The sequence below is a fragment of the Neolamprologus multifasciatus genome, chromosome 1 (genome assembly GCF_963576455.1).
Source record: "Neolamprologus multifasciatus chromosome 1, fNeoMul1.2, whole genome shotgun sequence".
NCBI classification, from domain to species: domain Eukaryota; kingdom Metazoa; phylum Chordata; class Actinopteri; order Cichliformes; family Cichlidae; genus Neolamprologus; species Neolamprologus multifasciatus.
In genome coordinates this window covers 39,897,090-40,033,996 of record NC_140439.1, presented here as the reverse complement: position 1 = coordinate 40,033,996, position 136,907 = coordinate 39,897,090, and the positions used below count along the sequence as shown (strand labels likewise).

At 45.0% G+C, this 136,907-nt stretch overlaps 1 protein-coding gene and 2 long non-coding RNA genes across 4 annotated transcripts; 1 reads left to right on the top strand and 2 right to left on the bottom strand.

The window, feature by feature from the left end:
• Positions 1-37,098: 37,098 nt before the first annotated feature.
• Positions 37,099-71,449, top strand: tshz3b (teashirt zinc finger homeobox 3b). 2 transcript variants are annotated; one of them, XM_085168983.1, is made up of 3 exons: positions 37,099-38,303; positions 38,534-38,870; positions 64,759-71,449. In XM_085168983.1, exons 2-3 carry the CDS (start codon positions 38,831-38,833, stop codon positions 68,379-68,381), a joined length of 3,663 nt encoding a protein of 1,220 aa, XP_085025109.1. In that variant the 5' UTR covers positions 37,099-38,303; positions 38,534-38,830; the 3' UTR covers positions 68,382-71,449. The 2 variants fall into 2 exon arrangements, with proteins under 2 accessions (XP_085025109.1, XP_085025100.1); XM_085168974.1 differs by having other exon boundaries at positions 37,099-38,870.
• Positions 40,143-130,836, bottom strand: LOC146526323 (uncharacterized). The gene is made up of 2 exons (XR_014875462.1): positions 130,538-130,836; positions 40,143-42,503 (listed from the first exon to the last, which is right to left on the bottom strand). It is a non-coding gene; the product is annotated as an uncharacterized LOC146526323 (long non-coding RNA).
• On the bottom strand, positions 119,816-120,624 carry LOC146526324 (uncharacterized). The gene is made up of 2 exons (XR_014876109.1): positions 119,925-120,624; positions 119,816-119,871 (listed from the first exon to the last, which is right to left on the bottom strand). It is a non-coding gene; the product is annotated as an uncharacterized LOC146526324 (long non-coding RNA).
• Positions 130,837-136,907: the final 6,071 nt, after the last annotated feature.

Sequence of the window (136,907 nt, the reverse complement as noted above, 5' to 3'; positions counted from 1 at the left end):
CTGCTGTGCGTTAAAGATGCCACACTGCTTTGTCTGCTTTTGGGTTTGTGGCGCACACAGGAAGTCCAAGTCTCAGTTTAGGAGCTCGTTATTGATGGAAGATGTACGGCATGATTTCAGAGAGGCACTGTTCTTTTCCCCACATTAACACAATGATGCCAAAGAGTTACCCAGTGCTGTAAAAGAATGGGTTGGCCTCTTTTTTAGTCCAGCTGTTATGGCCACCGTGCTGGTGGAGATTAGCCAAAGAACAACAAATAAACCTTTGATAATCTCTGTAAGCCTGGATTAAAACATTTAAGGTTTAAGGGAGGCTTTAAATGTAACTCAGGACGCATTTGCACTCTTAGCTCATTATTCCAAAGAAAGCAATCAGAACCTGAATACGCATCAGCAGTTTGACTGACTGTTATCAGATGCTCATACATCTCAGACATCTGTTCACAGGTAAGAATCCAGTACAGAAGAAGACAGGTAGATAATCTGCTGAAATATGGAGCTGCAAAGGGAGTCTCAGCTGTGAGCTCCAGCAGGGCAGAAAAAATGCTCCTGTAAGGTGAACCCAAACCACACAGAGGACTTTATCAACATCTGTGGACACATCAACCTTTCTGTCCTTTAATGTCGCCGTCCGCTGTAGAGAAGCAAGCTTGAAAACACTGTGGTGGTCAGACGGAAGAGAGAGGATGCCCATGAACAGAAAAACTAAAGAAACGCCCGGCGAAGGAGAGCAGCTAAAGTCAGTGATCTGTAAGAGATCTCAGATGTGTTTGAGTGGCTGTGATGAATCTCCAGAATGCGGTGTGCCTCTGTCACGCTCACCTGAGGCCGTATGTGGGCAGGTATCCGTGCCAAAAAAGCACATAAAGACTCACATACAACATACAACATCTGCTGCTCTCACAAACACACGCGCACGTTTCAAGAAGTAAACTTTAAAAACACATTTCCTGGAGCTTTCTCTTAGCATTAAAAGTTCACAGCTACAGAGGAAGGTCTGAGCATCCACGCAGAAACACAGACTGTTTGCAGGGTTTGTTGCGGTGACGTTAATCTCAGCTGATCTCTGTGTTATTGATTGTTTTGTGTGTTGTTGTGAGTTTTTCCTCATGCACCCACAGATATATCACACCTTTAAAATGTAATATTCACAGACTGTGTTTTTAATATGGATCATTTTTGACTCAGATTTGAGATCATTAGACTGTTTAAACAACTGACTTGGATCAGACTTGGTGCATCTGTAACAGACTGCATGCTGAGGTCAGCCAGTCATCTCTGATGTGTTTACAGTCGGTCCAAAATGCTGCAGACTGGGACCAAAAAGGTCTCCAGTGAGTCCAGGGTCAGCAGTCGTGCACCCACTGGCTGTGACCACAGAGTAAATCCTAAAACGGTCTCACACCTGCAGACCTTTTGGAGCTCGTGCCTTTGACCTGCGTGTGACCTCAGGCCAGATTCAGCTGCTGATTTCTGGAGCTGTGATTGGACGAATGGTTGCCGTCGAGCTTCCTGTAGGGTCCATTTTTTAGGAACTTGTTTATTCAGTTTGATTTTATTCTGAAAGGTTTTGGTTTTAAACATGCTGCACAAATAATAAGTACCTGCTTCCCTCAGTGCTGCCTGTGACCCCAGTGCTGCAGGTGAACCCTATATTTAAAATAAACCAGTATTTCATGAACCATATGATAAATAACTGTGTCCCCTCCTTGAACTCATTTTTGAAATATTTGCCAAAAATACTAAAAATAAAGAAGAGAAAGAATTAGTGTTGTCCTATTTTTGTAATTTTCGACACTAAAAAATATAAAAGTTGGTGTGAATGAAATGTTGTGGTCACAGTTAGTGTGAAAATTCTGGGCCTGATCAAGTTTCACTGACGCTAAACTGTGACTGAGCATCTCTGAGGTCCAGCAGACTTTTATTATCAACACTTCTGTTTGCATGACAAACGCACACATGCCTGAAATTATGTTTCTATGAACATCTCATGTGTCTCCTTACAAACTGTGTTGTGATCAAGCTTTAAAGGCTCAACGTGACCGACTTCTGACCGACACACACAGGCTCGCCCCGGTGCACGCTCGCAGTGGGGTGTGCATGTGTGTTCAGCTGGACCAGTGTGATGCCACGAAGTCTCTTTTCACTTTGTCACATCAGATTTGCTGAAACAACTGTGAAAACATGACCGTCTCTCCTCCTTTGTTCTCCTCGCTCTGCACGCTGGGACAAATGGCTGCTCTGGGACACTGCGTTGGGACGTGCACGCACACACGTGTGCACACGCGTGTGTGCGTTTGTGTAAGTGGTGTCTCATTGTGTTATGTGTGACAAACTGCTGTGACAGCAGAAATGTTTGTGTGACAAGTACTCCATGGTCGGAGTCCATTAGCTGCTGCTTTTGAGTCTCCTTGGCAGGTTATCACTCCAACACGCACACACACACACACACACACACACACACACACACACACACACACACACACACACACTGCACAACAGGACATCTTACTCCTCCACTCTTAATGCTTGTGTCCTTGTGTGTGCTTAATGGAAGAAGGCACAGTGTAAAAGTTTGATTGTATATTAATAAATGCAGCATAAAAAGCAACATTTGTGTTTTTAGATTATCTGTTTGTCGTAACGATGATTTTGACCAATAGCTCTCATGCTGTTGGAAAACCTGTGTGTTTTAAACACTGTGTTTGTAAAGACGAGCAGACCCACTCACTGTGGGTTGAGCAGCAGAGTTGAGTGTGTGGGTGGTGCCCATGAAATCTCCAAAGCCAAACAACTTGAAGCATGTGCAAGAACCATACACAGCCACAGCACCTCCTCCTCATGCTGGTCACATTCTTCAACCACCAATCGGCACAAGTCAGCCAACGTGGTTGTGTTGGTCACTCTGACATGAACAGGCTGATATCACGAGTGGTAGGTGTCAGGTCTGCAATCACACCCAAACCCTGGAGGCAGTCCCTGGCCGGTCGTGGCGAACGTTGTTGGGGTTTCCATGGGCTGAAACCAAATACTCAACTCGATCTACAAAGGTGGCATCGTCCCATAATGCCGTGTACAATGATGATAAAGGATAAACATACCAAGAACGATTGTTACTGTTTGTGTAAAGTGTATTTTTCTTTATTTAAAAAAATCATGAAATCCTAAATATTACAAAAAGACAATTCAACATATCTGTTATCATCAGTTTATGTCTCACGTGCTTTATGAGTTAACTCTGTAATGAGCCTACATCATCGCTGAGACATTTTTATGCCTGACGCCCTCATGTGCTTTTGTTTTTTTAAAGCTCACCAATCACAGCCCCCCACCCATCCACCCCCGGTACACGGTGGGAATCGCCAAAGTCCCCTCGGACCAGAGTTTTGCCTGACTCGCTGCTGTCTGCCGTTTAGTGCGACCTCCCCGTGCGTGCACACAGATACACCCAAAGCGAGTGGACTGAATAATTGATGCCTGTTTTTCTGACAGTCTGACAGAACGTGGCTCTGCTGGTCTCGTTGTGCACGCGTCATCCTCGGCGTGCTTTCCAAAACCCCGCCTCTGCCCCCCCTCACCTCCATCATCACAGAAAACATGTACTGTCCCCCCCGACACTCATCAGAAATGCCATATGGTGTGTGTGCCCCCCCTCTGCCTTTCAGAGAGGGTGGACTGACAAACACACAAACACTCTGTGAAGTGAAACTGTGAACCAGACGAGCTTTTAGACCTCGAGCTCTGACAGATGAGGGAATAGACTGTGGACGGCGGCGGGGGGGCCATGCAAGTTTAAACAGACAGTAAAAGGGGGGAGAATAGTTTGTTTTCTTACAAAGAGGGAGAGAGATGTTGACAGATGAGAAGAGGCAGAGAGGAGAAGCCCTGAATTCACTTTGTGTATTTCCAAGTCAAATGTCTCAGAGATTCTGCCGCTGCGGTGGCAAACTGGGTTTGTTTGTGGCATGGCGCTGTGCCTTTGGTCTCCTGTCTGAGGGGAAGGCTGTCATAACAAAAAGGGATATCTGTCTTTAAAAACCATGTCTGTGGCAGCAAGTTATTGAAAATCTGAAAGGTTCTGACACACAACTTATCACAGAAAACCAAAGTTTTTACTTAAATTCAGATTAATGTGTAGTTAGTGAGCCTGCGGGGTCAGGCCGCGGGAGTTTTGGTGGCAAAAATGCAGAAAACATAGCGCTCCATGTGAGAGCAGCCGTGAAAATGACAAGAGAAAGACAATAACAAACATTCATCAAAACTACAGAGAGGATGGGGCCATTCGTTCTGCAGCCAGGGAAGAGAAATATCATCAATATTTGACATTGTTTTATGGAGAAGCCACTTGATTTCGTCCCAGGTCCTATGCGGGTGACTAGCGGCGATCAATTACCATTGACAAGATTTGTGCACAAGGAAGGCTGTCGCACTTTGTTTGGCTCTGCCCTGCCACTGTGAAGCTGCCTCCTCAGAGATCACAAACCACCCTCTCAGCCAACGCTCCATCTTCCTCCTGACTGCTGGCCTTTGTTCCTCTCAGCCCCCCGTGTGAAGGCCATATCGGACTAATTACGGGGTGTGGAGTGGTCACTCGGTCAGCTTTGACATTCTCAGTCAATTCTATGCTACGGTAAAGCTGAGGGATCATCTCCTACCTGAAATCTGTGATATGATTGGATATGACAGGCCCTAATCTGTGCCACACACCCAGGGCACAAAAGTCATCTGGTAGGATTATTCCAATCCGATAGGATCTGAAAACAGATTTATAGAATCAGGTAATAAAGTCGAGATCCAATCCAGAATAAATCTCCAGTTTGTGCTGTTGGGATCAGGATTACTGTGAACCAGAATGTCAGGATTATCCTGATCCCAGCAGAGTACTGGATCCGGACTGGATTACAGGAAAATGAAATAAAAACTGTGAAAAGTGTATCAAATGACTGCATCTTTACACCACTGCTTTCACACTTTGTATTAGGTGGCATATTTACATGATACCTGTCTTCATACATTTGTCAGTTTATTTACGATGCTTTGTACGGGGTGGCTGTAGCTCAGCTGGTAGCGCAGCAGGGGCGGATCTAGAAGGGTGGCATGAGGTGGCATGTGCCACCCTAAAATGATCTGTTGCCACCCCAAGTGTCAGCCTGGTTTTGCATATGACAGTGTTGTTTATTAAAATAAGATACCATTAACACTTTGAGTGCAGTTGCAGTTAACAGTGAATATAAATCCTACAAATGAATTTATTGCACAGTGTTACCCCCCTCCACCATTAACAAATGGTTCAGCCCATAGCAGGACCGGCTTGTTTCCTGTTTTCAGCAGCAAGCCATGCCTATGATTGTGCCAGAGCACATTTCGAACAATCGCCTCATGTTGTGTAGCTTTCTGGATTTTATACGTATTGGGCTACATATTTATTTATTATACAGGCTATACAGTACATAACATCAAAATTCACGTTTTATGTGGATTTTATGTGAAACTAACATGTTTAATTATGTGGGCTACAGAAAATATGTCTGTGAAGGTTCTCAGTCATCCAGGTCATCGTAGTCAAAGGAGCTTGCAAAGAAAAGCGTCTGGACTTCTTTAAGTTACTCGAAGATGTTTCACCTTCATCCGAGAAGCTTCTTCAGTTCTAAGGTCAAATGGTGGAGAGTCCCAGATTTAAACCTAGTGGGAGTTTCCCCCCACAGAGGGACAAAAGGACCCCCTGAATTCGCATGATAAGGTGGGGCCAGGTTTCACAATGAACTCACCCGAAACTCTGGCTGATTGTGACCCACACCCAGTTTCACACCTTGGCTCAGGCGATTAGAGGATCATCAGGGGGTCCTTTTGTCCCTCTGTGGGGGGAAACTCCCACTAGGTTTATATCTGGGACTCTCCACCATTTGACCTTAGAACTGAAGAAGCTTCTCAGATGAGAGGTGAAACGTCTCCAAGTAACTCAAAGAAGTCCAGACGCTTTTCTTTGCAAGCTCCTTTGGCTACAGAAAATAATTAAGTTATAGACTATATTTATATGAAAAGCATGTATACTTACTGCATTTGAATGATTTTAACCATATGTAACCACCTGCATATGTGTTTGAAAAAAAAAGGCTTTGATTTTGCCGCCCAATTTGATTTCTCTGCCACCCTAAGAAAATTTCTCTACATCCGCCTCTGTAGAGCAGGTCACCTCAGAACTGGAAGGAGGGTGGTTTGATCCATGTCAGATATTCTTGGGCAAGATACTAACCCCAAGTTGCTCTCCGATACATGCTGTGAATGATCGTAGAAACAGTGCTTGTGTGAATGTGGGATGTTGTATAGAGCGCTTTGAGTACTCTGGGAGAGAAGCACTATACAAGACTCAGTCCATTTACCATTTGTACTTCATACATATGGGACTGTTTGTTCATTACAGTTCATAAAGAAATGTAACAAACGATAAACTACGAGCTGTGTGCTAAAATTGAGATCTTTAAAAAGGTTATGAAGCATGAAGTAAGGGAGGTTCTTTGCATTTTGCATCATTTTGACATTTTTCTGTGAATTCAAACAGGGATGTGGATTATAGTTGAGATTAGGGAAGAATTACAATCAATACGATGCGGAAACTACAGTAATTCAAGAACATTATGGATAATGTTCGGTGCAGCAAAGCGCCCTGATGCTGAGATGTGCTCCAAGTCAGTCAAATATCACCCGTGCCAACTAAAACGAAGACAAAAATTAATAAAAACTGCTGAAAAAAGTAAAGAAAATTAACTGTGGGTGCCGAGTCTTCCCCACTCACACGCTGATTACATTAGTTTGATTTAATGAGCACTTTTTTCTGCACCTCTGGGTAACATAGCATTATGGTTTTAGCATCCTTGAAATAGCAAACAGATCAGGCTCCTGTCAGGACAAGCTCACCATCATGTATACTAATGCAACACCTCTGACCTGCATTAGCTAATCATGGTGCTGATTTTCATCCATGAAAGCTTAAGTGCTTGTTTTCAGTCAGCTTGAACTAAAACATCTGTATGCACGAGTCCCGTGTGACTGCTTTTCACTCTGTGAATGGCTGACCTACAAGCTGCTGCTGAACCACGATGCCATTTCTGTCCCGTCACAGAAATTGCGTTGGGTGAGTTTATTCAGTTAGTGATTGAGGAGCAAGTGCTGAGTTTAGCTGAACAGGTGAAGAATGCTAATATTTATCCTGCCGCGAGCAGCTGATTGGCCCTCCTCAGCTTTAGTCTTTAACACTGGCAGAGTGGCTTTGTGTGATTAAAAGTTCATAATAATTTTTCTTCATCGTATCTTTTTGTTCAGTCTGACAACATGAAAACACTTTTTAAGATACTGAAACCAAACTTTGAGGTTCCATCCTGAGAATTAAAATGATCGCAGTGACTGTTCTCACAGCTGTTACAATACACATTGTTGGGCTCTGGCCTTCAACATGATGTGAGAATGTAATCAAACTTTTTATCAGAGGGAAAGTGTGGTTTTTAGCCCCCTCAGCCTAACATGAGCTGCCATAATGTGAGCTCATAAACTGGTGTTTGGCTGTCGGCTGTCTGGAGAGTCAGATGTATTGACAATAAGTGATTGTGACAATATTGGGAAAAAATGAGAGACTTTATTAATCCCAGAGGGAAATGAGTTGTTATAGCAGCAAATATACAACAAACATTAAGCAAGAAAAGTATGTGTGCAAATATATGTTGTGGCATACAAAGTGACAGGGTGCAGTGAGGTGTGATTATCTCTGTTCCACGTGTGTGGATCTGACTCGAGTGGATGTCTGACAGCAGTGGGAACAAACGACCTCTTCTGTGCTACACATGTGGCCGGTTTCTAGATTGTCTATTTTAGCCACGGTATTCAAGATGGTGAAGCAGTCGACTTTCACAAACTGGCACCCACTCCGGTGTATTTTAATAGATTGACTATTAAAACCAAATTTCCCCTTGTGGGACAATTAAAGGATTATTCTGTTCTATTCTATTCTGTTCTAAGTTTATGAGAATGCACCAGTTTATTGGAAGATGTAATTACACACTAATCAATGTTCTATTAAATAACCTACAAAAACAACTGACCTGCACCTTCCACAAAGGGATGCCTGACACCAGACACAGAGAGCTGCTACTCAGTCACATCCACCTAAACTGGACGTATTCTGAATACTTTGGATTACTTAATATATTATCATGCTTTTTTACATCTACATGAATGTACTATTGCTGTGTGATTTATTACTATTACTGATTGTTACTCTCCATACCAATACCAACTAGATGTTTAAATCTTAATATAAATGAGTAGGTGGACATTAGGTAAGGCTGCACTTTTTGAAACGATCTCATATAGAAAACTATTCCACGCGTATATAAAACAGGTCCGCGGCTCTGAACCGTAGTAAAGGGACCTCTGGCTAATACGGTGGGTTCTGTGTCGGCTCGTAGCTGAAAACTAGCTTTACTTTGTTGTCTGGGTCAACTTTGCTAGCAGAGACAGAGAGAGGCGTTGAAAGGCTGCTCCAACAGAACTTATTGTTTCAGAGGAAAACACGAACACGGTGTACAGTCGAGTCTTAATAGCTTACTTACAGCTGGGCTCGTCAGGCTCTCTTCTTGGCTGCAGTGGTTATTATTATATTTACATGCTTCCAGCTCCTGTTTCTGCTCGATGACAGCTCGTACTTTTCCTTTTTCTCCCTCCCTCGCTCACAGACACATAACGGGTATGGCAGTCCATTCTCCCTGCAGCATGGACTACACTGCCTATGAGGCTACATGCTTTAGGGCGATGTCTGTAACTCTGCCTATTGCCTTCATATAAATTTTTTTTTTCATTTGCTGAACACGGGACAGACTTGACGGGGAAAAGAAAAGGGAGAAAGAAAGAGGAAAAGAAAAAGAGCAGGGAAGAGGGACGGTAATAAAGGGCAAAAACCAAAAACTAACAAAACAAACAGACAAAAAATACAAATATCAATCACGTGGATCACCTGTTGAGAAAGAAAAAAGAGAAAACAAGCAAAGAAAGAAAGCAATATAATAAACAACATCATTGCGATGATCTATGTGAATATAACAGTAAATACTAAATATTAAACATTATTGTGCAGCACGTAATATCGACAGCACAGTGTGCTTTGAGGTAGGAGCTTGTTTTTAAAAGGTTCCTTCATGTAATGATCTGCTAGAGGGTGTGGGGGGGGCACAGCCCCGTCCACCAGGGCATGAAGCAGGTATGGAGGAGATCAAGGCTCCAGACATCCAGAGGCCCCCAGAACACAAGAGACCAAGGAAGACCAACAGAGGGGCAGCTGCGCCACTATCATTTTTAAAAATATTTCTTGAGATTGAGACAGGCATTAGAGCCTCTTAATGCGTGTTTTGTTTAGGTTTCCACCAGCGTGGTATTACCAAAAATAGAGAGGGCATAGCCAAACATCGTCGGGTCTGCCGTGATATGTTTACAATGGGACTTCTGCTCCTGAACCTCTGCGCACAGCGTCTGCAAATCGGAGCTGTACGAAGTCACTTTCATCTTTACGCAGGCAGCTTTACATCTGTCATCTGTGAGGCGCGAGCAGTGTTTTTTTTTAACATAGTTCACGGTGGAGCTGCTGACGTAATGTGGATCCGAAGATCTATAATCGGCTTACCTGGGGTTGAAAGTCTCGATAAATGCACGGCGTTTCGGCGGGTATATCGGCTTCTGTGAGTGTGACGCTTATTTTGAACGATGAAAAAAAAAATAGAATATAATTGTATTTTTATATTTCAATATCACAATATTCTTCCAATTTAGAACTACAAGTTAAAAAAAGAACTAACATAAATAAAATACACTTCAGCTAAATACTACGCGGAACCGCAGTATAGGGACTAAAGAGCCGCATGCCGAGCCGCAGGTTGCCGACCCCTGGCCTAACATATGAAGCAGGAAAATAGCGCCGTGTAATCCATTTATTTCAACAAAGTAACTGTATTCTGAATACCACCTTCTTAAACGGTAACTGTAACAGAATGCAGTTACTCGTGTTTTGTATTTTAAATACGTAACGGCGGTACATGTGTTCTGTTACTCCCCAACACTGGGTGCAGCTCAGGTAAAGCTAGCAGACAGCAGCTTAAACATGTGAGTTACAACATCATTCCAGCTGGTATGAAGTTTGTTATGAAGGGGGAACTTATCTATAGAGATCAAACAGTTTGTGCATCAGGCTGTAAACATGTCGATGCCTCTGCTGGACGGTAGTGAAACTGCAGGGTTTTTTCAGCCTGGATGCTAATGCTCGGTTTTAAGGTGCGATCAAGTCGACACACCGAACAGAAAATGTGCAGTTTTGTCAGATCACATCTCTATTTCTAAAAGTCACATTTGAAAAGTCAAACAGGCTTCCAGATGCTCCTCGCTGTGAATCATTCTGCTCCGAGTGCTTCCTCTGACCTGCAGATGTAGGAGGAAGATTTTGGCATCGCCACATAACTCACTCGTAATGGCTGCATGAGCGGCCGGTCCCTTTAGCGTGCTGAGGCTGCAGAGGGTAATACAACGGGTAACGCCGGCCCCTCTGAGCGCTGCAGCAGCAGGTGATTTGTAGCTCGGGGAGACTAATGAAGTGGTCGCTCTGCCACCCAGCTTCTTTTGCAAGATCAATTCGGCGTCAGGGCGCGTACGGCCGCCGCGCTTTATGAATGATGGAAACCTCCTCAGGCCATCCATATACCTGCATCACTATGCACTGCCCTGCTCCCCCTCCAGGCCCCCATGCTCCGGGAGGCAGGGATTCAGCAATCTTTCTTGTTTGGAGAAAAATGCATTACCCTTGGTCTGCGTGGCTCTGCGGCCTCTGCCCAGCGCACACGCCAGCACAGTGGCATGTGCGCACACCTCCACGTGCACACACGCGCTCCTCTCGCCTGTCAGGGTCGCCACCATCGGCAGGAACGTTTTGATTGACTTGATGTGAGGCTCTCCGCTGTGCTTTGCCCATTTCTCTCACAGGGAAGGTGTTCACGAGCAGCTTTTAAAGCGTTAATGCATTATGCGATAGATGTTTTAATGAAAATGAGCTAAAGCAGCGAGCCGGGGAGCCGCGCTGGCCTTTGATCCCATCCAGTCTGGCTTTTAAAGCATCTGCTTCCGTAATGAGGAAGAGTTTACCGTCGCTGATGCAGATTCAGGAAATGAATTCAAAAGTTAATGGTGTATTTGTCCCGATGATTAAGAGCTGAGCCTCGTTCTTTATGACACTGCTGATGAAACAGCCTCTGTGGAAGCAAAAAAGACATTTATCACAAGTTAGAACAATTATCCTAAAATACCCACAGGCTAATTATGCCTGTTTTAGGTGAGGGGATACTCAGAGCGGGCGCTTTTAATGTGGTGGGGCTGATCTGTTATATACTAAAAGCAGATGCTTTTAATGTGGTGGGGCCAGTCTGCTACATACCCAGAGTAGGTGCTTTTAATGTGGCAGGCTGATCTGTATTTCAGCTTGGAAACTGAAAGGGAAAACTCTGGGAATGGGAAATTCTCCACGTTTGCTTCCTGTTAGGATTCAAATGAGGAGCAAAGAGACGGCGGAGGATCAGGGAGAGAGGATGGCGTTTGCTGTTAACTCCTCTGACTGATTGGTTTCCACTGGTTGTAAATCTGCAGTCAACTTCTTTCATAATAATTCGAGTGTCAGTGTGAGGAGAGTCATCCAACTGAAGGTGCTCGTTTCTCTCCCTCCTCTTCTTCGGGTCCTGGCTGAGAGGAGGAGAGGAGCTGGAGGAGAGGTTAATGTTTTCTCTGAAGGTACAGCAGCTGTTCCACCAATCAGGATCCTCTCAGAATACTCCAGACTGTTGGATCGCTCGTGTCCAGCAGGTGTGAGGTTTTTACCTTAAAATACAAAGCACCTTGATGTGACTGTTGTGGTAGAGTTTTTGGGGCGTTTTCTCTCCGGTTCTGTTTGAATGATTGGTTTTTAATTACAGTCCATAAACACAAACATTGATTGTTGTATTTGAGATTTCACCATTGTTTCACGTTTAGGAAGTTCTGGATTCCTGTTTGCATTTCTTTATTCTGGAAGTCAGTCTGATTGCTAGTTTCCTTTTTGCCTTCATGGGTTTGCTGGTTTGTGATCCTGTGTTTTCATCCATTGTTATTGTAGATGATGTCTTCAGATGGTTTCTGTTCTGGTTCTGACTCCAGCTGTCACACTCATAGCTCCTCACCAGCAGTATTTCGCTCTTCTCTCCACTCGTTGCCTGATTTCTAACCTGATCTGTGTGGTAGTGAGCAGCTCAGGCCTGTTTTTTGATGCTTACCTCTTACTAGGCTTCAAAGTCAAGTCATACTCACCTTCTGCCTTCATTGTTAGAAACTTGCCTGTGGAGAAAAACACACCTGCACACAAGAAGCATCCAGTGACACCGAGTCACCTGTTGAGCTGTTTGAGCTCAACTGGTCTGACCTTGAAGTTGGGCTGGAGTGTTTGCAGATTCATGATGTTTGGATTGGCCTTCCTTAGAGGACAGTCTTGTTGACTCCTCATCAGTTCCCTAATCTCTGTCTTCATGTTGATCACGAGCTTTCTTGTCTCTGTGTTTCACATTAATCTTTTGGTTATTTCGGTTTTAGTTTGATTTAACTTCTTGTGTTATGATCCCACCTATGCTCCATTCAGTAACTCCCAGTCTCCATCTTTGTTCACTGTCCCTTTGTTGGCAGAACATTTATTGTGCTCCTCACACTTCTCTGATTTCTGTTTGATTCTGGTTTTAATGACTTTGTTTAATTTTTGGATTTTGAAGCAACAAATAAATGTGTTGCTTTTGTTTGTGCCCTGCATTTGGGTCCTCCTCTTCATGTTCCACTTCTAATCTACTGAATACTTCTGCTAAATAAAAGTTTTCCCGTCCTCCTCATGAGTTTATTTGTTTATTTGCTTTTTTTGGCTCATGGGTAATGCTTAATAATCCGCCCTGTGACTAAGGGATGTACTAGGGCCCAAGTGCAAACTGGGAGTTGGTTCCACACAACCCTAACCTTAACCCTTTCTTCCACTTGTGCAACATCTCTAAAGTTAGAAATATCCTCTCTCAGAGTGACGCTGAAAAACTAGTTAGACTCCGCTCCGCTGTGTCTGAGCCACCATCGCTCTGGCAGCAACGGCGCTAGAGCCAGAGCAGGGGAGAGCTGGAACTAACCATTTGGGGAGGGGGGTTATCTATACTTTTGTTGTTAAAATGTTACGTCTCAAACAAGTACAGTACTGTATGCTTTTTATATTTTTAGTAGTGTGTCACACAAACGGCAAATATTGTCAAAAAAAAAAGTAAGAAATCTTTGGGGGTGCTTTGATTCATTTTGGGGGTGCTGAAGCACCCTAACCCCCAAAAATGTGCTTCAGCTGAAGCACCAAAAATGGTCTAAAATCGCCCCTGCAACCAACGAATTTGAGTCAGGTCATTTATCTTTGCTGTCTTATCTGGATAAGAGGAGAATATGTTCTCCTAAAAACAAAGAGATTTTTGTTTTTACGAAGCTGTTTCTTTGTAACCGACAAGCAGGGTTTCAAAGGATGTGTGCGATGTTGTTTGTAGTGATTGTGGAGGTCAAAAAGATTTGAAACATCTCCTGCTGATGTATCACAGGTGCACTGACCATCTGTCGTGTTTGCATATATTTTCTCTTTCACCATAAGTCTGTCTAATGAGAATGAGTAAACTAAAGAGGTCAGTGAACCCTTCTTACGTTGAATTTATTTGATTTGTAATTTAAACCGTTAGTGTTAGTTAGTGTTAGTTAGTGTTAGTGTTAGTTAGTGTTAGTGTTAGTGTTAGTGTGGTGCATGGAGCACGCCAACAAACTGAGCTCTGTGAAACTAAATACTGCTAAATGATTAAAATCCAGGCCCTTGCTGTATATCTTCTGCTAAACAAAGGTGATAAAAAGTGTTTGTTTGTTTTTGTTTGACAACAGTTTTTTAAAAAATATCTATTTTTATTTAATTTATGAAAACAGAAAGCCTCATAGAGGAGGCATAAACCAGTGAGCAACATGGACAAACTGTGTAACACTGATCCTCCGTGAGGCGAAAACACAGAGGAGTGCTTGTTCTGCCTCCATTAAAGTACACTATATGAAGTTTATTGTCTGAAACAGAGACAGCATTTACTCCCCCTCCCCCAGCTGTGGGACAGGGGGCGCCTCCGAGCTGATAAACTCCCATAGAAATCAGACTGGGGTTAATTATTCCGACTGGATACATCCTGAATAAACTCTGTCACAGTTTGTGTGTGGAGCTGCCTTCAGTGTGAATCCTGAACACACACGAGAAACACACTGCGAAGGTTACGCAGCCATGCACACGCACACACACACGCACACACACACACACACACACACACGCACACAGGGGAGAACGTGTGCTCTGAAGCCTCTCTGTGTTCGCCCTGAGTGTTGGACATTTATTTTTCCTTCATATATTATTCAAGTTCTGGTAATTAATTCAGGATATCATGTCAAGATGTAGGAAATCAGGCCGAGCTGTTTCTGGTCTGCGTTCGATTAGGCAGCAGCCCGGTCCTGGACGGCTCTTCTCTGAAGACAGACTGAAACACTTACGTGGCATCCCGTCGGCTGGAGAGCATCAGCCCGGCTCTGCTCGCCATGCTGAAGCACTTAGGCTGCATCCGATTGGCTGGCTGGAATTATTTCTGTTTAGTGCCGATATAAAAATGAACCACATGAACGCGGAGAGAAACTCGAACGTTACCGTTTATGTTTTGTTCAGTGTGACTGAGAACTCTTCCTTCTGATCTGATGAAGTCAGATGTTGTTGGAGGAATGATCCTAGGTCACTTTCCGCCAATCAGCGTCCCCCTCAGCTCCGTGAGGATCAATAACCTCGGTCGCATGATGGCGAGGAGTCATTTCAGCCCCTTTTAGTCAGATCTGCTCCCATCTTCAGGCGACACAATAAAAATGTCAGTCAGAGCGCCGAGTGCAGCGGGAGAGGGCTGCAGGCAGGTAATGACCGTGTGTGTGTGTGTGTGTGTGTGCGTGTGTGTGTGTGTGTGCGTAATTTATTGAAGGAAGTGTTTCTGTATCCTCGCAGAGCCGCGGCGAGGCGGAGATCTCCATCGCAGTGATAATTTGTGGTTGTTAAAGTGACACAGTGTTGGAGGATGGAGGAGACGAGGAATGTGGGGGCCAGACCTGACAATTAAAGCTCCGTATATCACCCCCTCCCTCCGAGGAGGGACGGGGGAGAGGCCAGGACGGCTCAGGACACACACACACACACAGTCACACACAGTCACACACAGATACACACAGATACACACAGATACACACAGATACACTCCCCCTCTTTGACAGGTTTATAAAAACACACTCAGTGACAGTGGAGGACGTCCAAGCGCACACACACACACACACACACGCCAGACACATGACGTCTTGATGCACGCTCAATCATGCAGGTGAGGAAATTCAGTGGGGGAAATGTTTTGTCACTCATCCAAGTGACTCTTTCGTCTCAGAGGTGCAAAACTACAACGTTGGGCTGTTGAAGGTAAAAAAATAAAATATGCAGAATGTTTAAAAACTACAGAGAAAAAATGATGAATTTGCACAAAAATATTCAAAACTGAGAATTTTTGAAGTAAAAAAAATTGTAATCTGAAAAATTCAAACTTTCTTTCTCTGAGCATTACACCCGCGCCATAAAAAATTTGTTTTGTTTTAAGGGCAGTTAAAAACAGGCGAGGGCAGCCAGACATCTGGGATTATTTGCTCCATCCCAGTGGTTTGATGAGAGGGGTTCACCAGCTTTGCTCTCTGAGTCGGAGAAACGAGGAGATTCAGGCTGAGAAGCTGAATGTTGAATATTTATAAATAGCAATAAGAATAAATGATTCTTATGTTTAGCTTTCTAAAAGAATCAATATGATTATTAACTACGGTGCCACCAGAGCAGTGAGTGAAGCAGCAGCTGAGGTAAAAGCCTCTGAATAAATATATTCATATTATAATATTTACGTCCAACGGGAAAATTACTTATGTGCTGTTATTTTTGTATTTTGTAATTTTGTAATGAGATTATATTTGGTCATTTGTTAATGTGTTTCTATGGCTTCCTTTTGCTCCTTTTTTTTAATGATCATGTGCACTGAATTACCCTCTGCTTTGTTTGTGTGTATTTCTCTTTTAGCCCAAGAGGCAGCAGACAATTTCACTTTTTCTCCCTGTCATGAAATTTGACTGAAAAGCTTCACATCTGTCTGGAAGACAAACACTTTCCTCTTTTAACTTAAATGAGTTGAACCTGATTTTGGCATTATTGTAGCTGTGTGATGTACAGGACACAAACCGAGACTCACTGAACACTGGGACCTTTTGTGAATTTCTTGTATTAGTTGTTTTAACCCTTTATACCCTTAACTGCACTACTGTATATATATATATATATATATATATATATATATATATATATATATATATATATATATATATATATATATGTTCTGTGTAAATAATCATTCTGTACATACGATAATTTTTCATCCTACAACTGTTTATAACCTGCATAGTTCACATTTCTGTACAACTGTATATCTCAGATTTCTGTATAGTTTTTCATATTTATATCCTGTTCATACACAGCAAAATCTCCAGTGTTAAATTAACACTAGAGAGTGTCTATATGTGTCCACTCCTTTGAGTGTTAAATGAACACTTTTGACAGTGTTATATTTTAAAGTAACCTAGTCAGTTTTGAAGATTAACAATGACTAACACTGAGCAGTGTTGATTTTCTAACACTGGAATATTTCTAACATTTTTAGTTATTTTCCAGTGTTAGAAAATCATCACTGCTCAGTGTTAGTCATTGTTAATCTTCAAAACTGACGAGGTTACTTTTAAAATATAACACTGTCAAAAGTGTTCATTTAACACTCAACAGCGTTATATTCAACACTCAAAGGAGTGGACTCATATAGACACTCTCTAGTGTTAATTTAACACTGGAGATTTTGCTGTGTAGCCTGTTCATAGCTGTACTCACTACAGCCTGTACATACTTATAGTTATAGAATATTCATAACATACTTCATACGTGTACATCAGGGGTGTCAAACTCAAATACACAGTGGGCCAAAATTCAAAACTGGAACAAAGTCGCGGGCTAACATTAATATTTATTGAAATATATTTATTCCTCCAGATATGAGAATGAATCTTTTCTTATGGACTCAAACACATTTTGCTGAAAAACTGAATATGGAACAAGCAAAGCTTAATACTAAACAATATATATATTAGCTGTATAATACCAGTAGGCCAGCTCTAATACTAATTTGGTATGGCTTCGCGGGCCAAATGTAATTAGGCTGCGGGCCAAATTTGGCCCACGGGCCAGAGTTTGACACCTATGGTGTACATTATAACATACCATAATAGACCCATTTCTGTAATATACTCACACATCTATATTATTGCTAATATATATTGTAATATATCTATATCATGGCTAAAGCATTTCTGGATGGATGCAAACTGCATTTCGTTGCCCTGTACCTGTGCATGTGCAATGACAATAAAGTTGAATTCTATTCTATTCTATTCTATTCTATTCTATTCTATTATAGCCAATGGGAGCGCCCATCTGTGTAACTATTTTTAAATTTCAGTAGAATTGCAACCAAATACATTAGAATAATAATTCCTTTTTGCAATAAATCCCACGTTTCCTTCCACTGATGAGTTTGCGTTCACTGACCTCCAAAGCCTGTCACAGCTCCACTGGTGCTGTTGAAAAGTCACCTTTGACTTTCTGTGAAGCAGTTTTTGGGACACTGAGAATTCAGATTTGATGTTGTTGTTTTTTCAAATTGTGCACAGTTATACCAATTTCAATTTTTGCTACAGTTTATAAAAATGAGCATTTCTCAAAAATGAAAATATAAAAACGCTGAAAATAAATCTCTGATTTAATGCTATTTCATGCAACCTTTTTTCCTAGACTTCAGTGTCTCCTGTATCCAGAAAAAATCTGTGTTAACAAAACAAAAACGATTTTCAGTGCCTTTGTGGTTTATTGCACTTTTAGTCATTTATGTAGTCACTAATGGACTTACACATATATATGAATAAAATCTGGGACATAAAGGTTGTATTGATGCATAGCAAATTGAAATGCTCCAAAAAAATAAGCTCTGGCAGACTTTGATGGTTTACAGTATTTCTGTATTCTGCCATCTTTATCATATAAATGTTGAAGATGGTTATCTATGTTGACCAACGCTTTTTACATTTTTATATTTTAATTTACATTTAAACTCTATATTGTGCATTTTGCTATTTATCGTACTGTTTATTTTAATCTCTGTGTGCAGCGCTTTGTGACTACCTGTCTATGAAAAGCACTTAATAAATAAACTTTACTTACGTACTTACTTATATATATGCACATATGTGTCTGAAAATAAGCAAGGTCACATAAGTCACACATCTCTTAAATTGAAATTATTTAGTTTGTACTGTGTTAGTGTACCAGTATAGTGTATGGGCCACGCCAACAAACTGAGCTCTGTAAAGCTGTAAATACTCTTAATTAAATAAAATCTTGGCCATCGCTGCCATTACATCACTTCTGCTAAACAGAGGTTGTAAAAGGTGCGGTCTGACCTCAGGGACCTTTGCTCCGCTGGGGTTTATGCTCGTCAGCAGAGTTTTTACTGCGACGGTTGCCGAGTGCTCAGATCTGCTTCTTTGGGAACATTTTCTCTTCATTTCACATGGTAATTTTTTTTTGAGACTACGAGTTTGTGCACATTTTCAAGCAAAGTGTAAATGGTGTGCTCGTCATGTGATTAAAGAACAGAATAGGAGGCGGTTCACTCTGGTTGCTGAAACCTATTAAATCAATGACCTGCGGGAGGTCACTCGGACCGGCCGACAGACTCCTCGTTTCTGCAGACTTTCTGCATCGGTGTGTGTTTGACTCTGGATGAGCGTTGAGATGTCGGTGCGTTCTGCTCACGTGTAACTGCACCTCTGTAACGCACACGACGTCAACTCAGGAGAGCTGTTGGCTTCCTCTGACCTTTATAGCTTCCCCTGCTGTCTGTGTGTGTGTGTGTGTGTGTGTGTGTGTGTGTGTGTGTGTGTGTGTGTGTGTGTGTGTGTGTGTGTGTGTGTGTGTGTGTGTGTGTGCAGCTCCAGTCAGATGCAAACATACATGCAGGCATGTGTTCGCAGCGGATTCTCTGTTTCTTTTATTTGCTGTAATTGGAAAATAATTCAGACGATGTCAGCGAGAATCGATTAATGAAAAGACAGAGGGAGTCATTAAAGGCAATAAAGAGGGGGAGGTTATGATGAAGATGGCATCATGGAGAGACACCGAGGAGACTGTGTGTGTGTGTTCATGCTACAGTGTTTTAATGTGAAAAGATCAAATAAAGCTGAACAGAAGCGATTGTTTCTCTCTCTGGAAGCAAAGAAACAAAATGCGTTTTTAAAGCTTTAAAGACTGACAGAAGTATTTTAATATTTCTTTCTCATAATGTTTGGAGTGAAAAGTGCCCGGCGGCGACGCGCTGAATCATTCGGATCATTCAGAGGCTGATTATACGACAGCGCTGAAATACCTGCAGTCCTTTAATAGCACAGGAGCCTACCACTCATCTGAGCACCATAAAGCTGCCACGGGAAACAATACTGCTCCTCTCCTCAGCGCCGAGGTTAATGGCAAATGGGGCTATGGCTGCCGGTGATATTGTTGGATAAATGATTATTGATTAGGTAAAGGTTGAGCTAATCATTAGGCTTCATCCATTTTACGGACTCTCTCCGTGACCTTTCTACCAGGCCCTCTTGGATCACCGGGATATCTCCATGCAATGATTTGATAGGGCACAGAGGAGGAGGAGGAGCGGTGATCTGATGGAGGACAGTTACTCCACCTGTTCACCAAACATCCAGCTCCTTAAAGACCTGATGTATAAATACAGGAAATGGGATTTTTACGCAGAGCTGATGCACACTCGTTTTAAATTAATTAATTAATAGACTTTAGTCTTTGTTGTCATTGTGGGGTGGCTGTAGCTCAGGTGGCAGAGCGGATCAGCCACTAACCAGAAGGTCGGTGGTTCGATCCCCGGCTGCTCCAGTCTGCATGCCAAATATCCTTGGGCAAGATGCTAACCCCATGTCGCTCTCCGATGCATCCATCGGAGTGTGAATGTGTACGAATGTTCAGCACTTAAACTTAGAAGTGCTTGTGTGAATGGGTGTGATTGGGTGAATGAATAAGCTGTATAAAGCGCTTTGAGTGCTCGGACAGAGTAGAAAAGCGCTACATAAGAACCAGTCCATTTACCATTTACCATTCATTGTCACAACGAATCTGAGAGTGTTCTCCGATCAGTGCATAAAAATATGAAATTTAAATAAAATACTGTACTAATACGAATACTAGACAATGGCCTGAGCCCCATGCACAAACAAACCTTGGTCATAGATCATTTCAAGAGCGGCGTGGTGATCATTATTTTGCAGCAGCACTCAGATGTGTTATTGCAGTTGGGTAAAAGCTGTGTTTGTGTATTTGTGCTGATTGCTCTGCACAAACAGGGAGTGGCTGGTGTGCGGTGTCTTTTGAGACAGCGTGGGGCAGCCAGTGATCCTCTGGGTGGTGTTAATGACCCTCTGGGGCACTTTCCTCTAATAATCCTCATTTTTTTACCTTTCAATAAAGAATTAGTTGACAAAACTGGCACAAACAGCTGGATGTTTGTCTGTTTTTAAACTAAGCAGCTCACTTTTTATCTAGTGTACCTGCAGAGGTGGAAACTGTTTCTCCTTTGAGATGTTTTAATACAGAGTAAACGTAATATTTAAAATAGTTAAGAGCCTTTTTCTTTTTCATTTCATGCCCTTCTTTACTACCTGACTCTTCACAATAATCTAAGTATTTGTGCCTCGAGTCGTCGTCAGAGCCACATGTGCAGCTGTGAGTTTGCAGCTGTTTTCTGCGAGCGTGCAGCTGAGGGGAAAACACCCGACGTGAAACATCCGCTCTGAAACCCCGACATGGTGACGAGGAAATGCTTTGCTCCTAACAGCTCTATTTATTGAATTGAAGCAAATATTCCTGGCAGCGGGACGCTAACGAAAGCCAGAGTCGAGCTCACATCTGCAGCCAATCAGAGCCCTGCGTTCCTTCTTCCTTTCATTTGTCCACAGAGCCGAGCGCCGGGAAACACACTGTTTATTTGAAGTAATACTTAACTGCAACTACTGCATGCAGGCTTTCTTCTCCTGCTCTCATGGCTCCTCCCCTCTGAGACGCGGGGACTCCAGAACATCAGCGAGTAGAAGAAGAACAGCTGGTTCGTCTGTGATGATGTCACTGTGCACGCAGACTGGGACAGTGAGTGGACGTCAGATTAAAGTTTCCTGAATAATGAACTTGAATATTTGAAGGCACCTCAGTCACAGCACGCCTGCCTGCAGGAACATGGATCCATGTATCACAGGTTGTTCTGGTACCTCCTGCTCACAGCTTCTGCAGTTACCTGAGATCAGGTGTGTGTCAGGTGGCTTCAGCTGTTTTATGTACGAGCTGTTCTGCAGTAACTGAACCTCCCCGAGCTCTGTCATTGGGTCTTCCTGTTAAAAGGGAGTTCTTCGTTCCCCACTGTTGCTTGCTCACAGGGGGCTGTCTGTTTGTTGACGTTTCTGTTGTCTTTACAACATGAAGACCTCGAGGCGACTGCTGTTCTGATTTGCATGTGAAGTTGAATAAAGTTGAATGAATTTGAGCTTCGACCTGCAGATAAGAATCTGTTTCACGTCGTTGGATATTACGCTTCATTCTGTCGCTCACCTGCTCACAGAGAGACACAATCAGACCTGCAGCTGAGGTCACATGACTGCGGCACACTGCTGATGGTGGGATTTTCCTGCTTTGTCTTTGATCCTGGTTTAAAGAAATTTAACTGTATAAAACAAACACACACAGTTTTCAGTGAAGAGGTTTCATTTTATTGTTTTTGATTTTTACTATTCCTGCGCTCACGCTCACTAACACAGCTTCACTTCCTGATTAATAAAAACTATGAATTATTATCAGATTACTGTTTTTCTGATCTCCTTCAGCCTCGGTTGAAGAGCAACAGAGGAATTTAAACTGCAGCTCAGAGAATAAGAGCTGGAGCACTTTTATTGTGAGATCATCACGTTACCCCTCACAGCTCCTGACCCTGTCCTCTGAGTAAATGTGCGACTTGACATAAAAACATAACTAATATAAAAAATAAAACTTCTGTATGACTGAATCAGCCCACAGACACACAGCTGCAGAGCTGCGGCCTGCAGTCGCTCACCTTGAGACGACGAGGGGTCGGTGACGGTCCGGCTGTTTGACCCGTGTGTGCTACAGAGGAACAGATTTTTAACGCTCCCCTTGGTTCTCCTGTAGCACCTCCACCCAGGCGTATGTAGCGCTCGGCCTCACTGTGACTACAGCGGGAGACGAGGCCGTCTGCTGATCAATTTCAATTTTGTTTAATTTAATTTTTCTGAAGTCGGACAAAAAAATGTTTATAGTGTGAATAAGAATTTATTTTTTTGATTTCAGACAAATTGATGCTCTTTAAATGTATTTTAGAGAGTTGCAGTTACTACATGCACTTAAATCTGTTACAGACTGAAAACCAATCTTAACTCTTTAAAACCGGTCGGAGCGGGCACGCTCTGTTTTGCATAACTATTTTTAAATCCCGGTAGCACTACAACCACGTCAGCTAGCGCAATAATTTTTTTTGCATATGAAACCGGAGGACATCACTTACATCATTACTTTCATTACTTACATCTTCTGCCATCAGCTTGTCCTCGGTCACAGTTTCCTTCCACATATAACTTTGCAAAAACTGCATAAAAAGCACTTGCAGCAACAAAAACATAATATTCCAGAAACACGCTTTGCCGATCCGATCAGCTGTTCATAACACTTCCTACGTCCATCAGCGTGAACTATCACATGTCCGCCATGACCTGCCTGAAACCGGAAGTGACGTCATTTTCGCGGAAATGTAGTTTTTTACCATGAGGGCCTCATGAGCCTATACTGGTGTTTTTAAAAGTCATCTTTGACTTTATGACTTTCTGTGTCGTTTCTGGGATGCTTAGGACTCATATTGCACTGCTGGAAATAGTTTATTTTGATGCATATGCTGCTTTTTTGCAAATTTGCATTATAATATTTATTTTCGTTTTTCCTGCAGTGTATAAAAATTGGTATATTTCAAAAATAAAACTATGAAGACACTCAAAATAAATTTCCTGTGGTGGGAAACTATTTTGTGCAACTTTTTTGTATTTACAGTTTTGAGGGATAAGCCTCTTAAATTTCTCTAACTAGAAATATATGTTAAAAAAAAGATTTTTGTAGTTTATTGCACTTTTTTGCAATTTATGTAATTACTATGCACTTAATGCAGACATATTATTAAAATTTGGGCTGTAATGGTTGTATTGATGTATAGCAACTTGAAATGCTCCCAAAAATGGCTCCACAGCATGTAAACATATAATATAAGCTCTGGTGGACTTGGTTCTATGGCAGGTCTTAAAGGGTTAATAAAGTTATTCTTTGTTTTTTGTTTTCTTTAATGTTGATAAGGACACAATGTTATGCAGAGATGCGTATAATAACGTATAATAACAACTTTATAGACAAATGATAATATTTACAGTCTCGGGGGGGTGGGGGAGGGGCGTAACAGGAAGTGTCGGAGTCACAAAGGAGCAGCAAGCAAGGGCGGGCCTTGGGCGGTGCTGCCTGTGATTGGCAGATCTCCACCTCACTTGTCCAGTTTAACAAAACTAAGGTTGACACAATGACAGGACTGCACTGAGGCCCCGCCCATCTTTGGTGCCACGCCGCAGATTGTTCCACGCATTTAGCCAGCTTCCGTACGAGCGCCGAGCCCGGGGTCAGAGCCGTTATCCGGTCCATCTGGACTGCAGTGCTCCTGACGATCCTCTGATCCAGGACACATTAGTGTGAGCTCGTACAGTTACACCTGTGTCTGCAGGCTACAGCCGGGTCAAAGCCAATTCATCTGCACTTCCCGTCACTTCTCCGAGCCACGAGAAGAAATCCCTGACACTCGGAGTATTGTTCCTCGGCTCGTTTTTTCTTCTATCACTTACTCCTCATCCTTTCTTCACCTCTCATACCCCTGCCATATTTCATTTAAATATTTCATCTAGTTGTCTTGCGGCTTCTGCGGCTTGCCAAGTGTCATCTGGATCGCAGCGACGACATGAAAGTGCAGCAGAGAACTGCGAGAGCGGGAAGAGCGGCGGCTCGGTCGGCTCTGAAACGTCTGCTGGTGATAAGAAGTGAAAAGGTGGAGAAGACGGGGGAGTGATAACTAATGTACTTCCTGTGTACTTCCTGCTCTCTGCTGTCATCTCCACCAAACACACACACTCAGACTGAGAGATTTACCGATGTGTGTGAGTCTGATGGCTGATGTGAAAGTGGAGTAGTGCGTCAAACAGCAGCGTGTCCGCTGGCCTTACAGGTGTGTGTGTGTGTGCGTGTGTGTGTGTGTGTGTGTGCCCTCATACCCGTCTGGCTCCAGCTGAGGTCTCCCAAATCTGTGCACACCACAGAAGAAGAAGCCAGGTCCTCGTGCTGTAGTTGAACTGCGAGAAAGACAAACACGCTTCAGCTTTTAACGCGTTTCTCCGCGATGGCGTGTAGCTTGCCGGACGCCTCGACATGCACCGCCTCCCTTTACAGCGCCATAAAGCGAGGTGTAACAGGGCAGCAGCTGTGTTCCTGCAGAGTGTAAATGAAATTCATGTTGCTGCTGCGAGGTGTGTTTCATACACAAGGAAGCAGGACGTGTGTTCACAGGCAGACGCCCCCTTTGTCACACAAACACGTGTTTGTATCAAATAAACGTAGAACAGCTCAAACTGACATCCTGAGCTTTGACCGGACCGGCGTGCCTCCTGAAGACCTGACGATCCAGAATCTCTTTGTTCCTTTTGTTCAGAAACGTCAGGACCAGCTCGTTATTGCTGCATTTTGGTCACAGTGAAGAATTTTCTGCAACATTTCCCGTGAGCATAAAACCATACAGACATATACATACAGAAATATACGTACAGACATATACATACAGACATATACATAATTACATAAAACCAGTTTGTATCTGAAAAATCAAGTTTTAGATCCACGGAGACATCAGCTCGTCACTGATGTTTGATTTATAACACACAAGCTGATGTGTCATCCTTACAGATGTGTGTGTGTGTGTGTGTGTGTGTGTGTGTGTGTAGGTGTGTGTGTGTGTGTGTGTGTGTGTGTGTGTGTGTGTGTGTGTGTGTGTGTGTGTGTGTGTGTGGCAAATATAAACACACACTATGAGGTTTCTGTTCCGCTTGCCAGGCTGCTCGCTGACCCTCCACAAGTGTGTTTGGCCTTTCAACTTTGCACTTCCCCCTCAGGAGAAAAGCTCTGCTCTCTGCAGAGGCTCTGAACATCCCAACACACACACACACACACACACACACACACACACACACACACTGATCCGGCCTTTGAGTGAGTGGATTTAGCTTTGCAGGGTGACTGCAGTCAGACTTGTGGTCACCGGAGTTACAGATAAAGGGATGTGTCACTGCCTCCGTGTGTGTGTGTGTGTGTGTGTGTGTGTGTGTGTGTGTGTGTGTGTGCGCGCGCTACTGGACGGACACACACAAACACACATGTGCGTGCACAGAGCTGGCACTGAGCTCCTGAGTCCTCAGCTTAGCACTTGATCCTCTCTCTGGGAGGCTGACACCTCAGACAGAAAGCCTTTACAAACTCCTCTGGACTACACACACACACACACACTGACACACACACACACACACACACTCTCTCACACACACACTCATACACACACACACACTCATACACACACACACACACTCACACACTCACACACACACACACACACACACACACACACACACTCACACACACACACTCTCTCACACACACACTCATACACACACACACACACTCACACACACACACACACACACAGCTCATCACTGAGCGTGGTCAGAGGCGTGATGATGGCGATCTGCTGGTCAGCACATGTCTGCCGTCTCCGTGCTTCGTCGGCGTCCGCGCAGATCAAACTCAACCTCTGAGCGTTTGAGGAGCGGGCGGCGTACGGAGGCCTCCGTGTTCCTGAACGTGCCGGAGCTACGAGTCCTCGCTCTGTGCCGAAGTGGAAAATCATTTGAGCAGATTGACCTCTCGTCTTCTGGCCCCGGGGCAGACCGCTGGCCGTTTCAGCCCCAGCGCCAAAGCACTAATTCAGGCAGGCGTGGAGCAGCCGTGACACCGACGTAGATGTCAAAGCAGATAGAAAGCGCAGAGGCCCGAGGGCCCCAGCTGCCCGTCACCGAGGAGAAAGTGTGGCCGGTGCACCCCGGGGTGCCTGCATTTAACACAGAGACTGGGGGGGGCAGCGCTGAGTGTATTTCAGCAGGCTGATGTGACTGGCTGAGAAACGCTGTGTTGATAAATGTGAGGCTGGATTCACTCGTCTCTCTAAGCCTGTCGATATTCATCAGAGGCTCCGTGATGAGTCTCACAGCTGTGCTCAGTTTCATCGTTTCCAGTGTTTCACTCGTACATTTCAATCTTGACTTTCAAATTAGTGGCATTAAACTGAATTAAAAAACGTTTTGGGGGAGCTATAGCAACCAGTGGTAATTTAAGCAGAACTGTTTTTTTCCCCAATTTCTTCTGATCATGTAAAACATACAGAACAAAAACACAATAAACACACTCAGCTGTCTTTAGAGACAGAGCAGGACACCGTCAGCTGGAGGATGCGTTAGCAGCGCTCTGCAGTGTTTCAGGTTTGCAGCCACATTTCTACAAAATTCATATATTGAAAGATCATCAGTGTTTCCTTCATGATGTTGACGTTTGTGTCCAAACGAAGCCTCAGATCTGTGGGAACAGTCCCAGTTCACAGCAGGGATTTTTCCTCCATTTACACAAGTTGTAAACACAAGAAGAGTCACCTCTGGATTTAAAGAGTCCCTCCTGAACTCTGCACTTCACTGAACTCCATTTTCATTATGCTGTAATGATGCTGTCTTCCCTTCAGGAAGTGACTGGTGCCTCTAAACGAGGAGGGAGGGCTGGCTGAGAGTGGCACCGCCACCGTCTCATTGAACATAATTAATAAAAGCAGCCTGTTCCAGTTTAAGAGGCTGATTAATGCCACAGTTACACGACAGCACAGAGTGCACACACAGTATGTGCCTTAACTGCCTTAATGCAATAATAAGAATAACTGTATTTGTACAGCACTGTTACAGTGTTTCACAGTTTGACAAAAATCACACATTAAAATGAAGCGTACACAATCAAACATACAACACATATGGTCTAATACACACACACACAAACATTAGAAGATTAGAAGGTTTTCAGGAGTCGTTTAAAAGATTCGACTCGGGTGAGGAAGGCTGCTCTGAGGATCAGGAGCTACAGACTGAAAGTGTGATCACCTCTGGATTTAACACCACAGGGCGAGACGGAGATCGGAGAGGCCCGCTGGTGTTTAATGACGTATAAAGTCCATGAAGAGCTTGTTATGTCATTGATAACAGTGTGACACGATCGTGCGGGGGGGAAGAAAGTGAGAGTGATGCAATGAAGGCCAGAATTTTGTGATGTTTCTTGAATGATATGAAAAAAAGACTGGATGAGCTTTGAGATGTGAGATTCAAATTTCAGATGCTGGTCAGAAATAATGCTGAGGTAGCGCAGATGATCAGTCCTGACTGACCTCCGTGGAGAAGCTCTGAGGGCTGAACTTCAGCTTACCAGGACTGAGATGAGGAAACCTGAATCTGATCAGTAACGACGGCTGAACACAGACACACAGCTGAGTGTGTAGCAGTGCTAGGAGACTTCAGTAGGTGACCCAGGGGTAACAGATATTAATAAAAGAGAAGTGGAACTGACCCCAGAGAGATCCCACATACAACAAAGAGAGGAGGAAGGAAACCTCCAGGCAGACCCGGACCACCGGCACAGAGGTCAGAGGTCACTGTCACAGTCCTTTCAGAGAGCCAAAGAGTAGCCAGGTGTCATGGTTCTGGGTCATGTGACCAAGTGTTTCTGAGTTTCATGTTGTGTTGTTATTTCATCTGTGTTCCAGTTTCTTTTCAGTTATCTAGTTATTCAGTTTAGTTCATGGTTCATCAGGTTCCCCTGTGTGTCACATCTCCACGTTTCCTGTTTTACTTTGAAAGAATCCAGTATGTTGTATTTAGTTTCCCTTCCCCTGCCCTGTCATTAGGTTCATGTGTGTCAGTGTTCCCATGTGTTAAAGTTCCCATTGTTGTTTATTGTGTCGTTTTCCTGTTTATTTTGAAAGTCCAGTTTTCATGTCGTTGTGTTTTAGTTTACATTTCCTGTGCATCATTATGTTCATCCTAGTCAGCTGTTTCCTCGCTGATCACCTCATGTGTGTATTTAAGTCCTTTGTCTCTTACTGTTCATGGTCAGGACGTCTGCCGAGTGCCCTCATGTCATCTGGTCACAGTCGGTTTTACCTTTTGTTATCATGGTCAGTTATAGGTTCGTCATAGTTTATCATAGTTATGCTTGGTGTTTCAGAGTTTCATGTTTTCAGCCAAAATAAAGGCTCCAGTGTCGGCTTTTGGGTCCGCTCTAACAAACACCAGCGTGACACCAGGTAGCTCATGTAGAGGTGAAAGTAGCGTTTCAGTCATGAGTCATGTCAGTTCTTCATCATGAGTTAAAGTGTCACTGGTCATCACAGCTGTTATTGTAGTAGACTGACTCCTTATACACTCAGACATTCAGATCATACATTTAGCTGAATTATGTTAAATGAATTATTGTGACTGAAAGAAAGATGTTTCCTCAGTTCTATTTATTAAATAAAATATATTAAAAAACTTACTTAAAACAGAAGCTGATCCAAAGTGCTTTAACCTCCTAGGACCTGCGTCCACATATGTGGGCATCACATTTTGGGTTATTTAGACCAAAATACTCAATCTTGCTCTAGAAGGGCCTGATATCCCCCTACGAGGACATTATGCTGCTACTGTTCTATCAAAATTTTAAATGAATATCCTCATGTGGCTCTTATGTTTCTTAAAAACAAAAATAAGGTAAAAATTAAATCTGGTAATTCTTTGTTTTTACATTCATCGGGCCCCAATATGCCCAAATATCAAAGAGAAATTAAAAATGAATGTGGAAGAGTTCGGGTCTCAGGAGGTTAAAGGGGACTCTAATTGACCCCACTGAGCCCTGCTCTCATCACCTGGCAGTAACTCTGTCTGTGAGGCTGGACTCAAGAAATCAGTGTTTAAAGCTCAAGGTTTAAAAACATGTGTAGCTGCATCTCCTGTCAGTGCGATTGTGACGTCATGTGGTTGGTTGCGGCTAACAGACTCACATAAGTTTATGTTAGCTAACGATACCTCAGAGGAAAATAAGGACACTAAAACGAAACATCACTGTAGTGCTGCACATCCCTGAAAGCAAATACATAACTTTTACGCAAATCACACCATCGTATACGTACATTGAACAGTTCAGTTAAGCACTGAAGCACCTATGGAGGCGATCACCATGGGAACCTTTGCTGTTTGTTTAGTTCGTTACGGTACGCACAAATCTGGAATCAGCTGAGCAGCTGCTGATTATCATTCAACAAACGGCGACAAAGTTTGCCTCTGTTTCAATCACTCTTCGTGACAACACTCACACAAAGCACAACTGTACGTTCGTTTGTGTACCTGTCTCTGTTCTGTCAGAGACAGGTACACACCTGTTCAGGTGTTGTGTGTCGTCTGAGTGTGTTTTGTTACAGGTACAGCAGGTGGAGGCCAGCATGACTGTTGGCTTCACCCTCAACTCTTCAACCACCCTCGTCTTTTCTCCCCTTTTCTTTTTCTATTCCTCTGCTTTTTTGCGTAATGCAGGTAATAATGTGAATAAACAAATAAATAAATACAGTGCTCAGACTGTCAAAGCTGATGTGCTTGGCATAACAAAGCATGCGGACCATGATTCTGCTTCCAAACGTGCCGGACAAAAAAAGATGACGTTTGGATGACATCATTATGTCGTTAGATGCTTTATGAAGCAATCTGTGGTATCGTAAGTCTTCTGTATCTGTTTGTATCACCCACTATGTGCAGAGATGATCGTTATATCATACTTAATATTAGCGATGGCTAGGGATGGGTACCGGTATCCGGTGCCATTATGGCACCGGTTCTGACATAAACGGTAGTAACCAGACCGAAAAGCAGCGCACATTTCGGTGCTTTATTTCGGTGATTTTTTTTTTCTGTGATGTCATACACTTTGGATTCTAGCCAATCATTTTACCTTTTCAAGGATAGTAGGCGGGCCCAGGTACGTACGTTCTTTTAGAGCAGAGCTACAGATTAAAAATGCCCAAGGCGAAGCGGTCAAAGTCTGGCTGTACTTCACAGCAAAAGATGCAAACTCAGCAGCTGCAACAAGGTCTTTAAGCTGATACTGTGATACTGTCAAAGGAGGTAACACCTCAAATCTGATGAAACACCTGGCGACGCATAGCGTTTTTTTAAAAGCCAAGAAATACACCGTATTTGATAGCTTGCTGCGAGACCTCACACCGAGCACATCTACTGCGGGTGTGGTGCCTGTTATCGGACCCGGAGTTTGCAACATCCCCCAAAAACCCGAAGAGGAGAGTCCTGGCCCCTAGCCCTGCCAGTGTAGCAGAAATGATGAGGATGATGATGCAGCAGCAGCCGTTCTTCTCTGCGTGAGTAGCTTAATGTTGTTCGTGTGTAATTTACGTTGAGTAGGCTAACCACGTTATTACATTAATGCATGTAAGGTGAACTAGCAAACATCATCATAGCTACATGCGGCTGTCTTCTTGTTTGATGGCAGATACTCCCTTCACCCTGGACAAAAAGGCTAAAATGACCAAAGAAAAAATGGAAAAAAGCTAAACATGAGAGGTTTTTGGACAAAGTTTGTGTTTTTTCCATTGTTTAAGCACTGCTTCCAGCCAAGAGTGATACCATATAACCCCTATAGCTGCAGACAGGCTAACATTGTTGTCTTTTTACAAAAAAACAGCTACACATGAGAGGTTTTTGGACAAAGTTTGTGTTCTCCATTCTTTAAGCACCAGTTCGAGCACCGTTTAAGTACCGGTTTGGCACTGGTATCAGATAAAACCTGAACGATACCCATCCCTAGCGATGGCTGGTGAATATTAAGTATGACAGTGGGAATAGTGCACTCGGTGGTGTCGAAGGCTGCACCTGCTGTAAGCAGTTGATGGGCCACAGTTTTCTCTGGGATTTAAGAAACGAGTTGAAGTTTGCAAAAGGACCTGCAATTAGTAATGATCTAAACCAGCGGGTCACCCAGATGATCGTGACTGACTGATAACAGGGAGAAGTCAGGGGAGATGACCAGTAGAAACTCATGAAGAGCTCTGGGAGGAATAGTGTCCAAGGGGCAGGAAACAAGCAGAGTAGGTTGAGCCACACTGAACCTGTACACACTGAGGAATGTAAACTCAAAATAAATAAGTATCTTACGTCTGCCTTTAAAGCCCTTAAAATGAATCGAATCTAAGTGTGTGCGGATGGTCAATGGATGTTCGATAGTTGGTCAATGGATGGTCGATAGATGGTAGATGGACAGTCGATGGATGGTCGATGTATGTTCAATAGATGGTTGATGGACGGTCAATGGATGCTTGATGGATGATGGACAGTTGATGAATGGTAGATGGACGGTCGATGGACGAGTGATGGATGGTTGATGGACAAGTGATGGATGGTTGATGGATGATGGATGTTCGATGGAAGGTCAATGGATGTTCGATGGATGGTTGATGGATGGTTGATGGATGGTCGATGGATGGTCGATGGGTGTTCGATGGATGGTCGATGGACGGTCAATGGATGGTTGATGGATGGTCGATGGACGAGTGATGGATGGTTGATGGATGGTCGATGGATGGTTGATGGATGGTCGATGGACGAGTGATGGATGGTTTGGTTGATGGACAGTCAATGGATGGTCGATGTATGTTCGATGGATGGTCGATGGACGGTCAGTGGATGGTTGATGGATGGTCGATGGACGGTCAATGGATGGTTGATGGACAGTCAATGGATGGTCGATGTATGTTCGATGGATGGTCGATGGACGGTCAATGGATGGTTGATGGATGGTCGATGGACGAGTGATGGATGGTTGATGGATGGTCGATGGATGGTTGATGGATGGTCGATGGACGAGTGATGGATGGTTTGGTTGATGGACAGTCAATGGATGGTCGATGTATGTTCGATGGATGGTCGATGGACGGTCAGTGGATGGTTGATGGATGGTCGATGGACGGTCAGTGGATGGTTGATGGATGGTCGATGGACGAGTGATGGATGGTTTGGTTGATGGACAGTCAATGGATGGTTGATGGATGGTCGATGGACGAGTTATGGATGGTTGATGGATGGTCGATGGATGGTTGATGGATGGTCGATGGACGAGTGATGGATGGTTTGGTTGATGGACAGTCAATGGATGGTCGATGTATGTATGTACATCTTTAAGCGCAGTTTTTAAAACCTTAAACCTGGTCTCATGGTTTGCCCAGACACTGAACGTTTCAGGGAAGAATGCTTCTTCTCATTTCATTTTCAAACACTTAAAATGAAACGAGAAAAATTTGGACATAGACATGGCTAACCCAAATCAGATCTAAGAGGCAGACAGTGTTTGATGGGAGGCGTTTGGGAGGAAGAGATGTCCTTTCACCTGTCAGCCACACTGGGTATTTGAGTTTTTCATTAAATTGAAAATTGAAACATTCAGCTGGAAAGGTTTAATCAGGGAGGGACGCTGCAGTATCTGAACATCTCTTCATGAGCATGTATGAAAAATAATCTCTCTGCATTGAACTCCTAACATCCACCTGGACAGCAAATGGAAAGACTGTGCACAGGTGAACGAGAAGCAGTAAATGGTTTTTAAATAATCTGCTTGTTTAGTGAGCGGACAAAACCAGCCAAACCAAATGGTTACTGAAAGCTGGCGTAAGTTATTTTGTTACACTCAAAAAATTATTATACATTTTTACCCCTCAGTAAACATAAAGCAACTGTGAGTAAAATGCAACTGAAATATATAATATCAAAGTTTATTTATTACAGTAATTAATCATTAAAGTTTATATGATATAAACTGACTGCACACGAGTCAAGGAAATTTCTTTTACCACGATTCATTCAAAGGAAATTTTTTATCAGTACTTTTACATGTAATTAAATTACCAAAAGCCAGGGTTTTGGGCAGATTTTTTTTGTGTTGTGGCCTAAATCTCCCTGATATATTAGAATTAGAGAAAGACCTGAACTGTTTTAGCAAACATCTGAGCGTTTTTTGACGCATGTGAGACAGAGTGAATATTTCCTGTTTTGCAAAAAGAATATATTTAATAATAAAAACGTGAATTACCCGGGTTAGTCTTCAGATTTTGGTTGTGTTGTGTCTAACGGAGACTGAGACCTCAGGGGGTTCATTTAGGCCTGTGACGGAGCCCCGGTGGTCCCTGAGCATGGCTTTGAGAATCCCCCCATGTTTGCAAGCGGCTCAGTAATGGAGCGCAGTGGCCTGAAGTCTGTCCTAATGACTGTAACACATGTGCGTCTGGCTCTCAGCCCTCTCATTAACGTCACTGGACACTGTATACTCTGACTGTGTGCGGATGATCTCATCTCCTCTCAGAGTGCTCCGCCCGTGGCTGTGGATGTGTCTGTATTTACGTGCACACCCACTCACGGCACTGGTGCGGACGCTGTGTCGAGGAGGCCGCTCGTACCCGGAGACAGCGTTCGCATCTCCTGCAGGAGCTCCATTCATGCTTTAATGTTTTTCTCCGTGTTTCACTCCACAGTGAAAGGAAACAGAAATGTTTCTGTTTCCTTTTGTTTTGCTTACAGATGTTGAAGCTCCACTTTATGAATATGTGTGTGTGTGTGTGTGTGTGTGGTAAACAGGGTGGCTTGCTCTGTGGAAGAAGGAATTTCCCCCAGCAGTCCCCATCAGTAATAGTGCCTGTAATGAGCTGCAGCTGTCAGCCTGGTTTCTGCACACACACACACACACTTCCACAGAAAACACACACTCGCAGTGAGGAGGAAGCAGTGAGTCACTCAGCGGTGCGCCGTCTTACTGTACGCTGATAAACACAAAGTCATCAGACACACAAACACTTCCTGAGAAATACCTGCAGCCAAAAATATCCTCACCGCACTGCCGTAAAAACACACATTTCCCTGCCTGTTCTCCATTGTGTGTGTGTGTTAAATGTTTTAACGTCGCTTCATTTTTTTTACCTTTCAGCGTGAGCGTTAGAGGAGTCAGAGCGACGGCTTGGCGGCTGCAAGGACACAAAGAAACGCTTCAGATGATTTTCCTCTAACGATCCTCGTGCAGCGAGCAGATTCTCATTTCACTAAATTTTTAATTCTCCGTCCTGCCAGAAAAAACCAGCACAGCTGACTGAAACGTGCTCTGAAGCAAGGACGCGTCTCTGCTCGGCCGACAGGAAATCTGAATGAACGCGTCCTCTCTGAGTTTCGAGCGCGCTCGAGTCCAGTTTGTCCAGTTTGATTTTTTTAAAAACAAGTCAAATTTTTAAAAAAGGACAAATGCACCTCTGCCCCCAATAAACGAACAATATCACTTTTAAATATTTGTTAATATGAAAATACAGTTTTTCTCTCATATGTCTGGCAAGCAGGAGGCTGAGAGTGGTGGAGTATTTTTCTGACTGGTTTCCAGTTAGGGCAGGGAGAGAATCCCGGGAACACAGATCCATGTGACACAAGCAGTAACCTCTGACCCCTTTCCACGACTGAGAGGGACACCCAGCTCCATCCTCAAGACCTGCTGCCTCATTTTATCACTTTTCTTTGCATTCATAAAAATTCATGTTCCTGGGGGAGGAACCCTCCGCCCAGCAGCAGTTGTGAAGCTGAGATGTGGAACGGCGAGGAGCTTTTAAAAGCTGCCGAGGGGTTTAACAAGTTCCCAGTTTGTTTCTGATCAGGTCTGTTAGAAAAAGCCTCTCTGAGCGCCGCTCGAGCACGCTTCCCCCGATCGTGGGGAGCATTTTTTCTGCTCTCAATGCCGAGTTCACAGTTTGGATTTGTGGGGAATCATCTGAAGGCTTCAGCCTGACCTGCACCCTCCCCCCAACAAACCAACATAAAGATGATGAAGCTGATAAAGACGATGAAGACAACGATAAAACTTCGAGCGGCGGCTTTGTGCTCCCGCTGAGCCTCGGCTCGGTATGCGACCTACCCGGCCCTCCGTCTGTGACCTCTGCCGGGTTTTATCTGGTTCCAGTCGAACGTTGGAGATCAGACTTTAATTTTGAAGGCGCAGCGCGGGACAGTGATGAATAGGCTGCATCAAGGAGGGCTTAAATTACCCCACTCCCTGGTGGCAGCACTGACCAGAGGAGAGCAGAGGTGTGTGTGTGTGTGTGTGTGTGTGTGTGTGTGTGTGTGTGTGTGGTGACCTAATAACAGCAGACAGAGAAAGAAAGAGGGCTGGTCAGCACTTGCCCCCTCAACCCTGCTAGCTCCGCAACTCACCCACAGAGGAGGAGTGAGGACAGTGTGGGTGGGGGTGTCTGTGGGGGGGGGGGGGGGGGGCTACCTGCCCCTTCAGCTCCTTCTGTGGGAGTTGGGGAGCTCTCAGGTGGAGAGCCTGTCCTGTTTTGTTTTCATGCAAATGTGATTTTTTTTCTCTTCTCTGTAAAATAAAAGCACGAGCTTACCAGGTTTCTTTTTTTTGTCTTTTATTTTGGAGGCGGCGGCCGACACGGTGGGATGAAGCAGCTGGTCTCAGACTGCGAGGGGCCTGCAGAGATTATTGGTCTCGTTTTTAGGAACAGATAACAAGAGAAATTCCATCTGTGCTGAATTTAAGTTTCCTGATTTTTAACCATTTTACTGGAAAAATGTTTTCAAATGGATCTACCAGAAACTGATCAGTTTACAAGAAGATCATTAATAAACTGATCGATTTGATTTCTGTGCGAACATTAAAATTATTTTTAGTCTTTAAAAATATCAACAAACTGTGTTTGAGTCATTTTAACTGTGAATACTAAAAACACTGCTGAGAGTTTGGATTTTGGATTTCAGTTTGAGCTCAGAGCTCCGTGAACACTTTCGTCCGTTGTTTTTATTCATGTCTCATTTCCACCCAGCTCACAGATCTGTGTGTGTGTGTGTGTGTGTGTGTGTGTGTGTGTGTGTGTGTGTGTGTGTGTGTGTGTGTGTGCGCGCGCGTGTGAATTAACAAAACAAACCCATAAAAACGTCACCTCCATCAGTGACCCCGGACAGGTTTCTGAGTTTTTGCGTTGTTTTAAAAAAAGAACAAACTGGAATCTGCGCAAAAACTGCGTAAAAACCGACCCGTACAAACGCGCGCGCAGTAAGGCGTGTGTGTTGGTTTTCTCCGCGTGCTTAAAAAACTATTAAAAAACTTTTCTGTCTCTAACTTTGAAAATCATTTCCTGTTTTCCAAATAACTGCGGATGTTCCGCACATTTATGCCGCATTTTTTCAGAATAAATCTGTCACGTGCACGCGCAGCAGAAAAGGCTGCGGACATCTGACGTTTCCTCACAGACGAACCGGCGCGATACATGTCCTCACCCCCCCTCCACAACAACAATAATTATTATTATTAGCATTATTATTATTATAGTTATAATTATTATCATTAATATATTTAATAATAACTATTATTATTAGAATTATTATTATTATATCAATAATTATAATTATTTTATACTGACATTATTACTAATATTATGAATAATTTTAGTATAACAATAATTATTGTGATTGTTTGTATTATTGTAATATATAATAATTATTATTTTTGTTGTTGTTGTAGAGAGGAGCAGGCAGGCGGCTGTGCGGCGCGCGATGTTTTCACGTGAAACAAAAAGTTTAAACCAAATTAAAAATAAATAAAAGTCCAAATTTAAATGAAGCTGCTGAGAAACTTTAAAATCAGAAGAAAAACAATCTGAAAAAATTACTTTGATTTCAACATCTCACACACACACACAGTGCACAGAATCAGCAACATCTGTGTGCACATCTGCCGCAGTTAGACTTGCAGACTAAAAGTACCTTTAAGTATTAAGGCTACGCTTTCTACAAACACACAGCTGATCGGAGTAATCAGATTACTCTCAAACATGTGAAATATCTTTGAATAAAACCTAAAAATGTGTTTGTTCCTTTCAGTTTGGTCACGTGAGGGTTAAACTTTGTTTCCCTCATAAACACGCGCGTGTTTAGTGAGTGTGTGCGTGTGTGAGAAAGAGTGTGTGTGTGTGTCCTCTCCGCGTGGCTCCGTGTTTCTCTGATTCACAGAAGAAGAAACGCAGCTTTGATTTCCCAAAGTGGACCGTGTCAGTCAGCGCGTGCGCGTAGTGGGAGTGGTGTGTGTGTGTGAGAATGTGTGTGTGTGTGTGTGTGTGTGTGACACTGATGGATGCGCCAATGGAGAGACGGACAGATGCTGGGGCGGATCTAACGGAGCAGCAGCAGCTCGCGCTCAGTCCGACACACACTCGGAGCGCGAGCCGCGGAGAGCGCGCGGGCACACACGGGACACTCACCGGGTCTGCGCGAGGATCCGAGCGCCGGAAAACCTCCTCCTCCAAACTTTGCTCTGGTCCGCGAGCGGCTCCGCGCCTCCTCACGGTGGCCTCACCTGAGGGAGCTCACCTGCGCGCGGACACGGCTCCTTGTTGTAGTAGGAGCGCAGAGGGAGGCGCTCCTGGGCAGAAGGAGCAAGTCTCAACGGCAGCCCGAGCCTCCTCCTCCTCATGCACATTATTGCAAACAGGGAGATCCAATCAAGCACGCATCTCATCGATTCGCGCGCACGCGCACACGGTGAGTGAGGGACTTGTCTTCAGCGGATTTTTCAAAGCGGACAAACGCCTCCTCCTCCTCCGGTCCTCCGCTCCTCCGCTCCTGGTGCAGAAGCAGTTTTCTCTGGATGTTTGTTCCCGCTCTGAAGAAGTGCGCGTGATCACCGGGAGGCACGCGGCGAAGTCTCAGCCCGCAAAGTAAGTGTGTGTGTGTGTGTGTGTGTGTGTGTGTGTGTGTGTGTGTGAGAGAGAGAGAGAGAGAGAGAGAGAGAGAGAGGGAGAGAGGAGGTCGGGAGGAGGGAGCTACGTGACGCCGCTCAGCGCGGAGCTTGAACCGGAGACGAAGCGCCGCTCAGTGCGCGCGCGGCAGGTTTGCGGACTTTGACTGACGCAGTCCTCCGGTCTGTCCTCCGGTTTTGTCCCCGCAGCTCGCCTGTTGCAGCTCGGACTCATCGGCGACTCAAGAGGCGGAGCTGCTCCTCCTGCTGCTGCCGGAGCGGCGCGCCGAGGCTCGGCCACTGACCGGGACTCCCGCCGGTTTTCCGTCACCTCTTTAAATCTCCTTTCTGCAGTTTTTGCCCCCCCTCCCCACGCACCCTCCCCGCTCTATGCGGGAGTCCTGAGAGCAGCGGGGGGAGGCACAGTGCCGGAGCTCCGCGGAGCCCCCGGGCAGCCTCGGATCAGCGCCGACTCAGAGCGACTCTCCGCCGGACTCCTGAGCCGACATGCCGCGGAGGAAGCAGCAAGCGCCGCGGCGCGCCGCAGGTAAGCCCCGCTGTTTGCCCCCCTCCGCTAAGCAGCTACTTTTCATTAATATTTCCCCACTCTCTCACACACACACTCCAAACACAAACACACACACTGTCTCTCTCACACACACACACACGCACACACACACACTCTCTCACGCACACACAGCATCTCTAGTTAAAAACAAAAAGCTGGATTTATTTTTCAGATTTTTACCGTTTTAACCCGACGTGTGTTTGGAGTGTGTGAGAGTTTTTTATTATTATTTTATTTTATTATTTTTATTTTGACACACACACACACACACACACACCTGTAGGCTGCATGTTTGATGGAGTGAATTTTCAGAGTAAACCTTCAGCTCTTCCAGCAGAGGTCAAAGGTCAGTGTGAGCTCTAGGAAAAGGTCGGGCTCAGTGTGGACCCAGCACCTCTGGTCTGCCGACTCCAATGGGTTTTTAAGGATTACCAAATAACCGACAGCAAACAAAGTCAGATTTATCTTGTTGTTTTTTAGTTGATGGATTTTTAAAACATTTTTCTCATTTTTAGTGTCGTCATATTTCGTCATATTTCTGAGTTTCTCGTTGTTCCTCTGGCCGTCGATTTATCCTCGATAATCGGGGGCCGGTCATTCCCGGCCCTCAGATTTTTCCACCTCTGTTTTCTTTCCCTCCTCCTTCAGTTTCTGGGAAAGATTTCTCTCCCCAAGTAAAGATTAGTTCACGGGCCGCAGAGCGAGGAGGGAGCGATGCTGGAAAAGAGCTTAATGGACAGTCGCCATCTTTGATTTGACGCCCGATTGATCACCCGTCACCCGACCGAGCCTTTGATCTGTTCATTCCCAATGACTGTCAATAAATCTCCTCCTCCTCCCCCCAGACCGGCTGAAGTCACGTCGACCTCACAAACTTCAGCGCTCGTTCTGTTGTTAGCGCTCAGCTTAACATCTTGCTGAATCACAGATCATTTTACGATGACCTTTAACCTTTGGTGTTTGGCTTTAACTGGAGGATTGCTGAGCGCGCACACACACTGTGGTGTTACAGATGTGAGGCTTTGCTTCATATTTGATTCAATCGTCTGAACTCTGACAGCCACATTCATCAGAGGCTCTTATGGTCAATCAGTGCTGGGGGGGGGGGGTAATGGACATGCCGGGTTAAAGCCGCGGATGGATGCAGAAGCTAAACGATGGATTTCTTTCTTGAGAATAAACGTGCCAGCTGAAGGAGGAGCTTCATTTGAAACTAGCAGCCACGTCCTATTTTTTCTCCTCCTCTCCTCCTCTCCTCTCCTCCTCTCCTCTCCTCCTCTCCTCGTCCTGCAGCTGCGAGCTGAGCGGTTTTGGAAGATTGAGTTTGAGAGGCTGATGTCAAACTGGTTGCTGTGTGGTGACGGAGTTCTGCGAGGATGATTCGGAGTTTTGGGCCGAGGAGCTTTTCCTTCGGCGTGTTCCTCCGTGACGCCGATCGGTTCCCCGAGCAGCACGTGTGCTCAGGACACGCTTGAGGTGAAAGTTTGGTCGTGCACGCCACAGCGAGCTCACAGCACGCGCTCCACATGCGCAGACTGTTTTTACTGGACGCCGTGTTTCTCATGTAAAAGCACATTTGTGTGTTTCCGTGTCAGGATGTTCAGAGGATTGTTCCTGCAGGCCGGGGCGGCGCGGTGGCGCAGCAGTTAGCGGCGTGGCCTCACAGTGAGGAGGTGAATCTGATGCTCCTGCTCTCACTCACATTTTCTCTTTGTAACCAAACCTTGCCGTTTTCTTGGCGTTTACATTTTTGAGTCTCTGCTGAGCTCTTCTGAACATTAGACCTGTTTCTTCTCCCCTTCACCGCCCGACACACACACGCTTCCTGCCGTGGTGACGGAGCGCGCTCAGCTGTCTTAAGAGGAGTTGTTTTGCCAGCTTCATTAGCGTTGTGCTAATTAGCCGAGCAGCTGATGGATCTGTGACAGGCCTAATGATTGGAGATGACAAGCTCCGCACATTGTCACGCTCGCCAATTAGCTCTCCACCATCGCTGGATTTAATCAACATGATCGTACGCCGTCCTCGTTTGCCTCCCGTCCACCCCGCCGCAGGTGAGGGTTCATTCGAGGTGACGGTCCCGAGCAGGAGGCTTTATTTTTTCCGAGCTCGTGACATCAGCAGGCTTTTGTCCCCAAGCTTCAAAGTCACACTTCATTGTTCTCACACAGGAAGTTCCACCATCAAACAGCACAGCGCCGTTATTTATCCCCAAACAGAAAAACGCCATCATCAGTGAGGCGCCTGCACGTCTTACACACACACACACACACTCGTGTGAGGACAACAGGTCTTAGTTGATAGGAGTGTGTGTGCGTGAGTGTGTCATCGTCTCCGTGATGTAACGAGATCCATCGTTAAAGTTCAGCTGCTTGAGTTTGTTTAAAGTTTTAATGATTATCTTCCAAACTGCAGCTTTTCATCATAATTTGGTAAATCAGGTGACGATGAGGATGAAGATCATGTGACTCGTGATGTTCTGGGTGATCACTGTGAGGCTCAAACGGAGGGAAGGTTGGCGCTTTCCTCGGTGTGCGGCGTCTTTCAGTAGAAACGATTCAGCTCTGGTTAGTCGTAGAAACACTCGTCTCTGATTGATTTCACCTGTTAGTGAACAGCACGCACACGCACACAGACGCACACACACGCACAGACGCACACAGACACACACACACGCACACACACACACACGCACACAGACACACACACAAGGCTGCTGAAGATGCTCAGGTATCAGAGGTCGGCCTTTTTCCTCGGGTTAAGGCGATGTTCGTGAAGAACCCGCGCCGTCACGTTTTGCGCTCAGCTGCTGCAGGTTCGGTCGCCAGTGAACCAACACGGGCCACACGCACGTTTTCCCCTCAAACAAAGTTGCTCCGGGTCTCTTCATCTCTGGAACCGCTGACGACTGTTTTCTTCTGTTGACTTTGTTAAAATGAGATTTTAAGCTAAAGATTGAAAATGCCAGACGTATACCACGACTCGGATGTTCGGCGTCCTCGACGGCTCGGCGGACGACTGCAGTTAGAATAATAAAGCGTTGCGTTCTCAAACACAAACTGGTTTTTTGCAGGTCTTAGAAAACAATGTGAGGAAGGAAGCCCGTCTCCACGAGCGGCACTTTCCTGATGTCACAGAGTTAAAGTGGGAGTGGCTTCCACCGCCTGCTCCAACATGGCCGATCTGCAGCTTCAAAAAAGGCCGTAAAAGGATTTTTAAGAACACGATCTGATCACGAACCAGCGTTATTCTGGTGACTCGATATCTGACGGTCTTTTTCACGTCCGGCCTGCTGTAATCAGGCGGTAACCACGGTAACAGTGCTACAAACTGCTACATATTTGATCGCGGTTTCACAGTCGTTACGATGTTTCCACGTCATTATTTGTTTGACTCGCACACTGTGATTGGTAGAGGTGGGAATCACCATACATCCCACGATACGATATTATCACAATACTTAACGCACGATACGATATTATTGCAATTTTTTAAAATATTTTGCGATATTCAGATTCTGTACATAAAGGTAAACTTTATCAATATTCATTTTCTCTAATATCAAAGTCTCACACTCAGTCTTTCTCTCATTTCAGTTTTATTGTTGACAAACTGAACGGTTTGTATTACAGTCTAGTCCAACTTAACTGAATCAACCATCTGGTACAAATATAGCTATTCTGAACTATGCAGTTTATGAAAACTATGCAGCCCCTTCAGCAACTGAAGAATTTGAAAGTAAATTAAAACAAAATATAATTTTACATTAAATAAAAAAGTTTTAAACTTAATTAAAATAAAACATGTCTTAAATTAAAATAAGTAAACTGTCATGTTTATTAAACACATTTGGACAGTGAAGGAATGTCAGGATTCTTGCTCAGAAAAAGGATCAACATGCTCTGAAGTCAGAGCACAAAAACCTTTTTGTAACAAAATATCGATTTCTGCTGTCCCTGTATTGATACATTATTAGCAAACAAAATATCACCATGCTACACAGTATCAATTTTTTCCCCCACCCCTAGCGGTAACCACGGTAACAGTGCTACAAACTGCTACATATGGACATTTGATCGCGGTTTCACAATCGTTACAATGTTTCAACGTCATTATTTGTTTGACTCGCACACTGTGATTGGTTCCTTAAAGCTGTGATATTATTGGTTCCCCAGCCTGCAGGGCGCTCACTCGTACGTAACCTCGTCTACGAACCGTTCGATTCAGCTTTATTTGTACAACCAAATCTCAACAACAGTCACCTGAAGGTGTTTATAAAGTACAGACCTGGAATCAGAAATGGGAAGCAAAGAGACATCCATCAGAACAAGCATCATGGGAATCCCCGGCAGCCCATTGCAGCGTAACTAAGGGAGGACTCAGGGTCACCTGGTCCAGCCCTAACTATATGCTTTAGCAAAAAGGGAAGTTTCAATCTTAAAAGCAGAGACAGTGTCTGTCTTATGGTGAATGTGAGTGGATCTCAGCTGAGAGGACACGACTGAAACCAAACAGGAAGTGTCACCATCGTGACACCATCAGTTTCAGGCGGAGAACTTAGAAGTTTACCTGAAAAATAAAACGCACACTTCCGGAAAAATAAGGAAATGATGTGTTGTGCACAAAGAGAAGGACCCAAAGCAAAGCAGGTTTGGTGTTTTTGTGGTTCTCAGACTCAGAGACGTAAAATTTGATCTTCATCTGGAGTAAATACATGAGGTCAGACGAGCTGTGAGGTCAGAGACGTGTACGGGAATACGCCACGGTCTCTGAAGCTCGTTCGGCGTGAGGCTGGAACACCGAGGCCGTCGTCTGTGACCCGCCGCGGCTAAACTCGGCCCTTTGATGAAGCGTTTGCAGCTGGCGGATGCTGCGATTGTACCGTAGCTAAATATTGGATCACGAGGACGGACAGGAAGCCATTGACACTGTAAAGCAGATTATGTGCACGGGCGGAGGAAGCAGAAAGGAACGAAGACGCCGGCGAGCAGACAAACGACAGTCACGGGGGGTCCCCCCCATTCCTCCAGGATAAGTGGCTGATGGTTTCTAAACAGTGTTTCTTCTCCTCTCCCACAATCCTCCGTCACGGCTCCCATTAGGTTGACAGCTGTCAATTAGCCTCCCTTGGTCTGGCGCTCTGCACTTTATTGCCGGCAGTTGATGCTGTCATTCGCTCCCAGTTTCGCCTTGAGCGTTATCACGAGCGCTCAAACAGTCGATAGCTGATGCATCAGCAGTTATTTCTTAAATTGGCTCACAAGGCTGCATCCGCTCCTCCTCATTTCTTTTCCCCCCTCTCCTCTGTCTGTCTGCTCCCTCCTCTTCCTCTCCAAACACCCTGGTGTGTGTGTGGGGGGGGGGGGGGCAGAGATTTTGGTATGAAGTCAGAACAACAGCAGCTAAAACATCAGCAGCTAAAACATCAGCAGCTAAAACATCAGCAGCTAAAACATCAGCAGTGTGTGTTTAGAGGGAAGCCGTTTTCATTCTTGAAGCGACAGAGAGAGGACGTGACGGAGGGAAGAATGACAGCCAAGCAGGTGTGTGTGTGTGTGTGTGTGTGTGTGTGTGTGTTCAGGATAAACAAGGTTTCTGTGACACACACACACACACACACACACACACACACACACACACACACACAGATTATTACAGCTACACAGCCTGCTTTGAGATTGTCTTTGCTCCCACACTCTTCATCACAGAGGGTTCCTAATCATCGTCATCATCTCCCTCGAACTCTGAATGATGCTCTGAGTCTCTTTAAGAAGCTTGGCCTCTCCAACTGCTGCCTTTATTTTTACGGCCCGTTAGACTTCCTGTCATGCTCAGGAGACACACCGAGAGACGAGAGGCCCAGTTGGAGGATGAGTTAGTGTTGAGACAAGGTGTGTGTGTGTGTGTGTGTGTCTGCTTTGAGTGTCATCTGGGCTCAGCTCCAGGTCTGGTTTCTTCTTACCCTCAGTGGGGGTTCCCTTTATGTCTGCGAGATGTGTGTGTCCTTCGCTTTCCCACGGAGGCTTTGGCCTAACCCAGACGAGACTGGCAGCCATCAGTCTGTGTGTGCGTGCGTGCGTGAGCGCGATGAAAGGCGGGAGAGCCGGCAGCGAGGACCCGTCTGAGGTCTGGTAATCAGGGCCAGCCTGAGCTGACATCCTCCTCAGGCTGACAGGGCCTTCCTCTTCAGTCCACAGACACACAGAGAGTGTTTGTGAGCGCTGAGCTGAAAGCAGGAAAAGTGCAGCAGAACTTATTAATATATCAAATTTATTGAACTTTAACCTGCAATCAGGTCAGAGGGCAAAGGTGAACCTTGTTTGAGGGCTTTGATCCTCCATCAAACAGAAATCTGCACTTTCAGATTTCGTCCCAAAATCAGAGCAGATCAGCAGCTGTGGAGGACGTCCGATCGTTGTTGTTCCAGTTTCGTTATTCCAGGCTGCAGATACAGTTTCTTTGTCCGACAGCGTCTCCACCACGCAGTGTTTCACATCCTCTCTGAGGATGAAGCTCGGGTCGGTTTGGTCCCGAGTAGCTGATCACTTCCTGTTTGCAGGTTTGTCTTCGGGCTCTGCTTTTCTTTTCTTTTTTAACCATTCAACATCCCAGAAAACCCGACTGTACGCTCAGAGCACCACACACAACGAGTGTGTGTGTGTGTGTGCGTGTGTGTGCGTGCGTGCGTGTGTGTGTGTGTGTGTGTGTGTGTGTGTGTGTGTGTGTGTGTGTGTGTGTGTGTGTGTGTGTGTGTGTGTGTGTTTGGAGGCAGGTGAGAGAGAGTCGTCCATGCCGAAAGCAGGAGGGGGGAGGAGGAGGAAGCTGTTTTATTTTCTACTGTGAGGGCCTGTTGCTAATTAATGTTTCTTGGTCGGTTTCTGTCGGAGCTGAGTAATGTTTTTGATCTTTATGCCTGATAACTGCATACCTAATGAGATTTCAAAGCTGGTGGAGATGGGAGTTGCTGCTCCCTGCAATTATTGACAGATGCCTTTTCTCCGCCACTGGCTGCCGCGCCATAAATCCTTCCTCAGTAATGAGCTTGAGAAGTGCCACCCTGCCAGTGAGCTAATGAAACCGAGCGAGGGGGGCCGTGTGTGTGTGTGTGGGTGCAAAAGAGTGCATCACACTCCTCTGACACATTTTTTTCTCTTTAAATGCACTCTGCAGATGTCAGCCACCTCGGCTGCCAGAGAGAAAGGAGGCAGGGGGAAGACGGCAAGCCAGGAAAAAAGCGAGACAAAGCCCGAGTTTGGGTTCAGGTTACAGCCCCGTGTTCAGGCCATTTGTCTGCGTTTGCCTGTTTTATTTGAAATACTAGCATCTCTGTTGCCAAACAGCACTGTGATTGATACCCCCACCCCCTCCCCGCCTGCGATTGATACCCCCCTACCCCGCCTGCCTGCCCATATCCACCAGCAGCTTCTCCACCTTTAATTCTCAATGAGCCCTTCTTCTTCTTCTTCTTCTTCTTCTGTGTCAATTAAGAAAGAGTCAGCTGCATAGATAAACACCTGATACAACCAGCAGCCCCCCCCCCCACACACACACACACACACGTGATGCTGGGCTTCAACTGAATGCTGGAAAACCAGCTTCACAAAAACTGCAGACGTGTTGGCCGTGCTCGGTTTGTAGAGGTAAAATGTGACTTTTAGTCTTGAATATTTTAGTCACTAACCCTAAACCCAGCGCCCGGTGTTCAAATCCAGTGAAACCAAATCCAGAAATCTGGTCGTTCACAGGAAGACCAGGATTGTGTGATCGTAGAAGATCAAACTGGATCCAGTCGGAGTTGTTCTCTGCGTTTAGCAGGATTAATATCAGTCCTGATCCCAGCAGAGGACTGGATCCAGACTGGGTCACAGGAAAGATGAAATAAAAACTGGAAGTGTATCAAACGGCTTTATATTCAGTAAATGATAACTGTTTTCATAGTCAGTTTATTATGATGCTCTGCACTGTTCATAGATACATGTAAGATAAATGTGAGCTGTGTGGTAAAATCAAGGTTATGAAGTGAGAGTTTAAATGTGGTCACAGCAGTTGAGTTTGATACCCACATAGCAGACATAATGACTGCACAGGGCCATTTATATGGATACACCGTAATTGTAAATAACTCATGAACGAATAAAGTTAGGTTGAAACCAAGCACACCATTGTTTTTCTTGTGACATTACCAATAAGTTTGATGTGTCACATGGCCCTCTTCCTATTGAAAAAACAAAAGTTGTATCCAAGATGGCCGACTTCTAAATGGCCACCATGGTCACCACCCATCTTGAGGAGTTTGCCCCCTCACATATACTAATGTGCCATAAACAGGACTTTAATATCACCAACCATTCCCATGTTATTATGTATCCATATAAACGGCCCACCCTGTAGGATGACAAACAAGGTGAGGTGAACACGGCTGTGGATAAAATAATGAATGTATTGCTAATTCAATATTCCATGAAATATCTGTTAATATCAAATTTATAATTCATTCATTTTGTTAGTTTTGGTGCCACTGGCATTGAAAGTGTCGACGATCCAGATTTAATCCGTAAAGTCTATACCTGGGGCAGATCGACTCTTTGAGCGATCGTGGCTCAAGAGTCGGGCGTTCGTCTTGTAATCAGAAGGTTGCTGGTTCAAGCCCCGGCTCTGTCGGTCGTTGTGTCCTTGGGCAAGACACTTCACCCGTTGCTTTAGGGGTGGGGGAAAAAATGGATACTGTGTAGCATGGTGATATTTTGTTTGCTAATAATGTATCGATACAGGGACAGCAGAAATCGATATTTTGTTACAAACAATTTTTTCATGGACTGGAACATGCTCTGACTTATTTTAATTTAAGACATGTTTTATTTTAATTAAGTTTAAAACTTTTTTATTTAATGTAAAATTATATTTTGTTTTAATTTACTTTCAAATTCTTCAGTTGCTGAAGGGGCTGCATAGTTTTCATAAACTGCATAGTTCAGAATAGCTATAATTGTACCAGATGGTTGATTCAGTTAAGTTGGACTAGACTGTAATACAAACCGTTCAGTTTGTCAACAATAAAACTGAAATGAGAGAAAGACTGAGTGTGAGACTTTGATATTAGAGAAAATGAATGTTGATAAAGTTTACCTTTATGTACAGAATCTGAATATCGCAAAATATTTTAAAAAAATTGCAATAATATCGTATCGTGCGTTAAGTATTGTGATAATATCGTATTGTGGGATGTATGGTGATTCCCACCTCTACGTTGCCTACTGGTGGTGGTCAGAGGGGCCGGTGGCGCCAGTGTCCGGCAGCCTCGCCTCTGTCAGAGCGCCCCAGGGCAGCTGTGGCTACAATGTAGCTGCCATCACCAGTGTGTGAATGTGTGGATGACTGGATGTGTAAAGTGCTTTGGTCCATTGGGACTAAGTAAAGCGCTCTACAAACACAGGCCATTTACCATTTGACGTTTTCCATGGAAGCATAATTTTTATCCGGATTACACCTGAGCTGTTGCGTCCTGGACTGCCAGCACTGGATGGTGCTGACTAAAGGTAGCGTGGTCTGGGGCTCTGCAGCTACTTTCAGACACATAAATCTGCATATGAATAATCAGGATGCATCATGGGTAAAATTCAGTCGGGTCCAAAGTGTTTCTGTGGTTCTGAAATGAAGCAAACTTAGATTTCAGCTTAAAACACAAAAGTGTGATTTCCCTGCAGAGACCGTGTACAGGTGTGTGTGTGTGTGTGTGTGTGTGTGTGTTGCATGTATTCGGAGGCCTCTGAGAGCCGAGTGTCGCTGCCAAACAGTCGATTTCCCCCTCTCGTCGTCCGCTCCATACATCACAGACCCGCCCTTCTCTCCTGACACAGTGACGCGTGTCATTTATCAAACACGGCCTTGCCAGGCCTCGTGTGTGTGTGTGTGTGTGGGGGGGGGGGGGGGAGATCTCCTCCAGGAGAGGAGGAGGAGGGTTTGATTCCTCTCGTGGTGATCAGAGAGGAAACAGAAACGTTAAACGCTGTTTTACGTGCTTGTGTTCTTATTGAACATCATGAATAATTACAGCTTGTAGCTACGTAAACCTCCGTGTGTGTGTGTGTGTGTGTGTGTGTGTGTGTGTGTGTGTGTCCTCTGATTCAAAGGGAGGCCTTACAGGAGGAAGATGGATGCTCCTTAAAAAGAGCCTGTTGATGGATATGAATCTGGCCCCTCGTTCATCACTGTTACATTATTTAGACTGGATCCCTGCAGAGCTGTAACCCGACACGCGGGGGTGGGGGGTGTATATGAACTACAGGAAGAGCAAGATTAAAGGTGTGAGCAGCCACAGCAGTCGTGATTGTGACTGAACACTGCGACCTGATGCTAGGCTGCATGTTCTCCACGCGGCGGTTCTCTGGGTTCTCCGGCTTCCAGTCCAAACACGAGCTGGGGGGGTTAGAGACTGAAGCTGCTGATGGACGAGAGCTGGATGAAGAGCTTGACGTGTCTAAAGTGCTTTGACTGGTTGTTACTGGGGTATATCGCCACGGTCACATGGATGCTGCAGCCTTGAGCTACTCTGGAGCGCGAGGACAGAAGTGTGTTTCCAATCCTGGACGCCGTGCTGTATTGTTTGTGTCTCTGTGGGCTCTGATTGGTCCCCGGGTTCAGGCTGTGGGCTCGGCCACCTCCTGGCCGTTTCTGTAGATTCACCGCTAACCCCGTGAGAGTTCTCGGTGAGAGAGGAAGTCCGCACGTAGCCTCCGTGGATCCTCCTCGCCGCTCCTTCCAGTGTTTTTTGGAGCGCCGCCTCCTCCCCTGCCCTCCGTCGCTCCCTCTCCCAGGTTTCTATAGCACCGAGGCAGACGTGCTGATTTATTGTGGCCATCCGTCTCTGCTCCTCATCCATCACGGGCCGTTGCTAGGCGATCATGGCAGCAGCTGTTTGCTTTAGAGTTCAACAGAGGGGCCGTCAGTCAGCGGCGGCAGGTGAAAAGCATTACCGACGTGCTGTTGTCACGGCGAATAATTAATCAAAGGCGGCAAAGATAATTAAAAAGATATGACCCTTGCTGCTGCCGCTTGGTCCCAGGTTTGTCCAGGAAAGAGGAGGAAAAAAGAAAAGGTGAGAGGAAGAGGAGGACTCCTCATCACTGCTATCGCTCAGTAGTTCTTTAAGATTCCTCCTGCTCTCGCGTGACCCCCCCCCCTCAGACGAGTGGAGTGAGTGAGTGCTGATAAAACAGGCTCTCCTGCTCTTATTAATTAGGAGGAGATGGGCTGGAAAAACCAGAGAAAGGGTTTAAAGAGGCTTCACGGAGGGATGGAGAGTGCTCTCAGAGTGCTGAAGATCCTCCGGTTCAGAGAGCTGAGAGTTAGTCGCTCTGCTCAGAGAAACATGATGTTTGCATTTAAAGATGGAGTCACGTGATTCACCGCGAAGGTGTCTGCATCTGCAGGTCTTCTGCCTGCTGCTCGTTTTGTTCTTCTGCAGACAGCAGAGCAGAAACATCCACCGTGAAGCGAGATCACCTCAGAACATCTGGAAGCACATCTGCCATCCGAAGACGAGCCGCTACAAAAGCCGTTTGGTTCTGAGTCTGCTACGTTTCCAGAAAATCAAGAACCTTTTCAGCGTCAACCTCCGCCATACTCAGAGGACCCCTGCAGAAACGGCGCTTTGCGTCCACTTTCAGACGTTTCTGTGCAAATTATTCTTTAACTGTTTAACAGCCAAAAAGCTTCCAAACATGCACACCTGTGGGCTGTGGGAGGAGACTCACCTGAACCTGAAATGTGTTCAAAGTTTTAGCTTCATTTACCGGATCTGTTATTTACTCCAACGCACACGGCGTGGAGCGCCCACAGTGTTCTTGTACATGTACGATATTCAGTTAATATTCAACCTGATTTCTATTTGTATTTATTTTCTGATACTGAACTTTAAAGGTAGAGGAAGCTACTGTAAGTACTGTGTGCACCTTGTTGTACCAGTGTAGGGGTGATACCGCCTTAAAATCAGAGCTGTGTAAGTAAAAGATGGCGGTTTGCTTCCCTCTCTCCGCCGAGCTGCTGTCACTGATGACGCTTCCTAATTTGAATCTGCTGAAATGAGGATCCTCCGTGCAGCAGTCCTGACTCAGCACGCATCAAATGTGAGCGCAGAAGTAGCCTCACGAGCTTTTATTCCCCCTGGAGATTCAAAAAGCACAAAATAATATAAAAATAAGTTTAACAGGAAGTAAAGTCGGTGGATGTGCAGCTTCAGTAACAACTCACAGCTTTAAGCAACAGTTCCTGCCACCATAGCAAGTATGATGCAAATAAAATGATTATTTCCGTTATTTCATGGTTCAGGCTCTGCAGGTCACATCGACGGTCCGGGTTTGTGTTTCGTGCACGTTTAGGGACAGACAGGAAGCCTTTCCCTGAGCGTGTGGGCTCATCTGGAAACGGCGCTCCGTCACCGTGCACGTGAAAACCGGTAACAATGAAAATGACTCGAATCATTCAGTGTTTGAATGTGAACGTTTCCCTCAGTGTGACCTGAGAGGAAAACAGTGGAGGCGCTTCGGTGTTTGGTGCCATCAGCTCCCACCTTTCCTTCCATAACATCCTTCAGTTTGCTGTCAGCACGTGTTTCCATACAGACTCAGATGTGAGTGAAAGAATGATGATTGTGGATTAAATGACTCCTTTTGGTGATTGTGTGTGTGTGTGTGTGTGTGTGTGTGTGTGTGTGCATTGCTGGTCTTTGTGTTGTTTCCGGCGGAGCTGGCGTGTCCGTGTCAGCTCTGCGATCGGCGTTTCCACAGTATGACGGGAAGCCCGCGGTGTGTTCGTGTCTGAAAGAGATTTGACTGAAAGTGTTTCGTGGAGTCTGTAACAAAGTGGGTGAAACGATGCTCACGGTGGGCTGGACAATAACTCAGAATAAAGTTATGGTTTGTTGTATCTTCACCTGAAGCTCAAACTGAGATGGCTTCATTCAGAAAGGTGGACGTAGACGATCGGGAGGTTTTGTGTAGGTGAGCCTGAGGCTCGTCACTGAGACGGGAACGAGCTGCTGCCTTAACAACCTCAGACGCTACTCTGACCTGACTCAAGCCTGCATCCTGCCACGTAGTTTTTTAAAGGTATTTCAGTTTTATTACAGTTTGAACTGTGAGCTGCAGGTGAATGCTCTATAAGACGTGGTCACATCAGCTGGTGACCTCTCTGAGAAGGTACTGCTGTGTCACTTTGTGTCATGGAGGTGAACCCTCTGCACAGCAGCGTGTGATTGCAGTCGGTCCTTCCCTCTGATCCAGGCAGACGTGGTTCATGTTAGCTCAGCAGCGAACACGAGTCAGTAAAAACCCGACAGCAGATTTTCTTCATATTCAATCACAAACCTGTCTTTGTGCAATACAATCTTATCGGCTTCAGGCAAAACGCCCGTGTTTGGAGCGTTTGTGGGAGGTTCCTGTGACCTCGCAGACAGAGGCCGGGAGGCGGGGTTGGAGCCGACACGCCCACACAGGAAGTCAGAAGCCCAGAGAGCGCGTGTAGAAATGCAGCGAGCGGCAGAGGTGGATGTCAGTTGCTTCAGTCAGTGTTTAACGTTTTGCTTCCTGCCTTTCTGTAACTCCAGCAGGAATGATTTCGCCTCGAGCTTCGCCCCGGGTGCTACTCGTGTCAGTGAACGCCACACACAGAAATGACATCTGCTTTACTTAGATGAGCACAACCCAGTCAAAGGACACGTGATTGGTTAACGAGCAGCCATCGAGTTATTGATCGATCGTTGGGTCTCCACATGCGGCTGGTTCTGTCTGAACACTGAAAAAATCTAATCTGGACTGAACCCGAACCAGGAATGTTTCTCAGGAATTATTCTTATCATGAAGTTCAAATTCCCGCTGGTCCTGTCACATCTGGAACCGGGGGTGTGCGGTGATCTGGTGTCGGTCCAGTCCTCGGTCCACGGCATGGATGAGCGTTACTTGGTTTTTCACGCTTGGGCACCGTCAGGTTTTCTTGTTTGAAACAAACTGTGGTCAGAGTCGACATCGACGATGCTTCCCGCGTGGGCTCGTTTCACTAACATGTGGGTTGGTGTTATGGTGATCTGATATCCTCGTGTTGTTCCCACATCATCATAATAAATGTTGTTCCAGGTTCAACATTGCAAGTGACCAATCACATTGTTGTGATTCATACTTTTGCGACTTCGGAAAAAAGCGCCGTAAAAAAAAAATCTACTTAACTTGCGAGAAGCCGCCGCTGTCCGCCAATCCAGCAATTTGAATTCTTTGCATTTCAGGATACTGTCCTTTAACAAACGGTTAGCATTGTGCATATTGTCCTTGCAACATGAATGATTCGCTTGGCTTGCAAAAGTACGTCACAACAATGTGATTGGTCACTTGCACTGTTGAACCTGGAACAACATTTATTATGATGATGTGGGAACAACACGACACGACGATATCAGAGCATCTGTTATGGTGAGGAGGTGCGCAAGAAAAACTCCCACACTAAGCTCCAATCACACACATTTGTTTTGGCGTGTGTCTGTGTTTTCCTGCTCGTCTGTTTCTTCCTGTTAAAAGAGTTTTTCCTTCCTTCTCTTGCTGAGTGCTCAAAGGGTTGTTGGGGTTTCTCTTAAAGCTGTGGGCGACTTAAAGGCGAGCCCTGATGACCAAACCAACAGCATATTTTGGGTTAAACTGATTTGGTTTGACAGATACACAAACTTTAGAGGTTTGGGTGGAGCATATGACCAACATGGTGCTGAAGGTGGTTAAAACCCACATGAGAGGGCAGGTACGGCGCTTGTTTTCCTGCTGTGACGTCTGTCAGCAGTAATCTGATCGATCGTCTCCTCCGACATCCAGCGGGAGAAACATGGAGTTACGGAGCATCTGGAGGCTTTAAGGCATCATAACTTCACACTGGATGTAAATATTTGTATATAAAAATTAATGAGCATCGTGGAGGAGATGGTTTTGTTTGGTAGAGCACAAAGCATAAAATTAAAACTACTTACAGCAGTCTTTTTCCTGTAAATGAAGTCCAGCTCTTCAGTGAAACGTCTCATTCATCAGCATCACAGACACCAAATTAATGATGTTTCTTCAGTTTGAGCACAGATCGTCTCCTGATGGTGCAAATTTAAAAATCTCTGCATCCTCTGGACAAATGTGACCCAGTGTCCCGAGGTGCAGTTTGATGTGGACGAGCCTGTGAAAGCTTTTTTTAGGACACCACAGCAGGTTTGGTGAAAGAGAAGGGATTTCAGGGGAGGGGAAGCATTAATGCTGGCGCCGATATATCACAAACACATCGGCGTGGCAGGTCGGTTGTTTTTCAGATATTAAGTAATCCCACGGTAGCAACGTTCAGACAGACAAGCCTCCAGTCACATGATCACCTGACTGCAGGAGTGATCATCATCCTGACAGTGGAGCGCCAGACCGAGGCCTCCACGTGAGCAGATGTGTTCATCGTAGACGGCGTTTTGTGCATGCTGCTCGGTTTAATTCGTACGGAGCTCTGCAGGAACAGGTCCGAACACCTCAGGCAGCTTCGCTGTCCCTCACCTGGATTTCTGATTTCTGAAGTCTTTGTTTAACACGAGCTGTAGAAACAGTAACTCCATCCATCCATTCGCTTCCGCTTCTCCTTTTCAGGGTCGCGGGGGGTGCTGGAGCCTATCCCAGCTGTCATAGGGCGAGAGGCGGGGTCCACCCTGGACAGGTCGCCAGTCTGTAGCAGGGCCAACACACAGGGACAGACAACCATTCGCACTCACATTCACTCGCACATTCACACCTAATGACAATTTGGATTATCCAATTAACCTATCCCCACAAGCTGCATGTCTTTGGACGGTGGGAGGAAGCCGGAGTACCCGGAGAGAACCCACACAAACACGGGGAGAACATGCAAACTCCACACAGAAAGACCCCGGCCTGATGGTGGAATTGAACTCAGGACCTTCTTGCTGTGCGGCAACAGTGCTAACCACTGTGCCACCGTGCTGCCCAGAAACAGTAACTCTGAATGTTAAAGCTTGTGTTGCTAACATGCTAACTCAGTTCAGAAGTCTAACTTCCTGTCAGCTCTCTGAAGGTGAGCCACAGTTTTCTGAAGGTTTGTGGTCACGGAGAGACGAGGACGTCCAGCCAGCAGCATGAAATCAAATGAAACAGACATCTAAGCCTCCATGCACACGGGAGTGCTAGTTTGTTAGACACACAGCTGTATGTTACTGCTTCACCTGCAGCCTGGTCACACACACACACACACACACACACACACACACACACACACACACACACACACACACACACGCACACACACAGGTCCCACTCTGACATCATCTGTGTGACATAAAAGCACTCGGTCTGGTGTTTTCTGGTCTTCAGGGTCTCATTACATGATTAAAAATGGCGCTCTGCTTCCTGACATCATTCATGGCTGTCTGTGTATTTACCACCACGCTGGAAACTACACACACACACACACACACACACACACACACACACACAGCGCTTTGAAACGGAAACCTCTCATACACTGATGAAGAGTGCTGATGGGCAGCGTGGACCGGAGATCCGTCACATGGCATGTTAGCAACATGCTAACGTGTTTTTAAAGCCGCAGCTCAGGTTTCTTTTTAATTGCTGCGTATGATGAAGGTGTCAGTGAACAGATCTGCTCATGTTCTGATCAGCAGGTGAAATCGTTTCAGTTTGACGGCCTCCACGTGTTTCCATCCTGCAGAGGAAACCTGAGAAATCAGAGCGGATTCAGCAGTTCGTCCTCTGAGACTCACCACCAACTGTAACGTGGCCCCAGCTGCTCTCTGCTGGGTAGCTTTGCATGACTTACAGTTCAGAATAAGACTATGTCTGATTTCAGCTGATCATAAACATACAGCAGCCATGCTTCGGTTTCTGCCTGAGAACAGGAAGCGCACTGGTGTCCTTTCTAGTGACTCGTGGTGGCTTTAGTTTCCTTTGAATCACAGGACACGTGTGTGACAGACGCGTGAGAGTAAAATGAGCTGCACAGCTGATGTGAGTGATGGAGATGTTGTTTAGTTTAATGGCGTCAGGAACTCATCTGTAGAACAATGTGCAGCACAGACTTTTCTAAAGGACACATGTCGGAGCTGAAACAGAATCAGCGTTCGTAATCATGGCGCCTGCTTGTTGCTTTGAGTCGTAGCAATGATGTGTCAACGTGTTTGCAGCTCGGAGAGGAGCGCGGCGTGAACCTGAACTGTGTCTGCAGACACCTGCAGAGCTGGAGGAGTTAAACTCAGGAGAACATCAGAACCCGTCACGATCAGGGAACGAGCTGGGACCAGATCAGTCTCCCACGTCAGCTGCACGAACCAAACTGTTGGAAAATCAGCTGTAAATTCAACGTTAGGATGACGTTTAATCAGGCGCTGCCCTCATGCACACCTTCACATGCATTGATGACCCTGTGTCTGTCATATCAAAGACGGACCTTCCACCATGGTGTCACCTCTTAGTAGCGACGCCTCCGTTTGTTTTTGGGGTAAAGAGCTTAGTTCTCCCCTGACGCTTGCTAGCTTAGCCATAAAATCCTAAAACTAGAGCTCCGCCTTCCTGGATGGTCTGTTAGTCCAGTGACCTCACAGCAGCCATGTTATTGGTCACATGATGTCATTAAAAATGCTACAAAAGGCTCCAACAGCACAAACTCTCTGAGTAGCAGCTACAGCCACCTGTGTCACCAGCTGCCTGTCAGTCAGAGAGGCCACGCCCCTAATAATGCAAACTAATAATTGCTCACTGCTGCCTCTGCAGAGAATTAGAGGAACTGCAGGCTCATGTGTCAGCCCTGGAGGTCGATGGCTGTCCGCTCCAGCAAACTCCTTTTTTCCACACTACGTCACGAACACGTATGATTCTGTAATGTGCGTAATTTTCTTTCCTGGTCAGATTTAAAATGATCTCTGTTGTTTCACAGTGAGTGTGTGTGTGTGTGTGTGTGTGTGTGTGTGTGTGTGTGTGTGTGTGTGTGTGTCGGCTTCACTAAATGAGCCCGTACACGGCGTGATGCTGTAAACATGCTAATATTTCTTAATGGCACACTCCTACATTGATATGCATGTAAACTGTGGACCGTTAACCCCCTCCTCACACACACACACACACACACACTGCTTGGCTCTCTGTTTTTCATTAATATCAAGTGATTGAGCGTAACATTAGCAGATAAAGCGCAGACTAAGATGACACGTAAGCCGTGGACGGAGGAATTAAAGTCTAATATAATCAGTCGGCCTGCGTGAGGAAAAGCCATCAGTCGTCACACGGCTGACATTTTGATTTCCGACGTTTCTGCAGAGCGAGCGCGTTGGATGGAGACGGATTTCTCTTTTAAGTAACGAGATGCACACGTGATCGTTCAAAGGGTTTCCTCGCACGGCGTTAAAGTCCCACACATGCGTGCAGAGTATCGATCTCTCAGGTGTTTGCGTGTCCGTCTCGCTGGTTATTTTCAGAGCACGTCACTTTTTATTAGCTTAATAAATCACATTTGTTGTCAATCAAGCAGCAGAGAATAATTGGATATGGTTGAAGCCTTGCGTGATGGATTATAAATCATTCAAGATTAAATTAAAAGATAATGCACAAACTTAATGGTTTGTGTTTTGCAGTCTAAATTGCCTCGCAGCAGAGCTGTTTTCCAGCTTTATTGCACGCCGTTTTTCTTTTCTTCCAAACTCGGCACATTTTACACCTTTTATTGCCTCCGTGGAACTTTTTCAGCCTCTTTACGTCCACGTTCGCCGCGCAGATTCCTTCGAAGGACTTCTTTTGTTTCATGCCCACATTCAGGAAGATGTCATTCTGTGTGTTTACATCCAGGCTGTAAGTCGAGCTCTACTGAGCACCAGAGAAAGGCATTATTTCTGCGAGGCGAGGAGGACTAAAGAAGAGCGGCGGACGCGGAGAACAAGCTCCGCCGTGGGTGCGATCCCACGCCCGCTGAATTTAAGTGTGTCCGTTTGCATTGGAACAGAGCGGGCGTTATCATAATCGCCTCCTGCCTACTTGACAGAACCTTAAAGTGATCCTGTCATTTTATTTACACCCTGGCCTCGCTGCGATTTACTCGGCAACACACACACACGTGCACACACGCTCCCCCGGCGAGCCGGGTCGAGTGGACTGGATGACATCTTTTGATCAGAGCTGTCCAAAGAGATCAGAGCAGACTGGCAGGTAATAGATACCAAGCAACTCCCCACACTCGCTGTGTGTGTGTGTGTGTGTGTGTGTGCACGTTTCCACATGCAAAAGCTCTGAGATCACCGCTGAAGCGAGAGCACGTTAGCTACACAGCTTTATCAGCTGTGCTGTCGTCATGGCAATAGTCAGCTGTGAAACCCCCCAAGCTCCAGACTGCTAGCAGCTATGAGGCCACGCCCCTTAATTCAGTTATTCTGTGACAGGTGTCAAAATTATCTTTAGAGAGCAAAACCGCTTTGTTTGTTTTAACTACGGGACCGAGCCGCTGTGGAGCCTCCGCAGGACGCCAGAGGAACTGCAGCAGTTGGTAGTTGCTTGGAGACCACAGGTGCTCCTCACCTGCTGATGGTGTGACTCCATGACTCCATCAGTCTCGCCTGAGGGATCAATGGCACGCCTCGCCACTTTAGGGCGCTCACTGCATGCAGCCACGCCCCTTTAACCACCCTGCGTGCACGTGCAGAAGGGCTATCCCACCAATTTGTCTGTGCATGTCAGATCACTATAATTAAGTGTTATTGATCGTGGATTCAATTAACTTCATTAACGTGGCTGCTCTGCTGACTGCGGAGGGACGTGAGGCAGGGAGAGGACGTGATGTCATCATGAAGCGGCGCTCCCCGAGCCGTGTCTCGTTATTGTTCGCTGAGAGACAACATGTCAGGAGGCTGGAGGGGGCTAAACGTGTGGCTGGACCAGCTTTAGGCAGCCGCTCGACGTGCTTCAGGAAAAGATGGTTAAAGTTCCACCGTCACCACATTAACCTCCTCAGACCCGAACTCTTCCACGGCAGCATTTTTAATTTCTCTTTGATATTTGGGCTGACTCGATGAATGTAAAAACAAAGAACTACCAGATTTTTTTTTTTATCTTATTTTTGTTTTTAAGAACAATCAGAGCCACATACGAGGATATTTGTTTAAAATGTAACAGTAGCAGGATAATGTCCTCGTGAGTGGACATCAGGCCCTTGTAGAGCACAATTCAGTATTTTGGTCTAAATAACCAAAAATGTGATGTCCACACATGTGGACGCAGGTCCGAGGAGGTTAAAGCTTTGTGTTGAGACAAGGAGGAACGAAAAAGAAAAAGCCGTTGGTGTTGGTGCAGAGACAGTCGTGCTCCCGTCGCGTTTCCTGTCTGCAGCGTGTTTACAGACTGATTAGGGCGGCGACGTCCGTTTTTCATCGAGCGCCACACACACCCCGCTTTGATCCTGAGGACGGGGGAAACTCCTCTTTCTGTCACGATGGAGTTCAACTACACACAAAGAAATGCTGATTATTGAAAGAAATGTGTCCGAATGACAGAAAAAGAGTTTCCTGTCCTTTAATTGTTGATCTGTTAGTCACTGTGGTGGAGACCATGGGGCGTCTTTATCAGCCAGAAAAGCTGGAAAAACTTATTAAATGCATTTAAAAGTCCAAAAATGTATGTCATCCTTCTCATTTTCCAAAGCTGCTTGGTGGACCGGATTAGTCTTGGCCCACTGTTTCTGTCTGACCCTGTTGAGCGGTTTCAGTTTACGAAGAGACACGAACATCCAATCAACTGAAGTTTGGGAGTAAAACCCAAAGAAGAGGACGACATGATTCATTGCACCCAAACTCCAAACGTTTGGTCCACGGACACACGGACATGAGCCTGTGGAAGCAAACTCTTTGTGTGCAGCAGATTCAGCACTTTAACATCGAGCCGTTGCACACTCGAGCATCAGGTCATAACTTCACCACATTTTGCTTTGTGAGCCGTATCTCCCGTTGAAGCGTTTTGGAGTTCAGTTCTGGAGTCGTGTGGAAACCTGAAAAACTGGAAAAATGTAGTCTTTTTTCTCCTCTCAGATCAACCAGCTTCTCCACCCTGCTGATCCTTCATCTGCAGCTTGCTCGGCTAATTAAAAGAGCACCTGCATACCTGCTGTGTTTGACCTCCTCGTACTGCAGCGTGGTATAGGTGTGTATGCGTGCTGATCTCAGTATCCTGGGTCACAGTCGAGCCCGAGCAGCAGCGTTGGGGATCATCTCGCCGTGTGTCCTCATTTTGTACTTCACTCCTCCTCCTCCCCCCTCCTCTCTGGTGTACATGGCTGATGCACCTGCAGTAAAATCAGAGCTGCAGGGTTTTGACCCCTCACACATGCCGTACACACGATGAAAACATTACAGTGTGATGTCACGGAGAAGACTGTAAAAGTCTTTCTCAGTATACATGAGGAAGTTTTCAGATGCTGCGTTTAAACTTTGGTCGTCTTACGAAAGGTGAAGGCCTGAAGGACTTGGATAGTACAAATCTGAATCGACGTCATGTCTTTAAACATCTCCTGCTGAGAAATTTAGAGAAGTTCATAATTCACTGAGATGATGCATCATCTTAGAGCTGCTCGCCTGTCTCCAGCCTTTCAGAGAGAGCACAGACTCAGCTAACTCATCAGAGGTGCTGCACGAGAACATCTGGACCTCCTGCAGGCTGCGTGTTAGGATAAAACTCTGACAGACTGAGGGACTGCTCAGAGACTCAGGAGAATCCAGGAGGAACCATTGGAAGAACCACAAACATCAGCAACACAAAGCCTTAAACAAGGAAGAACCACTGATCTTCAAATCTTATCGCCTTTGTTGCAGCTCTGCTCTTTGTTCCACACTTTCAAACTAAAACGCGGTTTCTCTCAGAGGCGGCTCGCCGTAATGCGGTTTCACGTGCTCTCGTTTGGCCGCGATGAGCGCTCTGGGCTGCTGTGGCTCCGCACGGTTCTCTTACACAGCTGTCGTTTGGGCGGATTCACAGCAGATGGTGAGCGCTCGTATGCACGGGTGGCGGCTTGAGACAGACGGAGAGCCAAGGAGGCTGAAACGCATTCAAATACACAGCTGCTTTATTGCAACAAAGGGCAGCGTTACCGCACGTGGTGTCGGTGAGAGGTCAGGTGACCGTACGGTTTAAAGCGCTCGCCGTGACGCGTTTAAAGCTTTTCAGGTGGATCCTGAAAACAAACTCCAGAGATCGCCTCGAGGCACAGAGCTGTTACACTGCAGTGCATACAGGAAGTGTGTGTGCGCGTGATGGCTCGGGGATATCTGTGTCTCTCTACATCTGTTTATCCCACGGCAGTGTCGTATCATCGCCGACGGCAAACAGCAGCCTGACAATGACAAAGACTCCTCTCTGTTTCACTGCTGATGCAGTACACACACACACACGTACACACACACACACACGTACATTACAGACACACACACACACACACACGTACATTACAGACACACACGTACACACACACACACGTACACACGTACACACGTACATTACAGACACACACACACACACGTACATTACAGACACACACACACACACACACGTACATTACAGACACACACACACACACATTACAGACACACACACACACACACGTGCATCACAGACACACACACACACACACACGTACATTACAGACACACACACACACACATTACAGACACACACACACACACACACGTACATTACAGACACACACACACACACATTACAGACACACACACACACACACGTGCATCACAGACACACACACACGATGCAGGTCGTGCAGGTATTCCAGGCAGGAAGTTTTGTTTGTGTCACTTTGCTCCGGTTTCGGTGTTTTTTCCCTGCTCAACAAAAACCCGTTAAAACCGTCTGAGCTACGGCGAGATTCGGTTAAAGCACGGCCGACGCTGTCTCAGCGTCATCGCCCCACTGTGACCAGTCTTTGCTGAACAGACAGCACGGGGACGTAACCTCATTGGCTAGAATAATCAGCTCAGAGACGGTGGGACCAAACCTCTGACGGTGTCTGCGGTTCGGTTTGGCGAGCATGTCAGAGCAGCTCATTTCTTAGGCTACGTTCACTCTGCAGGTCTTGATGCTCAATTCTGATTTCTTTCATCAAATCCGATTTTTTTGTCTGCTCGTTCACACGACAAATAAAATGCGACAGCAAACGCGCTCTAGTGTGAACGCTCAAAGCGGCCGCATGTGCAAAAGAAGACGTCACACACAACGCGCTCTGTTTAGACCCAGACCAACAGTATGTTTGACAGATGGCCCTTAATATAAAGACTTCGGACTTTACGTTTCCCAGTTTTGCTTTAAGTTATAAAGTTATTTTGTTATTTACATTTGTCCTAATAATGATCCTTATTGCTGTTTTAGAGGAGCGCTGCTTCTAGCTGCAGATTTCTGTCAGAATCTGCAGATTATACAGAACAAATAAAATGTTCACGTTTCTCCAACGTTGTCTTCCCAACAGTTTCACTGACATCGGGATGGCCAGGAAGCGTTCGCGATGTCTTCTCCGGCGCTGATAATTGGCGTCTGTCTTGTGTCAGTGACGTAAAAGACAGATTTAATGCGACATGACCATCAAACAGCAGCTTTCTAAAACATCAGATATGTATCGGATTCAGCACCACATACGAAAGTGTCCCAGGTTGGATTTGAAACTATCGGATTTGTGCCGTTCACACTGTCACACCATGATCGGATATGAGTCGCAGAGGGTCAAAAAGCCGGATTTGATGCGCTTTCGCCTGCAGTGTGAACACAGCCTTGGTGTCTGTGAAAGCGGTGGATTGTGGTTACAGATGCATTTCCTGTGTTTACACGCCAGGTCAGATGGGCGAGTGACAGCCCGTTACACACACACTCTCCTTCTGTATCTGTTGCGCGTGCGAGCACGCTCAGCTCGACGTGCACAGCGCGAGCGTTGCTCATCTGCTTCCCCTCTGATGGACTTATTAACCAAAGAAAACATTGGTAGCTGCACGGAGAGGCGACAGTGTGATTTGTCTTGATGCATCTCTTCTCTGTGTGATTTCCACTGTATTCTTCTTAAACTGGAGGGATTTGAATATAAATGGAGATCCTCGAGCCGTCTCCCTGCAGCTAAACTGTAAATAATAACTCTAAACTTTTTTCTAATCTTCTGTAATTGAAGCAAATGGGTTTTGCGGGGAGAGATTTGTCGCAGGGAAACGTACATACATTTTTTTTATTTACGAGGAGGCGAGGGCTGAGCGGTGTAATGAGTGAACATGCGTGCTTAATTTAAATGGCGAGTGTGTCTGTTAGGGAATGCATTAGAGTCTGCAGAAGAAGCGTAAGACATATTAATTGACAGACAGGAACCGCTGTCTCCGAGGTTGATACAAGTAATTTATTACTTCAGAAACGAATGCCACCGCCAGAATGTGCTTCATTAATTTCAAATTTAGTTTTAATTTCAAGCTGTTGCCCCTTGAGAAGAATAAGGTGGCAAGTTGTGTTTGAAGAGACATTTTTCGCCTCTCCCTCACTTCATCTTTCTCTTCCCATCCTCCGTCTCTCTCCGCCTGTCTCCCGCTGATTTTGTGCAGAACAAAGACCTGAGGGTGGAGGGAGGAGGGGCGGGGTGCTGACTCGGTTCCAATGAGAAAACAATGTCAGTGCGAGCACGAGTCCCGTTTATGGGAGTAAATCCTTCATCTGTGAACGATTGCACAAAGTGTGAAGCCCGTCGGCTCGTGCTGCCTCTCAACAGGTTCAGATGTCCTGAAGATCGAGGCTGTTTCGCTCACAGATACGCTGCATTTATTTGTTTGCTGCTCCAGAGAAACCAGTCAGGCCATGTACACGATGGATTTCATTTATCCTTATTCAAAGCAACACGCGCCCGTCATGATGCCCCTCACACACACTAAAGCAGGGGTGTCAAACTGCAGTCCTCGAGGGCCGCTGTCCTGAAACGTGTCCATGCGTCCCTGCTGCAACACACCTGAATAAAACTGACTGCATGCTGGTGTGGCAACCCAACACGTTCTCACTCCCAAAGCGTCACATTTTACGTTTTCGGCTACCCACCACGTTCCTAAATGACGACCTCGGAAAAATGAGGAAATATGAGAACCGTATGGACTCAATCTACACATGTTCGCTCTTTTTCTTCAAATCGCTTAGAAACACGATATTTAACATCATTAAAGTCCTGGTTAACCTCAGGAAAAAGGTTATGGTTAGGGATAGGGATAAGGTTAGGTTTAGGGCTGGAATACAGGGCTGGAACGTCTATTACCGCGGGAGCGTCATTGCACTGGATTTCGCCCATAACCCGCCGCGTACCCTAGGAACGCTGAAGGTCTCCTTTCGCGTTCCTGAGGAACGCGGCGGGACGTGACAAAACGTCGGCATGTTACGCCTCGGGAGTGAGAACGGGCTGGGCAACCCCCAACCTGCTCATTTAAATAAATGTAAGTGTTTGGAAAAAGTACTTTTCCTGCACCAAGTTCATTCACTCGTGAGCTGCTGTAACATGAATCAAGTGGCTGAACTGCCACCTCAGCATGCAGTCAAGTTCGTTAGAGTCTTGCTAATGACGTACTAATTTTATTCAGGTGTGCTGCAGCAGGGATACACGGAAAAGTTTCAGGACAGCGGCCGCCGAGGACTGGAGTTTGATCCTTTAGCTGTTCAGTGAAATATTAGCAACACGTTTCAAAAATCACATTAGTCAGAAGAGTTTTCATCATGATGAATCAACTCTGAGACTAATACAATCATCCTCCTGTGGCAGGTCTAACCGATCTCTCTCTGTCTTCTTCATTTCGCAGCATACGTCCCTGAAGATGAGAAGGAAGCAGCTCTGTTGGATGAAGACCTGGATGGAGACGACTCGGCCCAGGACGGGGAAGAGCCCGCGGCCAAACTCCTGTGTCCAGACAAGGACTTCCTCTTCAAGGACCGGCCGGGCTTCCGTGACTCCCCCAACGCCGCTGACTTCTCTGGTCAGGAGCTGGACAGCGAGTCCCATCTGAGCGAAACCAGTGACAGAATGTCTGACTTTGATAGCTCCTCACTTAAAAATGAGGACGAGATCCTCCATTCTAAAGATCCCTCCAACACCCTGTCGCCGTCCTCCTCCTCTACCATGATGGCCGCCGCCAACGCTGCCGCCACTGTCGCTGGCGAAGAGGCCATATTAGCAGCAACAGGCTCTGTTGCTGACAGCCTGGAGAAGATGAAGGCCATTTACACCTCTTTTCTGACCAATTCCTATTGGTCCACCCTAAACCTGAACCTGAGCCAGCCCCCAGCGGAGAAGCCCCCCCGCAGCCACAGCAGCAGCAGCAGCAGCAGCAGTAGCAGCAGCTGTGGGAGCGGAGGCTACGACTGGCACCAGACAGCCATGGCTAAAACCCTCCAGCAGGTCTCCCAGAACCACCACAGCAGGATGGCGCTGGTGCAACATCCTACAGTGGCCGTGAGCGCCCCATCAACAGAACCCAACCTCTTCAGTACCGTCCAGCTCTACCGGCAGAGCTCAAAGCTCTACGGCTCCATATTCACTGGTGCCAGCAAATTCCGCTGTAAGGACTGCAGCGCAGCATACGACACGCTGGTGGAGCTCACGGTGCACATGAATGAGACGGGCCACTACCGCGATGATAACCACGAGACGGATGGCGAGGGAGCTAAACGGTGGTCCAAACCTAGGAAACGATCTTTGCTGGAGATGGAAGGGAAGGAGGACGCGCAGAAGGTTCTGAAGTGCATGTACTGTGGACACTCTTTTGAATCCCTTCAGGACCTGAGTGTCCACATGATTAAGACGAAACACTACCAGAAAGTGCCTCTGAAAGAGCCTGTCACACCTGTGACAGCTAAGATTATCTCTTCTGCTCGAAAGAGAGCCCCTCTTGACCTGGACATCCCCAGCTCGCCAGACTCTAATGGAGGCGCCACACCGAAGCCTACCTCCCTCAGTGACTCTGGCGACATACTCCAAAAGGTCACCAACCCTTACATCACGCCCAACAACCGCTACGGACACCAAAATGGTGCCAGCTATGCCTGGCAGTTCGAATCCAGGAAGTCACAGATCCTCAAATGCATGGAGTGCGGCAGCTCTCACGACACGCTGCAGGAGCTCACGGCTCACATGATGGTGACGGGACATTTCATCAAAGTCACCAACTCTGCGATTAAGAAAGGCAAACCGATCATAGAGGCATCCGCCCAGGCACCGAGGTCAAACTCAGCAGCTGAAGAGAAGGTGCAGTCGGTCCCCCTGGCTGCTACCACCTTCTCCCCTCCACCTGCCCCGGTGCCTCCTCCGACCAGCATCTCCCCCACTCCTATGGTTGTGGAGATAAAGAAGGAGGCGAAGGAGGAGGAGTGCACTGCAGAGTCCATTCTGAACAATGTTAACAGTGTGAGCAAGGAGAAGAAGGCCGTAGGTGAGGAGGAGGTTGAGGAAAAGTTTGATATCACTTCAAAGTATAGCTATCTGACTGAGGAGGATCTGGAGGAAAGTCCAAAGGGGGGTCTTGATATCCTCAAGTCCTTGGAGAACACAGTGACCTCAGCCATCAACAAGGCCCAGAATGGAGCTCCCAGCTGGGGAGGATATCCCAGCATCCACGCTGCCTACCAGCTACCAAACATCATGAAGCTTTCACTGGGTACCTCTGGAAAGAGCTCCCCACTGAAATACATGTTCCCCGGAGCGGAGATCCTCTCCCCCACTGCCAAGAACCAGCCGCTGATCTCGCCTAGCTGCCAGACCTCTCCACTACCTAAAAACAACTTCCATGCTATGGAGGAACTCGTCAAGAAAGTGACAGAGAAGGTGGCCAAGGTGGAGGAGAAAATGAGGGAGCCGGCTGCTGTTGTGAGGGGCTCTCCTCTGAGGCGCACCACCCCTTCACCGTGCAACAGCGAGGCAGAGGAGTCAGCCCGAGGAGAGTCCCCCAAAGAAAGCCAACCAGGAGGCAGTAAGACCCCTGAGAATGCAAGTGCAGAAGAAGAAAATGGACCCAACCACAGAGATGCAAACGGGGATGTCTCTACAAAGGAGTCGGCAGAGAATGGTGTAGAGTCCGCTGCCGTGACCTCACCCCCACCCACCTCTGCGTGTGGCAGCACAGCCATCATCACTGATCACCCGCCTCCAGAACAGCCGTTTGTCAACCCTCTGAGTGCGCTGCAGTCCGTCATGAACGTGCACCTGGGGAAGGCCGCCAAGCCGGCCCTGCCCTCCTTGGACCCAATGAGCATGCTGTTCAAGATGAGCAACAGCCTGGCTGAGAAAGCGGCGGTGGCCGCTTCTACACCACCAGCGCAGACCAAAAAGACCGGCAGCGAGCACCTCGAGCGATACTTCTACCAGCAGCATCTGAACAACGACCAACCCATAGACCTTACCAAAGGAAAAAATGCAGACAAAAGCAGCAACTCTTTGGGGTCGACATCGCTCTCCTCCCCCACTTCCACCCCATCCTCGGTGTCTCCCTCCTCCACCATCAGCATGACCAAAGCCTCAGCTGCAGTAGCTTCCTTCATGTCCACGTCACCTCTGAGAGAAAACGCCCTCTCAGATATCTCAGACATGTTGAGGAACCTGACAGAAAGCCAGGCCGTGTCCAAGTCCTCCACGCCCACCAGCCAGTCCGAGCGCTCTGACATCGACGGCGTCACGCAGGAAGAGACCGAAGATGTTTCGCCTGCCCAGAAGCGTAAAGGCCGCCAGTCCAACTGGAACCCTCAGCACCTCCTCATCCTACAGGCCCAGTTTGCTTCCAGTCTCAGACAAACAAATGACGGCAAGTACATGATGTCGGACCTGAGCCCGCAGGAAAGAATGCATATCTCCCGCTTTACGGGTCTCTCCATGACAACCATATCCCACTGGCTGGCAAATGTCAAGTACCAGCTGAGGAGAACCGGTGGCACAAAGTTCTTGAAGAACCTGGATTCTGGTCACCCTGTGTTTTTCTGCAGCGACTGCGCCTCCCAGATTCGCTCGCCGTCCACCTACGTCAGCCACCTGGAATCCCACCTGGGCTTTCGCCTGCGAGACCTGGCGAAGCTTTCTGGGGAGCAGCTGCTCAGCCACATCTCCCAGCAACACCACCACCCACGCCATACCAAAGGACTGTCTGAGAAACTGTTCTCCAACCTCCACCCGTCCAGCCACCCTTTGCCGTCCTCACTCCCCACATCCATCCCGTCCTCCTTACCCATCTCCCTGTCCTCATCCTTAACCACGTCTCTGCCCTCCTCCGAATCGCCGTTGCCCTCTCCCGAGGACGACGACAGCGGCGCCCTTTATCAGTGCAAACTGTGTAATCGGACATTTGCGAGCAAGCACGCGGTCAAGCTTCACCTGAGTAAGACTCATGGGAAGTCGCCAGAGGATCACCTCATGTATGTGTGCGAGCTGGACAAACAGTAGCACCGGCTTGCTCGCCGTCTCTGACAGACGAGAAACGATGACGAAGGACGCCTTAAGCGTTAGGACTGCACAAAGATGCCATGCAACTACTGCTCTGAGTTTCGGCACATGGTTTTACATTTTGTGTTGTAGAAGTTTTTTAATTTTATTATGTATGATGTAGACTTTTCACGCAGACGTTCATTTTTTTTAAGGGCGGGGATTGGGTGGGGGCTGATGGGGCAGTATATGAAGTAAAAAAAAGAGCTCTAAAACAAAGTGTTTGTATTTTGAGATTTGTGTAAATGGATTTCTGTTGTTTTTATATTTTGGCATCACTGAGGTGTGATAAGCTGCATGCATAAAAAAACAAAGTTTAGTTGAACCTTCTGGAGCTAAACCTGGTGCCCTTTTCATGGTTTATTTTCTCTTTTCACTCCTGTCTGCTCTGTCTTCTGTTTCATTGTTTTTGGTGCTGAGGCAGCATTTAAAATTTAACCCTCTGAGTACGTCAAAGCATTTCTGCACCGGACATCCAAACACTGTCGACTTGAGATTAGAGATTGGAAATTTATCGAGGCCCTCGTGAAAATTAGACACGCGTCACGTCCCAAGCGGAGAAAATGTCGAGTCAAGCAGATCGTCCGGCCGATGCGGGATCCTCGTCTCACAGGATGTGACACAAATATCGCAGCTTTGTGAATAAAAGAAAAAAAAGATTTACTTTCATTGATCAGGGGCCTCTATTAATTCAGGTCTGTGTAAAATATGTACATAAGACATAAGACTTATCCTGTCTAAATTATGCATTGTTTCTATATTTTTAATTTAAAGGACTATGACTATCTGCTGGTGCACAGTATATGAAGACATAAATAAATTGTTTTGCACAATAGTTTTATAAATGTGTTATTTAATCAAAGGATACAGAAACAAAGGGAGAAAGCAAACGAAGGACAACAGGTGAATCTTTTTATTCCTGACTCGTGCTCAAAGGGTTAAAGACTCTTTTTATCCGACACGTGAACGAACAGTGAGAAGATATTTGAGGCTGTACAAAAAGATGTTCCTTTATGAAGATGTTTCACATGTAAACTGTTATTTATAAGCACTCTGGGTTGTTTCATATCGCTGAATGCCTTTTCTTTTTTCCTTTTTTTCTGTCTAATTAGTCGGCCATGATTCCTCTGCAGCTTTATCTTTTTGGGATATGAAAGGTAACCATGGCTACGCTAACCTCCTGAGTGACAGGTTCGGCTGCATTTTTGGCAGTTAATTTGCTGAAGTAACTGACAGCTGCCAGAGTGGAGAGAGAAGAAGAAAAAATACGTATGTGTAAAATATGGGCATGTAAACAGCACAGACACCGTTATGCATTCTGTGCCGGTCGTCTTTTCACTTCCTTCTGTTGTTTTTTGTTGTTGTTGTTCTTGACAATGAACCCCATTATATGACTTCATATAACCTTGTTTTCTACTGCAGCATTAAAAACGGAAACTGTTTTTTGCAATAATGCGCGTGTGTGTGTGCACTGTGTGTGTCGTGGCTATCAATTATGTGTGTGCTGTGCAGTCCCTAATGAGCACATTAGACCGGGAGTGTGTCAGCGTCTGTCTGTGACGAACTGCAGACTAGTTTACAGTGAGTGGCAGCAGCGGGCGTGTGGGAGACAAACACACACACACAGACATGCAAACAGAAACCATGGTTGTGGCGCTTCCCTGTAGCCTCGTCTGTTATCCTGGTGCCTTAGAGGAGCTCGGTCTCATGGATCACAAAGCTGCTGAAGGAAACTGGCGCGGCGACCACCTGACTTCGGATTGTATCTGCTCTCGACAACACTACCAAGAAAGCAAGGTTAGCCATCGAGCGCAGACTTAGCAATGCTGGCCATGGTTAGTCTGTAAGGTTAGGCCGTAAAGTCATCTGAAAATGGACAACAAATACCCTCCACCCATCATCATTATCTGTTTTACATTAGTCGTAGTTTTCCTAAAAGTAATGCAGTATGTTACTTAAGTACTCGCCAGGCAAAGTCATTTGTTACGCTGCTTTCGGGTTTCTCTGTTAAACAAGCTGAAACGCATTGTGTCATAATTACCAATGAACAATATAGACCTACAGTCGCACACATCAACGCAAATCTCTATCCTACTTTGTACGCCTGATCTTCCTCTTAGTATGAACGCTCGTAGATCCACAAAACAAAGATGGAAACCAGCGCAAAGAGCCTTAAACGTGGTCGTCATGGTGATTCTACTGTATGGCTGTACTGTACAGCCGGGCTGCTCTTCAGTTTGCTACCTGTTGAAGTTCAGGATCTGGCTGCTGGGCTGGAGTCTGCATATGCTCGGCTTTAACATCAGTCTGGGCTCTTGGCTAGCATAGCGTCAGCTAGCACAGCATTAGCATGCTGTCTATGATGCTGTTAGCGGTATAAACATCAGTTTCTGTTTCCACATAACATCACGCTCTTGTCCTTTTGTGCATTTAAAACAATAGTCATGGTCAAACTGAAATCAGCTGATTGTAGCGTGAGCGCAGGAAGAATCAGGTTTCTTTTGTTCTTCCTGTCCACCCAGCGTCAGATAACAGAAGAACCTTTGTAATGTGACCAACCTACTGAATTTAGTACAGAAAAACATTACATCATTACTGCGCTAGTAAAAAATGTAGTTAATGGTCGTGTCCTGGTGCTTTATGAACATATTTGTCGCTGTAGTTTTCCCACGTCGTCATACATTTATGTCCATTCTAAGCAATCTCCCTCGAGGAATCTATGACAGTTGCGAGTTCTTATATTAATGTTCTTATTATTATTATTACGTATATTGATGATTGTTATTCTCTCACTGATAAAATCAAACAAGTAGCTGGAAATGCACAGGAGGAATCAACGGAGCCGAAAGCGAAACATCTCCAAACTTGAGGCATACTCAGACATTTCATCCTGAGTCCTTCACATTCAAATGAGTTGTTACACTACAGTCTACTAAAAGACATCTAAGTCAAGTTTATCTGAAAAAAACAAAGCTGAACTTCATACTTCCTGTCATATACAATTTATTAGACCGCCTGTCATAAAAAGAAGAAAATATTTTAGAATTTTCATTTTATTTTCATATTTTAGAAATCTGTCAAAAACAGGTTTAAGACTGAAAAATATATTCACCACATATAAACTGAATTTGTGTCTTTATACCCAAATTTGAGCTGGCACGCTGGAATTTGTCCTAAAATGTAATAAAATGAATCAAGCAGAATATTTGAGCACTAAAACAGATTTTTCTGTTCAGAAATGTAGGTAACTGTAATTAAGTGTAATTTGGTTATCTTGATTATTTTTTCTGCTTCTTGTCACCCATTAAATATGAAAATTCACAGATAAAGACAGTAATCATAGTTAAAAATATGATTTCGGCTGAAGAGCTCTCACAGACTGGTGGATTAACCATTACAGAAACATAATTAACCAGTACCGTTAATTTAGAGCAGCTGTGGTATGAACCTGACACTGGGCGGTGGTCTGCGATGTCTCACCTCTTTCAATGGCAAATATTCGTGTAAAACATGACCAGAGATTTAATAACGAGGCCAGTGTACGTGCAGTGAGCTGAAACAGCCCGTTCTCACTCCCGAGGCGTAACATGCCGACGTTTTGTCACGTCCCACTGCATTCCTGTGGAAAGCAAAAGGAGACCTTCGGCGTTCTTATGGTACGCGGCGGGTTATGGGCGAAATCCAGTGCAATGACGCTCCCGCGGTAATAGACGTTCCAGCCCTGTATTCCAGCCCTAAACCTAACCTTATCCCTAGCCCTAACCATAACCTTATTCGTGATCTTAACCAGGACTTTAATGATGTTAAATAGCGTGTTTCTAAGCGATTTGAAGAAAAAGAGCGCACATGTGTAGATTGAGTCCAGACGGTTCTCATATTTCCTCATTTTTCCGAGGTCGTCATTTAGGAACGTGGTGGGTAGCCGAAAACGTAATATGTTGACGATTTGTCACCTAGCGTAAAATGTTACGCTTTGGGAGTGAGAACGTGTTGGCTGAAAGCTAAGGCTGCTTTAAACATTCGATCTTTGACTGTTTTTTCTACTCTTGGATCTGGATGATGTCATAGAGAGGGGAAGCCCCACCCACCTGCTGTTCAAAGCACTTGTTTGTGAGCTCCAGCCAATCAAAACTAAATCAAAGGCTCTCCTCCACAGTCCTCATTTATAAAGTGCTTTACATACCCGAACATTACGGCTAACAGCTGGATTTTCCTGTACGAGTGCAGCTAGCCAAACAACGAACAGCTACTTCCTGCTAACGCGACAGACAGTTTATCCTGGTTTAACATAAACTCATTGTTGCAGCACTGCAGTGATGTTTAGTTTCAGTGTCCTTATTTTCCTCTGAGTTATCGATCCTGTCACTAGTTAGCGAACACAAACTAATGCAGGTCTATTAGCCGCAACCAACCAACCACATGACGTCACGTACTGACAGAAGATGGCGCTACGCATGTTTTTTTATCCATATCAGTCCATCAGAGCAAGGCTCAGTGGGGTAAATTAGCCTTTATAGGTTTTGTGTCCCCTTTAAGGTCTAATAACAAAAAAGCAGATGATGATGATGATGATGACAGTCTCTTTTAAAACATGCTGGAAAGAAAAAGCTGTCACTAATAGCATGAATAAAATCTTTCAAGTGCTCTGCAGATGACCGTTAATGCAGCGATGTGCGCGTTCTGACACGCGGCAAACTGAAAATCTGTTTCATCCACTCAGTGTTCGATTCAAAAGCAGAGAGCAGCGGTGCTCCATCCTCTTCCTCCTCATGGGATATGAAAGTATAAAGAGCGACACTCACTCCCACAGAGTTTCCCTTCCACGTCTGCGGCTCTATAATTACCTCGGACGTCCATTTTGTGACGCCTCTCGGCGAGGTAAGAAACCTGGCAGGTATATTTGTTTAGGCTTCATGGGAGATGACAACAATGCTGACAAGATGTGCAGCTCCTTTCAAGTGTTTATTTAGGCAGATTTTTTTGTGGATCGAGTGTGATTAAATAGGAACTGTATCACCATCAATCTGATGATGTGCAGCAGGAACACGGGAAAAACACGCAGAGTGAAATTACGCTGAGAGATCTGCAGCCCTGCACAGGAGCAGGTAGATCTCAGCTGAAGACCAAGCAGCTTCTAATGTGTTCATAGACCCACCGAGCACACGCACACACAGGCAGGTAGGATTTCATCCACAGTGACAGGGTGGCACTGTGTGTGCAAATGTCAGCCTGAAGTCTGGCTGTGTTTAAGGCTCTCATTAGCCTCAAAGAAAATATGCGTGAAATTGAAGTGTGAGAAGCCATTTTCTGTCTTTCTGCCAACACGGGAGCTTATTAAGGTTCGAACCCGGCGTGCGGGAGACCACCGCCGGGCTCTGCGTGCTCGCACACACTCACTAACCACATAACTGTGTGTAAACATCACGTGGACTGAAGCCCATCAGCTCCACACTGAGTGGAAGAATTTAGCTAACAGATGCTCATACACACAAAGCTTTCACTTCAGTACTCATGTGAACAAAGTTACTGAATTTGTACGTTTACATGAACACGCTCTGCCTTCTTTATCGAGGTGTATCAGAAGGTGTATCAGAAGCCTGCTCTGTGATTGGCTGGACGCTGCGGTGGAGTGACCTCCCTCTGCACTGAGGCCTTCATCTGTCACGTGAAAATAACCTAACCTCATTATGTGTCGAATTATTATTATTACTGCTACTGTTAATATTATTCCTGTTATTATTGTTGCTTTTTCAGCTGCTGTAAATATGGAATAACTGAATCATTTATTAATATTTTACTGTAACATCATTATGGGACTCGTGAACTTTTACATGAAGGGCCAATTTGTGGGCCAAAGTGATGAAACTCTACTTTCCAACAGTGTACACAAGTTTAGCTGCACATTAGATTCTTCAGATATCTGATTATAAGAAAAAGAAAAGAACAGCACATCTCAGTTTCTCTCATGATAAAGAAATGCTGCAAAGAAAGAAATCTGGCAGCATCTTTGGGCTTAAATTATGATAAATAAATGTGCAAAATAGCAGAAACCGTCCTGGTAGCTCATTGGCCAGACGGTGCCGTAATTACAATACAGTAATGGTGTGTTCACACCGAACGCGATAGACGCGACCAAAGCGTCAGGTTTACATGTAACGTCAATGGAAAAGCGTGATGACGCGCGATTGCGGGTCCTGTGAAAATTCAGAAGCGTTTGACGTGACGAGAAAACGCGCGTCAAAGTAGCGCGTCAAAGTAGCGCGTCAAAGTAACGCGTCAAAGTGGCGCGTCGGGTGCATTTGTTGGTGTTTGTTGGTTCATGTTTTCCACGTTATGTTTGACTGATGTTAGCTCGGATCAAAGGTTGGGATCCCGTGTCCTCACAGCTCACATCTTCTGGCTCTAAATATCAAAACATATTTAGAGCCAGAAGGAAGGTGGTCCTGATTTCAGATAAAGGTTAAAGGTTAAATAAATGTGAATTTAACCCTAACCATTATCTTAACTCCAGCAGTGACTGACAGTTAATGATAAATAAATAAATGCATATGTCCACAGGCCTGTGCATAAAAACCTGCATGCTCTCTAAGGTTTACTGGGAGGTGGTCTTCCTGGGATGTACTGTAAATCTGTAGGCCACTCAGTGCAGATCACAGAGGAGCGCCGTGAGCTGCTGCGTGCACATGAGGCGGTGTGTTGCACATCCAGATTCTTGATGTGAATCTGGGCTGGTGGGAGGGTGGGAATACAAGCTCAGTGGAAATGGTCCTCACAAAGGAATCACACAGCATAACGCAAAGAAAGCGGGAGTACAAGTACAAGCGGCCTGTCCATCTCTTTTCTCTTTCTGCTTCTGTTTGTTCTCCATTCGATTCTTCGCACACAGAGCAGCAGGCTGCTGAACATCCAATTATTTATTGTCCTGCTAAACATAACAGCTCCTGCTGGGAGGGTTTTATTACCTTTAACTTACCTCAGACTGCAGTTTCTCAGGTGAGGCGTCAATTGAGTGCGAGCACACTGGGCTGGCTGATGTTTGTGTCACATCTTTGGTAATGATGAAGACGATGACCTTTCTGAAAAGAAAAGAAAATATATTGAACAGCAAAGTTGAAACAGATCCTTTACCTTCTCAGCAGTGGAGGTGTTTCTCACGAGGATGAATCGTAGATCTTACGACTGACCCATTTCAGATTTATTTATTTTTTGCTGCCAGTAATTATGAAAACAAGCTAATCTGAACCCATGTTGCATACCCGCAGGAACAGAGTCAACAAGCTCTACATAGAGAAAGTAAAATTCACAATATTTCCGTATGAGACCCCGTGGAAGATTTATTCAGTGTTTCCAGGGTTGTCATCTGGTCCACTCTTAGGAGCTTCAGTTCTTTTTCAGTCAGCTTTAGTCTTACCAAACTCGAAGGAGACCCTGGGGCAGAACCAGATCTCACTGAAGAGATTTGACTCTCATCAAGCGTAGGAACACCCCAAGATCCTTCAGGACAAACTGCAAAGGACCTCTCTAAACCGATGGATGGATGGATGGATGGATGGATGGATGGATGGATGGACGGATGGATGGATGGATGGATGGATGGATGGATGGATGATGGATGGATGGATGGACGGATGGACGGATGGATGGACAGATGGATGGATGGATGATGGATGGATGGATGGATGGATGGATGGATGGACAGACGGACGGATGGATGGACAGATGGATGGATGGATGATGGATGGATGGATGGATGGACAGACGGACGGATGGATGATGGATGGTGGATGAATGGATGGATGGATGATGGATGATGGATGGATGGATGGATGGATGATGGGAGGAAAGATGGATGGATGGATGATGGAAGGAAAGATGAATGGATGATGGGAGGAAAGATGAATGGATGATGGATGGACAGATGGATGATGGATGGATGGACAGACGGATGGATGGATGATGGATGGATGGATGATGGATGGATGACAGATGGATGATGGATGGATGGATGATGGATGGTTGGATGATGGATGGATGATGGATGGATGATGGATGGTTGGATGATGGAAGGAAAGATGGATGGATGGACAGACAGACAGATGATGGCTAGATGGATGGATGATGGATGGATGAATGGATGGATGGATGATGGATGGATGATGGATGGATGATGGATGGTTGGATGATGGATGGATGATGGATGGATGATGGATGGTTGGATGATGGAAGGAAAGATGGATTGATGGACAGACAGACAGATGATGGCTAGATGGATGGATGATGGATGGATGGATGATGGATGGATGGACAGATGGACAGATGATGGCTAGATGGATGGATGATGGATGGATGGATGGATGATGGATGGACAGATGGACAGATGGACAGATGATGGCTAGATGGATGGATGGACAGATGGATGATGGATGGATGGACAGATGGATGATGGATGGACAGATGGACAGATGGACAGATGATGGCTAGATGGATGGATGGACAGATGGATGATGGATGATGGATGGATGGACAGATGTATGCCAGTAATATAACCCTTCAGGTCTTGCAGGTAGTTCAGTTTTAGAAAAATGAAGCTAATCTGTTTGAAATTGGTGTAAATTGGAAAACATCCATGTGGGCCAACATGCTTCTCAGCATTCACTTCCAGTGAGCACAGCAGAGCATTGGTACGACAGTAACAAACCAAACTGAACTCATTTGGCTGTAAAAGATCAAAGAAGCATGTGAGAGACCAAAGCATCGCTCTGTGAAGCTCTGTCTGCAGCCTCTTAGTGTGCTAACATTAGCAGGGCCTTGATTTGCTAATGTCTTGATTTGGAGGAAGTCCTTCATTCATAGAGCTGCTGATTTCTCAGATCAGAGCTATGACATATAGAAATGCAGCCTGAGCAGGTTCAGTTTCTTAAGAAGACTACAGCGAGTGTGCCGAAAGACCGAGAAGTTGCACATCAAAGTCAGACATCAGAGGCAGCCCTGACATTTATTTACCTTTTAGTAGAAATTTAACAAGTCCTTACAAGGGTTAGCGTTCATATTCTCGCCTTCTTTTCTATGCATACCGAAGGAAGACGGACACTAACCAGTCTGCATTCATTTATTACTACCAACTCACTGGATGTGACCTCTTACAGGGATCGGGGGGAAAAAAGAGGTTTGCACTTTTACTGCTCCGGAGAACAAAAGTCACATCATGAAAAACTGAATGCACTGATTTCTGTTCCTGTTTGCATCACAGCAGCATCACTTTTTCATCTCCACGTACATAAACGGAAGTTTTTCACATTTAAAAAGTGAAAACATCCAAATAAGCAGGATAAATTGGTCTGTAAAGGATTCCTTTGCTTTATACGTCAATAAAATCTACTCTCCGAGTTCAGGCACCGAGTGCTACTTTAGGAAAAATCCAGCACTTGTCCATTTTTTGTCCTTGTCCATCCTTTGTTGACGGTAGACGCTTCCCCACAGAGGACTTGCAAACTTGACCTGCAGATTTTTCAGGTTGAAATTTGTCGGTTTCAGTTTCATGCTGACTGAAATAAAAATGTCCGTGTCCATAACCACAAACAGCGTGCTCCTCTGTGCCTGTTTTTGATGCCATAGCAGTGAGCAGGAAGAAGCTGTCAGGTCTGGTACATTGTCTCTGAGAGCTGGCAGGTGCATGGGGTAGGTCGCACCTGAATGGTCTGTAGGTCCCAGCATCTTGTGCCCCCCCTCCCCCACAATTCGTAGTCAGGATGTCTGAGTTTTTTAATTTCCTGTTTAGATTGTTTGTTACCCCACAAATGATAAAATGAGAAATCAGTGGATGAGAATGAGGATATCCCTCAGTTGGATTTGGTCCCTGAAATAGTCCTTGATGGTCAGAGGTTCTTGTAGTGTTCCTGTGTGTTCAGTGAAAGGATCTCACGGCTCCGCGGGTTCCTCCTCTAACCCATCTGACTGATGTCAGAGCTTCAGCAGGACAGGAGCGTTACGGCTGAAAGCTGAAATATCTGTATGAAGCCGTCGAATAGACTCAGTGTGTCAGAGACATCGTTAGCCGGGACGCTAGTCCGGCTGTGTTTGTTACCTGAATGCGGTACATCTCCCCCCCCCCTCCCCTCCACACATATTTCCAAAGTATCTTAAAATAACGCTGTGATGAATGTGCAATTTCCCTAATTTACGGCTGACTGGTGCACTCTGGGAGGCAGGCTGGATGGAAATCTTAAATGGGGCTTGAACAGCACTGCTCACAACAAGAAATCAATATGGCGTGCAGCCTGGAGAGTCGACCTGCTATCTGCTGCGGCCGAGGCATCGCTCGCAGGGTAATTTCCTCTAAATGCTGCAAACACAGCTCAGCCACTTCACGCACACACAGGACGGTGCTGAGTGTGGGTGAGCTCGCAGGTGTGTGTGCAGCGTTTTCTTTGTTTTAACGGGATAAAACGTCACACATTATTCTGCTGGTTATACGCGCGTGCCCTCTGTTAATCTCACAGCGTGTGCTTCACATGTTCTATGTGTGTGCTTATACTTAACATACAGAGTTTTATGGCTTGTATTCAGGTCTTTGTGTGTCATTGACTCCTGATGTCATCAACACTTATTCATATATACTTATCGTATATTGTTACATTGTAAAATAAAAAGGGAAAATTATAAAATCAGTGAAAAAGGAAAAATTTAAAAGACAAAATTGAACTCTCCATATTTTATAAGAAAGGCTGATTTTCTCTGAGTTTCTCTTATTTTCTTTATCAGACGCACTTTAAAAAACTGATTTAAGCTTTCATGTGTTTTAACAAATGACATCTCTCCTCTTCTCTGCTGCTTTTATCATTTATATAAACAGTATGAAGGCTAACTGTGATTTATTTAGTGTTCAGTCTCAGATTATATAATAATCAGAGGTGGCAAAAGTATAGACTTAAGTAGAAGTACAGATAGTCATGTTGAAAATATTCTAGTAAAAGATGAAGTACTGATTGAACTTCTTTACTCGAGTAAAAGGGAAAAAGTACAGGCTCTGAAAAATCAGCGAATAAGATTCAGTTGTTCAGTTCAGCCTTTCTCCTCCTCCAAGTAAACGCTGTAGATTATACTGAATGAAACCAGTTTATTGCAGTCCGTTCTATTGTCTTTTTATACGATATCCATTATTTTTAAATACAGTTTTCTTATTTCAAAACATGTAACAAAAATAAATAAATAAAAAATTAATGGCATTTGAAATCATTTCAATGGATTTGACATACGTGAAATTCAAGTTACAAGCTCCATCAACTCGTTAATCAAGGCACCGCTGGAGAGTCGAGGGTTAAAGTGGGATTCAACAGGTTAAAATCTGCTGCAGTGGCCGAGGGAGAAAGAGTCACAAGAGCTCCAGGACAGGCTGTGATCATCTGAGCTGCTGCTCTGGACTGAACTCTAAATTCAACCTGATGTCAGAGATGTTTCATGGCTGATTTTCATCCTTCACACTGACCGTACGGTGTTTATGCTCTTTATGCTAAACAGTCTGAAGGTGGAGCTCAGCATCATCAGCTTAACTTTCATCTCTGCTACACTGGATGTGACCCAACTCTGACCATGAGCACCACCACACTGTGCACCAGTCACACACAGCAAACACACCACTGTGCAGCAAGCTAACCAGTTTATCCTGCAATAACCTGCAGAGGATTTTGATGCAGCCTTTAAGTAACACAGTTATTTTTCATCAGGTTTCATGATATAAAAAACATAATGTCACATGCACAGACCCAATATGTGGTTTAAAAACACGAGGACTTACATGTGAGCTTTAAATGAGCACCCTTCCCTTTAAATCCAAGCTCTCTTCTTCCTCTCCTGTCCTGTCTTTCTTATCTTTCTTCATCTCTGAGTGACGTTAGCTCTCTTTCTTTGCTCTCCTTGTCAAATACAGCAGCTGGACCTTTAGCTGAACTATAATTTAACAAAATGAAATGAGGAAAGTGAAAACACAGGTGACACAAAGGAACATGACGCTACAGGGGAAGCAAAACTAAACACACTGAACATGGAAACATGAGACTGTCAAAATAAAACAGGAAACATAATGAGACGAAGACTGCGACAACATGAGCTTGACAATATGACATGAAACACATAACAGACTGGGGAGAACATGGACCAGGAGAGGAACATGGAAACAGGAACGAGGCACAGACGTAACTGAAAATCAGACTTACACAGGAAACAGAAACCGACACATAAACAAGGAGATTAAACAAAACCTAACTAAGACTAATGAAAACACTAGAACTTACCATTACTCTAATATGTCATCAGAAATCAGACATACAAAATAAACTCAAACTGCTGGGTCACAGATCCGCCCCCTGACACACAAGAAGTTACTCCCTTTATGTTCGCTCCCCTTCTGTAACGCCAGCTAGATGCTGAAGCACGGCGACCCCAACTTATGGACACCTGCAGTCCTTCCAGTGTTGTACAAAAAAGCCCCAAAACAACCCATGTTTACCCCTGATTGTGGCGCACAGCCTCTTTCATCTCCTATTATGTTACATCACTGGGATGCCTTTCGTGTGTTACGCTTTAGGCTCAAATCAGTTTTATATTTAAAGGCCCGCCGTGATGTGAAATCAAAACTCCTCTCAAATGTGTTCAACCAAAAGTAACGAGCTTGTTCTGAAAATGTAAGCAATAGAAAGTACAGATATTTGTTTACAAATGTAGCGAGTAAAAGAAAAAATCACTGCTGAAGTACAGAGACCTAAAAATTCTACTTAAACACAGTAACAACGTTTATACTTTGTTACTTCCCACCAATAAATATAAATACTGTGTGTAATCATGCATCAGTTGTGAACATTTGGTAAATGATTTCAGCTCCAGCAGTATTTCGGTGCAGTTGGAAGGATGCAGGTGTCGTCTTATCTGCAGAGCAGCAGATCAAACAGCGTCTGTATTGTTCTGCAGGTCGTGATAGCGTCCCCTCAGAGGGGAACAGATTATATTTGGTAATGGATTCTCACTCAGGAGACCTCCATCTCTGATCTTTGCTTAAATAATCTCTCAGATCATATTTTACAATCCTGTGTCTGTTTGGAGTATTAATGTCTTTAATCAGATCGTCAGATTCTCAACGCCTCTCCGAAGACTTCGGCCTTCCTGGAGGGAAACTCACCAGGACTGTAATAAAAATGTGTTTAACCCGTTAAAGCATGGTCTTATTTATTTTACTAAAACACACACCAGATAGTCACCCTTTGAGTGGATAATTAATGAATGAATGATAATTATGAATTCATTGGTATGACTTCACTGAAATCACTGCCTGCTATTGAGCTCCTCGTGTCATGTGTGTTTTCATTTTTCAGTTCAGATCAGTTTTATTTATTAAGGTGTTTTATATTGTAAAGGAAAGACCCTACACTAGTACAGTGAAACTCCAACAGCACAACAGCGGGAAGGAAAAACTCCCTTTTAACAAACCTCCTGGCTGAGGGAGGGGCGGCCATCTGCCGCAACCAACTGGCGGTGAAGGCAGGGAGTTGTTTAGACTTCACTTTGGGACGCTGAGACTCAGACGTCACCTGCAAAAAGCAGAGAGATGAGTCTGAGAACCCCTCCACCTCTGAGCCGCAGCTGAAAAGCCAGTCCAGAAAGCTCTGAACATACTGACACACAGCAGTCCTAGGAGAGTCAAAGTCAGATCAAGCTATAAACAGAAAATGGATAACGAGCAGGACAGTGAGCCATCATCATCAAGTCCCAACACGTGAACTTCACAGGCTGACAGGGAGGATAAAACCACGGAGCTCCAGGTGAAGTTGAAGGAGGCTGGGAGGTTCGGACGACTGTCATTTCCTTAATTGAACAGTGGCGACTGTAACATTGATGATTTCGTGCCTTATAAATGCTGATGTTGTGGTGTTCGTTAGAGTTTGGATGGCAGACGTTCCCGAGATCACACCCCTCTCACTGCTTCTCTTCAAGCTCATTATCACGGTTAAATTATTTCCTCCCACAAGAGCGTTAATTAACACACATGTCCAGACCACGTCTGGCCGCACAAATTGATTACAACATCTGAGCTGATGTGCGGCTGCAGGAACAAAAGGCTGAGCGGAGCTGTAGAAACACGCTACATGTACAGCGCCGCATGCATTCAGTGCAGCGATGACCGCAAATACTCGGACAGCATGTTTACATTTAACATTAGAGAGCTTCATTCACTCAGAGGCTTTTAGGAGAGAATTGAATTATTCGGTTCGGAGCAGCAGAAAGAGAGAGCAGTGACGTCCCGACAGGATCAAACAAACCACTGCACGGTTAGAACTGACTCAGCGTTATGGATACGCCGACAGCATCAGAGACCATCGAGACCTCAGTCTACTACAGCGAAGCCTTCGGTTTAGGGCTAGGGCGGCTTCTCCCTGTAGTTTTGGGCTGATCCAGCCTCTTTCTGATGAGCCTCCTCACCCTGAGATGCAGGGCCTTTCATGGAGCTCCAGACTGATGGTCACTTTCTATTTCTGAACAATCATGACAGCATCTGTCGCCTTCTCATCGAGCTTCCTGTTGACGGTCTGTACATCCTGTCCTTGAAGTCCTTTAACAGCTCATTGGGTGCTGTCTTCGTACGCGTAATAACTTGAGATCTGTAATTATTGATTGACTGGCCGATCAATTCACGCTTATTTTTCATGTATGTCACAAGTGCCAGTGGGGGTGCTGACCACCATCGCCTTTGTGCTCCACAGTGATGGAAACTTCACCCACACCACCGGCGGCTTTCAGATCATTCACATCTTCAGCATGGCCCACGGCCCACACTCAGACATACTTATCTCATTGGAGGACGACACCACACGTGGACAGGTAGAAACTCTTTACACGATGTGTGTTTTTCCTCTGAGGGGATGTGCGCTGACGGGCGCCTTGGCTGAGCGCCCCTGAAACAGAGTTGGCAAAAAGCTGATGGGGAGAAAAAGATCCCTCCATCCCCTCTCCCTGTCTCTCAGCCTCTCTGCAGTACTGAAAGGCTCATCAGGACTTGTCATCGCTCTAATGAATATCATTTAAATTGCTTTGTGTATGGGAGTGAGTTTGGATGTCGATTTAATTTGCGCATGTGTTTGAGCTCTTGTGCTCGGCGGGGCGGACGGACGGAGAGCGGCAGCCCTAATGAAACGCCGGCCTCGGTGACAGGCTGACGAGGCCCGACCCGATCAGGCAGCTTTGAAAGGAAATTTTGACAGCGGCGGAGGTAGGGGATGCACACACTCACTGACGCACACACACAGATTAAGACACGCGATACACACTCGTGCAGGAATATTAATGTGTGCCTATTTGCATACAGACTCAGCTAAACACAGAGACAAACATCAGCACGCATCACATCTGCATTTCAGGAAATAAACCGACTTCACGGCACGTTTGTGTTATCAGGCCGCTCCAGTGCGTTGTGTTAGCTAGCCGAGCACCTGTCCTCATTTGCAGATGCTATCCCCTTTTAGCGCTGCGCCGCTAATAACTGCGCTTCAGTGTCCCTGCGCTGGCAGAATATGTAAAATAATGCTGCTTCCCTTTGCTACAATGAGCCGTAGCGGGCCATAAGCACGGCCTTATCAAAATGAAATTACAATATATGCTGATACCGTATTTCCGCAACCCCAACCCTCACACAACCCCCACGTGTGCACTTCCACCGCCGCACACCCGGTGAAATATTACAACCTCTCCCAAAGCAAAAGATATAAATCCACATTGAGGAATTGCAAAAACAGCACAAAGCATTCCCAGGCTGGCCTCTATCTACTGAGGCAGTCATGATTTAGCATTGCAGGTGTATCGAGAACCCCCTCCCCCTTTCTCGCAGCCTGTGGAAAGTGGCGAGATCGGTCTCACCACCGCTCGCTCAGCCGCAGCGCCCTGTTTCATTACTATCACCCAGAGGTTTTTTAATTGAGTCAGACCCAATTATGAGCCAGCAATTAGCTATTAATGTAATCAATTACTCCTCCACGCTTGTCACATCAGGATGTGACGCCGATGTGGAATGTGTACGCCGCATTCAGCGAATTACTGGGTTTATCGCAGCAACGGTGGGGGAGGGGAATAAAAAAGAGGTGTAATTAATTAAAGAACTATGAAAACGGGTCCTCTGGTCGGTCTGCTGTCACGCCAACACATCCCAGCTGCTTCCTGTCCTCCTCGCGGTAAGTGAGGACGGAGCCTGCTTTGCCACGCTGAAGGTCTGAAAGAGTGCTTTTAGTGAAGGCGCACATTTATGTGCAGGAAAAATTAAAATCAGGCCGTGTGTGTCATACGTGCACGCATCAGGTCAGGGATCAGATTATTCCCTGAGCCGTTATAAAATCTACTGAGGAAGAAATCAGGTCACACCGCGTTCTTTCGTGTTATGTTAACTAATTAATTTACTCCTTGGATTACCCGAATAGTCTTAAAATATCTTAAATATACATAAAATAATATAAGGCCTTGAAGCGCCGATGTCATGGTCCTGGGCCATGTTGGCCCAGTATTCTTAGTTTTCGTGTGTTTTGTATTTTGTTCTTTATTTATGCCTTGGTTCCTAGGTTGTTTAGTTAAGATGTTCCTTATTTGGTTACCCCCTGTGTGCCCCTCTGTGTATCTGTGAACCCTTGTTTCCCCTCCTTGTGTTTTATTCCATGTTTTCCCCAGCCCATTATGTCCGTGCTCTCTCTCCTCCTGTCTGAACCTCTGTGTACTTCCTGTTTTACTTTGACAGTCTCCCGTCAGTGTTGCATTTACTCCTGCCGTGTCTTGTTATGATTATCAGTGTCACCTGTGTTCCCCGTGTGCTCCCACTTCCCTCATTAACCCTTAATAAAGCGCCTTGAGGCAACTGTTGTTGTGATTTAGCGCTATATAAATAAAATTCAATTCAATTCAGTTGAATTAAAGAGTTCCACTTAATAAATCAGTCATTCTTGATTGATTGATTTGTTAAAAATATCTAAGTAAATTTGTTTTGTGTTAAGCAGTAACCTGTGGGGCTGAACCTGCAGTTCCTCTAACGTCCAGCAGAGGCAGCAGTGAGTCCGTCTCCATAGACTCCGATATTAAAGCTTCACAGCAGAAACAAACACATTTACAGTCGGATACACAAACATTTGGTTCTCCATAACACCTGTACAGGGGAGGATGTTTCTGTAGCTCACCTGTTTAAATTGTATTAAGACTTTTGCATTGTTAGGGGCGTGGCCTCTGTGACTGACAGGTGGATGGTGACACAGACGGGTGTAGCTACTAGCTGATTCCTATGCTTCACTTGAGCTAACTGGAGTCCCTAAACTGGACCTCTGGACTGTGTTTGAATGACATCATGTGACCTACAAGATGGCTTTTTATTTAATCAGGATTTTATCTGAATGTTACTGATGCTGATCTGTCTGATTGATGCTCCTGTACAGTCTCCTGACTGATAACCAAGCTATCAGCCAAATGTGGCCAGCTGTTGTTACTTAAACCCAAAGTGGCGGCATGTAAACTTTCAGGACTCGGATGGCTCCAGCGTGAATGTCACAGTTGGTGTGCTTTCTTTTTTAGTGAAGATCCTCGTTTTAGGATTTAAAGAAAGAGAAGTTACCGTTCACGCCGCTATTATCCCGAAATGTTCTCTTCTTCATTATTTCAAGTCACTTTCACACATTCAGTCAGTTATTGTGTAATATTTTCCATCGCTCAGCTAAGAGCTTATCTGTAGCTGCACACTGGAGCTGTTTTACATATCTTGTAATACACATCAGAGGCTCCAGACTCAGCCTTCCTAAGTGACACAGATCGTACCCCGGAGGCTCAACATGTCAAATGAAAAAGCAGATCTGAGCTGTTACGGATGCCCATAAGCTCTGGAAAATATTGAAAAATCTCAGTGAGCGAGTGACAGAAGAAAAAAAGCTTGGGTCCCTGACAGTCCAGGCAAGTTAAACAGACGCGCATAATAGGATATTAAACTTTAACCAGCCCATATTCATTCCAATCATCTAAGAGAGAAACTCTAAAACTTCAGCTCCAAATTTCATTTGTGTCTTACTGGAAAGGTTGGATTTATGAGGCCTTTTTGTTCACTCAGAGGTATGTGCTGGCCTTTTTCTTCTCTCTTAGCGACATATGTCTTCATTTGCGAAGGCTCGGTTTGTGCCAGGGTGGAACTTTCACTGGCAAGAGCCCGGTTCCCTCAGGAGGACCGTTAAGCAGTGCACAAGAACAAAAAGGAATGCCAAGTTACTTCCTAATGCTGTGAGTGATTTCATTACCTCAGACTCTGGACTAATTTAGGGAAGGAGGAGGAATGAGATTTCAGCATGCAGAACAGCAGAAACCTGGCCACGGCCAGACCGCATGGCCCAGCATTCACAGACGGAACAACGGATGGCGGCGGTACACGGCTGCACGAGGGGAGGGTTAAACACTTGTCACCTGCTTATATATTGACCGTGTCTCTGCGCCACTCATCCTTTATGTTTTAATAAAAGCCTTTGGTGGTTGTGAGCTCTTCATCAGCTCTGGTCGAGTGTTTTAAAGCTCACGGACGGCAAATTTCTGAACGCTTCACAAAAGTTTCACAGGAGCTCAGTTTGGAAGTTTTAACTCTCAGGTGTGCCTCAGACTTTAGGAACTGAAGGAGTTTATGAAAAAATGGTTCATTCAATTTTACTTATACAGCGCCAAATCACAACAACAGTCGCCTCAAGGTGCTTTATATTGTAAGGTAGACCCTACAATAATAGATACAGAGAAAAACCCAACAATCATATGACCCCCTATGAAAAAGCACTTTGGCGACAGTGGGAAGGAAAAACTCCCTTTTAACAGGAAGAAACCTCAGACAGAACCAGGCTCAGGGAGGGGCGGGGCCATCTGCTGCGACCGGGTGGGGTGAGAGAAGGAAGACAGGATAAAGACATGCTGTGGAAGAGAGACAGAGGTTAATAACAGATATGATTCAGTGCAGAGAGGTCTGTTAACACATAGTGAGTGAGAAATGTGACTGAATTTTGATCTGTTAGCTGTTTGTCAACTACTCTTTCAAGGATTTTTGATATGAAAGGAAGGTTGGAGATTGGCCTATAATTAGCTAAGACTGCTGGGTCTAGAGATGCTTTTTGAGTAAAGGTTTAACTACAGCCAGCTTGAAGGCCTGTGGTACATAGCTGATTATTAGAGATAGGTTGATCATATTTAAGATCGAAGAATTAATTAATGGCAGGACTTCTTTGAGCAGTTTTGTAGGAATGGGGTCTAAAAGACACGTTGATAGTTTGAAGGAAGTAATTATTGAAGTTAACTCAGAAAGATCAATTGGAGAAAAAGAGTCTAACTTAACATCAATGGTACTAAGAGTAGCTGTAGATAATATTACATCTGTGGGATGATTATTGGTAATTTTTTCTCTAATGATAAAAATGTTATTTGTGAAGAAGTTCATGAAGTCATTACTAGTTAACGTTAAAGGGATGGTTGGCTCAACAGAGCTCTGACTGTTTGTCAGCCTGGCTACAGTGCTGAAGAGAAACCTGGGGTTGTTCTTATTTTCTTCAATCAGTGACGAGTAGTAAGCTGTTCTGGCTTTGTGGAGGGCTTTCTTATAAAGCAACAAACTATTTCTCCAGGCTAAATGATGATCCTCTAAATTTGTGACACGCCATTTCCTCTCCAGCTTACGAGTCAGCTGCTTTAGGGTACGTGTTTGAGAATTATACCACGGGGTCAGGTACTTCTGATTAGAGACCTTAGTTTTCACTGGAGCTACAGTATCCAGAGTCGTACGTAGTGAGGAGGTGAAATTATTAACAAGATAATCGACCTCCGTTGGAATAGCGTTCAGATAGCTGCTCTGCTCTGTGTTGGTACAGGGCATTGACGATGATAACAGTGGCTGGATTATATTCTTAAACTTAGTTACAGCGCTTTCAGAAAGACATCTACTGTGATAAAGTCTACTCTCCACTGCTGTGTAATCAATTATTGTAAATGTAAATGTTATCAGGAAATGATCAGACAGGAGAGGGTTTTCAGGAAACACTGTTAAATGTTCAGTTTCTATGCCATATGTTAAAACAAGATCTAGAGTGTGATTAAAGTGGTGGGTGGGTTCTTTTACATTTTGAGAGAAACCAATTGAGTCTAATAACAGATTAAATGCCATGTTGAGGCTGTCATTTTTAGCATCTACATGGATGTTAAAATCACCCACAATAATTATTTTATCTGAGCTCAGAACTAAATCAGATATAAAGTCTGTGAAATCAGACAGAAACTCTGTGTAAGGCCCAGGTGGACGATAGATGATTACAAGTAAGACTGGTTTCTGAGTTTCACAGCTGTGGTGGACGAGGCTAAGCATCAGGCTTTCAAATGAATTAAAAGTCTGTCTGGGTCTTTGGTTGATTAATAGGCTGATGTGAAAAATTGCTGCCACACCTCCCCCTCGGCCTGTGCTTTGAGATTTCTGGTAGTTAGAATGACTCGGGGGTGTTGATTCATTTAACCTAACATAATCATCCTGCTGCAACCAGGTTTCTGTAAGGCAGAGTAAATCAATTTGTTGATCAATTATTCAGTCATGTACTAACAGAGACTTGGAGGAGAGAGACCTAATATTTAATAATCCACATTTCACTGTTTTACTCTTTGGTTCAGATGTGGATACTGTATTGTTCTTTCTTTGTGATTGTTTATGTTTAAGTTGTTTGTTGCTGGTTTTTAGTTTGTTTTTTGTCTTTTTGGAAGCTGACACAGTCTCTATGGAGATGGGTTTTTGGGGGGTAGCAGGAGGAGAGAAGCTGCAGAGAGGCGTGTAAGACTGCAACTCTGCTTCCTGGTCCCAACTCTGGATAGTCATATTTTGGGGGGTTTAATAAATTTGTCCATATTTCTAGAAATGAGAGCTGCTCCATCCAAAGTGGGATGGATGCTGTCTCTCCTAACAAGATCAGGTTTCCTCCAGAAGGTTTGCCAATTATCTATGAAGCCCACATCGTTTCTGGGACACCACTCAGACAGCCAGCAATTTAAGGAGAACATGCGGCTAAACATGTCACTCCTGGTCTGATTGGGGAGGGGACCAGAGAAAACTACAGAGTCCGACATTGTTTTGGCAAAGTTGCACACCGATTCAATATTGATTTTAGTGACCTCCGATTGGCGTAACCGGGTGTCATTACTGTCGACGTGAATTATGATGTCACTGAAGTTACGTTTACCCTTAGCCAGCAGTTTTAAATTTCCTTCAATGTCGCCTGCTCTGGCCCCTGGAAGATAATTGACTATGGTTGCCGGTGTCTCTAGCGTCACATGTCTGAGAACAGAATCACCAATTACCAGAGTTTGACCCCCGGCGGGTGTGTCACCGAGTGGGGAAAAACGGTTAGACACATGAAGAGGTTGGTGGTGTACCTGGGGCTTCTGTTTAGGACTATGCTTCCTCCTCACCGTCACCCAGCCGCCCTCTTTCCCCAGCTGTTTGGGTCTGCCAGGGAACAGCTAGCGGGGCCTAGGCTATCTTCGGCTGCACCAGCTACAGGGGCCTGGCTAGCTACGGGTGAATGAAGGTTGCGAAGCCGAGTCTCCAGTTCAGTAATCCTGGCCTCCAGAGCTGCAAATATGCTACATTTGTTACAGATATCATTACTGCTAAAGGAGGCCGAGGAGTAACTAAACATCTGACACAATGAGCAAGAAAGTGCAGGAGGGACAGGTGAAGTAGCCATGGTGCTAACGAGTCGGCTACGAGCTAAGCTAAGCTAGCGAAACAGTACAGAGACAGTGAGTGAATACTTTGGCCTAAAATTAGGTAGTGAGTACACAGAAAGTGTGCTTCGGATGAAGAATGTATTTTAAAGTTGTATTTTAAATTGCTAAGCAGATAAGCTACTTAGAAACACCACTGTGTTTGAGCAGGAACAGGAAGTGATACTCTACCGCAGAGCGAGTCCACCAAGTGGACAGGATAAAGACATGCTGTGGAAGAGAGACAGAGATTAATAACAGATATGATTCAATGCAGAGAGGTCTGTCAACACATCAACAATGACATCAGGTGCTGATGGAAAAGAAGGGGAGGAGTCAGATATGAGGGCGGTTTGCATTGGAAGCTCAGATGATGATGAAGGTCGACCCTAGCTCTTAACTAACGTCCATCACGACATCAGGTAGCACACACACACAAACACACACAGGCAAAATCAAAAGATAAGTTCATAGTTGACAGAGAATCGTGGTGGCCAGTGGAAAAGCGCTGTCATGGAGAGCTGTCAGCGTGACGAATACCCTTATTAACAGCCACAGTGGATCCTGTGTGTGTGTGTGTGTGTGTGTGTGTGTGTGTGTGTGTGTGTGTGAGAACATACACAGCAAACTGAGCATGTCAGAGTAAATTCACACACTAACCACCGCTGCGATCGTTTAAGATATGCCCACAAAGGGCAAATGGAGGTAAAGGGGACACGCACTCCAGCGTGTCAGCGCAACATGCATCTCGCTGTAAATCAGTGAGAGATGATGTGCGCTCGCTGTCCCAGCTGTTTGATATGCAAACGGCTTTTCTATGCAAATATGTCCTGACGCCGTTCAGAGCCGGCGAGGCTCCGAGGCCCAGGTGTGCCGAGGGAGGAGAGGAGGAGCAGGAGATAAATAAAAATGGGCACTGGATCACAAACGGAGCATTTACACAGGAGGTTTGTTTAAGCGGCGGCCATGTTTGCTTGCCCACTCGTCCCCTGCTCCTTCCTTACGCTCTGCTGTTGGATTGTGTCTCAGGATGGCACAAAGGTGCTCTGCAGACACAATGAAAGGCCGAACGTCTCCATCACACAGACGCAGTTTGGCCTGCGTGACTCCCATTGTGGTGTCCGATCGCTGTGTCTCTGGAGTAAAGCCGCCTCTGTTGTCTCGCCAGCTTCCTGCTTCAAACGCCACCTGGCTGCTCCCGCTCTCCCTCCTCCCATCCGGCCTTTTCTTCGTCGCTGTCATTCACCCTCGTCTTCATTATTTCCCTTCGATCTGTCTCACCCCCGCTGAGTTCTACTAACGCCCACCTTTCTGCTTTGAGCTCCACAGGCCTGCACTCTCAGTCAGCTCAACAGATCCATGTTTTCCTGATCAGGCATCCCTGAGCTGAACATCGGGCTGCACAGTCAACGTGGACACGTGTACGAAGGAAGAGAAATCACAGTCTGATTAAAATTAAACAGGTGTGTGAGTCTGTGACAGGCTGACATCCTTGTATATTAAAAACATGTACACATATGTGGATAAAACTACGCAAGCTAGCAGACTTCCAACTACAGTTTTGTGAAATGATCACGAAGCTTAGATGAAGCTATTCGATCATTTTATCCGTTTCCATAGTGGAAGCCGTAGCGTGCCGCCTTTATGACTTTGGGGGTGGCTGTAGCTCAGGTGGCAGAGCAGGTCAGCCACTAATCAGAAGGTCGGTGGTTCGATCCCAGGCTGCCTCCTGGCTGCATGTCAAATATCCTTGGGCAAGATACTAACCCCAATGTTTGCCTACAGGTGGTGGTCAGAGGGTCAGCCTCGCCTCTGTCAGTGCGCCCCAGGGCAGCTGTGGCTACAATGTAGCTGCCATCACCAGTGTGTCAATGTGTGTGTGACTGAATGTAGTGTAAAGCGCTTTGGGGTCCTTAGGGACTAGAAAAGCGCTATATAAATGCAGGCCATTTACCATTTACTCGTTCTCCATACAGAAACTTGTGATGTAACCCCAGTCATGTTGTCCTATAACCAGCTTCTCAGTTTAGAAAGAGCTTCAGAGGTTACTGCCAGTCGGCTTTTGGGGGAAAAGAGTTAAACCTGTAACCAGGCTGGAGCTACAATGTCTGCATGTATAAAGCTAAGATAGCAAATTTCCAAGAATGTCTCAGTGCTAGTGAGGTTAAAACTAAAGCTTGAGATGGTGGTCCATGGGATCTTGATGAGCATGTTTTCCAGATAACTAATTGGTCAGCAGGCTCATGTGATCACTGCCCAGTCCACAGCAGGTTTGCTCTGACGTGATTTAACCCCTGGAAACACAGGCTGAGAGCTAACGTGAGCTCAGGGCAAGGAGGAGGAGGAGGAGGACCTGGAACCACGGGAAAGGATGTGAAGGGATGAAAGGAAAGCAGCAGCCACAGTGGGAAAATGAACTGGCACATGAAGCAACATTCATGACTGCTTTTCAGTCATTTTTGTCCTGCTATCTGAGCTAAGCGCTAATGTGCGTCCGGGGGAAAGCAGAGATGAACACAAAGAGAGTGCGAAACGCACACCAATAAAAAGTTGGAAAGAGAGGCCAACTCCTCCACAGGTGAGACTTTTCTCTCTGCTCCTCCTGCAGTGAAGGAGTGGGCTTCACTTCAGCCTCCAGGTTCATAAATCACAGAGAGGAGAAGCTTGTTAAATTGAACTTTATATAACTTCTGTGTAAAGGTCAGCGCTCTCTTTTTCAGAGCTAATTTAAAGATTAGAGGAGTCAGTGTTTCCATCACACCCACACACACACAGATAAAATGAATATATGCATGAACATGTATGGACACACAGCCTTTCACACACGTGCCATTTACATTAGACAGTCAGGCCAAGGTGAGACTTTTTAATAATTTCTTCAAGATTGCAAACTAATCTGGGAACCCTTTGCACAAAGCTCGGCTCTCCTTTGTCTGCACCGAGGCCTTGTTTGATAGATTAGCATGTCATTAAAAGCTGGCCGTGCTGAGAAGCTTCAGATGTTGTAAGTGATCACAGAGAGGGTCACTAACTAGCATCAAGAGCTAACGTGGTGGAAACTGTGACATAATGAAGGTTAAGAGTTTGCTGTGACGCCCAGCAGGACCAGCGAATCCTCTGACTGAGTTTTTGAGCAAACCCAGCGAGTTTAAATGTAGCGCATGACTAATTCACCTGTAATTACACTGAACTACAAAGACTTAAAGGCAGGTGAAACAAGTCAGTAATAACTAATAATTACACAAATAAGTATACTGTAATTAAACTACTTTTCTGTCAAATACTTGATGTTATGCAGTATCTTAAAACTACTGATACATTATAAAAGATACATTGATTAAAATTACACATGGCGGCCCCTCCCAGAGCATCTTTCTGCAGGTTTCTTCCAGTTAAAAGGGATTTTTTTCTTTCCACTGTTGCCAAGCACTTGGTCACAGTTTAGTTTTTTCTGTGTTATTGTAGGTCTTTAGCTTACAAGCCTCGAGGTGACTGCTGATGTGATTAGTCACTGTGTAAGTAAAACTGCAGGTGCTGCCAAAACGAGCATTAGATGATTTTTCTGTTGGATTATTTCTTTCCGATAATTTGGAGAGCGTTTTTGATCGCCCGCCGGCCTCAGAGGAATCCTGAACCCTTTTGTTCTACAGCATCTTCACGCTACGAGACGACAGCATGATTCGCTGAGGCAGGGCTACAGACGTCCTGTCATGATCCAATATTTGCAGGTTTGACTGGCACACCTGTGGTGGATGGAGGTGACGGTGCTCGGGCAGTGCTGTTGATGGTTATGAGCTCCACAGTGATTTGGTTGTGCAGCTGGCTCTCTGTTCTTATATAACATTATCATATGCACATTATTTCTTTGGATGCTTACAGTTGTTGTAGGCTGTTAAAGAACACAGGTGATAATTCAAGAGACGACTTAAACGTTGAGCTGTGTTTCAGATGAAATGGTGAAGGTTTGATGTGGTGGGGATGGAAATTTGGCACAGAGAGGATCCTGTAGTACGACCATTAAACAGCCCTGTCTGTAAACGTGGACAAACAGTGCTCATGTCCTTTGTTTATGTCTAAGAGAAGAAAAAAGAACAGGTCGTCTCAGTGTTTTCACTTTAAACAAAGGTTAAATATATACAGTAACCTCTGGATTAGTTCTGTTTGTTACCTTTAAATGATGAGCGAGGCAAGAATACACTCTGAGAAAACGAAATACTCACCTGGTCTCTTCTCCACAAAACTGGAGGCATGTGAAAAAATGAAAACTGCATAAATAGCTCTTTTGTAAATGGAGATTTGGACAGGGAGTCAGTGCAGAGCCGCAGGTCCCGTTCTTCCTGGATATTCTTGAACCGGCTGGTTTCCGTGACGCTGAGCTGGCTCCAGCTAACAGCAGGTGGCCTGTAGCAGGACTCTGCAGCTCTGCATTTAAGGCTGAATATTCCATGTTGGCGCCTGAGACGTCTGTGTGGTCCTAACAAGACAATCTTCTGTAATCACTCATCTTAAATACGGACGTGGCTGGCTGCACAGCTGCTGTCACTAACTTGTATTTATGCAGATTTTCTCAGACAACATGGAATTTTAAATGATTTGCAGCCGTGCCGCCGCACACTGGGAGTAAGTGAAGAAGTGATTCTGAGATGTTTTTCTTCACCTCTGAACTGTAAGCAAACATGTTAGTCGTTAGAAATGAGCTCTTTCGCTGGCTCGAAATTCCCAGTTTGTTCTGGTAAATATCTAAACTCACAGGCGTTGATGGTTCTGCGTATGAACATGAAAAGAAGCTTGAAACTGAGAGCCATTCCACCTCCTACTGATCTCCTTTGTACTAATAAATGCTGAGCTCAGTGAACAGAGGAGAATTGAGCGCTAAAGTAATTATTTCCATTTGTTTCCAGACAGATTGATGGGCTATGTTGCTTTATTTTACTCCAATCGAAACCTTCAAAAATCTAAAGTCCACAAATAAAGTCCAGAAGATGGTCCTGACTAGGAGCGTGTCCCGTTGTGATTATTATTCCTCTCTGGGTCCGTCTGCTCTCTTTCCCCTCACATGATGGTCCTGTTTCTTCCTGTTAAAAGGGGGTTTTCCTCCCCACTATCACTAAGTGGTTGGCTGTCTGATTGTTGGTGTTTCTTTCTGGTGGTGTAGGGTAATATATAAAGGTCACCTTGAGGTCACTGTTGTGATGAATTGGTGCTATGGTGATAACATTGAAATAAATACTGTGTATAACCATTTTCAGTGAATTGTCCATTAACCCTTTAAGACCTACCATAGAACCAAGTGCACCAGAGCTTATATTATATTTTTACATGCTGTGGAGCCATTTTTGGGAGCATTTCAAGTTGCTATACATCAGTACAACCATTACAGCCCAAATTTTAATAATATGTCTGCATTAAGTGCATAGTAATTACATAAATTGCAAAAAAGTGCAATAAACTACAAACAAATTGAAAATCGTTTTTGTTTTTTTAACATATATTTCTAGTTAGAGAAATTTAAGGGGCTTATCCCTCAAAACTGTAAATACAAAAAAGTTGCACAAAATAGTTTCCCACCACAGGAAATTTATTTTGAGTGTCTTCATAGTTTTATTTTTGAAATACACCAATTTTTATACACTGCAGGAAAAACGAAAATAAACATTATAATGCAAATTTGCAAAAAAGCAGCATATGCATCAAAATAAACTATTTCCAGCAGTGCAATATGAGTCCTAAGCATCCCAGAAACAACACAGAAAGTCATAAAGTCAAACATAACTTTTAAAAACACCAGTATAGCCTCATGAGGCCCTGATGGTAAAAAACTACATTTCCACAAAATGACGTCACTTCCGGTTTCGGGCAGGTCATGGCGGACATGCGATAGTTCGCGCTGATGGACGTAGGAAGTGTTATGAACAGCTGATCGGATCGGCAAAGCGTGTTTCTGGAATATTATGTTTTTGTTGCTGCAAGTGCTTTTTATGCAGTTTTTGCAAAGCTACATGTGGAAGGAAACTGTGACCGAGGACAAGCTGATGGCAGAAGATGTAAGTACATCTCCTCCGGTTTCATATGCAAAAAAAATTATTGTGCTAGCTCACGTGGTTGCAGAGCTACCGGGATTTAAAAATAGTTACGCAAAATCCAGCGTGCTGCTCTGACCGGCTTTAAAGGGTTAAGAGGCTCTTGTTTTCTAGTTAACAGCTTTGTTCGTGATGCAGGGAGACGTGAGCAAAGGTTTGGGGCCAAAGTGGACTTCCTCTGCTCAGTGCAGCTAGTTACGGCGTGAACGAGTGCGATGGCCGGGTGGCTTCTCGATGCCTAGAATAAAAGCTGTAGTTGGAGAAAAAGACAGTTTGCAGTGAGACGTCTATCAGAGTAATACTTTAGAAAGCGCCCTCCTCCTCTTCCTCCTCTCAGAGAGGCCTGTCACATGCACTTTGCGCTGATGGCTGACGGATCGGGCCAAGACACTCGTCTCAGGGCACTCCTCTATATATCGTTAATTTAATGCATGATGACGTGGCCAATTACAGCAAGCCCGCACGCTCAAATAGCATGTCAAAACCTGTGTATCAATCTATTAGGTCCCGTCTTCTTGCACATTACAAGCTACCTTAAAGACCATCCCTGCGCTGGAGGAAAGTGCTGACCTCATGGGAAACAGGCTTGTGATCCTCTCTGGCCTTTCAAAGCCCATAAAAACACAACAGGGCTTACATTGAAAGGAGAGAGAAATATATGGCTGTGCATCTGCATGGAAATGCATGCATAGATCCAAAGAGCTGTATTACTGCCACGCAAGAGGTTTTGTAGTCTTTAGTCTCTGACGAATGCCCGTGGTAATGGGGAAGGCTTAGTTCTGCATTGCAATGATGCCTCCTAACGTCTCCTCCCCCTCCTTTCCAGAGGCACTTTCTTGGCGACAGGAGGGACCCTGACGTTAGAGTGGTCTATCTCCTGCTTTGATGCTGTCACTTCCCATCCACTCAGAGTTTAAGGCCATCAAACTCTTTCAAATGAACAGACATCCAGTTTCCCCACCACAGGGTAAGGTGGACCGCAATCAGTCAGACAGTCGTTACGGGAGATCATTTCGTACCGTGTGACAATTCAGATTCAGCCGACACAGTTCAGCCAAGCCTAATAGCCTACCCATACACACACAACATTACAGGCTAACATTCACCTTGGAAATACGTTGTCACCGGTCATTCCCAACACACAGACGGGCACACATGAGGTGATTTTAGTTTATTTACCTGATTAGCATCACACAGTTCCACACACACGCCCATCACACCACTGTGTAAGACAGACACACATGATTAGGTGATGGCCAACAGCTGTGCCGACCAGCTGAACCCTCTGCTTCACCCGCCCCTGCAGCTGAGCCACATTCACACACACTGACGTATGAACTGCAGTATAATACACTGTAAGGGGATTTGTCTTCTAGGCTATTGGAAAGTACAGCATATGAAATCGGGGTGCTGAAAACAGCAGTCAGATTGTGTCAGAGGGACTGAGGTGTCCTGCTGACAGGAAGTGTCCTGCTGACAGGAAGTGTCCTGCGTTACATGCTGTTTCAGCTGCGCTTGAGTGACATCATTCCAGAGTTAGTGTGTCCCCATAGGAAAGTTTTGTTTTGATCTTAGTAAGCTAGAGTCATCACCAGCATTACAGACTAAGATTGGCGTCATCTTGGATTGTTGATTCGAGGTCGGTGAGTTTAAGCTGTTCAGAGAGCATTTAGCAGAAAAACACTGTGGCCACATGGATCCTACTGACTGTTCAATGCTGCCTTCACCGCTCTTCTTCACCACCTTTGTTCTAGCATGCCGTCTGCAGCTGCTGCGTGTCAGTTACAGTGGATCGTCTTTGTTGGCACTCTACTGCAAACAAAATAAAAGCAGCGTTTATGAATGAACTCCTCAAACATTGCAGACTAATCCATTATTTTCCTCCTTCTGTATGAAGTGAAATCAGCACAAGTTGGTTTTCTCCACAGGGCCCCATTCCATTTAGATTTGTCTGCTCACTGTGCAGACAGCTGAGCAGCTCAGTAATAACATAGTGGTGTGATTAGTAACTGTAATTTGATTAGTGGGTTTAGTATGGGTACATTGTTGCTCGCTGCAGATTATGTGGTTCTGTTGGCTCCATCAGCTGGTGGCCTCCTGGTTACACAGCGGCCAACACGATAGCATGACAAAGCATGTAATACACACCGTGTCCATGTGACACGTGTGCGTGTCCATTTCACACTTGCAGAAGTGGGTAGGTGTGTCTATTACATTACACTGGGAGCTGAGAGTAACTGTAACTCGCCGCATGTCACTGGAGAGTGGCATTAGTCGAACATGTTAAAGTCCTGTTTGTGGCACATTAGTATATGTGAGGGGCAAACTCCTCAAGATGGGTGGTGACCATGGTGGCCATTTAGAAGTCGGCCATCTTGGATACAACTTTTGTTTTTTCAATAGGAAGAGGGTCATGTGACACATCAAACTTATTGGTAATGCCACAAGAAAAACAATGGTGTGCTTGGTTTCAACGTAACTTTATTCTTTCATGAGTTATTTACAAGTTTCTCTTTGTTCACAGCCATTGACATTTCGAAGAGGTTAACACGTGAGGAGTGGATCGAAATTGTGTTGATATCTGGTGAATGCAGTAACTGGGTCATTGCAGCAGATCTCCCATGCTACAGTTAGCAAACTGCTTGCTAAGTTTTGTGAAACTGGTTCAGTGTTGGATTTGCCAAAATGTGGACGCAAGAAAACTGCCACTAATGAAGAAACATCAGTGGCTGTCCTAGCTTCATTCAGCAAGAGCCCACAGCGTAGCACTCGCCGCATGTCACTGGAGAGTGGCATTAGTCGAACATCCCTTCGGCGGATATTAGCTACTCACAAATATTAGCTACCCCTTACAAACTCCAGCTACTGCAGCATCTCAACGAGGATGACCCAGATCAGCACAGAATTTGCAGAATGGGCAAAACAAAAACTGGAACAGGACCCTCAGTTCACGCAGAAGATTTTGTTCAGTGATGAGTCAAACTTTCATGTGAATGGTGAAGTTAACAAACAAAACCAGCGCTATTGGTCTGACACTAACCCACATTGGATGGATCCTCCAAGACTGTTGGACCAACAAAAGTGATGGTTTGGTGTGGTATATGGGTACAACGATAGTGGGTCCATTCTTCATCAATGGAAACCTCAAGGCCACTGGATATTTGAAATTGCTACATGATGATGTGTTTCCCTCTTTATGCACTGAAGCTGGCACGTTCCCTGAGTTTTTCCAGCAAGATGGTCACCACCACATTATGGGTGCCAGGTCCGAGCATTCCTAGATGATCAGTTTCCTGGAAAGTGGATTGGTCGTCGTGGGCCAGTTGAATGGCCCCCAAGGTCTCCCGATCTGACCCCCTTAGACTTTTATCTATGGGGTCATCTGAAGGCAATTGTCTATGGTGTGAAGATACGAGATGTGCAGCACCTGAAACTACGGACACTGGATGCCTGCGCTGGCATTTCTCCTGCGGTGTTGCTATCAGTGTGTGAAGAGTGGGAGAAGAGGGTTGCATTGACAATCCAACACAATGGGCATCACATTGAACACATTTGATAAGTGGTCAGAAACTTGTAAATAACTCATGAAAGAATAAAGTTACGTTGAAACCAAGCACACCATTGTTGTTCTTGTGACATTACCAATAAGTTTGATGTGTCACATGGCCCTCTTCCTGTTGAAAAAACAAAAGTTGTATCCAAGATGGCCGACTTCTAAATGGCCACCATGGTCACCACCCATCTTGAGGAGTTTGCCCCCTCACATATACTAATGTGCCACAAACAGGACTTCAATATCACCAACCATTCCCATGTTGTTACGCTGTATCCATATAAATAGCCCACCCTGTAGATCAGTAATTGCAGACGGGCTCAGAGCAGAGCCGCTGCTCCTACACATCAACAGGAGGCTAGAATGCCTCCCAGGCACCTTCTGAGTGAGGCATGTCCTACCAGGAGGAGTGGACCCCAGATGCACAGGACAGGAGTGATTCGAGCTCACGACTGGCCTGGAAACATCTCAGAGTTCCCCTCGATAAGCTGGAGGAGGTGCTGGGGAGAGGGAGGACTGGGCTTCTCTCCTCAGGCTGCTGCCCCCTCAACCCGGCCCTGGATAAGGCCAAGAAAATTAAAAGATGGGTCGGAAAAAAATTGAAATGTGATATTGTTAAAGAGTTATTTTGCCTAGATTACAGCCAACCCTGTGTAATAAACATTAAACATGTTACAGGGAAGTTTGAGTCTCTGCAGTCTGCAGCACGTTACGTAAAAACCATTATGTAGGGTTTGTACACTCAGAAACAGTGAAGAGAAGCAAGTGTGTGCGTGTTCCTGTCTAGCTATCTTTGTGAGGACCGCAATCTGCGTTCTACTATACTTGTGAGAACAGTTAGTTGTGAGGACACACACAGGCCTTTTTAGGCTCAAGATGTGGTTTTAGTGTCAGGGTTACAACTAGGTTATGGTTAGGTTCATGGTAAGGGTCAGGGTTAGGCACTCATTTTTAATGGTTAGGGTTCGGGTAAGGGGCTAGGGAAACCATTATGTCAATGAAGGTCCTCACTAAGATAGCTGAACGGGCTCGTGTGTGTGTGTTTCGCTGACAGTGATGGGCACTGATCTCCGAACTGACAGCCCAGTTAATCTCTCCAGTTACTGTCTTGCTCTCCTCGTCCTTCGTGCTCCAAGTGGCTCTCTGATCAGCTCGCATTAAAGCTGAACACTTTGACTGATTTGGAGGAAAATCAAAATCAATTTGCACCAGGGCCTCGATTCAGAGCCAGCCCCCCCTCCCCCTCAGGCCCTGCTTGTCACATCCCGTTGTCGTGGAATTGACGTTTTGACACGCAAAGTTAGATTAAAAAAGAGTCAGAGAGAGAGAGCGAGAATGAAACCGAGTCTTTTCTACCTCCCAAAGCGTCCGTGGGATGAAGGTAAACTGGGACGTGTCTGAGCGGTTCAATCGCCGGCTGTCAGTCAGCACCGCTGAGCTACCTGCTAACTCAGTGGCCTGTTCGGTTGTCTCCACGCTGCCCCCCGATGCTGGGAGAAACACGACAAAAGGACAGGAAATGATGAACAAATCAAGTTGGCGGCTGATGGACGAGGAGAGCAAAAGACAGCTCGGGAGCGGCTGAGTGACAGGTTTGATTGAAAGCGGGCTGTAGAGGAGCAACAGACTGACATCCAGATGGAGAGTGACGAGCTAAAGCTGGTGTGTGACACCGAACACTGTCAGACATCAGGCGGCAGCAGCACGGCGACTGTGCCGCGTGACGGACAGAAGGTTGTCACTGCGAGTAAAACCAGTGAAGGCTGATTGGCAAGAGTCTTATCAGAGGTTTCCTGTGTTTTAACATGTGTGTGTCTTTGTGTGTGTGCATGTGTGCGTTTGTGTGTGTGGAGTCTCATTGGAAGTGGTAAAAAGAGAGGGAGATCAAGACGTGGATGAGTGTCCTCATCACTCACACCAGAGGACGGCCCCCACGTGTCCACTTCTGCTCTCACTCTCACCATGCTTTTGTCAGCTGGACCAATTTAGACCAGCCAACTGTGTGTGTGTGTGTGTGTGTGTGTGTGTGTGTGTGTGTGTGTGTGTGTGTGTGTGTATAGTCTCATTGGAAGTGGTAAAAAGTAAGAGAGGGAGATCAAGACGTGGACGAGTGTCCTCATCACTCACACCCAGAGTGAGTGTCCACTTGCCCCCACGTGTCCACTTCTGCTTAAATCCAGTCACAACTTTGACTTCCAACTAAATGGAGCGCTCCTCTTCCATTTATAGCCAAATACTCTCAGCTCGAGAAAATGACAAAAAGAGTCCGAAAGCTCCGTGCAGACGAAGTAAAGGCAGTGCGAAGGCTTGATTGGTGACTTGTTTCTTGGTTGTTGCCCTTTCAAACCCACTGATCCCGTCTGCGGGACGACTGCGTTTCTCCTCCCCTTTGCATTTTTGGGTTTTTCTTAAATTCGAATTATAACTGACATCATTTGGGATCACCTGTAAAAGCCCATTTTTTTAAAGTTCAGTGAAAGTTATCAGTGAGTCCAGCTCAGATTCCAGTTGTGTATTTTTTACTGTCCACTCTGTGTTTCCTGTGGATTACTGGCAGTAAAGCTGCGTTTTGAATTAATTTCTTTTTTCTTTGTGTGGGTCCTAATCCTGCCTGCCACACAGCTGAACCTAAAAGCAATGTGTCTTCAGGTTTCAAACGTACTCTGTCAGTACTTTTTACTGCACCAGTACTGTATCTGTACTGTATCAGGATACATTTTTTACCCTAAAGGACCTGGACCTGACGATGTCCAGTGTTGTCACGTGGTTGAAGCCGGAGGTCTGAAAGTGTCTAAAGTGATGGGGATGCAATGGAAAAGGTAATGACCTGCAATGCACAGCTGATACAAAAGTAACTCAGATGTCTGAAATTCAGCCATAGAATTGATTAGAATAAACTATTATTGTCATTGTACATGTACAACGAAACTGTAGGTCTGTCAGGTATAAAATATAAAGTAACGGTTAGCGAGGTGAAGTGGGCGTTTCTGGAGTTAAAATAGTCCAGAGACACATCACTGCAGCAACTGCCAATGGGAGCAAAGGATCCTTGCTATTTACTTTGGACAGGCTGTTCAAACATGAGAGCGCTACCTGGACGACCAGAGCCTGGAGGACCACGATGAAATCACACGCAGGTATGAATTCAGGTGTGCTTTGAAAATGTGAGCTGTCCCTGTGCCGTGTACCATAGGCACAAAGGTAGAAAACACCTGTTTAGGCAATGTTACAGTGACTGAGCAAAATAATACAAGTTTGCCATACACACACACACACACGCACACACACACACACACACACGCACACACCCACACGCACACACACACCAGCTGTTGTGGAGGAGGAGCTCTGTTTGTGGTCAACTGATTGCAGGCTAGTGCATCTTTCGGGATTTTGAGGCGCACAGACTGAAGGCAGAAATGAAGACAAATAAAAGTGTGCAGTGGAAACAAACACAGTACAAATAATAGTAGATGTTATACATACAGACATGAGAAATGTGACGTTAGACCGTAAACTCGTGTTAGACGTGTTAAAGGAATATTCCAGACCTCTGCAGTGCACACTCGGAGCAGAAACTGGTTTCATCATTCTCCAGTTACTGTGTCGAGATACACAAACTCGTTATTCTTAAGGTCAAACGTGTTGACATGTATGGACCTGATAAAGTTTTAAACAGGTCAAATAATCTGTTACCATAAATATATATTTGTTTAAAGTTCACTGACAGAGAGGTGGGTTATTAAGTAAGTTTAGATCAGTGTATAAATATGTAAATATTTACACAACAAGGGACTATACTAGGTTTATTTATTTATAATAACTGCATTTATTCGACTGTGCAATCCAAACACATACATGTGATGAGCCAATGACTGAGCATTTACTTCGTTGTAGCAGGAAACACACATTTCTTCACATGGATCGTTTTCTTGGATTTAATGTTCATTTGTTTTGTTTTTGCCTCTCAGTTAGAAATAAAAATCAGATCCATGTTTATTAAGATTATAAATAAAAAAATAACTGAAATGTTCAAACTGGAAGTTACAGTTACAGGAGGAGGAGTCAACATTTAACTCTAGTATCGGTTTCATGGATCTGTGTTCACGCGCCCTGTTTGGTGGCTCGCTCTGTAAGAAGACGTCTCCGAGTCTCAGGGAGAGCTTTCCTCTTCGATAACTAAACATGTGGTAATACTTCCCGTGTAACCTCGTGCACTGAGTGTAATTAATTGAGATGCCGTTGTGGTGCGTTTGTAAAACAAGCTGCTTCATGTGTTTGTGCATAAACACATGGATCAAGTTGATTTTCAGGCATCATCGCGTCCTGATAACTACGGGGTTCCACACCACCCCCTTTTAATTAGCTTGATTATATTGTTAGGCTTTTTTCCCGCCGACATAACTGGAGCCGCTCTTTTAATTAGAATTAATTGCACTCTAAGTGGAGGTCTTTCAGTGAACATTAATATAAATTGTTAACTAATTAATCATCCTGTTGCTGACTCCTCTCTCGTTCGCTAAAGTTCATCTTGACCTACCCGAGTTCAGGTTTCTGGAACCTGCTGTGCTCCATGTGCGGGACCCTTGGCTGGGGTCAGCTGCTGACCTCTGTGCTAACATGATATCATGGTCTGTGTGTAAGCTAGTGAATCGGGCACGTCACGCTCACTGACACTGGAGGCGAGTCACGCTTGCTAATGGGCAGCGGCTGTGACATCCAGTGTCATCACACGGTTCAACCCTGTGATGGCGGCGAGCTGACAGGCCTATTAGCCGGGGTGGGGGTCTGACACAGATAGCCCCTGACAGGGGGAGACGTGGAGGGGACCGGGGGTGTTGACGCTCTGATCGGAACAGAATGCAGACGGCGTAAGAGAAGCAGCAAGTTTGCATTCAGCTTCAGAAGTTTACGTTTTCTAAGTAAGACGACGCATCGAGTCTGAACCTTCAAGCTTAACCCTTTAAGACCTACCATAGAACCAAGTCCACCAGAGCTTATATTATATGTTTACATGCTGTGGAGCCATTTTTGGGAGCATTTCAAGTTGCTATACATCAATACAACCATTACAGCCTAAATTTTAATAATATGTCTGCATTAAGTGCATAGTAATTACATAAGTTGCAAAAAAGTGCAATAAACTACAAAAAAATTATCCCTCAAAACTGTAAATACAAAAAAGTTGCACAAAATAGTTTCCCACCACAGGAAATTTATTTTGAGTGTCTTCATAGTTTTATTTTTGAAATACACCAATTTTTATATACTGCAGGAAAAATGAAAATAAATATTATAATGCAAATTTGCAAAAAAGCAGCATATGCATCAAAATAAACTATTTCCAGCAGTGCAATATGAGTCCTAAGCATCCCAGAAACAACACAGAAAGTCATAAAGTCAAAGATAACTTTTAAAAACACCAGTATAGGCTCATGAGGCCCTGATGGTAAAAAACTACATTTCCGCGAAAATGACGTCACTTCCGGTTTTGGGCAGGTCATGGCGGACATGTGATAGTTCGCGCTGACGTCTTATCCAATGTAGGAAGTGTTACAAACAGCTGATCGGATCAGCAAAGTGTGTTTCTGGAATATTATGTTTTTGTTGCTGCAAGTGCTTTTTATGCAGTTTTTGCAAAACTATATGTGGAAGGAAACTGTGACCGAGGACAAGCTGATGGCAGAAGATGTAAGTACAACTCCTCCGGTTTCATATGCAGAAAAAATTATTGCGCTAGCTTACGTAGTTGCAGAGCTACCGGGATTTAAAAATAGTTACGCAAAACAGAGCGTGCAGCTCCGACCGGCTTTAAAGGGTTAAACACCTGAAACAGATCCAAACGTGGCTGAAACGGCTTCTTGCAACAGTCCAGTCACTTATTTATACAGAAGAAGGCAACCCTAGCTGCTTTTAAGTATGTAAAGTATCCATAACAGTGACAACACTAAACAGACAGAGAAATACAAACAGGAAAGACACCTAACAGGACAACAGTCCTCCACGTGGTGGCAGAATAAATGAAAGGTAAATGGGTTTAAACAGGAGAGAGAATAACAACAAACAATAAATAAAATTCAAATAAAACAGCAGCGATGACGACATAGTACCGCTCTGTGTGCTGAACAGTTATTCACACAGCCCCAAATCACAACAGTCGCCTTCAAGGTGTTTATAGCAAAGACCCTACAACAACACAAAGAAACCCCAACAATCACATGACTAATAATAACAAGGATGATTCAGTGCAGACAGGTCTGTTGACACATGGTGAGTGAAGAAGAAACACCCAGTGCATCATGGGAATCCCCCAGCAGCCTAAGGGAGGATTCGGGGTCACCTGATCCAGTCCTATGCTTTAGCAAACAGGAAAGTTTGAATCTTCAAGTAGAGATAGTGCCTCGACCAAAGATGACCAACGTAGAAGAATCGTGATGATGTATTTAGTTGACAGTGGTCCCACAGTCAGAGATGGCGGTTGGACCTGTACGGCCACCAAAGAGTCTGGGACAAAACAAATCATCTCACAGAGCTGCAAACACCTGCGTTTACAAAGAACAGGAATACGGCAATGAACTGTTCAGCTCGACACTGACACCTGCAGATGTGCATTCAGGTACCATCCAGCATCAAAGGTGATCCACTGTACACACCGTAGCTACAGTCTGAGGTCTGTGGCCACTTATACAAGCACACGAGCCACTTCCTGTGGATGCACGTTACTATAGCCGTATACTAAGAGCTGCATGTCCCAGTGGAAAAGTAACATCCTGACCTGATGATGAACTATGTAGAAAACAGCTTTCCACACGTGTCACTGTGCAGGGGGAGTCTCCTCAGATAAGAGCATGAACCACCATCAGGACTGTCGTGTTACTGCAGCCTGTGGCTTTGCAAACGAAGCAGTTTGTTATCAATGATTGCTGATAACAAACTCTTGTTACTGTGGTCCCTCACTCATCGGGGGAGTTACGTTCTAAATATAACCAGCAATAGGTGAAATTTGCAAAGTAGTCAGCTTTATTATTTACAATTATTACAGATGTTTTAAAACCCGTCACTACACACTTTATACACTTTTCTCAGACAGGCATGAGCATTTTCACACTTTTCTCTCTTGTTTAAACTCTCAAAGTTCAAACCTTCAGGTCCAGAACCTGGAGATAGAGCAGCTGCAGAGAATTCAACATTAATGAATCAATGGTTTGGAAGTGTAGGAAGCAAGAAGTAAAGTTGAGTTGAGTTCGACTTATCTGACTGTTTTGTTTCACTTAATGTGCACATAATATGAAAAATACTTCTACCTTCCTTTAGCATGTCCAGAACTTTCTGCGTGATGGTTAGCATCTTCCTCTGGGGGTTTGGGTGCTACCGCCTTTGACTGTGCAAAATGTTTCGTCGACATTATTGTTTGTTGGGGAGAAAACAAACACACATGCAGCACTTCAGAGTCGCACTGATTGAAGATTTATGTAAATTTGACAAGCTGAACGCACTCTCTGCTGTACAGGAGACTCGGCACGGAGGAGATGGATTGGCAATGGTCTACAGCCAATCAGGATGGAGAACACAATGCGCTGTAAAAAAAAAAAAAAAAACATGCAAAAGTGCACCTAAAAATATCTGCGAAACAGCGAAGGTGAACTGCGTTACAGCGAGGGCCGCTGCGCTGGTGTCCTAGGACCAAAGCAGCCCATCCCGGGGTCGTCACCTCTGACACTTTTGTCGTTCTCTGTCAGATTGCAGCTCTGCACGAGCGTTACACAGAACCACAGCCTAATAAACAAACTGTTTGGTCTTCCTCCTTCATAACATCTGCACCGGGAGAGAATGTTTTTAATAACTTACCTGGATCAAAGTTTGTATTGTTAGGGGCGTGGCCTCTCTGACTGACAGGTGGATGGTGACTGTAGCTGCTAGCTGTCTGCTAGGCTTCAGCTAAGCTAAGCAGGGTCTCTGAACTGGACCTCTGGACCGTGTTTGCAGCCCAATACCACGCCTGTCCATTTTTTCTGTTCTTAAAAGCATCAAACACATGGTTGGAGATGAAAACGCTTTTTCTGTGAATCTGTGGTTGTGCCACCATCAGCCAAAAGTCAGTGCTGCAGATTCCCTTTTAAAAACAACAGGCTTTAGCCTTTCACTTCACTTCCTCTAGCACTTAATTAAAAAATATATCAACCCACTGAAGCCTGACGATTCCTCAGTAAGACGACTCACACTGAGGTCGTGTGCATTATAGGTATTCTAACTGTTCTCCTCCATGTTTAGCATCTCAGTGTGTACCTACCATCCTCCCTCTGTCTTTCTGCTGCATCCAGCTCAGTGCTGGGAGCTCACAGGCTGACTCCTTCCACTCACCAGGGTGTAATCTCTCTTTGTTTACACTGCCAAGGGGTTATTTGGCTGTCTGTTAGAGTGTGACACAGACAGCGCTGCACTGTCAAAGCCAGCCTGAGCACACTGCAGACGAGCAGATTCTGCATTCAGTGTATCTAACACGTCAGCGAGCGCTGACAGTATGTGATGGCCTACAATCACACAACACGCTCTGAAAGACACCATTCATCCATGTGCCAGGCCAAAAGAAGAAACACTGATTGGACGTTAGCTGGTGGCCGTGCTAACACTTGTCATTTCACCCTGAGTCTGAAGACCTGCTGTTAAAGACGGGATTTTGTCAGATATTCTCTGTTGGTGTGGTTCCCGCTGCTGGACCTACCCCCTCTTTCATATGTTAACAGTTTGGTGTGTGGACACTGGAGTCAGGAGGTAATCACGCAAATAAATTAGCAATGCATAAATGTTTTTAGAGATCCAGGAACCTGAATACCTCCACGCTCTGGTTTCTGCACTGCTGACTGAGTGACACGTCCAGTTTCACAGGGAAAGGTCGGAAGAAGATTTTTTACAGAATTTCAGTTTGTCATTGAACGTCCTCAGAGCTGCAGAACGTCTCCTGCACGACGCTGTAAATTCATGCAGTATCAAGATCTGATCCTAGCTTCAGACCCAGCTGAGGCCTTCACATTTCCAGGAGCGCCGTGGTGGACAGCTGTAATCTGTCCGGACTGAAGCGGTGTGTATGATCAGGACTTTCCTGCTGTGTGTTCACAAGTGTGTGTTTGGTGCAACACAAAGGTGTGCGACACCTCATCAGACTGAAATCACAGAGAGTCTTAAAAAGCTCTGAGACACATTTCATCCATTACGTCAATTATGAATTAGCACCTCTCCGTAATCGCTCAGCGCTCGCCCGGCTCTCTGTCAACTGCTGTCTTCATTAGCCAAACACACGACATCGGCTCATTCTTCTTTCTGCAGCAGCTCTCCGTGCACGCGACGTATGCACACATGTGCACAGGGAGGTTACAGTTTACAGGCTGCACGTGTGAAAGGCCCTCAGCACACAGCGCCATCACTTCTTAAAATGCGGTGGACTTAGAGGAAGTTGGAATGAAATGGGCCCCTCTCAGTAAATCAGAGTTTAATAAGACTGACAAACGAAGCAGGGCCGGTCAAAGCTGCTGTCTGTACATCGGTGAGCAGTTCACTTCATTAACAGTGGACAGGAGCACTGTGTGAAGATGGACACTCATGACTGAGCGCAGAGTTGTCATCTCACTCTTTGGGCAGCAGGAAACTGCTTTGGGGGAAAAGGTTACAACAAATCTACAACCTGCTAGTTAGTGACTCACTGACAGACAGTGCAGGTGATCAGCCTCCAAAAGAAGAGGAACCAGCTCTGTGTTGGCTGGAGGGTTAGGGTCAACCCTCAGAGCCTCTCTGACTGCTGCTTTAACGACTGGACAACATTAATATTAATCCTGATCATCACTGACGACTACTTACAGGCTGAGGTAGAGGGAGGCTAAAAAGAGGCCGACATGAGGAACCTTTAGGGGCTGAATCCACTGTGGAGAGCAAACAGTCAGTGATGCTCTTCCTGATGCTCCCAGGACAAAGAAGGACTGGATTACATGTATGTTCCATTCGTCATACCTGTGGTGTGCAGGAGCTCAGTGAGTGTAAAAGACCACAACAGCAGCCAGGCTGTACACTTCAGTGTCTCCATCCCTGAAAACAAGGGCAGGTCCAACCTGCAGAGGGTAAAACTCTCCAAAGACAGCGAGTACAGCACAAGTAGGCGGGGTCTGGTACTCCACAGAGCACGAGTCTTCTTTAACTTCTACAGACGTGGAAAAGCCTTCAGTGACAGGCAGTGTTGGGAAGGTTACTTTTAAAATGTATCCCACTACAGATTACAGATTACAGATTACATGACCCAAAATGTATTCTGTAACGTATTCCGTTACGTTACTCAATGAGAGTAACATATTCTGAATACTTTGGATTACTTAATACAATATCGTGCTGTTTACAACTACATGAATGTGATTTATTACTGTTACTGAAGGTTACTCTCCACACCAACACCAACTACATGTTTAAATCTTAATATAAATGAGTAACAGTAGGTGGACATTAGGTAAGGCTGCACTTTTTGCAGTGATCTCGTGTAGAAAACTATTCCGCGCGTATATAAAGCAGGTCTGCGGCTCCGAACCGTAGTAAAGGGACCTCTGGCTAATACGGTGGGTTCTGTGTCGGCTCGTAGCTGAAAACTAGCTTTACTTTGTTGTCTGGGTCAACTTTGCTAGCAGAGACAGAGAGAGGCGTTGAAAGGCTGCTCCAACAGAACTTGTTGTTTCAGAGGAAAACACGAACACGGTGTACAGTCGAGTCTTAATAGCTTACTTACAGCTGGGCTACACTGCCCATCAGGCTACATGCTTTAGGGCGATGCCTGTAACACTGAGCCTATTGTTTTCATATTAAATAATTTTTTGAACAATAATTTTAAAAAATATTTCTTCACGTCATTATGCGGCCGCAAGTAGAGGTGACATCGCAAGATTGAGACACAGGCATTAGAGCCTCACGTGTTTTGTTTGGGTTTCCACCGGCGTGGAATCACCAAAAACAGAGAGACCATAGCCTAACATATGAAACAGGAAGTACCGCCGTGTAATCCATTTACTTCAACAAAGTAACTGTATTCTGAATACCACCTTTTTAAACGGTAACTGTAACAGAATACAGTTACTCATATTTTGTATTTTAAATACGTAACGCCGGTACATGTACTCCATTACTCTCCAACACTGGTTACAGGGCATAAAAAAGGACCAACCTCTTTAACACATCCGGCATCGTTGTGAGACCGTCTCAGACTAGAGATGTGGATGTTTGATGAAGGTCCTCCTCTCATTGGAGGGTTTGGACACAGTGTTAGAGCTGCAGTTTGGGTTTGGTACTTTAGAGGTGATGGTCGTCTGACTGTTGGTGTTTTGTCTGTATTATTGTCTTTACCTTGCAATACTAAAGCACCTTGAGGCAACTGCTGCTGTGATTTGGCCCGATATAAAAAACTGAATTATACTGTGATCAGGGCTTCGAAATGCCTGAATATCAGTAACTATCCTCCTACAGAGAGGAGCAGGCAACACTCCCTCGAAGAGGAAAACAAGCTAACGTCTCAAAGACACAGCAGCTAACCTTTAGCTGAACAGCTGTTAGACAGCTGCACACATGCAGGGATTTCTCTGATGGTCAAACACTGCATTTAAATTCTACAGGTCACTTTTTGATTGACAAATAAGCGAGCAATCAGAGAGTCTAAGCTAACCAGAGCATGTGGGGGGACCTCTGCATGCAGCTCAAAGTGTTTCCTGGCTGATAGCCTGACAGGCGCTGAGCAGAGCCTCCTGCACACTGGGCTAAGTGAGTTAGCATGGGGCTGCTGGCTCTGTAATAAAGCGTTTAATGGACACACAGCTTCTCCCTGCCTTCCTGGGGCTAACACTAAATCCCTCTTTACTGTCGCTTGCCCAGATGTTAGTGAGTTATCCATCTCTCCATCACCCCAGAGGCTGCTGCATCCATTTACCGGCTCAAATACACATAAAAAGTTGTTTTAAGTCAGACCTGTTTCCTTAACTACACACAGGAAATCACAACCTGAGGCATGTTTCGCTTTAATGTAGCGCCTGGATACTCTGGATGTTTCTGTGAAAATGTAATTGTTTTCCACTTTTACTCATAGACAGAAGCAGAAATGTTGAAATGTCTTTCAGAAATGTAACACGAACACACCAATTAGCAATGAACCTGACCCCTGACCCTTACAGGAAGTGGAAATGGGTTAGGTCAGTGTTTCGTTGTGGTTTGGTGTCGGGTTATAAATAATAATAATAATAATAAATAATAATCTCAACAGCCTGGGAAGCCAGTGACTGTGACAGAACAACTTAAACCCCTCAGTGGACATTTTACCCTGAACGACACCAACGCTGCAGACGCTGTGAGGATGTCGAATGGAGGTGGTGGTTTGTGTCTCAGGTTTATTAGTCAGTCGAGTTCCCAAATGGGAAGTTTGCACTTTTTACAAAGTGAAAATCAGAAACCTTCCTGCCGAGTCTCGCCGTCAGTCACCTGACCTTCCCCACCTTTCCATGCTTCTGTCCGCTCCTTCGTTTTGTCTGCCTGGTTTCTGAGAACTCGTCAGAAGTCTTTTTGATTCTTGTAAACTCGTTTCTTCTGCTAATTGCATTGTTTCCCGTCTGGTGTTGGACTCCTAAAGTCTCCGTCCTGACAGTCTACATGAATGATCTTTTCCGAAGGAGGGGAACATAAAACAAACAGTGCTCTCCTGTCTCCTACTCTCATATTTTTTGATCCTTCCTCCATGACCTTTCCCCGACGCTGTATTCAGACAGACAGCAGCACTGTGTGGAAAAACTCCAGTTAGTTTCCCTGGGTGAACACACTGGGGCTGCTCTTTGCCTGCGTTCAGTCTCCTGTTTGATTTTGGTATCACAGTGGTGGTCACCAGGTCAGAGGTCATATCAGGGAAAGGTCATGTCAGGCCTCTGAGTGTATTTAAGTCGACATGTTTACAGGCCTGATGTCCATCAGAGGATGTTTTTGGACACCAACTGTTTAACTTAACTACTGCAGTTGTCGTTCTCTAACAGCTTCGTGTGTGTGAAACACCCTTCATGTGTTTCATGTCTGTGTCACATGTTTCCTGTTTTATTTTGAAGAGCTCTGGTGTCCCATGTGCAGTACTCTGTTTTTAAAAGAAACGAGAAAACAAACATATTCAGGAATCAAATCCTTAGAAGAAGCCTACGAGTCCCTCCAGGAACAGGAAATACTGAACAAAATATGCAGAACAAAATTAGAGTTAAATGACATTATTAATAAAAAACAAAATGGTAACAAATCCAGTCGATGTCTAGTCAACCAGTTAAAAATAAATAAATAAAAACAACTATATGTGCTGTCCCTAAGGACCCCAAAGCGCTTTACATATCCAGTCATCCACCCATTCACACACACACCCATTCAGACTGACCAATCCGGGGCTCGAACCGGCAACCTCCCGATTACAAGGCAAACTCCCAACTCTTGAGCCACGATCGCCCACATAAAAGGGAGGCACTCATCAACACACACACATTGTGCTGGTCTCACATATGTTTAAAACAAATATGTTTAAAACATTAAAATTGATTAGAAATCCCAGTCTACAATGTAAGCATGTTTATGTCTGCTGTAAAGTTTCAACATGGGAGTCTATGGGGACTGACTCACTGCTGGAGCCTCTGCTGGACGGCAGAGGAACTGCAGGTGTTGGATCTTCATGTTTGAGGGTTTGTTTGCTGGTTGGTTTAAGATATGGTTTCTCAGATTCACTGTACAGGAGTTCCACTCTCATGTTGCTGCACTGCTGACGAGTCCGGACTGACCGGACAGGAAGTCGTCTGTTATGGAAAGAGCAGAAACTCGTGTAAATTTAACTGGGCTGGTGGTTTCTGCTGTAGTCAGAGATGCTGCTGATGTAGCCTGTAGTGGTGGAGACATGCAGGACGGGATATCAAGGGCACAGTCTTATTTTTACATCCTTACTCTGTCACTTTTTTCTGTCTTTATTTGTTCCCACAGCAGCACAAAGTGTTGTCTGGACAGCTGCGATGAGCCAGCCGTCTCCACTATTAAACATGTAAGCAGGACAAAGAGGCGGAGGAAGAGAGGGAGGGAGGGAACCAGCGAGACCGAGTCGACATTCAGCAAAATGCAGACGCGTCAGATCTGGAAGCGTGACAAAAATGTGTCGGGCCTAATGATGTCAACGAGCGCCCAACCAGCCTCTGCAGAGTGTTTGTGCAGATCCTCGCTCAGCGCTGAGTTTGTTTCCTCCTTGGTGGTCACCACACACACGCAGACATTAAACCTCCTCCTCTGCTTCATCATCCAATAAAACTCACTCAGAAATGTAGATAGCAGTTTGTGTCTGCGCCTTTAAGACTATCGAAGGTGCTGAGGAGGGGAAGTTGGAGGCTCTGGAAAAGGTCAGGCAGAGTTCACAGCCTGCCGGGGAATGAGTGATGGCCGTGGAGAGGGGGCTCTGTTGCCGGGCCTTGTTCTTTTCTATGCTGCCTGTCGGATTGCGCAGCGGTACACTGAGGCTTGATGGATTGGCAGCCAGTGAAAGGAAACATAACCCCCTCCTTAAACACAACCACCACCAGACCCCCTCCGAACCCATCCAGCTCCCTACGCCTTCTCTGCCTGCCACCACGAGAACAGTGGAGGTTTTTACTCTGCGATGGACCACCATCACAAATGTGGGAGTAAAATCACGTCAGGATTCAAACACTGATGAAAAAAGAAGAAATTGTTTTAAAAAAAGAAACGCTCCCAGTTCTGAATGCTTCTCTGTGAACTGATTTGGATGTGAACAATAAATTTTCCCCTAAAATCCAAAGAATATGACGTTTATGCTCCGAGTGCAGCCACGAGCCACACGAGCCACACGAGCTAACGTTTTGATTCAGATTCAAACCTTTCAACCATCTCATGTCTAACTGATCCAGACTCCTGGGCTCACCTTAATGACTTTGTCAGGTAGTGATTTGTGAATCGTGTAGCTAACCTACAGCTAGCTGGTTGATAATGTTACTGCTAATAAATCACACCTGAGTGGACATGCTAGCAGGCTAGGTGGAAAAATTCCTTGTGCAGCCAACATGATCCATGATAACTTGTGTACAAGGCAGCAGTAATTTTACCAGTGTTGTTACTTTGAAAAAGTAATTAATTACACTTACTAGTTACTTCTTAAAAAAGTAACTGAGTTAGTAACTGAGTTACAAGTAATTAATTACTTGAAAAGTAACTATTGCATTACTTAAAAAAAATGTTTAACCCTCTGAGGTCCAGGGTATAATTGGCCATTTTTAACTACTTTTGTTTCCTCTGCAGACGCTGCACCGGTCCGTCGTGGTGAAGAGGGAGCTGAGTGTAAAAGCGAAGCTCTCAATTTACCGGTCGATCTACGTCCCTACCCTCACCTATGGCCACGAGCTGTGGGTAGTGACCGAAAGGACGAGATCGCGGATACAAGCGGTGGGACTGGTCTTCCTCCGAAGGGTGGCTGGCCTCTCCCTTAGAGATAGGGTGAGAAGTTCGGCCATCCGGGAGGGGCTCAGAGTAGAGCTGCTGCTGCTCCACATCGAAAGGAGTCAGCTGAGGTGGTTCGGGAATCTGACAAGGATGCCTCCTGGGCGCCTCCTGGGTGAGGTGTTCCAGGCATGTCCCACCAGGAGGAGGCCCCGGGGCAGACCCAGGACACGCTGGAGAGATTATATCTTTCGGCTGGCCTGGGAACGCCTTGGTGTTCCCCCGGACGAGCTGGAGGAGGTGGCTGGGGAGAGGGAGGTCTGGACCTCTCTGCTTAGGCTGCTGCCCCCGCGACCCGGCCTCGGATAAAGCGGATGAAGATGGATGGATGGATGTTTCCTCTACATTTCACCTTTAAAAACTGTTTACTTGCCTTGTTTGGTCTCATCCTTTTCAGCACAGCCTCACGTGTCTGAATTTCATTTTGAGATACTGTATTAACACAACTGATCTAAAATCAGACAAAAAACATCAAAACATTTTTTACTGTAACAACCACAAACATGTTTATGGAATCATATTTCATAACTTTAAATGCAAATATAAATTGTCAGTTTTAAAATCATATGCACAAGTTTTGCAAACAAGGTTATTTGCAGCCATTTACTTTTTACCCTTTTTTTTTATAACCATTTCAAACTATTTACATAACAATCAGCTGTTCTTCAATAAGATGCCACAAATTATTTGTGCCACTGCAAAACAATAATTTCTGTCCACTATAAAGGAAACATCACAGCCTGATACCTGCAAGTCTGACAGCAGCAGGTGTGTCACTCCTGTTTCTACCTGGAGACAGCAGTCGCCTCAGTGTTCTGACACACAACACAAAACTATCCACAACACTACACACTAACTACACAAGACAACACATTAACTACACACTGCAAACACGCTAAACGTCACAAATCTCTCACATCTCAAAATTCTCTCTCTCTCTCTCTCTGGCCGTCACTCCTAAAACTTCCCCGTCTTCCTAAACAACCAAATGTCATGTTTCCATATCATTTTTTGATTGGTCGACATGGTGCATTTTTCCACCAACACGAAAGGGCAGGGTTTTTATTCTTTGCTCATAAGCAGAGAGTGCTTGCTGCGCTGTCCTTAGCGAAACTATTGAGGAAAAAACATGCGTATATATTGTTTATCACGACTCTGGTTTTACGTGGAAAATCACCACAGTTTAAAAACTGGTACATATCACCTTGTTGCTAAAAAAAGTGGGAAACAGTTAAACATGAGAGGTTTTTGGACAAAGTTTGTGTTCTCCATTCTTTAAGCACCGGTTTGAGCACCGTTTAAGCACCGGCACCGTTTCAAAAGTACCGGTTTGGTACTGGTATCGGATAAAACCTAAACGATACCCATCCCTACTCGTTACTGAATAAAGTAACGTCGTTACTTGTAATGCTGTTATTCCCATCACTGGATTTTATCCATCAGTGAGTGATACAAAGCTGACTAACACGCACATGCATGTACAGTAACAGCCAGGAGTTAGCCAGTGAGCTAACTGCTCAGAGAACCAGGCACTGTGTGTGTGAGGTGATAGCAGACTGTGAGGATGAGGACAGAGGGGTCAGGGGTGTTGGTGGGTTCAGGGTTTAAGTACAGGACATCCCTGACCTGGGTCACACTCAGACGCCACCCTGAGAGGTTGTTTTTGGACGGGCTGGTGGGGCGCTTGTTGTACCTGGACGGACACAAAAGCAGGACAGGCAGCGGGTGGGGGGAGGGTGCTAAAACAAAATAAACATCAAAGCCTGCAGGCCGTGTCCCGCTTTTGTTGCCTGGAAATGTCCGGTTGCCTCTTGGGAGTGGACGAGGTGAGGGGGAACAGGAGCAGATTTCCTCTCCAGTTTTCTTCCTTTGGATGAATAAATCAGCTTTTTCCAACACTTCCTTCTCTCTTTTTGTAGCCAGGTGTTGCTGCAGTTTGTAATGTTTTAAAATAAAATATTAAACCCTGCTGCTGTTTTATTTTGTTTTAATTTCATTCAGTTTAATTTTTCAGAATCAGAATCAAAAAGGGTTTTATTGCCAAATGTTGAGGTTTACAACATTACAAAATTGCTACTGTACATAATTAACATAATTAACTGTAATTCTGAGCTTTTTACGTGCTTTGGAAAACTTTAACCATGACCACAAGGAAATGAAGATAAAGAAAAATAGTAAGTAAATTTTTATTTGTATAGCAACTTTCCAGACAGGGGACCCAAAGTGCTTCACAACAAAATAACAGAGGATAAGAAGAAAGGTTAACTAAATGTTGTTTCTCAAACTCAAGGGGCGGGGGGGGGGGGGGGTGTCACTATGGCAGAAGCTCCGTCTCCTGTAGTTTTCAGCCTTGGATGATGTACAGTGAGCAGGTCCTGATCACATGACCTCTGGGCTTCAGTGATGTAAGCTGGTGCTTGAAGAGTCAGGCCCAGAGTCTTTGTCAGAAGCCTCACAGCGACCTTCCGAACATCCTGTAGATGTTCCAGGGAGTTTTTGCTTACACAGGTGAACACTGAATTACAATAATCCAGATGTGACACAATGGTACTTAACTTAGCAATATTTCTTCAGTGATTAAAAACAAGTGTAAACCAGAGATCTGACATGAGATTCCAAAGTGAGAGTTGAGAGTAACCCCAAAACTTCTGACAGATGATTTAACAATGGATGGCTGACAACAAAAGTTGTCAACCATCCAACTCTGATCGGAGCTGCAGCAGTTATTCAAGATATGCAACTTAGAAGCATCTTGGAGTTTTCAGATGATAATAACTGATTATCATCTGCACTGGCTTGTAGTCAAAGCAAATGCCTTTAAATGTGTTCAAAATGTGCTGCAGTGGGAGCAGGTATAACAGAAACAATAAGGGCCCCAATGCAGGCCCTTGTGGCACAGCATAGCTGAGAGACGAGAAACAGCCACACAAAAGTGTCGTTCAGACAGATGATGATGTGAACCGCTGCAAAGCAGATCCAAATACATTCACCCAATATTTCAGCCTATGAAGAAAAATGTGGAAACAGTATCAAAAGCAGAGGCCTGGTCCACCATCAGCAGAACAGAACCCTCGCCTGCATCGCTTTATGTTGTTGGACTCTCTAAGAGGTAGTTTCAGCAGAAGGAGCTCTACGAAAACCTGATTAAAATTTGTGAAGTAGACTGTATTTGTCAAAGACGGCTGTAAGCTGCGTAGCCAAAACCTTTTCTAATATCTTGGTCTGTAATTGCTAAGAAGAAGCTTGAGTTTTTGTAAGAGTGGGTGGAGCAAGGACGTGACCAGAGAGCAGCGAGGTGTTGATTATGGCGAGCACACAGGGACCAATAGATCAAAAGACATTTGTTAGCAAAGATGCAGGTAAAATGTAGAGAGAACGGGAGGATGCTTTCATTGAGTCAACTTATTTAAACAGCTCGGGTAAAGAAACAGAGCATGAACAGATGCTGATGGAGAAATATTACGTCTTAAATTACAGATTGTTTCTATCAAGAAAGAGTGAAGATTTTCACATCTTCATTTGAGGAGATTGGAACGGCAGGTGGAGCAGGAGCAACGATATTACTAATGATGCCAAATAACACTCAGGATTGCATCTTGATACATGCTCAATCATCCAAGTAAGGACGCATCCAACATCAGCATGGAGGAGAGGAAGGCACTCACATCACTTAGCAATGACAACAACATCATCATCGTTTCAGCAGACAAGAGTAGGTGCACAGTGTTGCTAAACCAGAAAGGTTATCATTAGAAAATGTTGTCACTGCTCAGTGACAAAAATACTTATGAGCCCCTGAAATGGGACCCGGTGGCTACAGGAAGAGGGTGATAGACTGTCTGCGGTTAGAACAACACAAGGCTATCGTATATATGAACAGGGTGCACCTTTAAGACCGATTGTCTGTATGATTTACTCTGTCACCTGTGACATCTCCAAGTTTCTGGCTTCGATCCTGAACACCACATCCAGAACTCCCTGGATTTTGTTGAGAAGGTGAGAGATGTCATCATGGAGGCAGATGAAACCGTGGTCTCGTACGACGTTACATCTCTCTTCACTTGCATCCCAGTCACTGAAGCGTTGGAGGTAGTCCGTAAGAGATTACAGGATGACACCAACCTCAGCAACAGGACCGCTCTCAGCATCCACCAAGTGTGTTTGAACTGTGTCTTCATTCCACCTACTTCACATACAAGGGTCAGCACTACAGGCAGAAACATGGGTGTGCCATGGCCTCCCAGTTTCACCCATCGTGGCCAATTTGTACATGGAGGAAGTGGAAAAGAGGGCTTTGCTATCCTAACCTGGAACACCACCAAGCCATTGGTTCAGATTTGTGGATGACACCTGGGTGAAAATCAAATCTCAGGACGTACCACAGTTCACGGATCACATTAACTCGGTGGACACATCAGATTCACCAGGGAGGATATGAAAAGTGGCAGGTTAGCCTTCTTAGACTGTGAGATTTCCATCAGTAATGGGGGACATCTAAAAGCTGACGTGTACCGTAAACCTACACATACGGATCAGTATCTGAGGTTTGACTCTCATCATCCACTGGAGCACAAACTGGGCGTCATCAGGACGCTACAACACAGAGCGAACACCATCCCCACAGACACAGCAGCCAGGGAGGCAGAACATCAAGAAGGCCCTGAGTAAATGTGGTTATCCCAGCTGGACTTTTGTCAAAGCTGGTAAGGCTCCTAAAGAAAGCTCCAGCTGATCCAGGAGAGAAGGACAACCGCTGCCTAAGAGAAAACCTGTAGTGATCCCGTACGTGTCAGGAGTATCGCGTCTCTGTGGCTTTTAACCCCCAAAACACGCTGCGCCAAAAACTGGTCCACCCCAAGGATCGGGTCCCCGACACAAACAGAGTAACATAGTGTACGCTGTTAAGTGCAGGAGGATTGCCAGGATTTATACATCGGGGAAACCAAACAACCTCTGGGTAAGAGGACGGCACAACACAGAAGAGCCACCTCGTCAGGCCAGGACTCTGCAGTCTATTTACCTACAGGCCAGTGGACACTCTTTCAAGAATGAGGATGTAACATCCTGGACAGGGAGGAACGCTGGTTTGAGTGCGGAGTCAAGGAGGCCATTTACGTGAAAAGGGAAAGACCATCTCTGAATGGAGGAGGGGCCTAAGGGAACATCTGTCACCATCTTACATGCTGTGATTGCAGCCATTCCCCAACTCTCTGTGAATGGGACTCATGGTTATTGATCAGTGGTTGTTGATCAATGGTCATGACGATATTAATGATCATAAACTGACCTTCCAGCCCATTGTTCTTTCAGTTTCAGCCATTATGTAAATGCCCTGTTTATAAGGCTGGAAACCTGCAGTCAGCTGTGACTGAAGAAGTCACCTGGTGAGACCCACTTCTTCCCACAGAAGAAAGGTTTTTGGGACATTAGGATTACCTGTGCTCTTTGTAACCAGGTGTGGGAAACAGGGAGCCGTTGCATCTCTAACTGAACTGTTGAAAGAACTTAAAAGATCTTTTAAATGAAGAAGATGAACATATAAACCCGATTTCTTCTGAAAATAATCAGCTTTTTGACAAGAACACTTTAAGCAGCGACTGGTGTCATTTATCCAAGGTGAGGACTTAGCTAGGAGCTAACAGAGGAGCTAACAGCAGCTAAACAATTTTATAACCTGCTAAGGACCAGAAGGTAGGTCATGATGTGTACAATTTTAGAGCTTTCTTTTTCATAAATCCAGCCCAAATCCAGCACTTTCATGCTCATTTATTTTTAACACAGTTTAAAGTAGCGCACACACAGATGCCTTCACATGAATGTTATATTAATCTCAGTCTAAACCATTTTACTCTTTACATCAGAGTTTTTACATTCAGTGTAACAATCCCCCTAAGTTAGCGTGCAGGTATCCTGGTGACACAAACAACACTTTTGTCTTTGATGATGATAATAAATCTGATTTGGATCACAAGCAAAAGTAACTTTCTCACTCTCACCATGCTTTTGTCAGCTGGACCAATTTAGACCAGCCAACTGTGTGTGTGTGTGTGTGTGTGTGTGTGTGTGTGTGTGTGTGTGTGTGTGTGGAGGGGCGGGTGGAGATGATTGTGCTCAACTGTGGCAGATGCCAGGTGTGTAGCTCTCCTCTCCCTATTCCCTTCTCGGCTCCTTCATGATGACCTTCCCCAACACACACACGCACACACACGCGCACACACACACACACACACCCCGCAGCTGTCAGGAAAGACAGCAGACAGTCATTGTGGCTCTAACTGGTACTGCATGGATTGCATGCATGTGGAAATGCACACGCTTGACTTCATATACGTGTTTGTGTGTTGCAGTACATGTATGTGCGTCAGCTTCCCTCTCCTGCTTGAAATGTTTGCTAACAGGAAGTTATCTAGCTATGCCAGCTGCACATTTGGTGATGATCTTTTCCTTAAAACTTGGCAATAAAGATAAAAGCTTTTGTTTTTAAATTTGTGTTTATCTTTCATCTTTTCCGACCCAGACCTGCAGACCTGCAGTCAGGAGTGTTTGTGCCGCCACCCCGACCACCTCCAGGAGCCAGGCTCACAGTGACATCATGGAACAAACTTTGGGTTATTATGAAATTCGTAAGTTTAAACTTGTGCTGCATTTACACAAAGTTACACAACACTACAGCTTCACTCCTGACTCAATCTGCCAGACTGCTGACACCATTCATTTCTCTGGCTCCTCCCACCAGAACGCCAAGCAACCACTATTCTAATTCACTTCATGGATCCAGTGTAAAACATGGCCCCTCACAGCGAATGGCCCTCATTCACGTATACGTGCGTGGAAATCCATTTACCGTGCAACATTGTGCAGAAGTTAGTGAATCAGAATCATTGTGCGGTCTGCATACGGACACGCCCCCATTTCTCTACATAAGGAAGTATGTTATGGCCCTGGCCTTAATCTGTTTTGGTGGCTGTTTTCTTTGTCTGTGTCTTTAAGTCTTTGCAGGTACCTGAGTGGATGAGCTGACGGCTGCTGATTGGTCCCCTGGTCATGTGGTCTCATTCAAAATCCCTCACCAGCAGTTGCCCCGGGGCAGCCACTGACAGCAGCAGCAGACCTGACCCTGGCCTCCAAAACCTGTGACTTTTGCGACTTTCTCAGTTCTGTATATAGTGTGTACATTAGTTTTCATTGTAAATAGCACTGAAACAGAAGGGGTGAGCTGCCTTATTGTTTTCCCTTGCACTGTTTTCTCCTGTTTATCTCAGTTAGGGGAGTTAAGTGTAGCGCTTGTCTTTTGTTTGGTTTTTGATTTCACATAGGGTTTTAGATAGCACCTCCTCCTGACTTAGCTTTGGCCTTTGTTCACCCCGGAGCTTCATTTTGCAGTGTAGAAAAATAAACCACCATTCACTAAGAAATTGGTTTTCCCTCTGTGTATGGTTTTGGGGACCAGGGCGGGGCAATCTTTTCAAACTTATGTTGCGTTCCTGTACCCCCAGACTGGGGCGTAACAAAGCACATTTACCTCCAGGTGAAGAAAGAATTGATGGTGATGATGCACAGACAGAAAAAAGTGTGTGCAAAGAGATTCCATCGGACTGATGAAAGTTGAAAAATAAAAGTGAAGCTCAGATGAGAACATCTGATGACCAGCATTATATAAATCAGGTTGTGGACACCCTGCTGGGTCACAATGTTATTCCTCAGTAGCAAAATCAAGCCCGTCAAAGGCACCTGTTAACTTACCCGAGTTAACTTATTTAAAATGATTACTTTCCATTTTCTTAAATGATTTTACAGGTTTTTAATTTTACTGACATGAGTGTTTGATGTCATGTTAGTGGGTGTGGCCAAGGTTTAAAGGTGAGGTGAAGCATCAGCAGAGATTATTCGTGTTTGATTTAATTTTTTCTCGAATGTTTGTTCGTTTATTTTTGTTTTTTTAAACCCATGGAAAAAGTTAGATAAATAGAAAATTCATATTAACTAGAAAAATATGTGAGTCTTTGATTTCACTGATCTAAAATGGTACAAAAATAATTTTGGGGAAGTTTGTTTCGTTGTCTGGTTTTTCAATGCAGCAACAAAGAAAGAAAGAAGTAGAAATAATAGGAAGAAAAGAAAAGGAGCAGAAAGAGAGCTGCAATCAGCACACCTCATCGATAATGGTTGTTTCCTCTGCAAACTGCTTTGCAACCCACTTCCTCCATTTTCCTGCTTTTTCAGTTCTGAGGATTGCGGCAAAACATAAATTCTTCCAGACAGTAAAAGGATCCGTATAGCTGAACTTAATTCATGCTTCCCCTCACATGTCTGAGGCTCTTTCACCTTTGTTAATCTCTTTGCTCGTTCGGTGAGGATGCAGGCTGAAATGTGTCTGTGAACAGTGAAAGCTTTGCCACAGCACCGGAGCGATTTTCTCTTCCAGTTCAGCCCCTAATGCCCACCATGCTGCCTGACAGGAAGGAGTGATTTCACTCTGAATTTATTCCTAGGAGTCCGAGCCGTTCGTCTTCAGCGCTTAACCTGACTTAGCCTGTTGTAATAGATTCTATTTTTAATTGAAACCATCCTCAGATAAGAGGCAGCTAACCAAATGAAAAAATGATTTGCTCAGGTTTGCTCTGAATTATGAAATGTGCCGAACTGAAAGAGATCCTATTATCCCCGTGTTTCAGTACGGAGCTGTGTGACGAGCTGATTAACCGTCTGTTCACTGCGTTAACGCTGAATCTGTTTATTCTCATGTATATCTGTATGTCATGAACACACACACACTGAGAGCCCACGAGCACAGCAACTCGTAAAGTGGCAGTGACGGGGTGATTGATCCCCTGTTGAAAATGGGCGATATTCTCCCAACATCGATATCAATAAAGCCTCTTAGGCTCGAGGCTTCTCAGGGTCTGCTTTTGTTTCTCTTCCAAGGAGAGCTCAGAAAAATCTATAGACAATTGATGGTGTCTGGGAGAAAGGCTCTATTGGAGTATATCAAATCAACATATCGGAGAAGGGAAAGTTTGGCCTGTGAGTCAGACTGTTTTTGCTGTGAGTTCAGCAGCGGGCTAAGAGCAATGGACACATTTAAAGCAAAAAGACGGACGGTAACCTCGAGGACAGACCAGGTTTTTCTTCTGGTTTGATGGAGGAACGTCACAGAAGTCGTGGGATTGGTTAAAAACTGAGCATGGCTCAGCTGCGGTGAGTGAGTCCACGCTTTCAGTGCTTAATAAAATGTTATCCTTGTTATCCTCCTTTTTCCAGCAGGCCTTTTATTCAGCAACGACGAACCTTAAACCATGTGACCTGATCTCGGTGCACACCTGCCGCATTGGCAGGCCTCTGTGCTGTCAGCAGTTTGTAGAAGAATGGATAACACACAGAGGACGGAAGCTCAGTGAGTGCCTGATTTTCATTTCCTGGAGTGGGCGGGGCCTGTTTGTACACTAAGCGGAGTCATTTGATTGGCGTCTTACCGTCTCAGCTGTTTCAAATCACAGCTCCCTGTTCAATCTCTTCTACAGGTGAATTCTTTAAACGTGACGTGTGATGAAACCTTTTACTAACAGACGCTGGATTACAATATCGGCTTGATCCAGTCTGACAGTTAGATGTTAACTGCAGTATTTGGGGGTTTTGATGATAATAACTCATGTTAGTACTGAGTGCGTGTCGTGAATGAGATCATTCAAAAGCAGTCCATGGAAACTGAAAACATATTGAGACACATTCTGAAAGCTCATCAACATAGATCCAGTCTGGAAAAGACGGTGCTGCTGAAGATATCTTGTGTAATAACTTCAGCTAAACATGAAGGCCAACAGCTGTGCAGGCATTAACACTAGCACAGACCCCGAGGTCAAAGGAGCTTGTAGTCTTGACCTGTGGAGGAGCCACCGCCACACTCTTTCGAGGATGCCAATGTTCACACCCAGTTTCACACCTTGGCTCAGGCGATTAGAGGATCATCAGGGGGTCCTTTTGTCCCTCTGTGGGGGGAAACTCCCACTAGGTTTATATCTGGGACTCTCCACCATTTGACCTTAGAACTGAAGAAGCTTCTCGGATGAAGGTGAAACATCTTCAAGTAACTTAAAGAAGTCCAGACGCTTTTCTTTGCAAGCTCCTTTGACTACGATGACCTGGATGACTGAGAACCTTCACAGACACACAGACAAACACACTCTTCTTCTTCTTCTTCTTCCTCTCATGTTGCAGGTTGTTCGGTCGTGAGGACCAGGGTTCAGATCCACTACTAATCACATACGGATGCTAGTGAAATGTGCCTCGGTATCACAGTTAAATGCACAATGATAGCTTTTTTTGAACATGCGTGGTGGATGTGGTTAAGAGACAGTATTTTAACACTGACCACGTCCTTTTCCTAAAATCCTGAGTGAAGTCAAAGTAAGACACCAAGCTCCCAAACAGGATGCAAACCACAGCAAATTTCCAACACCACCTCTCCAACCTCTACATGGAGTTTGGAGCCCACTTTCTGTTTGTGAGGGGCAGCTAAACAGAACGAGGAGAGGAGCTACAATATGGCTGCACCAGGACCCAGGAAGGGACAAAAGGATTATTTTGAACTTGAATCATGCAAAGCTGGTCTGGTACAATCCTGGAATAAAATGAGCAAAAGATTCTTACAGACTGGACTCGTGTTTGTTTCCCAGTAAAGTCACAGAACCAGAACATTCAAAGCAAAATCAGAACGTTTGTTTATGGAACTGGAACAAAAACAGAAAGAAGGCTGCAGATACGGATCATCAACTCGATCTGCTTCTTTAATAAGCTGTGAAACAATGTGATGTTTATAACTCGTAATGATTTTCATTTCTATCCCTGCTGGTCAGAATAATGTGCTTTTTTAGGTTCAGTTTGATCTGCATTTCTCTGTTTCTCTATTTGTACGCAGGGCTGAGCGGTGGAAGAGGCCCAAAGCAGGCCAGCCTCTGGATAATTATTCCTTTCCAATCACTGTGACTGTCTAATTGCAGTGCTAGCTGCTAATTTATGCACGCCTTTGTTTTCTTCAAGGAATGCATTTTAAAAAAACACATCAAACGATTTTTGATATGTAAAGAATATGCAGCCGCTTAAATAGAAATTCCTTTTTATTTTAATATGATAATAAGTCAGAGAAAATGAGCAAATCAAAAGGGAAGTCATATAATGATATATGGGTGCAAATATGGCACTTATTGTATTTTTTCTCTACTTGAATACATTAGCATATTTTCCGTGTTTTTAATGGCCTGAAACTGGAGTTATGTAGGACAGCTTGCTGGCCATCATTCACAAGCTGCTGGTGTTTCTGCACATCGTCTGTCAGGCAGCGATCTCACGTACATAACTGGCGTTGTTTTTAATGTAAATGATGTCACCGTTAAAGCATGTACATAAAAAAGAGCGCACACACATTATCCACACTGTGACACTGGTGCACATGGGAACATCAGTATTTGCTTTATGCATGAGGACAGGTAAAAAACACACAGGCCCACTGTGGACACGGGCTGTAATTGAATGTGACTCCTCTGTATACTATCCATAGCTTGGGGATCCTGCCAGCTAATTGGAATATACAGCTCCCTAAACTGACGCTGAACTCCACAGAGAGCCTGGCTGTCAGAACACCACAGGTTTAGCTAAGGATCTCATACGATAACGTTCAAGCTGAGGCTTGAATTAGAGGATGATTAGAGCGATGATATACCGGATACGCCGATATTCGAGGAAATACAGTGCAGTGTTCCCCATTTGCAGCCCCACATACAGGCACACAACCAGAGGACTTCTAATATAACGTGAAGCAGAAGAAGAAATGATAAAGTTTGAGGTAAACACTCAAGAAAATAGGAATGGTGACGCATTTAGATGTTTCCAGGTGTCTGTAGTAGCATACGTTTCTTACTCAGACGACCTCCAACAGCTTTTTGGGATTGTTCTGGGATGTAAAGTGAGCTGCAGCCTTCTGATAGCATCACCTTCCACCTCCACAACCACCCGCTTCTACTACACACATGAAGTTTAACTACTAGCATCTGCTATGATTTGATATTCTGTCCTAAACCCTTAACTGGCCATTAGCAATAGCAGCAGCGCTGAGCTACTAGACAGTGCTTGTGTTTTAGCGTTACTGTGAGAAAAACTCAAGGTCAGAACAGTTTGAGTTTTTCAGTTCAGACACGTTATCCATGGTGGATTTATGAGAATTACAATAAATGGTGAACTTTCTGTCTCGACGCAGGTTAAAATAATTTCTTTCATGCAGACTGGTTGGGGGGTTGCTCAGCCAGAGTGCCCAGCCAGTGTTTTATGGACTTGGATATTTGACTGTGCTCCCTGTGGGTTCCTGTTGGGGTGTTTCTGGGCACTGGCAAAATGGCCATCCAGTCCCAGGGCTGCACTTTGTGACCAACTCAGCCAATACTCCTTCACAGGCACTAGGACCCATTTCATGGGTGCCTCCAAGGTGAGGTGCAAATGGTAAATGGCCTGTATTTGTATAGCGCTCTTACTAGTCCCGCCTAGGGACCCCAAAGCGCTTTACACACCCAGTCAGCCACCCATTCACTCTCACATTCACACACTGGTGGAGGCAGCTACAGTTGTAGCCACAGCTGCCCTGGGACAGACTGACAGAAGCGAGGCTGCCATATCGCACCATCAGCCCCTCTGACCAACACCAGTAGGCGGTCGGTGAAGCGTCTTGCCCAAGGACACAACGACCGAGACTGTCCGAGCCGGGGCTCAAACCGGCAACCTTCCGATTACAAGACGAACTCCCAACTCTTGAGCCACGATCGCCCCATGGTCGTGTCCTAAAACGTATCCTAGCAGGTGGAGTCCGTGGGGCAGAGGACATGCTGGATAGATTACAGCTCCTGGCTGGTTTTGGAATGCCTCAGTGTCCTCCTCAATGAGCTGAAGGAGACGTCTGTGCAAAATGGATGGATGCTTGGATGGATGATGTTCAGCGAGATCTGTCAGTGACCAGGTAAGGAACGTGGGTTGGTTCCTTACCTGAAGCCAGAGCTTCCCTCAAACATTCCTCTGTTTAACGTCTGATATCTACATACTTATTGGAAGGTGGAGATAATAACACAGAAATGACTGATTTTGAAATACAGTCTTTTGAGTCTGTGATCATCATGAGAGAAGTCAGTTCTTTCTAAACGAAGCCTGGTCAGTTGGTGGGTGAGATGATAGAAAAATACATGAAAAATATATCAGAAAGGGCTCATTTCCTCTCACAATCAAAAAGGATTTTTATGGATCAAATTGATTGAACAGGTAACAGGTAAAGTCAGATGAGTGAGAATAAAGCACAGTGTCATGCTGTTGACAGCTGTGATGAAGAAAGCTGTGAAGTAGTTCTCTGACTTTCTGCAGATGCCTCGATTTTTAACGTAACATCACACTAACTCTGACTCTGCACTGCGACACACATAAATGAAAACTACCTTCATGTTCTCACTGTTGTGTATCCAGCGCTGATTTCGTGTCTTTCCCACATAAATAATGAAATACGTAATTATCATATCATAATTGCAGTAAAGATGGCTTTGACAGAAATCATTTCCCGTATCTAGTACAGTGCGCTAATCGAATCTGTTCCCCAACTCACTAACACGACCTCTGGTGATTGAGTTTCAGACATTTGTTTGTGTGTGTGTGTGTTTTGCTCTCATATCTCACATTTCCTGTGTTTTCCTTTGTTTTAAGTTTAAAGTTTAAATGCTATCCATCATGTCATGTGACCTCCTGCATGTGTATTTCCTCACGCTGATGAGTTATGTGCATGTCTGGATTCCTATTGGCTGACTCATTTACAGCCTTGCACAGTCATGTAACCCAAGATATGGCTGACAGCACGAGCATTTGTGTGAACATGTAAATGCGACTGTGCGCCATGTTTAACAAAAGGAACGGATGGATGGAGCGACTGATGGGTGGATGGACAGACGGTGTTAAAGGGGAGATTGAGTTGGGCCCAAGGTCTCTAACAATGACTGATTACTGCACTAACGAGGCTCCTGGCTGCAAGGGATGCCTGTAATGTGATTGGTGCTGGCTGCTATCTGTCTTGACCAATAGACAACTGGCCCAGCTGTTCGCTGCTCACAGGTCAACCAGAGTTCAGCAGGCTGAAGACCAACACACACACACACACACACACACACACACACACACACACACACACACACACACACACATTAACCCAGGACAAATGTAGATGCATTAAAGACATATTTGATTGATTCAAATTAAGAGAAACGATATTTAATCCTGTCGATATGTATTAATGACCAATAACAATATAGGAGCTCAATACTATAAAATATGACAAAACAACAAAACTGGTAAAAATCAGTCAAAATAAAATGAGCTTGTTTAAATAGACTACAGTAAAATACAGTCATTAAGTAAAATCTAATAAAATGTGTAAAGACAGGATGTTATACTATAAACTTGATCAATAAAGCAATATAGTAAAATAAGATCTAACCAACAGGAAACTGTTCATCAGTGAAACAGGAAGTGATGTCTGCAATAAGGCTGAAGTTGCCTTAACAGCCTCAAGAGACTTTTCATCCTTTTAACCAAATTTAGATAAAAAGATAATTTTTTTAAGACTTAAAACCTGAACACAACGTCTGTGGATGTCTGCTGCTCAGTAGGTCTCATCTTTCTATAAATGAAATATGTAGGGAAGCTAAAGAAAAGAGACAAGAAAGGGGGGTGAAAAGGAGGGAGCCCTGCATGTAGAGAGGGAGGGCGAGGCGTGTTGAGTAATGAGCGCTGTTGCTCCCAGAACAATCAGGGTCACCATTTTGCCGTGTGTTTCTACCTGATGTATAGCGTGAGCGCTGGGAGCTGCTGTAATAAGACCATTTGGGCCTCTCATTGGTGAGCATTAGCAGCAAATATCTTCTACAGGCCTAAAGACAGCCTGCGGGGCTGAACAATGAGCCGTGTTAGCTGAGCTACTCATTTGGTCTAGGCTGAGCTGAGCTGTGATAGGCCAGCTTCAAAGCATCCATTAATATTTACGCATCGTGCGGCTGAATTTTCTTTGTTATAAAAATAGTCTGTACTAGTTTAACAATGCATTGTTATATACTGCATGTCACAGCCCATTAAATTAATACAAAGATTCTCAGTTGTCACATAACACAAACTTTTGGGGTGGCTGTAGCTCAGGTGGTAGAGCAGGTCATCTACTGATCGGAAGGTTGGTGGTTCGATTCCTGGCTTCCCCTAGTCTGCATGCCAAATATCCTTGGGCAAGATACTAACCCCAAATTGCTCTCCGATGCATCCATCGGAGTATGAATGTGTGTGAATGTTATCTAGAAAAGCACCTAGAGAAATGTGCTTGTGCGAATGGGTGTGAATGGGTGAATGCACAAGTTGTGTAAAAGCGCTTTGAGTGCTCAGAAGAGTAGAAAAGCGCTATATAAGAACCAGTCCATTTACCATTTACTTTTACCAAGAACTACGAAGGTGAGTGATCCCAATTTTCACTACCTCGGCCAATCGGTGATGTTAGAGATCCTGAACAAAAGAAACAAAGTCAGCTGTGGCAACAACAGGACTGTCTGCCCATCCATCCATCCATCCATCCGTCTGCCCATCCATCCATCCATCCATCCGTCTGTCCATCCATCCATCCATCCATCCATCCGTCTGTCCATCCATCCATCCGTCTGTCCATCCATCCATCCATCCGTCTGTCTGTCCATCCATCCATCCGTCTGTCCGTCCATCCATCCATCCGTCCATCCATCGATCTGTCTGTCCATCCATCCATCCATCCATCTGTCTGCCCATCCATCCATCCGTCTGTCCATCCATCCATCCATCCGTCTGTCTGTCCATCCATCCATCCATCCGTCTGTCTGTCCGTCCATCCATCCATCCATCCATCCATCGATCTGTCTGTCCATCCATCCATCCATCCATCTGTCTGCCCATCCATCCATCTGTCTGTCCATCCATCCATCCATCCATCTGTCCAATCTAGAAGTTAGCATCACCCTGGTTCCTTCAGTCAGAAACATTTAGGATTTTGTGCTGATTGCAATGAAAAACTTGGCTAATGAACTATTTTAAATTTTCCCATGACATGCTGCTTTTTGATGAATGAGGCTTCAGAGCCTGGAAAGTGAAGCCAGTGCTGAAGCTCTTTAAACCTACATTCTTTCAAATGTCCAGCAGGGAAGGACTCCTCAGTTTATAGAAGTCTATGAGCCGCCTGCTCACGTGATCTCTGAGCTCAGTGACCTCTCATCGTGACAATTATAGCAGTTATAGGTAAACTACAGTTGAGCTTGTTTTAGAAAAAAGACAGGGTGTTAGGCAGCTTACATATATGAATACCTACTGTATTTATCATTCACGTTACTTTCAGATTTCAATAGGACGGTCTGTTACTGTAACCTCACTGCAGCCACAATTTTGGTCACATGATGTCATTAAAAAACAAAAAAAGAACAGTCCAGAGGTCCAGTTCCAGTTAGCTGAGGTGAAGCTAGCAGACAGCTAGCAGCTACAGTCACCTGTGTCACCATCCACCTGTCCATCAAACATGCCACGCCCCTAATAATGCAAACTTTAAGCCTTAATACAATTTAAACAGGTGACTTACAAGAACGTTGTCCTCCTGTACAGGTGTTATGAAGAAGTAAATGATCCATAGAAATCAGAACAGTGTCTGTATCAGGCTGTAAACATGTTTCTGCTGTTACATTTTTAACATGGGCACTGACTCACTGCTTGTACCCCTGCTGGATGGAAGAGGAACTGCAGGTTAGTTGGACGATACTTGGCAACAACCTAACTCATGCTTGTATCCCATTTTCAAAGAGGAAAATCACTGATAGAGCTGCTATAGCAGACAGTAAACTAATATATCTATATTTTTAAATTTGGCATAAACAGCAGCTCTGATTGGCTGAGCTGGTGTCAGAGGTATGGTGCAAATGTTGGTATCTGGACAAAAACCTGTAAGTAAAATACGTACATGTAGGACGACATAACGCCGTTAGGCTGACCACCATAATATAAACCTGTCACAGACACAGACGAGAGATGGTCAGGTGAGATATCCTGTGAAGAAGGAAAATAGATTCCCAAGGAAAACACACACAATGCTCTTTTATTTACAGAGCAATCCAAGCCATTTGAATAGATTTGGAATAATAGAGAATACTCACCTCATCTGACAAGCAATAAGCCTTTATCAAAGGCTATTTTAGGTGTCAGGAAAAAAAATAAGAGCAACAAAAATTTGCAAACATATTCAATTGAAAGCTGATGCTGGTCAGAACACATCCAGTCTGAAAACCAGTGAACAGAAAATGAAGGAAATATGTTTGCTGGGAGCAAAAGTAATCAGGCAGATTGTTCAGAGCGTGTTAGAAAAAGTGGCAAACATACATGTAACAACACACACACAAAGATGGCTTCCTGTGTGAGTGATTTAATGACACTTTCATTGTCTGACTTGTTATTCCAGGGCGTGCAGCTGTGTGTGTGTGTGTGGTTTACTGTAGCAGGCATGGTGGGAGGAGGGTTTTGCTGCAGAGGGAGAGTGGAAGGCGATAAAGACTCTGTGAGTGGCAAGTGTACATGGATAGCTTCACATCAACTGCCAATATGTTGTGAGGCGGCGGTAACAGGCAGGGTCTCAGGGGAGGGCTGCGGCAGAGCAGGCCAGCAACAGACGGAGAGCAAAACAATTTCTGGTGCCAATAACCCCGAGCGGCACAGATGAAAAATGTTTTAATATTTGCAGCTGCTTTATGGCAGTCGGGGTGACAGTGATGGAGTCAATGTCAGCTTTTTCCTTTTAAATGTCATGCTCTGTCTTGAGCTGTCAGAACGCTGTATGTATGTGTGTGTGTGGAATTGATCATTTCCTCTTGTAAAGTGCCCAAATGTGAGTGCGCCCCACCCCTGCTCCCCTCACCATTTTACCCCAAACCGCCCCTTTGTGCCGGCGTTCCTCCTCCTCCTCCTCCCTCTATCCTCCAGTTGTCCATAAAGACAGTGCACTCAGCTGTCAGATGAAACTCCCCAAACCCGGCAGCCATCATTTAGATAATCACTTCCTCCTCTTTGCATTTTATTTGGTTTGATTATTTTTCATCTGCAGCTAGATGGAAACCATAAATTACATTGTGTCCCTGATGTCTTTGCAGAAATCAAACATGCAGCCAGAATCACAGAATCAGCAAATGGGGAGAAACAACATCTCGAACTTTATCAGAGACGCCGCATTGCGCTAAACACCAAGCTACAAGTCAGTGTGCATTTGCTCAGATGAATCATTTTTCCATCAAAATATCCTGTTAATTTGTCAGTGCTTGGATCCTGTTCTCCTTCTCAGGGCATCAATAAAGGTCATTTGGTTAAAGCTACTCGACCGCTGTCCTTTTATCAGCATCTGGGAGACGGATGTGCCATCAGCAACCAGGTTCCTGTTGTTAAGGGTTTAAACTAAACTACAGTGTTTTCCTCAACATAACCACACATGTACAAAATAAACACATTCTGAGGACGACCAACCAACCCCCACCCCAAACACAGCAGTAAAAATATTGTGCTCCACACTCATACAGACTTTAATTATTAGTTACAGTTACCAAATTTGTGGATTTTAGCCTTATTCAGTGCTATCAGCCCTGTTCAGCTATTCAAACTGTGGCTCTTTGTGTACTTGAGCTTAGTCAGCAAATCAAAACTAAAGCAAAGATCAAGTGAACACAACACAAGTGAAGCATTCCCTTCTCACTAATAAATTTACACTGACTAACACTCAAAAGGAGGCAAGGAAAGCACTGCTTCCAGTTTTAGAGTTATTAGGCAGGCACCACTAATGCCCTGCCTAATGTCCTGATGTGAACTTTGTAGGTCCCTGGCACAGCACCCTTGCTACTGTTGTCTTTCCTGTAAAATGCCTTCAAATGTCCCAACATAGAAGGTAAAGTCTGGATAAAAACATCTCTGTACGTCATCCTGTAGGAGAGTTAAAGGTCTGAGCTGCTACAATCAGCAAGGGTCCTTGTAATGCATGAAAGGCAGTGGGTTAATGAAAGTTTAACAAACACCATCATTAGAACATGGTAGCAGCACACTGTAATGATCATAATCACAAAGATGCTGACAATCCTCTGAGAGCTACTCACTGAAACTCTGCAGTGGGACTTCTTAGAGGAAGGGAAGGACTCAACCTTCTCTCTACTGACTACAGGCATTCCTTAAACATATGATCTGTAGGGTTTTATTCAATTTAGGTGGATCTTACATATATTTTTAATGTGCAAATTGAAGGACATATTCTGATCAAAAATGACTCCAAGGTTCCTCACAGTGTTACTGGAGGCCAAGGTAATGCCATCCAGAGTAAGAATCTGCTTAGATACCATATTTCTAAGCTTTTCAGCGCCGAGTACATTAACCTCAGTTTGATCTGAATTAAGAAGCAGAAAGTTAGCGGCCATCCAAGTCTTTATGTCTTTAAGACATTCCTGCAGTTTAACTCATTGGTGTGTGTTATCTGGCTTCATGGACAGATAGAGCTGGGTGTCATCTGCATAGCAGTGTAAATGTATGCTATGTCTTCTAATGATGCTGCCTAAGGGAAGCATGTATAATGTAAACAGAATTGGTCCTAGCACTGAACCCTGTGGAACTCCATAATTAACCTCAGTGTGTGAAGAGGACTCTCCATTTACATGCACAAACTGGAGTCTATTAGATAGATATGATACAAACCACTGCAGCACAGTATCTGTAATACCTACAGCATGTTCTAATCACTCTAATAGGATATTATGGTCGACAGTATCGAACGCTGCACTGAGGTCTAGCAGGACAAGCACAGAGATGAGTCCACTGTCAGAGGCCATAAGAAGATCAATTTTAAACATAATCAAATGATCTCATAAAGAATAATTGATCATGTTTAAAATTGAAGCATTCATTGATTATAAAACTTCTCCCCAAAAGTTGATTCTGTTCATCTGCACGTAGTGTTTTTGTGTGGGAGGAAGTGGGAGAAACGTTTCATCACTCATCCAAGTGAAGTTTTCAGTCTCAGCTGACTGCAGGTTTCCCCAGCCTTACAAACAGTACATTTGCATAATGACTGAAACTACCACCACAGTATGAACAATGGGCTGGGAGGTCAGATCCTTGATCATTAATATGCACATTCTCATGACCATTGATCAAAAACCACCGATCAAAGATCAATGATCAATGTCCATGAGTACCATTCACAGAGAGTTGGGGAATGGCTGCAATCACAGCATTGTAAGATGGTGACAGATGTTCCCTTAGGCCCCTCCTCGATTCAGAGATGGTCTTTCCTTTTCACGTAAATGGCCTCCTTGACTCCGCCCTCAAACCAGCGTTCCTCCCTGTCAGGATGTTACATCCTCATCCTTGGAAGAGTGTCCACTGGCCTGTAGGTGTAAACAGACTGCAGAGTCCTGGCCTGACGAGGTAGCTCTTCTGTGTTGTGCCATCCTCTTCGCCAGAGGTTGTTTGGTTTGAATGGCTAACCAAAGGCTGGACAGTCCTGATCCTCAAGGACCGTCAGAAGGGACCAGTCCCATCCAACTACTGACCAATAACCTGCCTCAGCACCACGTGGAAGCTCCTGTCAGGCATCATAGCAGCTAAGATGAACAGGCACATGGGTCAATACATGAGTGGGGCACAGAAAGGGACTGGCAAGAATACCAGAGGCGCAAAACACCAGCTACTGGTAGACCGAGCAGTCAGTTGAGACTGCAAGAAAAGGCTGACCAACCTGTGCACTGCCTGGATTGATTACAAGAAGGCCTATGACTCAATGCCCCACACCTGGATCCTGGAATGCCTGGAACTATACAGGATCAACAGGACCCTAGGAGCCCGCATCAGGAACTCAATAGGGATGTGGCGCACAACACTATCAAAGGGGATTGCTGACATAGAGGACAGTTACAAGTACCTGGGGATCCCGCAGGCAAATGGGAAACCATGAAGAGGCCGCTAGAAAAGCTGCAACCACCAAGTACCTGCAGAGGGTCAGGCAAGTCCTGAGGAGTCAGCTGTTCCATACAAAAGAAGGAACACAAGAAGCTCGAGAAATACCAAGGGTTCAGAGAAGAGCTCAAGAAAATGTGGAGGGTGAAGGTAACGGTGGTCCCAGTGGTAATCGGAGCACTAGGTGGGGTGACCCCCAAACTAGGCAAGTGGCTCCAGCACATCCCAGGAACAACATCGGAGACATCTGTCCAGAAGAGCGCAGTCCTAGGAACATCAAGCTCCCAGGCCTCTGGTAGATGACCCGAGCTTGAAGGATAGACCGCCCGCAGGGGTGAGTGGGGATTTATATATATTTTTATATAATGACTAATTGCAGAGAGGTGTATAAACCATGGGGAGCAGAGCTTTCAGCTGCTCTGGAATTCCGTACCTCCTGATTTAAGAAATATCTCTTCCTTCTCTCTCTTTAAGTCCTAACTCAAAACTCGTTAGCTTATCCCACATAAC

Bases quoted from the DNA above. Each gene is read 5' to 3' on its own strand.
- tshz3b (XM_085168983.1), top strand. From the start codon at position 38,831: ATGCCGCGGAGGAAGCAGCAAGCGCCGCGGCGCGCCGCAG. The intron at 38,871-64,758 runs GTAAGCCCCGCT...TTCATTTCGCAG, and splicing joins AGCGCCGCGGCGCGCCGCAG to CATACGTCCCTGAAGATGAG.